The following is a 144,179-nucleotide window of genomic DNA, read 5'->3' on the forward strand; positions in this document are numbered from 1 at the left end:
CAAAATAGGAAAATGTTCACACTGATGATTAAGCAGACAAAACCTAAGACTGAAACAAAAAGACCTGGTCCTGCTTGACCCATATTAACGTTGACGTGAGCAGCAAGATTACCTTTATACTACAATGCTATGAGAAGAGTCTAAGAACTTAAGAAACTGGGGTATATAAATATCCAAACTCAATGTCCCCAATACCTGTGGATAAATAGTAATTGGGCCAGGGGCTTTGTCATTATTTATTTGAGTCAAACACAGCAGGATTTCTTATGTTCAGTAAGTAGTTGTAGTCTTGGATGGTGGACCTTGAATACATGTTTAGTACTGATAGAGGACTAAGTGTACATTACATTTAAGACATCTGCATTACCTGTAATAGGAAGTGAAATATCTATGATTTTTAATACTGATATTTTTTGCTAATTCAGCAGCGGTGTATTTATAATCATGCTTTTCAAATTATCACTGACAAAAGGACATATTTACAGCTATATTGGTAAGCACCAGCTCATTTAAGGATGCAGACAAGATTCATTAGTATACGTTGGGGGTGGCACAGGTGAAAACCACCACTGAACATCCAATTACAGACCTATCATCCATGAGGGGTGATGGATGCTTAGTATTATAAATGCACATAGATAGAAACAAATAATTATCCCTCTATTGTTTGCGGGGGGAAATAGGATTGTTTTTGCTGATCTAATAGTGTGGGCATGATGAATAGGTTGTAAGCTGACATCAATGGGAATCTGTCAGCAGGTTTTTGCTACCTCATCTGAGAGCAGCCTGGCGTAGGCAAAGAGACCCTGAATCCAACAATGTATCACATCATTTACAGGATGCAGCAGTTCTGACACAGTCAAAGTTTTTAGATTTAGCATGAAGCAGGGCTGAAAAGCTAATCCCGCCCAGGCTCTCTGTGTACAATGTCTATTGACAGTCAGCTATGTATCACAGAAGTGGGTGGAGCTGGACTAGCAGCCTTTTGCATCCAAGAAAATCTGAAAAGCTGCATGCTGCACTCACCAGGTATATGGTTAAAAGTCCTTTATTCCATAGTCCATAGAACATGTACAAGCAAAGGGGAGAGCAGGCACTCACTCCCTGCCCTACTGCTTTGTTTGTCCTTGCTTTCCGGACATAGGAATAAAGGACTTTTAACCGTATACCAGGTCAGTGCCGCTTCTCACATTCTCTTGGATGCAAAATTTGGTATTTCTAATGTGAGCACTACCAATAGATGTGATACCTGACATATAGCTCTACAAGAGAGGGCTATTAACACTATTATCACCACAACATGCTGGGACTGGTGCCTAAACAGTTTCTCTTGACATTTCCCTTTAACACATAACTGTATGCCTGACACAAATCTGTTTGTATTTATAATACTGAATACCGATCTTCTTTATGGATCAGGGATATACAGTGCCTACAAGTAGTATTCAACCCCCTGCAGATTTAGCAGGTTTACACATTCGGAATTAACTTGGCATTGTGACATTTGGACTGTAGATCAGCCTGGAAGTGTGAAATGCACTGCAGCAAAAAAGAATGTTATTTCTTTGTTTAATTTTTTTTTAAATTGTGAAAAGTTTATTCAGAGGGTCATTTATTATTCAACTCCTCAAACCACCAGAATTCTGTTTGGCTCCCCTAAAGTATTAAGAAGTATTTCAGGCACAAAGAACAATGAGCTTCACATGTTTGGATTAATTATCTCTTTTTCCAGCCTTTTCTGACTATTTAAGACCCTCCCCAAACTTGTGAACAGCACTCATACATGGTCAACATGGGAAAGACAAAGGAGCATTCCAAGGCCATCAGAGACAAGATCGTGGAGGGTCACAAGGCTGGCAAGGGGTACAAAACCCTTTCCAAGGAGTTGGGCCTACCTGTCTCCACTGTTGGGAGCATCATCCGGAAGTGGAAGGCTTATGGAACTACTGTTAACCTTCCACGGCCTGGACAGCCTTTGAAAGTTTTCTCCCGTGCCGAGGCCAGGCTTGTCCGAAGAGTCAAGGCTAACCCAAGGACAACAAGGAAGGAGCTCCGGGAAGATCTCATGGCAGTGGGGACATTGGTTTCAGTCAATACCATAAGTAACGTACTCCACCGCAATGGTCTCCGTTCCAGACGAGCCCGTAAGGTACCTTTACTTTCAAAGCGTCATGTCAAGGCTCGTCTACAGTTTGCTCATGATCACTTGGAGGACTCTGAGACAGACTGGTTCAAAGTTCTCTGGTCTGATGAGACCAAGATCGAGATCTTTGATGCCAACCACACACGTGACGTTTGGAGTCTGGATGGCACTGCATACGACCCCAAGAATACCATCCCTACAGTCAAGCATGGTGGTGGCAGCATCATGCTGTGGGGCTGTTTCTCAGCCAAGGGGCCTGGCCATCTGGTCCGCATCCATGGGAAGATGGATAGCACAGCCTACCTGGAGATTTTGGTCAAGAACCTCCACTCCTCCATCAAGGATCTTAAGATGGGTCATCATTTTATCTTCCAACAAGACAACGACCCAAAGCACACAGCCAAGAAAACCAAGGCCTGGTTCAAGAGGGAAAAAATCAAGGTGTTGGAGTGGCCTAGTCAGTCTCCTGACCTTAACCCAATTGAAAACTTGTGGAAGGAGCTCAAGATTAAAGTCCACATGAGACACCCAAAGAACCTAGATAACTTGGAGAAGATCTGCATGGAGGAGTGGGCCAAGATAACTCCAGAGACCTGTGCCGGCCTGATCAGGTCTTATAAAAGATGATTATTAGCTGTAATTGCAAACAAGGGTTATTCCACAAAATATTAAACCTAGGGGTTGAATAATAATTGACCCACACTTTTATGTTTAAAATGTATTAAAATTTAACTGAGCAACATAACTTTTTGGTTTGTAAGATTTATGCATCTGTTAATAAATCCTGCTCTTGTGTGAAGTTTGAAGGCTCTAACTTATTTGCATCTTATCAAACCTGCTAAATCTGCAGGGGGTTGAATACTACTTGTAGGCACTGTATATATATAGCCACACACACATACATGTATATATATTACATAGTCTCCTTTATTATGTATATTGCTGTCCCTTATACAGTGCCCTTTCTTGTTGTGCACAGTACCGTCCTATACATATTGGATTATATAGAGCCCTGTTTTTTATTACATATCGCCCTGTCTTGTTAGCTGTATAATGCAATAATGGCTGATGGAACATGGGAAAGCTTCTTTTCTAATGGAGCAGCTGATGGATGGGTTGTCTGGTCACCGGCACCTCCATTAGCAGTCATTTTATATCTACAAAGAGAGGGAACTATGTAATAACCCTCCGTCAGGCGCAATAGATCTGACAGGCACACAGTAATTAGTTTCACTTCTCTCTCCTTGCCCACTTATCAGAAAACCCCACCCCTCCTAGTTATCTCCTGACTCTACAGGCTCTGTGAAACCTGATATCACAGTGACTCAGCAGACCTTCTAGTGAGCAGATATCAACACTTTGGCTTCTCAGGCACATTGCGCCTGATTTCAACACAAATTGAAAGGTTAGTATTTTCTTTTTTTATTCATCACGATTGTGTATTTAGCTTGTTTTATGAAGGATTAATGCTAAGTTAGTGTACATAAGTACTGTTTTCTTAGAGAAAAGGAGGGTGGCTTCTAAGGCACATTGCGCCCTAACACATACTCTTTCTCTCTTGCTTCAGATTTTCTGCTGCAATGGCCAGAAAACAGTATGATTCATCTAAACCCCTTCATTTAGAAGAAATGAAGATTTTTTTGTTAGAAGATGATGAGGAAGAACCAGCAGTAACTGAGGATTTAGAGGAATCTAGTGACATTTCATCTGAAGATGAGGTAGCAGAATGTAACACTGATTCTGGAACAGAGCAGGATGGTGATGACACTGATACAGAGGAAACAGACACAGATCTAGCTTATTATTTGGGCAAAGATAAAAATACAAAGGACGTCCCAAGGACGTTCCAGAACAAACACCGACTCTACCACCTTCTAAAAGACGCAGTTGTACTACCTGCTCATTTGTATCTGGTTTCAGAAGGCTTTCTAAATATGACTGCAAAATATGTAAAGAATCAATCTGCCTTTCCCATGCAACTTTCGTCTGCCAGCCTTGCTTTTCTAAGTGTACCTGTGCTGCTTCTGCTGCAATTGAAACCACTGTAGATGAGTAGAAAATAATTAAGTAACATCTAAGTGCAATATCCTTTAAGTTTTTTTCCATAATTTTATATTTAAGCAATAGTTAAGTAAAGATAACTGGAGCCTATTTGGCGGTACTACCGAAAAGTGGTACTTTTAGTTTTAATAAGTTTATGGTTAATAAATGTTTTTTTTTGCATCTGATTTGGTGTAATCTCTTTTAATACATTCCTATGAAGGTCACTGACTACTTCTATAGTCCTGAAATTGAAATATGTAGCTACTATAGGTGGTTTTCTGACCTGTGCTTGTCAGGCACATTGCGCATGAACTGAGGAGAATCTATATTGCGCCTGACAGAGGGTTAAAAGAGGGTGCTGTGAATAACAAAATTAACAAGAATACACTATGTAAGAGACAGCACTGTACATAACAGCAGAGGAAGCTATATAATAAGGGATGGCACCATATATAACTATAGAGGATGGTATGTAATAAGGGATGATGTTATACATAATAAAAGAGGAAACTGTAAATAAGGATGGTGTTATACAGAATTAGTGAGTACACTATATACTAAGGGACTGTGTTATACATAATAAGTACAAACACTCTATACTAAGGGACTGTGTTAGACATAATAAGCGATAATAATGTCTTCCTCCACCTCCCCCTGTTCCTAAGTCCTTTATAAGTCCCCCTTCCTCCCATCCCAATCCCCCCACACCCCTCATTGTCCTCCTCCCCCCGCATCCCATTATTGTCCTCTCCCCCACCCTATCATTGCCCTCTTCGCCACCTCCATCATTGCCTTCCTCACCACCATTATCATTGCTTTCTCCCCCACCACCCCATATCATTGCCTATTCCACCACCTCCATCATTTCCTACTCCCCCACCACCCCATCATTGTCTTTTCCCCCACCACTCCCATCATTGCCCATTCCACTACCTCCATTATTTCCTCCTCCCCACCACCCCCATTATTGCTTTTTTCCCCACCAACCCATCATTGCCCTTTCCACCACCTCCATCATTTCCTCCTCCCCACCACACCCATTATTGCCCTTTTCACCACCACCATCACTGCATTCTCCCCCACCACCCCATCATTGCCCTTTCCACCACCTCCAGCATTGCTTTTCCCCTACCACCTCATCATTGCCCTCTCCATCACCCCCATCATTGCCCTTTCCACCACCTCCATCACAGCATTCTCCTCCACCACCCCCATCATTGCCTCCTTCCCCACCACTCCCATCATTGTCTTTTCCACTATCACCATCATTGCTTTCTCCCCCACCACCCCCCATCATTACCTATTCCATCACCTCCATCATTCCCTCCTCCCCACTATCCTCATCATTGCGCCTTCCACCACATCCATAATTTCCTCCTCCCCCACCATCCCCATCATTGCCCTTTCCACCACCATGATTGTCCTTTCCACCACAACCATCCTTGCCCATTCAACACCTCCATCATTTCCTCCCCCCTCCACCACCATCATTGTCCTTTCCACCACTACCATCCTTGCCCATTCCACCACCTCCATAATTTCTTCCCCCCCTCCAACCCCATTATTGCCCTTTCACCACCTCCATCATTGCCTTCTCCCCTCACCACCATCATTGCCCATTCCATCACCTCCATCATTTCCTCCTCCTCCGCCACCCCCATCATTGCCTGTTCCACCACCTTCATCATTTTCTCCTCCCCCACCACCCCATCTTTGCCCTTTCCACCACATCCATCATTTCCTCCTCCCCACCATCCCCATCCTTTCCCATTTCAAAACTTCCATCATTTCCTCCTCCCCCCACCATCCCCATCATTTTATTCTCCATCACCCCATCATTGCTTTCTCCCCATCAACCCCATTATTGCCCTCTACTCCCCCTTCACACACACAGCACCATTCAGCTCTCTGCACATTCCCCCGCAGTGCTACGCATGCAGAGGCACACACACACACAACACATGTACTGTACATACACACACACAGCACCTCTCACCTTTCTGCACGCTCTGCCACAGCATCACCGCCGCCTTCCTCTCTCTGGCACAGCTGGCTGCTGAATGATGACGTCATCCTGCAGTGCTGCTACCTGTGTGAGAGGAAGAGCGGGCAGGAAGCAGGACAGATCACTGCAGCTCTGCTCCGCTGCTATTTTCTCTTGTAGGCAGCGGAGCTGCAGGGATCTCTCCCTGCTAGCCACACATGAGGGAAATCTGGCCAGGGGCCAGATTGCCCTCATTATTAGCCACCCTGCTTGGGTCCCCCTCCACCTCCAGGTCCCGGTGCAGCCTCACAGGCAGCACATGAGGTATGTCCGCCCATGTTATGAGTCATTCATTTAGTATTTGTATAGCTGTTACATCCATCATACACCAATGGGCATGTCTTCATCTTGCAGGGAATCTGTCACCCTTGGGACATATATGGCCTATTAATAAGGGCATACAGGTAATAGAAATGTTACACTAGTCCTACCTTTATGCCTCATGTTAATGTTCTTGATGCTGAGAAAAGTTATATTCTTTCTTTATGTTAATGATTTCTTCCAGGCTCCAGGGCGTGCGGTGCCTGGAAGAAATCCCTGCCTCCTCTCCAAATTACAATACTAACCCCTTCCTCCCATCAGCATCAATTACGGCCCCAGAATCCTGTGCCTGCACCCTGCACTCACACAGAAATACATACCTCATCCTCTCTTCTGTGGGCATTGCATTCAGGGATCTTATGCGCAGGCGCCGGGGAGTCGCTGTGACTTTTGGTGTGCGCCCCATGATAATATGCTCTCCCCACTTTCTCGCTGCTCAGTCATTGCTAGGAACCATGTATACATAGCGATAACTATGCAGAGAGGAAGTGAGGAGAGCATATTATTGGCGAGCACACCAGAGACCAGAGATCACCGGAGCGGAAGTCACAGGCGCCTGCACAGTAGATCCCTGAATGCAGCATGCACAGAAGGGAGGATGAGGTATGTATTTCTGAGGGAGTGCAGGGCGCAGGATTCCGGGGCTGGGAAGGGGTAAGAATTACAATGAAGACAGGAGCCTGGGATTTCTTCAATGGCACCGCAAGCCCCAGAGTCTGGAAGAAATCATTAACATAAAGAAAGAATATACAATTTTTCAGCAACAAGACCGTTAATGAGGCAGACAGGTAGGACTAGTGCAACATTTCTATTACCTGTATGCCCATAATAATAGGTTATATACTTCGCAGGGGTGACAGATTCCCTTTAATATTTTCTTTCGCTTATATCTTGCATCAACATTTTAATTCTGCACTACTTGGTTTCTAGGTGCATTAGTAGTATAAATGCAATGCCAGCTAATTAACCCTGGTGGAAGAGCCCAGGGGTTATAGTTCCTTCCAAAACTGCTAGATTTAGATAAATATCTTAGCTGTCTTATATTTATAGTGCGTAGAAATTCAGCATGGCTCATAAAAAATTTGGATTTGTATTCTAGCCTGCAATATTTCTATTCTCCAACTCTAATGTGTTATATAGCACTAGGAATGCAATAAAGATGACTCATCCAAAATGCCCTAAATTCTGCAATCAACTGAGAAATAAAATAACACATTTCTATATATTTCAGAAGAAGATGAATATACAAGTCTAGCAATGTTCCAGAGAACTGGAATGTTTTGCTTTCTCACTGGACAGTCAGCTCTTATGCATTAATAATAAGAGTTATATGTCACAAACATAAAATGATAAAATAGGTAGAAATAGGCAAAGGTGAATATTACATTACTAGATTAAGGCCCGATGCTATCGCATCGGGAGGATAGTGACACACCTCTTGCCATGTTAACCCTCAACACACACACCTCCTCAACACACACTCCTCTCACCTTTCACCATCTCCACTCATGTCCCCCCCTCCATACACATTAGACAGTCATCTGATCAACAGAATTGGCCAACTTGGGACTTAACATATAAAAGAAACATGCTAAAAGGATATGTAGGAAGTTTTTTAGTGTTATTTTTTAGTGTGTTTTTTTTTACATAAGACATGTTACACACTGGCAAAGTAAGTCACAAATCACTAAAGTCAGCAAGATCTGGATAAAAAATAAGGCACTATGGACAAGCCAACTGGAAATATAAATTTTAATAGATCATCATCTCCTAATCTAAAAGAAAAGTAATAGAAAAAAGGCAAAGTATCGCGGGATTTCACGATACTCAAGATGGCGTGGACAACATCTGGATCCAGGATGGCGCCGGCGGAAGAAGATGTCGGGGATCGTGGATCAGCGGCGATGACGGCGTGAGTATGAGAGACGGAGTGAGAGAAGGGGTCGTATGTGGAGTGAAAGAGTGAGTGGACGTGAGAGGAGTGTGTGTTGAGGAGTGTGTGTGTTGAGGAGGAGTGGTGTGTTGAGGGTTAACATGGAAAGAGGTGTGCGGTGACGTCACCGATTACAACTGGACAGAAGTTGTTACAACCGGAAGCTGCTTAGGGCATTTATTATTATAGATGTAGCTGTAAAGCACTACAGTTTCACAAAGACAAACACAGATTACGTCATGAAAAAGTCAATGAAGCAGTGCCAAGGCTAATTGCAGTGGGTTTGTCACTGTCACCAAAACACAATTGAATCTATTTAGGAGTATGATACAATACATTTGCAAGTTTAATCAAGTAAATTCCAATAACATTTACAGTTATATAAGGGAAACTTGTGAAAGAAAAGAATGAAGTAAAGGAATTGCATAGATGTTATTCATGGACTGTCACCCAGGGCAAGAATTCTGTTTGGCGCTCCTCCCCCCCAAGCACACATACAATTTGCACACTTCAGGCCCCGTTACATGCAACGATATTGTGAACGATATTGTTGCAACGTCACCAGTTTGGTGACGTTGCAGCAATGTCGAAACGACATTGTTGCGTGTGACATGTAGCAACGATCAACGATCAGTTGGCTGATCATTAATCGTTGCCTAATGGTCTGGGCCATAAATCTATCATTGGTCTCCCGCTGGGCAGCACACATCGCTGCGTGTGAGAGACCAACGATCAGCGAGCTCCCAACGCCATACAGCAGACGATAGGAGCTGGTATCCAGGGTAAACAGCGGGTAAATAAGCACCGTGCGGCTCTTAGTTACCCGCTGTTTACCCTGGATATCAGCGTGCTCGCTGGTCCTGATCGCTGGTGAGTCTGCCTATGTGACAGCTCACCAGCGATCAGCTAACTATGTCCCAGCGATCCCATCCACGTCGGATCGTTGGTGGGATCGCTGGGACATTGAAGCGTGTAGCGAGGGCTTTAGTCATGTGCCAACGAGCTGCTCACCCAAATTCAATGTTGAGTGAAAAACTGAGTGAAGCAGGAAGAGAAGCTCATTGTCACCTGACCATAAGTATGAAAATTGCATATGAATGAAGTGGCCATGTGATGACTACTGGAACCTGCAAGCAAAGCTGAATCCTGACAGTGAGCATTTGACATGCTGTTAACATTGACATGCTACAGGGCTTCATTTTATAATTAAAGGGCTCTTCCAGGTTTGAGATTAACTTCTGCAGTCATTCTAGGTGACCACAACCTTCTGAAATTCACAGCGCATGCACTGCACACTTTTAGAGTTCTCTCTCGCACAAGTATGTGATTTGTATAGTTCTGGCCACCTTCAAACTAGACATGTTCAACCTCGCTCACTTTATTTTCATTGAGTAGGGCCACACATGTCTAGTCGGCACGTGACCACGTGTATGTAAATGAGAATCCTGACAGCGTGCAGTGATCGCTGTATGAATTTTGAAGTGTGCAGTTACATAGAATGACTACAGACTCATCTCAAACCAGGACAACCTCTTTAATGCTCCTAAAATAAATAAAAATATGAGAATTAGTCAGCATTGCAAAAATTTTTACATCCAGGTACTTTATAGATGACATTGTCTCTGAAGCCATTCTCTTTCTTTTCTTCATCTTGTCCAGACTCCGTAATGAGTTTTCTGATCCACAGCGTTCTCTGCAGACTTCCATTCTCCCTGGTAGAGTTGAGCGAAACGGGTCGAAAAAATTTAAAAGTCGCCGACTTTTGGCAAAGTCGGGTTTCATGAAACGAAACCCGACCCTAGGATGAGGTCGGCCACGAGGTCGGCGACTTACGCGCCAAAGTCGCGTTTCAAAAGTTTGTTTTGCGCTCTTTTTCAGCCAATCAGGATCCACGGACACTGTGGGCAACGTGATGACATAGGCACGGGTCACCACCATCTTTCAGAAGGGCATGCAAGTGATTGACTTGCTTTGGGGGGCGTCACAGGGGGTATAAAAGGGCGTGCACGCCGACCGCCATGTTACTCATGCTGATCTCAGAATAGGGAGAGCTGCTGCTGCTGCTGATTTTGTAGGGAGAGCGTTAGGCAGGGAAGAAGACACCAAAAACTGCTTCTGCTGCTAGCGATTTTGCCTGTACAACACACCAGTCACTGTGCAGTGCAAGGGGAGGCTATATAGTGGTGTATCAGTGGTGTTGGTTGTTGGGCTGCCTTCTAAGGCTTCCTGACATTCCTGCATTGCTGTTTACCCACTGCTTCGCAAACTGCTTTTTTAAAAGCAATCCCAATTTTTTTTTTTTCTCCTGCTGAGAAGAAAAAAAAACTGCTTCTGCTGCTAGTGATTTGGCCTGTACAACACACCAGTCACTGTGTGTGCAGTGCAAGGGGAGGCTATATAGTGGTGTATCAGTGGTGTTGGTTGTTGGGCTGCCTTCTAAGGCTTCCTGACATTCCTGCATTGCTGTTTACCCACTGCTCCGCAAACTGCTTTTTTAAAAGCAATCCCAATTTTTTTTTTTTGTCCTGCTGAGAAGAAAAAAAAACTGATTCTGCTGCTAGCGATTTGGCCTGCACAACACACCAGTCACTGTGTGTGCAGTGCAAAAGGAGGCTATATTGTGGTGTATCAGTGGTGTTGGTTGTTGGGCTGCCTTTTAAGGCTTCCTGACAGGCTGGCATTGCTGTTTACCCACTGCTCTGCAAACTGCTTTTTTAAAAGCAATCCAATCTCCCTTATCCTCTAGTCACTTTTGTCACAGCTGTGCCATCGAGCCTGTGACATAGCGCTCAGATATCAGTGGGCCTCACACAATCCAAAAGTGTCCAGTGTCCACAAGTGTCTGCAGAAATTCAAAATCTCCCTTATCCTCTCGTCACTTTTGTCACAGCTGTGCCATCGAGCCTGTGACATAGCGCTCAGATATCAGTGGGCCTCACACAATCCAAAAGTGTCCAGTGTCCACAAGTGTCTGCAGAAATTCAAAATCTCCCTTATCCTCTCGTCACTTTGGTCACAGCTGTGCCATCAAGCCTGTCACATAGCGCTCAGATATTCATTGGGCCTCACACAATCCAAAAGTGTCCAGTGTCCACAAGTGTCTGCAGAAATTCAAAATCTCCTTTATCCTCTAGTCACTTTGGTCACAGCTGTGCCATCGAGCCTGTCACATAGCGCTCAGATATTCATTGGGCCTCACACAATCCAAAAGTGTCCAGTGTCCACAAGTGTGTGCAGAAATTCAAAATCTCCCTTATCCTCTAGTCACTTTGGTCACAGCTGTGCCATCGAGCCTGTCACATAGCGCTCAGATATCAGTGGGCCTCACACAATCCAAAAGTGTCCAGTGTCCACAAGTGTGTGCAGAAATTCAAAATCTCCTTTATCCTCTAGTCACTTTGGTCACAGCTGTGCCATCGAGCCTGTCACATAGCGCTCAGATATTCATTGGGCCTCACACAATCCAAAAGTGTCCAGTGTCCACAAGTGTGTGCAGAAATTCAAAATCTCCCTTATCCTCTAGTCACTTTGGTCACAGCTGTGCCATCGAGCCTGTCACATAGCGCTCAGATATCAGTGGGCCTCACACAATCCAAAAGTGTCCAGTGTCCACAAGTGTCTGCAGAAATTCAAAATCTCCCTTATCCTCTCGTCACTTTGGTCACAGCTGTGCCATCGAGCCTGTCACATAGCGCTCAGATATTCGTTGGGCCTCACACAATCCAAAAGTGTCCAGTGTCCACAAGTGTCTGCAGAAATTCAAAATCTCCCTTATCCTCTAGTCACTTAGGTCACAGCTGTGCCATCGAGCCTGTCACATAGCGCTCAGATATTCATTGGGCCTCACACAATCCAAAAGTGTCCAGTGTCCACAAGTGTGTGCAGAAATTCAAAATCTCCTTTATCCTCTAGTCACTTTGGTCACAGCTGTGCCATAGAGCCTGTCACATAGCGCTCAGATATTCATTGGGCCTCACACAATCCAAAAGTGTCCAGTGTCCACAAGTGTCTGCAGAAATTCAAAATCTCCCTTATCCTCTAGTCACTTTGGTCACAGCTGTGCCATCGAGCCTGTCACATAGCGCTCAGATATCAGTGGGCCTCACACTATCCAAAAGTGTCCAGTGTCCACAAGTGTCTGCAGAAATTCAAAATCTCCCTTATCCTCTAGTCACTTTGGTCACAGCTGTGCCATCGAGCCTGTCGCATAGTGCTCAGATATTCATTGGGCCTCACACAATCCATAAGTGTCCAGTGTCCACAAGTGTCTGCAGAAATTCAAAATCTCCCTTATCCTCTAGTAACTTTGGTCACAGCTGTGCCATCGAGCCTGTCACATAGCGCTCAGATATTCATTGGGCCTCACACAATCCAAAAGTGTCCAGTGTCCACAAGTGTCTGCAGAAATTCAAAATCTCCCTTATCCTCTCGTCACTTTTGTCACAGCTGTGCTATCGAGCCTGTGACATAGCGCTCAGATATTCATTGGGCCTCACACAATCCAAAAGTGTCCAGTGTCCACAAGTGTGTGCAGAAATTCAAAATCTCCTTTATCCTCTAGTCACTTTGGTCACAGCTGTGCCATCGAGCCTGTCACATAGCGCTCAGATATTCATTGGGCCTCACACAATCCAAAAGTGTCCAGTGTCCACAAGTGTCTGCAGAAATTCAAAATCTCCCTTATCCTCTAGTCACTTTGGTCACAGCTGTGCCATCGAGCCTGTCACATAGCGCTCAGATATCAGTGGGTCTCACACAATCCAAAAGTGTCCAGTGTCCACAAGTGTCTGCAGAAATTCAAAATCTCCCTTATCCTCTAGTCACTTTGGTCACAGCTGTGCCATCGAGCCTGTCACATAGCGCTCAGATATTCATTGGGCCTCACACAATCCAAAAGTGTCCAGTGTCCACAAGTGTCTGCAGAAATTCAAAATCTCCTTTATCCTCTAGTCACTTTGGTCACAGCTGTGCCATCGAGCCTGTCACAGAGCGCTCAGATATTCATTGGGCCTCACACAATCCAAAAGAGTCCAGTTTCCACAAGTGTCTGCAGAAATTCAAAATCTCCCTTATCCTCTAGTCACTTTGGTCACAGCTGTGCCATCGAGCCTGTCACATAGCGCTCAGATATCAGTGGGCCTCACACAATCCAAAAGTGTCCAGTGTCCACAAGTGTGTGCAGAAATTCAAAATCTCCCTTATCCTCTAGTCACTTTGGTCACAGCTGTGCCATCGAGCCTGTCACATAGCGCTCAGATATCAGTGGGCCTCACACAATCCAAAAGTGTCCAGTGTCCACAAGTGTGTGCAGAAATTCAAAATCTCCTTTATCCTCTAGTCACTTTGGTCACAGCTGTGCCATCGAGCCTGTAACATAGCGCTCAGATATTCATTGGGCCTCACACAATCCAAAAGTGTCCAGTGTCCACAAGTGTCTGCAGAAATTCAAAATCTCCCTTATCCTCTCGTCACTTTGGTCACAGCTGTGCCATCGAGCCTGTCACATAGCGCTCAGATATTCATTGGGCCTCACACAATCCAAAAGTGTCCAGTGTCCACAAGTGTCTGCAGAAATTCAAAATCTCCCTTATCCTCTAGTCACTTAGGTCACAGCTGTGCCATCGAGCCTGTCACATAGCGCTCAGATATTCATTGGGCCTCACACAATCCAAAAGTGTCCAGTGTCCACAAGTGTGTGCAGAAATTCAAAATCTCCTTTATCCTCTAGTCACTTTGGTCACAGCTGTGCCATAGAGCCTGTCACATAGCGCTCAGATATTCATTGGGCCTCACACAATCCAAAAGTGTCCAGTGTCCACAAGTGTCTGCAGAAATTCAAAATCTCCCTTATCCTCTAGTCACTTTGGTCACAGCTGTGCCATCGAGCCTGTCACATAGCGCTCAGATATCAGTGGGCCTCATACTATCCAAAAGTGTCCAGTGTCCACAAGTGTCTGCAGAAATTCAAAATCTCCCTTATCCTCTAGTCACTTTGGTCACAGCTGTGCCATCGAGCCTGTCGCATAGTGCTCAGATATTTATTGGGCCTCACACAATCCATAAGTGTCCAGTGTCCACAAGTGTCTGCAGAAATTCAAAATCTCCCTTATCCTCTAGTAACTTTGGTCACAGCTGTGCCATCGAGCCTGTCACATAGCGCTCAGATATTCATTGGGCCTCACACAATCCAAAAGTGTCCAGTGTCCACAAGTGTCTGCAGAAATTCAAAATCTCCCTTATCCTCTCGTCACTTTTGTCACAGCTGTGCTATCGAGCCTGTGACATAGCGCTCAGATATTCATTGGGCCTCACACAATCCAAAAGTGTCCAGTGTCCACAAGTGTGTGCAGAAATTCAAAATCTCCTTTATCCTCTAGTCACTTTGGTCACAGCTGTGCCATCGAGCCTGTCACATAGCGCTCAGATATTCATTGGGCCTCACACAATCCAAAAGTGTCCAGTGTCCACAAGTGTCTGCAGAAATTCAAAATCTCCCTTATCCTCTAGTCACTTTGGTCACAGCTGTGCCATCGAGCCTGTCACATAGCGCTCAGATATCAGTGGGCCTCACACAATCCAAAAGTGTCCAGTGTCCACAAGTGTCTGCAGAAATTCAAAATCTCCCTTATCCTCTAGTCACTTTGGTCACAGCTGTGCCATCGAGCCTGTCACATAGCGCTCAGATATTCATTGGGCCTCACACAATCCAAAAGTGTCCAGTGTCCACAAGTGTCTGCAGAAATTCAAAATCTCCTTTATCCTCTAGTCACTTTGGTCACAGCTGTGCCATCGAGCCTGTCACAGAGCGCTCAGATATTCATTGGGCCTCACACAATCCAAAAGAGTCCAGTTTCCACAAGTGTCTGCAGAAATTCAAAATCTCCCTTATCCTCTAGTCACTTTGGTCACAGCTGTGCCATCGAGCCTGTCACATAGCGCTCAGATATCAGTGGGCCTCACACAATCCAAAAGTGTCCAGTGTCCACAAGTGTCTGCAGAAATTCAAAATCTCCCTTATCCTCTAGTCACTTTGGTCACAGCTGTGCCATCGAGCCTGTCACATAGCGCTCAGATATTCATTGGGCCTCACACAATCCAAAAGTGTCCAGTGTCCACAAGTGTCTGCAGAAATTCAAAATCTCCCTTATCCTCTAGTCACTTTGGTCACAGCTGTGCCATCGAGCCTGTCACATAGCGCTCAGATATCTGTGGGCCTCACACAATCCAAAAGTGTCCAGTGTCCACAAGTGTCTGCAGAAATTCAAAATCTCCCTTATCCTCTCGTCACTTTGGTCACAGCTGTGCCATCGAGCCTGTCACATAGCGCTCAGATATTCATTGGGCCTCACACAATCCAAAAGTGTCCAGTGTCCACAAGTGTCTGCAGAAATTCAAAATCTCCTTTATCCTCTAGTCACTTTGGTCACAGTTGTGCCATCGAGCCTGTCACATAGCGCTCAGATATTCATTGGGCCTCACACAATCCAAAAGTGTCCAGTGTCCACAAGTGTCTGCAGAAATTCAAAATCTCCCTTATCCTCTAGTCACTTTGGTCACAGCTGTGCCATCGAGCCTGTCACATAGCGCTCAGATATCAGTGGGCCTCACACAATCCAAAAGTGTCCAGTGTCCACAAGTGTCTGCAGAAATTCAAAATCTCCCTTATCCTCTAGTCACTTTGGTCACAGCTGTGCCATCGAGCCTGTCACATAGCGCTCAGATATCAGTGGGCCTCACACAATCCAAAAGTGTCCAGTGTCCACAAGTGTCTGCAGAAATTCAAAATCTCCCTTATCCTCTAGTCACTTTGGTCACAGCTGTGCCATCGAGCCTGTCACATAGCGCTCAGATATCAGTGGGCCTCACACAATCCATAAGTGTCCAGTGTCCACAAGTGTGTGCAGAAATTAAAAATCTCCCTTATCCTCTAGTCACTTTGGTCACAGCTCTGCCATCGAGCCTGTGACAAAGCGCTCAGATACTCAGTGGGCCTCACACAATCCATAAGTGTCCAGTGTCCACAAGTGTGTGCAGAAATTAAAAATCTCCCTTATCCTCTAGTCACTTTGGTCACAGCTGTTCCATCGAGCCTGTGACAGAGCGCTCAGATACTCAGTGGGCCTCACACAATCCATAAGTGTCCAGTGTCCACAAGTGTGTGCAGAAATTAAAAATCTCCCCTGTCCTATAGACACCTTGTACCTTGTTTTACATTACTATATAGTTTATTGGATTTTGTCTGCATTTCTACCAAAAATAAGGAAGGCTGGTGGAAGAGGCAGTGGAATTGGGCGGGGGTTGGCGGTCGGTAATGATGGTGTTGGTGGTGGATCTGATCGTAGTGGCAAGAGCAAAATAGGACCGAATGCAGGAGGTGTTGAGCCTGCGTCATCGTCTGGCTACATAAGGCCTCGAACGCTTAGTTTTCTAGGAGTTGGCAAACCGCTTTTAAAGCCAGAGCATCAGGAAAAAGTTTTGTCTTACATTGCTGACTCAGCCTCCAGCTCTATCGCCTCCTCTTCTTCAGTTGTAAAAAGTAAAAGCACTGAGTCGTCATTGGAGGCTCATGTTCATGAACCACACCTTTCCTTGTGTCCTTCACCCCAACCAAGATTGAAGGATGACGCAGGCCATACTACTGATTACTCCATGGAGCTGTTTTCACATACCATGCCTGGATTATCAAGTGAAATGGTGAATTACCCAGGCCAAGATGAATCTGACATGGAGTGCACTGATGCACAGCCGCTGATGGATGATTCTGCTGGTACATTCACTCAGAGCACTACATTGTCCTCGCAGTGTACAGAGCCAGATTCTGACCCTGATGAGACTCAGGTGCCCCTTTCCGCACACTATACCACCATACACGGTGACACAGAGGAAGGTGCACATGACATAGAAGAGGAGGTGATGGATGACCCAGTTGTTGACCCAGATTGGCATCCATTGGGGGAAGAGGGTGCTGCTTCCAATAGCTCAGATGAGGAGCATCCACAGCAGACATCGACATCGCAACAGCTGTTATCTGGCAGGCCCGGAGCACTCCAAAGACAGGTTCCAAACATCAAAATAGTTGCTGGACAGCTTGTCCAGAGGGTCAAAAGATCACAGCGTGCTAGGCCGCAAAATGTCTGCCAAAGTAGGAAGAGTGCAGTGTGGCACTTTTTTGAACAAAATCCTCATGATCAGGCCAAGGTTATCTGTAAGAAGTGCGCAAAGACCTTTAGCCGAGGGAAAAATCTGAAAAATTTGAATACCAGTTGCATGCTTAGACATTTAACCAGCATGCACATGCAAGCGTGGACACAACACCAAACCTCAAGTGCCACATGTGCAACTGATCACAACGAAAGTAGTCAGCAACGCTACATTGTTTCCCCCACTGTAAGCCCACCGGTTAGCTCAGCAGCAAATGTTGAGGTGTCGTTGCAAGGCCACAGCAGTCAGGGAATCCCACTGTTATATCAACGAAAGACTGATTCTAGGCCATCAGAAAGAACAACAACTCCATCACCATCATCAACCCTCTCTCAGTCCGCCCTGTCCACCGCTACTTCCACCATATGCAGCTCTCAAGTCCAGCTCACCCTCCCAGACACTATGAGTAGGTCAAGAAAGTACTCAGTCTCTCATCCGCGTACACTGGGTTTGAACGCCCACATTGCCAAACTAATCTCGTTTGAGATGATGCCCTTTCGGTTGGTGGAAAGCACAGCTTTCCGCGAACTCATGGCCTATGCAGTACCACGCTATGACCTACCCAGTCGCCACTTCTTCTCTCGCAAAGCCATCCCAGCCCTCCACCATCATGTGAAAGACCGCATTGTCCATGCACTCAAGCAGTCAGTGAGCGGAAAGGTGCACCTCACAACTGATGCATGGTCCAGTCGGCATGGCCAGGGCGGTTACGTGTCCATCACTGCGCACTGGGTTAATGTGGTGGATGCAGGGTCCACAGGGGACAGCGGTGGTGGGACAGTGCTGCCTAGCCCACGGTATAGGAAACAGTTGGCTGTAGGCGTTCGACCCTCCTCCTCCTCCTCCTCCAGAAGCGAAAGCTCGTCCACAGAGCGCAGTCGTACGAGCACTCCATCTGCAGCTGCCACTGTTGCACACGATGTGTCCCCCTATCGAGAAGCTAGTGGAAAGCGTCAGCAGGCTGTGTTGCAGATGATGTGTTTGGGCAACAGACACACCGCCGAGGTGCTGGCCGAGTACTTGAAGCGACAAACTGAGTCATGGCTGGGCAGAGTGCATCTTGAGGCAGGCAAGGTAGTTAGTGATAACGGCCGTAATTTTGTGGCAGCCATAGCCCTTTCAAAACTCAGCCACATACCTTGCTTAGCTCACACCTTGAACCTGGTGGTGCAGTGCTTCCTCAAAAATTATCCGGAGTTAACAGCCCTGCTCCAGAAGGTGCGAAGACTGTGCGCGCACATCCGCCGGTCGCCTGTACACTCCGTTCGTATGCAGAAGCTGCAGCGATTGCTCCACCTTCCCAACCACCGCCTCATTATCGACATTGCAACAAGGTGGAACTCCACCCTGCACATGGTGGAGCGGCTGTGCGAGCAGAGGCAGGCCATAATGCATTTGTGGGAGGATACATGGCCAGGCACTTTGAGAGCAGACATGGAGTTGACAGGTGTGCAGTGGTCGAAGCTGAAAGACCTCTGTAAAGTCCTTCAGTGTTTTGAGGAATGCACACGGCTGGTAAGCGCAGACGACGCCATCCTAAGCATGAGCATCCCACTTATGCGTCTGCTCATGCAAACTTTGACGCACCTTAAGGAGCAGGCGTCTGCAGCCAATGTTGATGAGGAGGAAGAGGAGGAGGGAATCCTTGATGACATTCAGCCATTGTCTGCTCAGGGACCTCTCCTGGACGAGGTGGAGGAAGAAGAGGAGGAGGAGGATGATGATGGGGATGATTACTTAGGGGAGGAGGATGCATCTCGTGGGGCAAGTGAAAATGTTGGCGTGGCAAGGTCTGGTACAGGGTTTGTGCGTGACTGGAGGGATGTGGATTTGCCAGAAAGTGCTCCTCCAACCAGCACTCGCAGTGCATCATTGACACTGGGAACATTGGCCCACATGTCAGATTATGCCTTGCAGATCCTAAAAAGGGACCCCCGCATTGCCAAAATGATGAACGATGACGACTACTGGTTGGCCAGCATCCTGGATCCACGCTATAAAGGCAAATTACAAAACATCATGCCACAGGAGAACCTTGACCTAATATTGGCTAATAAACAAGCAACTCTGGTAAATCGGTTGCTTGAGGCATTCCCAGCACACAGCAGCGGTGATGGTTCTCACACGAGCCGTACGGGCCGGGGGCAGCTTGGCAGAGGTGTTCGTGGTACACACAGCAGAAGTGGCGTTGGAGACAGGGGTTTCATGACAATGTTGTGGACTGATATTTCAAATACCGCTCACACAACTGGTAATACTGCATCGATGGAAAGTGACAGGAGACAGCAGTTGTCAACTATGGTTACAAACTACTTTTCCTCCCATATCGATGTTCTCCCACACAGGTCATTCCCCTTTGACTATTGGACCGCTAAACTGGACACCTGGCCTGAATTGGCCCAATATGCCTTACAGGAGCTCGCTTGCCCAGCTGCAAGTGTGCTATCGGAAAGAGTCTTCAGTGCAGCTGGATCAATCCTGACAGAAAAAAGGACCCGTCTGTCAACCCAAAATGTGGATGATCTAACATTCATTAAAATGAACCATGCATGGGTTTCCAAGGATTTTGTCCCACCTTCCCCTGATGACACATAGGGTGACAGAAAAATGGCTTGCTTTGGTCCACCTCTTCCTGGGACTTCACCTATTTCGCCTTTTGCATCAGCTGAATGTCCAACATCAACATATGCCACTTTCTAAAACTCCCTAACTGTGCTGCCTCCCCCCCCATGGCCGGGGTCACCACCTAGCGCACGACACCATGCGAGTGCCGTTGCCCTGGACAGGTGTGTAGGCCGACTCTTGGGCGCGGGCACTGGCACAGGGTCCCTCATAGTGCAATCAAGTGTCTCTGACGGTGGTGGTGCATACCCGCCGTCAGACACACCGCTGTACTATGAGGGGCCCAGTGCCAGTACCAATGCCCACGAGTGGATCCCCCTTGCTTGGGCAGGGCCCCAGCATTTGCAATCTTTACCTCTCCCTGCTCCTCCACTGTGTAATCTGGGCCGTCAAATCCATACTGTGCCTGACACCGTCTGAGCCTGCCTCCTGATGTATAGACATATATTTTGAATGTGTACGCTATCCATACATGTTATCCGGGGATACGGTACCCTTTCTAACCTTTGTGCAATCACGTACAATCCATACTGGGCCTAACACCGTCTGAGCCTGCCTCCTGATGTATAGACATATATTTTGAATGTGTACGCTATCCATACATGTTATCCGGGGATACGGTACACTTTCTCACCTTTGTGCAATCACGTGCAATCCATACTGGGCCTAACACCGTCTGAGCCTGCCTCCTGATGTATAGACATATATTTTGAATGTGTACGCTATCCATACATGTTATCCGGGGATACGTTACCCTTTCTAACCTTTGTGCAATCACGTGTAATCCATACTGGGCGTGAGAACGGCTGGCGAGCTGTTAAGCAAGCTACAGCACCTGTGGTTTGCACACGTAAGTTTTTAATTTTTTCAGGAATGACGGTTAGGCCTAATTCCGGAACTGCGGTTGACCTGCACTTACTGGGAAATCATCGTTCGCGGGTAATAATTGTAATCAGTGATCCCCATCACTAACGTTGTTCAGCGGATTATCTGCACCTGTAAGCGACAAACGCTGACCTTTTCAGTGTAGCGCACATGCAGCCACGGACATGTAAGGGCATGACACACCAGTTATTGGACAATCTCATGTGCCAGAGCCTCACGTGTCCCTCTAGTAAGCCGGACTCGGACCGCGGGGCATGACGGAGTCTCGTTCGTTAACGGAATTAAGCTTGCAATGTGTGCATCTGTTCTGTAGCTGGCATGGTTGAGGTTGCCCGTGTTGAGTCAAATTACGCAGTAGGCTCCACTCCTGGTGGTGCCCTTCTGGACATTCTTAAGGTTCAGCTTTGCAACCATACTGCCCATGTAAAACAAACACTTTGCCTTCATGAACCCTGTTTGGAGGGTCATGACTCGTGGGAATAATGCCGCCCAATCAGTTAACCTGCTAGAGAGATCCTTCATTGCTCCCAAGCATGACATCACACTCCCTAGGAGGAAGGTAATGCCACTGTGGCGACCGTACTCCTGGGGGCGACACAAGTGCACTGATGCCCAGCCACTGCTCGATGAATCTGCTGGTACATTGACCCATACCACTACATTCCCCTCGCACGCTACCTGGCCTGAATCTGACCCTGATGAAACTCAGGTTACCCTTCCCATATACAGTTCCATCTTACACGGTGACAAAGAGGAAGCTGCAGATGAAAGTGCAGGTTCGGCCCACCCGCCATCAGACACACCACCGTACTATCAGGGGCCCTGTGCCAGTGCCGTCGCCAACGAGTGGGCCCCCCTGCTTGCTCAGGATCACAGCACTTGCAAGGTTGAAATACTGTGCAGTGAGATGGAAGATGGGGACGACGAGGAGTCCAGACTAGTACAGGGATTCCCTAGCGAGGAGACTTATTTCATTGTTTTCAATGTTGGGACAGCAATTTTTGGGGAGCACTATACTCTGGAGAATGATAGATGGGGCCCACAATACACTGGAACATTCCAAAGGTGGACATCAGACACTGGAGCAGCATTTACAGGGCCCATTATACACTAGAGCATTAGAAATGGGGCCCATTATGTTTGGAGCATTATTTGGGCCCATAAGACAGTGGAGCTTCATCCATGGGGACCAACATATACTGTAGCATTATGTGGAGCTCATCATATACTGTTTCAAACATTATATGGGACCAATGATTCTGTATGGAGAAATAGATGGGCCTCGTCATGAGATGTAAAAAGTGAAGTATTTTTCATTGTACTATACCGCTATTTCTCTGCCGTATCGGAGCATGATGAGTTGTGGTATGTGTTAAAGGGGCGCTCTTTCGCCCAGGGCACATGAAAACCTGGAGCCAGCCCTACCCCCCCACAACTTTAGCCAAATAACCCCCATTTTTCAGTGCGTAACTTGTATTATGAAGTTAATTAAGGTTGACAAGCTTAAGTAAGAAGAATTGATGCTTTTGGCATTCAAATGGGCACTGTAGGTGTGTTTCCTGTCCTCCTCTCACTGCCGACTTTTATTCCCCATTGACTTACATTGGGTTTCGTGTTTCAGGACGACCCCGACTTTTCCCTATAATCGGACGATCTTGCTCGACCCGACTTTTGGAAAAGTCGGGTTTCACGAAACGAAACTCGACCCTAAAAAACCAAAAGTCGCTCAACTCTACTCCCTGGTCTTCTGCAGTACTTCCTCACATGGTGCCCTTAAAGATAGCATTGTCATTATAATGCTCCTGAATAGAGTTGAGCGACTTTTGTTTTTTTAGGGTTGAGTTTCGTTTCGTGAAACCCGACTTTTCCAAAAGTCGGGTCGAGCAAGATCGGCCGATTATAGGGAAAAGTCGGGGTCGTCCCAAAACACGAAACCCAATGTAAGTCAATGGGGAATAAAAGTCGGCAGTGAGAGGAGGACAGGAAACACACCTACAGTGCCCATTTGAATACCAAAAGCATCAATTCTTCTTACTTAAGCTTGTCAACCTTAATTAACTTCATAATACAAGTTACGCACTGAAAAATGGTGATTATTTGGCTAAAGTTGTGGGGGGGTAGGGCTGGCTCCAGGTTTTCATGTGCCCTGGGCGAAAGAGTGCCCCTTTAACACATACCACAACTCATCATGCTCCGATACGGCAGAGAAATAGCGGTATAGTACAATGAAAAATACTTCTCTTTTTACATCTCATGACGAGGCCCATCTATTTCTCCATACAGAATCATTGGTCCCATATAATGTTTGAAACAGTATATGATGAGCTCCACATAATGCTACAGTATATGTTGGTCCCTATGGATGAAGCTCCACTGTCTTATGGGCCCAAATAATGCTCCAAACATAATGGGCCCCATTTCTAATGCTCTAGTGCATAATTGGCCCTGTAAATGCTGCTCCAGTGTCTGATGTCCACCTTTGGAATGTTCCAGTGTATGGTGGGCCCCATCTATCATTCTCCAGAGTATAGTGCTCCCCAAAAATTGCTGTCCCAACATTGAAAACAATCAAATAAGTCTCCTCGCTAGGTAATCCCTGTACTAGTCTGGACTCCTCGTCGTCCCCATCTTCCATCTCACTGCACAGTATTTCAACCTTGCAAGTGCTGTGATCCTGAGCAAGCAAGGGGGGCCCACTCGTTGGCGACGGCACTGGCACAGGGGCCCTGATAGTACGGTGGTGTGTCTGATGGCGGATGGGCCGAACCTGCACTTTCATCTGCAGCTTCCTCTTTGTCACCGTGTAAGATGGAACTGTATATCGGAAGGGTAACCTGAGTTTCATCAGGGTCAGATTCAGGCCGGGTAGCGTGCGAGGGGAATGTAGTGGTCTGGGTCAATGTACCAGCAGATTCATCGAGCAGTGGCTGGGCATCAGTGCACTTGTGTCGCCCCCAGGAGAACGGTCGCCACAGTGGCATTACCTTCCTCCTAGGGAGTGTGATGTCATGCTTGGGAGCAACGAAGGATCTCTCTAGCAGGTTAACTGATTGGGCGGCGTTATTCCCACGAGTCATGACCCTCCAAACAGCGTTCATGAAGGCAAAGTGTTTGTTTTACGTGGGCAGTATGGTTGCAAAGCTGAACCTTAAAGGAATGTCCAGAAGGGCACCACCAGGAGTGGAGCCTACGGTTAAATTCGACTCCACCTTGGAAACCTCAACCATGCCAGCTACAGAAAAGATGCACACATTGCAAGCTTAATTCCGTTAACGAACGAGACTCCGTCATGCCCCGTGGTCCGAGTCCGGCTTACTAGAGGGACACGTGAGGCTCTGGCACATGAGATTGGCCAATAACTGGTGTGTCATGCCCTTACATGTCCGTGGCTGCATGTGCGCTACACTGAAAAGGCCAGCGTTTGTCGCTTACAGGTGCAGATAACCCGCTGAACAACGTTAGTGATGGGGATCACTGATTACAATTATTACCCGCAAATGATGATTTCCCAGTAAGTGCAGGTCAACCGCAGTTCTGGAATTAGGCCTAACCGTCATTCCTGAAAAAATGAAAAACTTACGTGTGCAAAGCACAGGTGCTGTAGCTTGCTTAACAGCTCGCCAGCCGTTCTCACGCCCAGTATGGATTACACGTGATTGCACAAAGGTGAGAAAGGGTACCGTATCCCCAGACAACATGTATGGATAGTGTACACATTCAAAATATATGTCTATACATCAGGAGGCAGGCTCAGACGGTGTTAGGCCCAGTATGGCTTGCACGTGATTGCACAAAGGTGAGAAAGTGTACCGTATCCCAGGATAACATGTATGGATAGGGTACACATTCAAAATATATGTCTATATATCAGGAGGCAGGCTCAGACGGTGTTAGGCCCACTATGGCTTGCACGTGATTGCACAAAGGTGAGAAAGGGTACCGTATCCCCGGATAACATGTACGGACAGCGTACACATTCAAAATATATGTCTATACATCAGGAGGCAGGCTCAGATGGTGTTAGGCCCAGTATGGCTTGCACGTGATTGCACAAAGGTGAGAAAGGGTACCGTATCCCCGGATAACATGTATGGATAGCGTACACATTCAAAATATATGTCTATACATCAGGAGGCAGGCTCAGACGGTGTCAGGCACAGTATGGATTTGACGGCCCAGACTACACAGCGGAGGAGCAGGGAGAGGTAAAGATTGCAAATGCTGGGGCCCTGCCCAAGCAAGGGGGCCCACTCGTGGGCGTCGGTCCTGGCACTGGGCCCCTCATAGTACGGCGGTGTGTCTGACGGAGGGTGTGCACCACCACCGTCAGAGACACTTGATTGCACTATGAGGGACCCTGTGCCAGTGCCCGCGCCCAAGAGTCGGCCTACACACCTGTCCAGGGCAACGGCACTCGCATGGTGTTGTGCGCTAGGTCTTGACCCCGGCCATGGGGGGGGAGGCAGCACAGTTAGGGAGTTTTAGAAAGTGGCATATGTTGATGTTGGACATTCAGCTGATGCAAAAGGCGAAATAGGTCAAGTCCCAGGAAGAGGTGGACCAAAACAAGCCATTTTTCTGTCACCCTATGTGTCATCAGGGGAAGGTGGGACAAAATCCTTGGAAACCCATGCATGGTTCATTTTTTAATGAAGGTTAGATCATCCACATTTTGGGTTGACAGACGGATCCTTTTTTCTGTCAAGATTGATCCAGCTGCACTGAAGACTCTTTCCGATAGCACACTTGCAGCTGGGCAAGCGAGCTCCTGTAAGGCATATTGGGCCAATTCAGGCCAGGTGTCCAGTTTAGCGGCCCAATAGTAAAAGGGGAATGACCTGTGTGGGAGAACATCGATATGGGAGGAAAAGTAGTTTGTAACCATAGTTGACAACTGCTGTCTCCTGTCACTTTCCATCGATGCAGTATTACCAGTTGTGTGAGCGGTACTTGAAAAATCAGTCCACAACATTGTCATGAAACCCCTGTCTCCAACGCCACTTCTGCTGTGTGCACCATGAACACCTCTGCCAAGCTGCCCCCGGCCCGTATGGCTCGTGTGAGAACCATCACCGCTGCTGTGTGCTGGGAATGCCTCAAGCAACCAATTTACCAGAGTTGCTTGTTTATTAGCCAATATTAGGTCAAGGTTCTCCTGTGGCATGATGTTTTGTAATTTGCCTTTATAGCGTGGATCCAGGATGCTGGCCAACCAGTAGTCGTCATCGTTCATCATTTTGGCAATGCGGGGGTCCCTTTTTAGGATCTGCAAGGCATAATCTGACATGTGGGCCAATGTTCACAGTGTCAATGATGCACTGCGAGTGCTGGTTGGAGGAGCACTTTCTGGCAAATCCACATCCCTCCAGTCACGCACAAACCCTGTACCAGACCTTGCCATGCCAACATTTTCACTTGCCCCACGAGATGCATCCTCCTCCCCTAAGTAATCATCCCCATCATCATCCTCCTCCTCCTCTTCTTCCTCCACCTCGTCCAGGAGAGGTCCCTGAGCAGACAATGGCTGAATGTCATCAAGGATTCCCTCCTCGTCAACATTGGCTGCAGACGCCTGCTCCTTAAGGTGCGTCAAAGTTTGCATGAGCAGACGCATAAGTGGGATGCTCATGCTTAGGATGGCGTCGTCTGCACTTACCAGCCGTGTGCATTCCTCAAAACACTGAAGGACTTTACAGAGGTCTTTCAGCTTCGACCACTGCACACCTGTCAACTCCATGTCTGCTCTCAAAGTGCCTGGCCGTGTATCCTCCCACAAATGCATTATGGCCTGCCTCTGCTCGCACAGCCGCTCCACCATGTGGAGGGTGGAGTTCCACCTTGTTGCAATGTCGATAATGAGGCGGTGGTTGGGAAGGTGGAGCAATCGCTGCAGCTTCTGCATACGAACAGAGTGTACAGGCGACCGGCGGATGTGCGCGCACAGTCTTCGCACATTCTGGAGCAGGGCTGTTAACTCCGGATAATTTTTGAGGAAGCACTGCACCACCAGGTTCAAGGTGTGTGCCAAGCAAGGTATGTGGCTGAGTTTTGAAAGGGCTATGGCTGCCACAAAATTACGGCCGTTATCACTAACTACCTTGCCTGCCTCAAGATGTACACTGCCCAGCCATGACTCAGTTTGTCGCTTCAAGTACTCGGCCAGCACCTCGGCGGTGTGTCTGTCGCCCAAACACATCATCTGCAACACAGCCTGCTTATGCTTTCCACTAGCTGCTCGATAGGGGGACACCTCGTGTGCAACAGTGGCAGCTGCAGATGGAGTGCTCGTACGACTGCGCTCTGTGGATGAGCTTTCGCTTCTGGAGGAGGAGGAGGAGGGTCGAACGCCTACAGCCAACTGTTTCCTATACCGTGGGCTAGGCAGCACTGTCCCACCACCGCTGTCCCCTGTGGACCCTGCATCCACCACATTAACCCAGTGCGCAGTGATGGACACGTAACGGCCCTGGCCATGCCGACTGGACCATGCATCAGTTGTGAGGTGCACCTTTCCACTCACTCACTGCTTGAGTGCATGGACAATGCGGTCTTTTACATGATGGTGGAGGGCTGGGATGGCTTTGCGAGAGAAGAAGTGGCGACTGGGTAGGTCATAGCGTGGTACTGCATAGGCCATGAGTTCGCGGAAAGCTGCGCTTTCCACCAACCGATAGGGCATCATCTCAAACGAGATTAGTTTGGCAATGTGGGCGTTCAAACCCAGTGTACGCGGATGAGAGACTGAGTACTTTCTTGACCTACTCATAGTGTCTGGGAGGGTGAGCTGGACTTGAGAGCTGCATATGATGGAAGTAGCGGTGGACAGAGCGGACTGAGAGAGGGTTGATGATGGTGATGGAGTTGGTGTTCTTTCTGATGGCCTAGATTCAGTATTTCGTTGATATAACAGTGGGATTCCCTGACTGCTGTGGCCTTGCAACGACACCTCAACATATGCTGCTGTGCTAACCGGTGGGCTTACAGTGGGGGAAACAATGTAGCGTTGCTGACTACCTTCTTTGTGATCAGTTGCACATGTGGCACTTGAGGTTTGGTGTTGTGTCCACACTTGCAAGTGCATGCTGGTTAAATGTCTAAGCATGCAACTGGTATTCAAATTTTTCAGATTTTTCCCTCGGCTAAAGGTCTTTGCGCACTTCTTACAGATAACCTTGGCCTGATCATGAGGATTTTGTTCAAAAAAGTGCCACACTGCACTCTTCCTACTTTGGCAGACATTTTGCGGCCTAGCACTCTGTGATCTTTTGACCCTCTGGACAAGCTGTCCAGCAACTCTTTTGATTTTTGGAACCTGTCTTTGGAGTGCTCCGGGCCTGCCAGATAACAGCTGTTGCGATGTCGATGTCTGCTGTGGATGCTCCTCATCTGAGCTATTGGAAGCAGCACCCTCTTCCCCCAATGGATGCCAATCTGGGTCAACAACTGGGTCATCCATCACCTCCTCTTCAATGTCATGTGCACCTTCCTCTGTGTCACTATGTATGGTGGTATAGTGTGCGGGAAGGGGCACCTGAGTCTCATCAGGGTCAGAATCTGGCTCTGTACACTGCGAGGACAATGTAGTGCTCTGAGTGAATGTACCAGCAGAATCATCTATCAGCGGCTGTGCATCAGTGCACTCCATGTCAGATTCATCTTGGCCTGGGTAATTCACCATTTCACTTGATAATCCAGGCATGGTATGTGAAAACAGCTCCATGGAGTAATCAGTACTATGGCCTGCGTCATCCTTCAATCTTGGTTGGGGTGAAGGACACAAGGAAAGGTGTGGTTCATGAACATGAGCCTCCAATGACGACTCAGTGCTTTTACTTTTTACAACTTCAGAAGAGGAGGCGATAGAGCTGGAGGCTGAGTCAGCAATGTAAGACAAAACTTTTTCCTGATGCTCTGGCTTTAAAAGCGGTTTGCCAACTCCTAGAAAACTAAGCCTTTGAAGCCTTATGGAGCCAGACGATGACGCAGGCTCAACACCTCCTGCATTCGGTCCTATTTTGCTCTTGCCACTGCCATCAGATCCACCACCAACACCATCATTACCAGCTGCCAACCCCCGCCCAATTCCACGGCCTCTTCCACCAGCCTTCCTCATTTTTTTTAGAAATGTAGACAAAATCCAATAAACTATATAGTAATGTAAAACAAGGTACAAGGTGTCTATAGGACAGGGGAGATTTTGAATTTCTGCACACACTTGTGGACACTGGACACTTTTGGATTGTGTGAGGCCCACTGAATATCAGAGCGCTATGTCACAGGCTCGATGGCACAGGTGTGAAAAAAGTGACTACAGGATCACAGAGATTTTGAATTTCTGCACACACTTGTGGACACTGGACACTTATGGATTGTGTGAGGCCCACTGAATATCAGAGCGCTATGTCACAGGCTCGATGGCACAGGTGTGAAAAAAGTGACTACAGGATCACAGAGATTTTAAATTTCTGCACACACTTGTGGACACTGGACACTAATGGATTGTGTGAGGCCCACTGAATATCAGAGCGCTATGTCACAGGCTCGATGGCACAGGTGTGAAAAAAGTGACTACAGGATCACAGAGATTTTGAATTTCTGCACACATTTGTGGACACTGGACACTTATGGATTGTGTGAGGCCCACTGAATATCAGAGCGCTATGTCACAGGCTCGATGGCACAGGTGTGAAAAAAGTGACTACAGGATCACAGAGATTTTGAATTTCTGCACACACTTGTGGACACTGGACATTTATGTATTGTGTGAGGCCCACTGAATATCAGAGCGCTATGTCACAGGCTCGATGGCACAGGTGTGAAAAAAGTGACTACAGGATCACAGAGATTTTAAATTTCTGCACACACTTGTGGACACTGGACACTAATGGATTGTGTGAGGCCCACTGAATATCAGAGCGCTATGTCACAGGCTCGATGGCACAGGTGTGAAAAAAGTGACTACAGGATCACAGAGATTTTGAATTTCTGCACACACTAGTGGACACTGGACACTTTTGGATTGTGTGAGGCCCACTGAATATCAGAGCGCTATGTCACAGGCTCGATGGCACAGGTGTGAAAAAAGTGACTACAGGATCACAGAGATTTTGAATTTCTGCACACACTTGTGGACACTGGACACTTATGGATTGTGTGAGGCCCACTGAATATCAGAGCGCTATGTCACAGGCTCGATGGCACAGGTGTGAAAAAAGTGACTACAGGATCACAGAGATTTTGAATTTCTGCAGACACTTGTGGACACTGGACACTTATGGATTGTGTGAGGCCCACTGAATATCAGAGCGCTATGTCACAGGCTCGATGGCACAGGTGTGAAAAAAGTGACTACAGGATCACAGAGATTTTGAATTTCTGCAGACACTTGTGGACACTGGACACTTATGGATTGTATGAGGCCCACTGAATATCAGAGCGCTATGTCACAGGCTCGATGGCACAGGTGTGAAAAAAGTGACTACAGGATCACAGAGATTTTGAATTTCTGCACACACTAGTGGACACTGGACACTTTTGGAATTTGTGAGGCCCACTGAATATCAGAGCGCTATGTCACAGGCTCGATGGCACAGGTGTGAAAAAAGTGACTACAGGATCACAGAGATTTTGAATTTCTGCACACACTTGTGGACATTGGACACTTATGGATTGTGTGAGGCCCACTGAATATCAGAGCGCTATGTCACAGGTTCGATGGCACAGGTGTGAAAAAAGTGACTACAGGATCACAGAGATTTTGAATTTCTGCACACACTAGTGGACACTGGACACTTTTGGAATTTGTGAGGCCCACTGAATATCAGAGCGCTATGTCACAGGCTCGATGGCACAGGTGTGAAAAAAGTGACTACAGGATCACAGAGATTTTGAATTTCTGCACACACTTGTGGACACTGGACACTTATGGATTGTGTGAGGCCCACTGAATATCAGAGCGCTATGTCACAGGCTCGATGGAACAGGTGTGAAAAAAGTGACTACAGGATCACAGAGATTTTGAATTTCTGCACACACTTGTGGACACTGGACACTTATGGATTGTGTGAGGCCCACTGAATATCAGAGCACTATGTCACAGGCTCGATGGCACAGGTGTGAAAAAAGTGACTACAGGATAAGGGAGATTTTGAATTTCTGCACACACTAGTGGACACTGGACACTTTTGGATTGTGTGAGGCCCACTGAATATCAGAGCACTATGTCACAGTCTCGATGGCACAGGTGTGAAAAAAGTGACTACAGGATCACAGAGATTTTGAATTTCTGCACACACTTGTGGACACTGGACACTTATGGATTGTGTGAGGCCCACTGAATATCACAGCGCTATGTCACAGGCTCGATGGCACAGGTGTGAAAAAAGTGACTACAGGATCACAGAGATTTTGAATTTCTGCACACAGTAGTGGACACTGGACACTTTTGGATTGTGTGAGGCCCACTGAATATCAGAGCGCTATGTCACAGGCAGAAATTGGCTAGTGTATCACAAAGTACAAGGTGTATGTAGAATTGGGCAGAATAGGAATCTCCCTAGAGTGTAGGTCTGTAAGAACGGAACAAGTCCTCCACTTATCCTTCCACAGTGACACACAGATAGCTTCACTGTGGCCGTGATAACAGCCGTTACACGGTACTGAGAGGAGCGTGCACGTACACGGCTGTCCGGTGTACGTAAAATTGTCAAGCTCCGTGTTTTTTAAGTATACAGACTGACACACGCTGTCTCTCTATAGTTTTGAATGTGATCAAACAGCAAATATATTTAACTGTTTGAAAGCTAGACAAAACTAGTAGGTGCAGGTCTGTAAGAACGGAACATGTCCTCGACTTATTCTCACAGAGTGACACACAGATAGCTTCACTGTGGCCGTGATAACAGCCGTTACACGGTACTGTGAGGAGCGTGCACGTACACGGCTGTCCGGTGTACGTAAAATTGTCAAGCTCCGTGTTTTTTAAGTATACGGACTGACACACGCTGTCTCTCTATAGTTTTGAATGTGATCAAACAGCAAATATATTTAACTGTTTGAAAGCTAGACAAAACTAGTAGGTGCAGGTCTGTAAGAACGGAACATGTCCTCGACTTATTCTCACAGAGTGACACACAGATAGCTTCACTGTGGCTGTGATAACAGCCGTTACACGGTACTGTGTGAGGAGCGTACACCGCTGTATGGTGTGAAAAAATGCACGCTCAGTACCTCAGCAGGACAAAAAAAAAAATTGGGATTGCTTTTAAAAAAGCAGTTTGCAGAGCAGTGGGTAAACAGCAATGCAGCTGTCAGGAAGCCTTAGAAGGCAGCCTAACAACCAACACCGCTGATCCACCACAATATAGCCTCCCCTTGCACTGCACACACAGTGACTGGTGTGTTGTACAGGCAAAATCGCTAGCAGCAGAAGCAGTTTTTTTGTCTTCTTCCCTGCCTAACGCTCTCCCTACAGAATCAGCAGCAGCAACCTCTCCCTATGCTAAGATCGGCAGAAGTAAGATGGCGGTCGGCGTGCACGTCCTTTTATAACCCCTGTGACGCCCACCAAAGCAAGCCAATCACTTGCATGCCCTTCTGAAAGATGGTGGTGACCCCTGCCTATGTCATCACGTTGCCCACAGTGTCCGTGGATCCTGATTGGCTGAAAAAGAGCGCAAAACAAACTTTTGAAACGCGACTTTGGCGCGTAAGTCGCCGACCTCGTGGCCGACCTCATCCTAGGGTCGGGTTTCGTTTCATGAAACCCGACTTTGCCAAAAGTCGGGGACTTTTGAAATTTTTCGACCCGTTTCGCTCAACTCTATTCCTGAATAAAAAAATATCTGCCTTACACTGAGCCACTAAATAAATACTTGTCCCTCACTATATTCCCTGCACAAAATATGACCTCCATACTGTCTTTATGGTACATGCTCTCCACATATCCCTCTCTTTTCCATACTGGGCCCCCTCTTCACACCATTCACACTCAGTTTCCCCTATAGGGCCCAATCTCTATACACTCCCCCTCCTTGGTATACTATCCTCTCCTGGCTGTGCCCTTACACTGTTCTCCCATGCTGCCCCCCACACTACTTGGTCTCCATTCTGTGCCCATTCACACTTTTCTTCCCCCATACTGTCTCCTTGCAGTATTGCCTTCAATAGTCTCCTCACACGTTTCCCCCTCCCTCGTCATAATTTACCATCTCACTTTCCATGCTGTGTCCTCACACATCCCCCTGACTCCTCATACTGAGTCCGCAAATATTTTCCCTTCGCTCCTCATACTGTGTCTGCACCCATCCTCCCCATACATGTCCCCATCTCATACCTTCTTCCTCATATTGTGTGTTCAAATTTCTCACACTCCCCATATTGCATCTGCACCTGTCCCTTCTTTACTCCCCAAACTTGTGTCCTCAAATCATCCCCATTACATTAAAACATTAAATGTCCCCCAGCTCTGATACACTAAATACCCCCATCACAGTAAATTTCCCCAGCCCCGTTACAATAAATCGCTCCCATACACACAGAAAATGCCCTCCCAAGACACACAGTAAATATTCCAACCACACACAGAAAATACCCCCCACATACACAGAGTAAATACCCCTCCACACGCAGTAAATATCCCATACACATAGTAAATACCCCACACACACAGTAATACGCCCACACAGTAAATACCCCATACACAGTAAGTACCACCACACATAGTGAATGCCCCCCACACAGTAAATACCCCATACACAGTAAGTACCCCCACACACAGTGAATACCCCCACACAGTAAATACCCACACACAGTAAATACCCCCACACAGTAAATACCCCATACACAGTAAGTACCCCCACACACAGTGAATACCACCCACACAGTAAATACTCCACACCCAGTAAATGCCTTCCCTCACGCACACAGTAAATAACCCCCACAATAATACACCTCACACAGTAAACACTGCCCACATTCAGTAAATACCCACTCCAGGCACAGTAAATATCCCCACATGCAGTAAATACTCCCTCACAATAAATACCCCCTCACATATTAAATACCTCCACACATGCAGAAAATTCTCCTCCACACAATAAATACCTCCCCAAGCAGTAAATACCCCTACAATCCCCATCTTCGGTGTTTTCAGCTCCACTTGCTAATGTGGAGCACTTTCCATCATACTGTCTGCTCCAGTGACTGATGTCAGCAGCGTGATCACATGACCTGATAACACTGCTGATGTCACTCTGAGCCAGTCGGAGCTTTATTCGTACTCACGTACAGACGAGAGTACAATTGATCACTGGGAGCCGGTGTGCAGCAGCTTAATCCCAGTGTGGGGGGCGGCAGGATTCAGTGGCTTGGGGAAACACCTTTGATTGATGCATTAGGCTTCCCGACTGCACGCCCTGGCGGATAAACCCGGGGGCACCTGCCCCGGCTGCCCAACCTAGATACGACTCTGTCCTTAACATTGAAATTGCAACACCAAGAAGGGAAAATTGAAGATTTATGGAAATCACAAGAATGATAGACATGTTAATAATATGTAAATATGAAAAATGGAAGCATTTACAAAACATCTTATTCAATCAGTATTAAGCATGTGCACTAGTTGTAGAAATACACATCCTTACACGCCTTGTCATGTTATCAATGAGTTTATTAATGGTTGTCTGAGGAATGTTTCGCCATGCTGAACTCACTTTCGCATGCAAATAATCAGGATCTATTTCTGGCAAATCATTTTGCAATTGCCAGCGAGAACCATCTTTGGATTTGTCTTCTATTGAGGAAATAGAGCTGCCAGCAGTGGATCTTGATGATTTACATGCCCATGTGCATTCAGTGTTTCAGAAAATTCCTCAGACAACTATTAATAATCTTATTTACAGCATACCAAAGAGTGTAAATGGCTCTCAAACCTGATACTGATTGAATCAAGATGTTTTAAAAACGTTGCTTTAGTTTTCTCATTATTTGTATATCATTATCATGTCTATCAGTTGTGTGGTTTTCATAACTCCATGGATTATCCTTCTTGGTGTTGCAGTTTCAATGTTAAGGAATGTATTTGCAGTAACATTTGAACAAGCCTTACAATATTAAGACCAGAGCTTAGATCTTAGTAATGAAAACATACCAGAACCAATGAGATGAAACAAAATACATATTCCTAAATCAAGGATACTCTCATAAATACTATTGAAGATACATAAAGACCACAGAGAGTTTTCAATACCCTAATGATAATTAAATAAACCATGTTAAACCAAACCTAATTAATAATTAACAAAGACTAATTTTGTAAGGTTACAAATTGGCTTTATTTGTCCAAATGTCAAAATGCAAACAAAACTCATGCAAAAATACAAAATTGAATCTAAGCTAAGAATCAATTTATAAAAAAGACAGAGACAGGTGGGCAGCAATATACCAAGAAAACAGTGGAGGTCGTGGGGTTATTGCAGGCTATAGGCTTTCTTGAAGAGGTGGGTTTTCAGGTTCCGTCTGAAGGATCCGAATGTAGTTGATAGTCGGACATGTTGGGGCAAAGAATTCCAGAGGATGGGGGCTATTCGGGAGAAATATTGGAGGCGGTTGGGTGAGGAGCGAATAAGTGTGGAGGAGAGAAGGAGGTCTTGGGATGAATGGAGATTACGTGAGGGTAGGTATCAGGAAATTAGTTCAGAGACATATGGGGGAGACATGTTATAGATGGCCTTGTAGGTCAGTATTAGTAATTTGAACTGGATACGCTGTGGGAATGGAAGCCAGTGAAGAGGGGATAAGCGGAGGAGTAGCGAGGAGAGAGATGAATTAGTCAGGCAGCAGAGTTAAGGATGGACTGGAGAGGTGCGAGGGTGTTAGCAGGGAGACCACAGAAAAGGATGTTGCAGTAGTCAAGGTGGTAGATGATGAGGGCGTGCAAAAGCATTTTAGTAGATTGAGGGTTGAGGAAAGGACGGTGTCATGATCTCAGTGCGGGTTCGACTCGCACACGTGGGGTTAATGTCTGGAACCAGTGCTGATGACTGGCATTTCTGGGGTTAAAGGTTGTAATCCCAGTGCAGGCTTACCTGCACACCTGGGGCTATGATTGTGGCCTCTCCCTGGTTCCGGGAGAGGCTTCTTATAGCCTCAGGACTCTCCCATCCCCGTCAGTTATACTTTTGCCCTTGGCATTGTGTGGTGACCCCTGAGTGTGTTTTTGCTGTGTTCTGGTTGCTTGATTCTCTGTGTACGACTCGGTCTGTTCTCTGGATATTGCTTTGGATTCTGCTTGGTCCCTTCTATGTCTGTTTGGTTTTGACTTCTGCTTGGCCCTGACTATCCGTTCTGTCTCATCCCTGGTACTTTACTGATATCTCTGTCTATGACCTCCTTTTTGCCTGACTCTGAGTATTTCTGTATAGTGTCCTGCCATCTCTGAAAGCAGGATGCTAAGCCCCGCCCCCTGCAGTCACATGACCGTAGGTCCTGTGACTGCCTTCTAAATTTCAGAGTGCACAGGTCCTGTGTATCTATACTTTCCGGCTATACCTGACCCCGGGCCCCCCTACAGTGCGGGTGAGTCCCTGCTCAGCGGAGGCTGCACGCCAGCGCTGACAGGATCCTGACAGACGGATTCTGGAAATATTTTTTGAGCTGGAGGCGACAGGAGGTAGAAAGAGCTTGGATGTGTGGTTTGAAGGACAGGGCAGAGTCAAGGGTTACTCCGAGGCAGCAGACTTCCGGTACTGGGGAAAGCGTTATGTCATTAATTGTGATAGATAGCTCAGGTAAGGAAGATCTGTGAGATGGAGGAAAGATTATGAGTACAGATTTGTCCACATTGAGCTTGAGGAAGCGAGAAGAGAAGAAGGAGGATATGGATGATAGACACTCCAGGATTCTGGACAGTAGAGAGGTGACGTCTAGGCCAGGGAGATAGATTTGAGTGTCGTCAGCATAAAGGTGGTACTGGAATCCATGGAACTTTATGAGTTGACCAAGTGTATAGATTGAGAAGAGTAGGGGTCCTAGAACAGAGCCTTGGGGGACTCCAGCAGAGAGAGGGTGGGATGAGGAGACACTGAATGTGCGGTTTGAAAGGTATGAGGAGATCCAGTATAGGGTGAGGTCTTTGATGCCAAAGGAGGAAAGGATCTGTAGTAGGAGGCAGTGGTCAACTGTGTCGAATGCAGAGGACAGGTCTAGAAGCAGGAGTATAGAGTATAGTCCATTTGCTTTGGCTGTAAGTCATTAGTAATTTTGGTCAGGCTGTCTCAGTGGAGTTATGGGGGTGGAAACCAGATTGTAGATTGTCAAAGTGCAAGCTAGATGAGAGGTGGGAGGAAAGTTCAACGTGGACCATAGTATAATGCAGATCTCAAAGTCATACATGTAGTATAATGCACAGACCATTGTCATCAATGTCGTATAATGAACAGCCCATAGTCATACATGTAGTATAATGCACAGTCTATAGCCATCCACATAATATAATGCACAGCCCATAATCGTATATGTAATAAAATGCACATATTATCCTGCTGGTAGAAGATACTCGCATTAGGGAATATTGCTACCATGAAGAGTTTATTACTAGCTTTGCAGCAATGTTAAGGTAGATATATTCTGCTTTCTTCAGTTTAAGCTTACTTTTTTCTGATATTACATCCTGTTGTCATCTTTTCCCCACTGGTCTGTGACTATGCAGCCATATCTGCAGCGAGCTACAATACCTCCCAATTTGTCATTTTCAATGGGAATCAATCAGGTAGATTAGTCTTTACTTCCCCCATATATTAAAGAGCCTTGGTTGAGGCCATAAGGATGTAGTCAGTTTAGCAGTCACTCTTTCTGGACACCTTTTGGTAGGTACTAACCTCTAAAATTGTGAACACCACAAGACATGCAGTTTCCAAAATGATCTGAACCAGTTGTCTAACCTTTACAACTTGGCCCCTGTCAATGAGATCAATGTACTTCAATTTTGCCTGCTTCCAACGCATCAACTTTAACAAGTAACTGCTCACTTGCTTTCTAATATATCCCACCCATCAACATCATTATGATGCTTGCATAAATATTTGAACCATCAAGGAAAGTGTCAGAGACACCGCACTACACTTGCTCATAGAGCCAGTGCGCGTGTTCTGAGTACAGAAGCAGTGCTAAGAGTTACCTGGGGAGCAGGGCAGCAGAGGTGACCAGGCGTGCTTCAACTATTAGTGTCAGGGTCCAGTCAGCGCTGGAAAGTAAAGAGGCACGGGACCTGCGGACACTGAAAATGAGCAAGCTTGCACAGGACCTATAGTCTTGTGACTGCAAGGGGGCGTGGCTTAGCGTCCTGCTTTCAGATATGACAGGACACCATACAACTCAGAGTCAGGCAAAGCGGAGGTCACAACAGTACGGGCAAACGAGGCACAGGAGGGATAAACAGACGGGAGGTCAGACAAAGCCAAAGGTCATACACAGGATCACAGTACAGTACCAGGGATGAGACAGAGCGGATAATCAGGGCCAAGCAGAGATCCAAACCAAACAGACATATAAGGTACCAGGCAGAATTCAAAGCGATATCCAGAGAATAGACCGAGTCATACACAGAGAATCAAGTAACCAGAACACAGCACAAACACACTCAGGGGTCACCACACAATGCCAAGGGCGAAAGTATAACTGACAGGGATGGGAGCGCCCTGAGGCTATAAGAAGCCTCCCCCAGAACCAGGGAGAGGCCACAATCATAGCCCCAGGTGTGCAGGTAAGCCTGCATCGGGATCACAACCTTTAACCCCAGAAATGCCAGTCATCAGCACTGGTTCCAGACATTAACCCCACGTGTGCGAGTCAAACCCGCACTGAGATCATGACAGTACCCCCTCTCAACGGGGGGCCTCTGGACCCCCAGGCTTGCCCGGGTACTTAGCATGGAAAGCCCGTACCAGGTGATCAGCATGCATCAACCGGGCCGGTACCCAGGACCTGTCCTCCGGTCCATACCCCTTCCAATGAACCAGGTACTGTACCGACCGCCGTACCAACCTGGAATCTACGATATGACCAACCTCATACTCCACCTGCCCCTTGACCAAAACAGGAGAAGCAGCAGACTCGGAGTCTCCCCGGACTGCTTCAACAGGTTTCAGTAGAGATTTGTGGAAGACGTTAGGGATCTTGAAAGAGGGTGGAAGGCACAGCCTATACGCCACTGGATTGATTTTTTCCACAATCTTGTACGGGCCAATGAATTTGGGTCCTAACTTGGCTGACGGAATCTTTAACTTAATGTTTCGGGTGGAAAGCCAAACTTTCTCTCCAACCTGAAACGTGGGACCAGGTGTTCGTTTCCTGTCCGCGAAAAACTTATACCTGCCTTGAGACCTGGATATACGCCGCTGGACTTCTGCCCATGTATCTTTTAACCACTGAACAGAGTCCTCAGGCCCGGGGCACCCCGAATCCAGACGAGAAAACTCACCAAAATGAGGACTGGACCCATAGTTAATCAAGAAAGGGGACCTACCAGTGGATTGACTCACCCGACTATTGAAGGCAAATTCAGCCAACGGCAGTGCATCTCACCAGTCACTCTGTCTAGCAGAGGTTAGACACCTGAGGATCTGCTCCAGGGACTGGTTAGTGCACTCCGTCTGCCCATTGCTCTCAGGATGGTATGCAGACGAAAAGGACAGAGACATACCTAATTTTTTGCAGAAAGCACGCCAAAACTTAGCCACAAACTGCACACCACGATCAGACACCACATTCAGGGGTACCCCATGCAACCGGATCACATGCTGCACAAACAACCTGGACAACGTCTCAGCTGACGGTAGTGCGGACAGGGGTACAAAATGAGCCTGCTTAGAAAACCTGTCCACCACTACCCATACCACTGTATTACCCTTAGATGGAGGGAGATTGGTAACAAAATCCATGGATAAGTGAGTCCATGGCCTTTCGGGCACTGCCAAGGGTATCAGCTCCCCTGCCAGCCGGCTATGAGAGCTTTTAGAACGAGCGCAGACCCCACAACCAGCAATGAATTTTTTTATGTCCGAACCAAGGGTAGGCCACCAAAAGATCCTAGCCACCACCAGACGTGTGGCTGAAATACCAGGGTGATCACTCAGCTTGGATTCATGGAACTCCTGCAAGAATTTCAGGCGAAGTTGCTCTGGGACAAACAACTTCCCCTCCGGCTTGGCCGCCGAGGCCTGCGACTGGACCCCCTGAATCTCCTGTTCCAATTCAGATGAGACCTCTGCTATCACAACCCCAGGGTGAAGAATGGAGGACGGTGGCGACACCGGCTGAAAACTGCGTGATAAGGCGTCAGCCTTGACATTCTTAGACCCTGGACGAAATGTAATCGTAAACTGAAAACGGGGAAAAAAAAGTGACCAACGGGCTTGTCTGGGCGTTAGTCTTTTAGCAGACTCAATGTACGACAAATTTTTGTGATCCGTGATCACCGTAACCGGGTGACTGGCCCCCTCCAAAAAGAGCCTCCATTCTTCAAACGCCAATTTGACTGCAAGAAGCTCTCTATTGCCTACGTCGTAATTTCTTTCCACAGCAGAGAACTTCTTGGAAAAGAAAGCACATGGCCTGAGGTTGGTTAGAGTGGCAGGCCCTTGGGACAACACCGCCCCCACCCCCACCTCAGAGGCGTCCACTTCCACGACAAATGGTTTGGACGGATCTGGCTGCACTAACACAGGAGTAGACATAAAACATTTTTTCAGCATCGCAAAGGCCTCTTTTACGAGCGAGGACCAATTTCTCACATCCGCACCTTTGCATGTTAGATCCGTGAGAGGTTTGACCACTTGCGAAAACCCCCGGATAAATTTGCGGTAATAATTGGCGAACCCCAAGAAGCGCTGAAGACCCTTAAGATCTCGGTGTTGCACCCAATCCGCAATGGCCTGCACCTTCTTGGGGTCCATGCGAAAACCCTCACCGGATACAACTAACCCCAAAAAGGACAACTCTTGTACACAGAATACACATTTTTCCAATTTGGCATACAAATGATTGTCTCTCAGCCTTTGGAGCACAGTTCGTACATGTTCCAAATGAGAATACTTGTCGGGGGAATATATCAAAATATCATCTAAGTAGATAACGACAAAACGACCAATGAGATCTGAGAATACCACTTTGATGAAATTCTGAAATATGGCAGGGGCGTTGGTAAGACCAAACGGCATGACTAAATTTTCAAATAGTCCCTCGGTCGTGAGGAACGCGGTTTTCCATTCATCCCCCTCTCGGACCCTTATCAAATTATATGCCCCCCAAAGGTCCAGTTTAGAAAACCACTTTGCCCCTGATAGTTGGTTACATAAATCGGGAATCAATGGAAGGGGGCACGTATTCCGTACAGTAATTTGATTAAGCTCCCAGAAGTCGAGACAGGGACGTAACCCGCCATCTTTTTTCTTTACAAAAAAGAAACCTGCCGCCACAGGTGAGACTGAAGGACGTATGTGTCCTTTGCGCAGACTTTCAGTAATGTACTCCTTCATAGCCAAGCGCTCAGGACCGGACAAATTAAACAGACGGGCTTTGGGTAATTTAGCCCCCGGGACCAGCTCAATAGCGCAGTCAAAGGGTCTATGTGGCGGTAACGTCTCGGCCTCGCTTTCGGAGAATACATCATCTTCGAAGTCCTTCAGGCATTCCGGAATACCTTCCAGCTCGACAGATGATACAGACACAGATTTAACAGGTTCAACCAGCAGTGCGGATTTATCACATAACTCAAAATCATTAAACCCCCATTGTACAATCTCCCCCGTTTTCCAGTTAATAACTGGGTTATGGTGTTGTAACCAGGGCATGCCCAACACCAACCCTGCAGGTAGATTGTCCAGCACAAAACAACTTATGTTTTCCACATGGGTAGCGCCCACTCTGAGCGAAAACACATCAGACATAAAGCGAATTCCCTCCTTAGTGAGGGGAGATGAGTCAATGGCCATCACCTTGATCGGAACCTTGAGCCTAACTGTCCCTATCTTGCAGTGTGTGACCAATTGGGAGTCAATAAGATTAATAGATGATCCGCAGTCCACGAAGGCTGTAGAGGAAAAAGAACTACCATCCACAAACAGTTCCACAGGCAGTACTATTTTAGAAAACGAGGAAAATGGTACCTGAGGGTCTGAGCAGCCTCCCCGTTGACTACCCAGACCTAGTCGTTTCCCGCCGACCGGGTTTGAAGATGGGCAATTCGGGCACTCCCTTTTCCAATGTCCCGTTTTACCGCAGTAAAAGCATAACTGCTTGTCCTTCCGGCGTTTCCTCTCCGTATCCTTCAGGGAGAGGGCGCCTACATCCATGGGCTCAGGGGCAGTCTCTTTTCCACTGGGGAATAATGGAGTATCCACCTGCATCACCCCTCTGGCCCGCAGCCTGCGGTCCATCCGGACGGCCTGGGTCATGGCGTCCTCCAGAGAGTTAGGTGGGGGATGTAACGCCAAGGCATCCTGCAGCCGCTCGGACAAGCCTCTGCGAAAGAGTCCTCGGAGTGCGGCGTCGCTCCAGGAGACCTCTGCCGCCCAGCGGCGGAACTCAGAACAAAACCACTCAGCTGAGTGTTTCCCCTGACAGACACTCATCAACATATCCTCTGCCAATCGCACTCGGTCAGGTTCATCATAAATGTGCCCGAGGGCCTCAAAGAATGCGTTCACTGACATACATTCAGGAGCAGAGGAAGACAGAGAGAAAGCCCATGCTTGCGGAGCCCCCCAAAGTAGGGAAATAATGACCCCCACCCTCTGGAACTCATCCCCGGAGGAGCGGGGCCTTAGAGAAAAAAAAAGCTTGCATCCTTCTCTGAAAGACCTGAACTCCTTTTTATCGCCTGAGAAAAGGTCTGGTAATTTGACCGGAGATTCGGGGGACGCTAATGACACATCCCTACCCCCAGAACCAGAAGCCCCTGCATCAACAGCCCCCTGCACAATAACCACCAACTGTTGCTGGGTCTGGGCCATCGTGCGTTGTTCCACATTGAGCTTATGGAACATTTGGGTCAGGTGCTTGACCTGATCAGACAAGGCTTGTATGGGATCCATGAGGATAACACACACTTTTTTTTTTTTCTTCAGAAAAAAAAACAAAACACTGAAACGGTCAGTTATAATGTCAGAGACACCGCACTACACTTGCTCATAGAGCCAGTACGCGTGTCCTGAGTACAGAAGCAGTGCTAAGAGTTACCTGGGGAGCAGGGCAGCAGAGGTGACCAGGCGTGCTTCAACTATTAGTGTCAGGGTCCAGTCAGCGCTGGAAAGTAAAGAGTCACGGGACCTGTGGACACTGAAAATGAGCAAGCTTGCACAGGACCTATGGTCATGTGACTGCAAGGGGGCGTGGCTTAGCGTCCTGCTTTCAGATATGACAGGACACCATACAACTCAGAGTCAGGCAAAGCGGAGGTCACAACAGTACGGGCAAACGAGGCACAGGAGGGATAAACAGACGGGAGGTCAGACAAAGCCAAAGGACATACACAGGATCACAGTACAGTACCAGGGATGAGACAGAGCGGATAATCAGGGCCAAGCAGAGATCCAAACCAAACAGACATATAAGGTACCAGGCAGAATCCAAAGCAATATCCAGCAAAATCCAGAGAACAGACCGAGTCATACACAGAGAATCAAGTAACCAGAACACAACACAAACACACTCAGGGGTCACCACACAATGCCAAGGGCGAAAGTATAACTGACAGGGATGGGAGCGTCCTGAGGCTATAAGAAGCCTCCCCCAGAACCAGGGAGAGGCCACAATCATAGCCCCAGGTGTGCAGGTAAGCCTGCATTGGGATCACAACCTTTAACCCCAGAAATGCCAGTCATCAGCACTGGTTCCAGACATTAACCCCACGTGTGCGAGTCAAACCCGCACTGAGATCATGACAGAAAGTACATATTAATGCTGAATGTAGCATGGAATAACACTTCGAGTAGATTTGAAATTATATCACTGTGTTGAAAACAGAGCATACGGGTTTCACTTAGCAACATGGCTGAGACGGTGCAGCAACAGAATGTGGTGGTAAGGCTGATAAACCTCCCACTGGTGTGCTTGACATATGGCATGGTGTCCTCTGCCTACGTGACCACTAAAGACCACCATCCCTACCTGAAGTCTGTATGTGATGTTGCAGAGAAGTGTGAGGAGCATCACGTCTGTGGCCATCACCGGTGCCATGCCAATCCTTCAGAAACTTGAGCCTCAAATTGCACTGGCCAACAATATGGCCTGTGTTGGGTGTTGAAAACATAGTTCATATAAATTTGCAAAAGCAAATATTATGGTAAAATGTAGAAATATAAACATGTCTGTAATCCCTAGCAATCTGAAAAATGCATTTATTACTGTAATACAGATGAATTTGGATTTCCACTTATGTTATAGTAATTTGTAAGATGAACTGTTGTTCCTTTCTCCATAACGTAGATTTGACTAATTTTATTCGAGTTTAACAAAAGCTTAAGAACATTAACTAAGACAAAAGACACTGATGAGTAATCTTTATCAATAAAGGTGATTTTTCTATTTATAATACTACTATAAATGCCAAACATGTGGTCATCAGTTCCTGCCATTCACAAAACCATAGCAGACAGCGCAAGTAGGAAAAAAAACTAATATGGAGAGAACTCTGTAAACTTCACCCAACCAATGCATACTGTACAGTGTGTTGTGTTAAGAATGGACTAGTATGCATGAACACCACTTAAATAATAATTGCTATTATGTCTTCAAAAATATATGGTATGAAGGGCCAAATGCACCTAAAAGCAGTCCTAGGAGAAAGGAAATTGTTAAAGAGCAAATGTGTATGTTCACACGTCACTTTTTGTTGCATTTTCCTTGTGCCTTTTTCTGCACATTTATGCATTGAAAAACACAGCATTTTACTGTCCCAGCAAAGTGAATGAGATTTCTTGCAGATTTGAAGTTGTTTGAAATTTGCGGAATGTCAATTTTTTCAGTATTTTTATCCATCTTAATAAACGGGCAATAATGTATTAAAAAATGCATCAAAAACACATGCCAAAATTTCAAATGTTTACATACAGGTGCTTCTCACAAAATTAGAATATCATCAAAGAGTTTATGCACTTCAGTTCTTCAATACAAAAAGTGAAACCTATCTATATAGTCACTAAAAACAGAGTGATCTATTTCAAGTGTTTATTTCTGGTAATGTTAATGATTATGGCTTACAACAGTCGAGCAAACCATTATGGGAAGGTATATTTTCCCTTGTGGCGACCGTGCAGGTTGAGATGTATTTCTATGGCTCCTGACATCTACTCTCAGCTCCCAGTTGATTTGTGAGCATCTCACTGGCTGAGGTGCATCAGTACGACTTCTCACTAGCATATTCAAAGTCCATTTGTTGAAGATCATAGACTCCTTGCTGTGTCACTGCATCTTCAGCTCCCGTAGGAGAACTTATGTCCCAGCATGGTGATACTTTAGCTTCTTATCTAGCATAGATAAATGTTTTCTTAAGTCCTGTTTGTTTGAGGTAAGAAATCATTTATTTAGCTTAATCCCTTTTAACTGGGCCTTCTAGCCTTTGCTAAGTGTCTCGTCCTGCTGCTCACCTGAGCAATGTTTTATCCATTTAAGTAGGCCCTCCTGGCCTGGGCTAAAGACCCCATCCTTCTGCTTCTCCTGGGCAACGTTCTGAACCATTTAAGTGGGCCTTCTGACCTGGGCTAAGGACTTTGTCCTGCTTTTTGTCTGCACTAGACTCCTTGCCTGGAATCCAGACTCCCACTGCCACTGTATATTTGCTTTCCTTCAGAACATACTATCTGATGTCTGGTGTCTCACTTCTGCCACACAACACCATTCAGTACAAGTATGTAATCAACTAGACCAAAGGTCTGTACTTCTCACTTACTTTTCCGAATCTGACTTATCAACAGGGAATAGCTCATATGTCTGCCAATGTAGCTCTTCCCATCCTGGGCTAGTCCCAACACTTAGCCCCATCTGTTGCTCACTAACTGTTGCTGAACATAAAATAGATGAAACATCATTTAAAACATAGCAATGCATTTTGTAACCACAAGATCCTCCAGCCAGAATCTTGAACTCTACTTCATACAGAAAATTGTTATATGTCAGACTTGTAATAGCTGTCCTTATGTATTGTGCAGCCCAGTAAATCAAGGAAGATACAGATGCATCTAAAGAGTTAATCTGTAAGAAGAATTGCTTGGAAAAAGTTAATCTACTAAATCTTCATTGTACTGTAAAAGTGACCTGGCTATATGATTTCCCAAATCAGTAATGATGGTCGCTGCCAATCTTGTCAAGCTCCTTTTGATATTTTAATGGTTAAGAAAATCTTTTCAAAAAATTGGTTTGGAATGCCATTATCTGAGAACCATACCTTTTTTATTTTTCCAACTATAGAGCTGGGTGAGGGCTTGTTATCCTGCAACTTAAGCTAATGTTTTGGGTTACATACTTTTTATCATTTTGATCACTTTTTACAGTCTTTTGTTTGGAAAACACAGTGGCCAAAAAACAATTCTGGCATTTAGATTTTTTTAAGGGTTTCAATAATTTCATATTTTAATATATTGGACATTTTTGGACACGTTGAGGCCAAATATGTTTATTTTTCCATGTTTATTTTCAATGGGACAAGGTTGGTGATTAAAATTTTAGTTTTTTTTATTCTTCCTATTTTTTCAAGGGAACCAGTCACCAGAAAAAACACTATTAACATGCATATATTGGGTTAACCTGCAGGTTAATAGCATTACTAACCTTCCCACACCTAGCCGAAAGCTGCGGGGAGAAAATGAACTTTATTCCCCCCAGCAGCATTCAACTTTAAGTAACGGGTGCGGTGCTGACGCTGGTTCAGTCACTGCTCTGAGTATACAGAGCGTCCGCTGTAACAGCGCCCGGGGGTCTGACTGATAGCCGGTGCCAATGCAGATCCAGTGTCAGTCAGTAATGGGGGGTCGATGGCAGAACCCACACTGGCGCCATCTCAGTGACTGAAAGCCAATCACTTCTGGGGGACTAAAGCTAATTTTCTCCACGGAGTGTTTGGCAATGTGTTGGCATTGTTCACCTTAGCTGTCACAATTCCTCTGCTCAGAGTGTCTGGGACTCTTTGATGGACAGCTCTGTCATAAAATCCTGTGCTGGAGCATGCATAGCTGTTGATACTTTGATTGATAGCTCGGTTGACCTATCTGACTAGAAGGTGCAGAGATTTCCTCAGGTGCTCCATGTTCTTGGTAATTGCCCTGCTATTTAGGTGAGCTGTCTGGCCCAGGTCATTACCAGTCAAAAGCTTGTTCTAAGCTTGTGCTCTCTGGTGTGTTGGCCTGTGCACTGTGCTGTAAGTTCTGATCTTCTTCTTCTGCTGCTGTCCTTTGGACCATGTTCTGACTATCCATTTGTTATTGCCCCTTTGCATCTGATATTCCATTGATGACCTTTGGACTGTGTTCAGACTACCCGTTTGTTATTGGCCCTTTTGCTTATCCACTATTTTTCTGGCATTCTGACCCTGGCATGTGACTCGACTTGCGACTTCAAATTTTCCCTTGGTTCACTATGCGATCTTTTGGTATTGACCCCGGAACGTCTGACTGTGCTGATTCATGGCCTAGCCGTGGATTATGACTAGCGTCACATTAGCTATGCTATTAACCTGTAGATTTTCTGGTGACAGGTTCCCTTTAAGACTTTTTTATTTCTACTTTTTTTTAGTCCCCATTTCATATATTATACTGTAGATTGCAATAAATTTGATAAAATGTAAAACTGAATTATGATGCGTAAGGCTAGTTTCACACTAGCGTTTATTCGATGCAGCGCACGGCGCTGCTAAGCCCCGCCCCCTGCCCGCCCCATCCGGTCATCGCCGCCTACTATTGCACATGGACGCTTGCGATCTGCGCAACCTATCTTTAGCATAGGGTGCGCAGATCGTGCGCTGGCCGTGCGCTAGTAGGATTTTGGCGTGTGCTGCGCACTTTTGAAGGTGCGTCCATGCACGCCGAACGCAGCATGTTGCATTTTGGCGCGCACAGCGCACCTTCAAAAGTGCGCAGCGCATGCCAAAATCCTACTAGCGCACGGCCAGCGCACGATCTGCGCACCCTATGCTAAAGATAGGGTGCGCAGGTCGCAAGCGTCCATGTGCGATAGTAGGCGGCGATGACCGGATGGGGCGGGCAGGCAGCTGGTAGGGGGTGGGGCTTAGCAGCGCCGTGTCGAATAAACGCTAGTGTGAAACTAGCCTTAAATATGTGAAATAAAAAAATAAAACGTTTAACTAAGTAAAATTTGAAGAACAAATATTAATAACTTGTATTCATTATTCATAATGATCTAATTTCAAATTGGTAACAACCATCAGCTGAGAGGCATTAATATAATATTTGATAAAGTCTGTCTACGGATCGCCAATTAATCAGTGAGCGTCTTGCTCGCCTTCTATCAATAGATTTCTGAAAACTGCTCCTGTTCATGGGCTGCTGTCTTCTGAATGTCAGAATCATAAGTGCTGCTGAAGAGAGGGCCCAAGCACAAAGAGCCATTCACTGGGAGCACATGGGAAGGAAATGCTTGCAAGGCCAAACGTTAGTATAGTGTTTCCTTCAGAGGTGCCTGAAGCTTTTTAAGAAAGACAGTTTTATGCTGTTATAAGAGTGTTGCGTCTGTCATTTAGGGGACACAGCGCATGAACAGCTATGAACTCACTTCAAATATTTAAGTTCCATAAGCAGATAACAGAAAAGATGAATAAAATGTTTACCTTTAAAATATTCTTCACAATCTTTCGGCTTTCTACAGCGCATAAAGAGGAGAGTTGTTAAAATCGACCTGTCTTCAAATTGAAAAGCAATCTGTCTGGGATTGAATGAACAAGTGAAACAAGATCCACATTCAGGTGCAGATTCATTGAGCAAAAAATGACTTCAGAGAAAGCTGTAACTTTATTTTCACTGGACGTGTTCATAATTACTGCGTGCTTAGCTTGATATGGTTACAGCTGCTAGGGAATACTTTACTACGAATGTTTGGCCTTTCTCCTGCCATCCCGTAGACGAAACTCATTGGAGGATGAATTAAATATCTCCAAACTAGGAAGTTTATTCTACTGCTATCAATGTTTAAACGCTTTTGTAAGTTGTAACTGTAGAAACATTAATAATATCGCAAAACCTCTTTGATGATTTCTGACTGGTTTAATTTTATGACCGAAATTCTCACTAATCTTATATTAAATATTGAAAAGCTCAATTTTTCTGATTCAGAACTCCAAATGAAGATGGCTATAATGTGCAATGATACACTGCGCTGCTGTAGGTATAATTCAAGGAGCTTTATTGGTGCCTACGCGTTTCCTGAGCTGTCCCAGCTCACTTCATCAGGGCATGATACAGGCATGTAATGCAGGAGTTTATATACAATCCAAAGTGGAAAAAAAAAAGGGGCAGGACAAGTAACTGCCACATCAGCAAGGCAATAGTATAAAACACTTTAAAATAATTGTATTTTAATAGAATATATTAAAACCACATATAATAAGAATATATACTCAAAAACAACAAAAAAAAAATATAATTATTTTGAAATAAAAAGGTAGTTAGAACCATCCTCAAGGAGTCCAAATGCACATACTATAGACTTACCGTATAGTAATACAACTTTTCTCTCTGAAGTCTATTGCTTGCTACGTCCTGACTATCCATTCTGCCTAATCTTTTGGTACTGTGTATTGTCTTGACCCCATTCTGATCTTGTTTATGTCCCGGTCTATGCCCCTTGGTAACTTTGACCATAGTTACCCTTATAGGAGTTTTCCTTCAGCTCCTAGCTCTCTAGAGCTTAGGCCACGCCCCCAGCAGTTACGTGCTTCAGGACCTATCTGGCCTGAAGCAATCTATCTCTGTTCCTGCTTCCTCTGAGAGACCTGTGGCCAGTTCCGCCCCTTGGCAGTCACGTGCTTCAGGTCCTGTTTGTCTGAAGCACACATCTTCACCGCTGCTGCCCTGCTCCACAGGTATCTTTGAGCACAGTTTGTTTTACTCAGGACATGCGCACTGGCTCAGTGAGCCAGTACAGTGCGGTGTTCCTGACATAAATAATAAATGCAGGGAAAAGAGACTTCCTGTTTCTACATAGAGCAAGAAAAGAGAAGAATTAGCTGGATAGAAAGACAAAATGAGCAATTGTAAGTACGCAGTGCTGTATAATATGATGATTGCAATATGTTAAGAAGATAAAACCTTTGACAGAAGTTCTTTAATGACTAAAACCAGCTAGAAAATTTGAGATTAGATCATTATGAATAATGAATAAAAGTTATTAATATTTGTTCTTCAAATTTTACTTAGTTAAAAGTTTTATTTTTTTATTTCACATATTTAAGGCTAGTTTCACACTAGCGTTTAGTCGACGCAGCGCACGGCGCCGTTAAGCCCCGCCCCCTGCCGGCTCCCTGCCCGCCCCATCCGGTCATCGCCGCCTACTATCGCACATGGACGCTTGCGATCTGCGCACCCTATCTTTAGTCCAGAGTAACTCTGCTGCCTCATTATAGTGAATGGACCCATCGGGAGTGTCATCTAAATTATGTCATTTAGACATTTTGATGGAAACCCCTATGTAAGTGCTCAGGTTAGAGCGCTGGATAAATGTGATCCATATGTTATGTAAAATGTTCCCAATAAAAGCTTCAATTCTCAAAAAAAGCAAGTTCCCATGCAGGTCCGTCATCTGTTATCAGAAATATAGGGGGCATCCAAAGGCTCTGAAAAATCAAAATGCTCCTTAACCCACAAAAGAAATATAGTGAATTCTGTACTCCCATATCCAAATGCCCTCCTCCCTTCTGAACCCCAGTGTGCCGAAACTACATTGTTGAAGCATTCCACAGTTATTATCTCATAAAATGACAATGGTTAGAATTGAAAAAAATTGGACTGGTCAGGAAGGTGGAAACAGGATGAAGGGTGAAGGGGTTAAATAGGTCTTGTCACTTTGAACTAACCTGATTCTGCTGCTCCTTTCTGTTTTGCCTGCATCACTATATTGTAGCTATTCACATCTGTTTTTTCTGAAGTACAATATGTGAAATCTCTGTTTGTAGAGAAACTGGGTGTTTCTTCACAGTCTTCACTAGGCGCGAACAATTTCACTCCTCTCTCCCAGATGATGCTGATCACAGCTCAGCAGTGTCAGAAACTGAAAAACTGATAGATCTGTCAAGCTATGATTTGCAGCATCTAGGGCAGAAAGTTAAACAAACACTCATCCATAGAAGACTGTGAAGAAACACCCAATGGCCTGCAAAGGTGAGATTTCACATAGTGTGCTTCAGAAGAAACAAACTAATGGCGTGGCACAGTGAAAAGCAGGAAAAATGCCAGAATCAGGGGAGTTCACGTATTTTACAAGGTATTTAACTAAATTTTTTGGACAAATGACAGATGCTTTTAAAGCTGATATGCCTAGAGTATTATGCATTTTAACAACTTAAATAATAATAAAAAGGGTAGCAGTTAAGCTGATCACACTTTAAGTAGAATTCAAAACATTTTGGAAGTTTGATGCTGCAATGTACTAGAGTTTTTTATGGGCATTGTCTGGTTTAGAAAACCCACTTCAAAAGCCTAGTTATGAAATCTCCCACTGAAACCTGTCATCTTTTAGCCAAAATAAATAGGTGCTACCAAGAGCACCCATCACTCTACAGGACATATCTTCTGTGCAAAACATGGACAGCCTATTTCAAGAGATACTGATTTAGCAATCTCCAGAAGGAGAAACTTCATCCCTAATACATTCTGTAGGAGCCTGACCAGTTTTCTCTTACTTTGCACTGATGAGGGGCATACATGTGTCTGCAAATTTAGTGTCTGGTTTGGCCTCTTATGCTAAGTCATGTTGCAAAGCGCTTTAAAAGGTCAATATTGACTTTAAAGATTGTTATGTCCAATAGGTGGCAATAAAGATTATGTACTCTTACTATAAGAAGTGAATATTAGCATAGTTAACATCCCACAGGAGCATTGCATGACTTATAGGTCTCCTTACCCCGACCTGGTGCTCTTTGTAAGAAGAAAACTTAACCCTTAGAGCTCCTGTCAAAGGACATCATCCAGCCAAACCAGTTCTTTTCTGATTTGCTCTAATGAAGGGCAAACACCTTGAAAAGTGTGTTTGCTAATGGAGCTTCTGGTTTGGCGTCCTATTCTAAGTCATGTGGCATGGCCCTTTAAAGGGAATCTGTCACCCCATTTTTCACCAGCATCACCATCAGGGGCTTATCTACAGCATTCTGTAATGCTGTAGATAAGCCCCCGATGTAACCTGAAAGATAAGAAAAACACGTTAGATTATACTCATCGGGGACGGAGTCGGGTACGGTGGGTGTTGTGGTCCGGTCCGGCACCTCCTATCTTCATATGATGATGTCCTCCTCCTTGATTCTCCCTCAGCTCCTGTGCAGGTTTAATTTCTCTGCCCTGTTGAGGGCAGAGTAAACTACTGCAGTGCGCAGGAGCTGGGAAAGGTCAGAGAGGTCCGGTGCCTGCGCACTGCAGTACTCTGCTCTGCCGTCAATAGGGCAGAGAAAGTGCGTCTACGCAGAACAAGCAAGGAGGAGGATATCATCGTATGTAGATGTGAGGCGCCGGACGGGACAGCAACACCCATCGGACCGGACCGAAGGCTGGGGTGAGTATAATATAACTCTTTTTTTAATCTTTCAGGTTACATCTGGGACTTATCTACAGCATTACAGAATGCTGTAGATAAGCCCCTAATGTCAGTGGCGGCAGCTGATAGAGCTAAAATGGGGTGACAGATCCCCTTTAAATGATTCATATTCACTTTTAGGACTTTTTCCTACTTCCAATAGATGGCATTAGGGTTTCATTCTTCTTCCTCTATGAATAAGCAATTTGTATAGTGACACCGTGTAATTCTTCATTTATCTTTTGGTGGCAATGCAAGAAAAGAGAACAGGTTATAACATTCTGGTATCTTATCAGTATTTGCTGTTGAAACTGAATAGATAATCCAAAAGGCATTAATTATTAAATAATTCCAAAAGTTTTAGTGGCCGTACTTAAAATGTACTTATTTTTACTGCAGTAACATTTCCTGCACATTTATAATACTATTTGGTACAAGAAATTCTGTGTGTCTTGACAAATGACGCGTTTCACTTGTCTGTTTATTGTACTTTAATTCCATTTTCTACAACTTGGCAGCATCGTGGAATACAATGTCCAGTGTTCTTCATCTTTTTCGTAAGTGAGGCAATATAGAACTAAAGAGAATGCTAATTGGAATACAGCATAGAACTTTGGGCGTCCAAAAAAGTACATACGGTTTAGTACTTGGCTAAAGGTTTTCTAAATTTAAAACTTTCATAAAATTTGGAGTGTAAAGCCAAGACTTTTGGTTTTATTCATGAGTATATATAATTAGTAACACACATAGACGCAGAGGGAATGGAAGAAAAATTATGATTTTAAATTCGTTCTGCAGGTAAGTACTGGCATTTAAAAAAATGAACCTAATGAATTCAGTGAATTAAATATTTCTAAAAATAATAAACCAAAGATCCCAAGATTAACTATAATTTGAATTTTTAATACTTTAAAAAGTTATCTTTTCAAACAATAATTCCAGTGTCGGCCATAAGAGCTTAAGGAGAGGGATGTTTATTCAGACATAATATAAACAGAAGCCAACACCTAGCTATCGACCACTAGTATAACAGTATAACGAATATGTGGAAAAATAGTAGCAGTCTGGGAATTCTGTATATAAGTCTGTGGAGCTTTGACCGTAGAGACCTTTTGTACCTAGATAAATAACCTCCAAGTCAAATATCACAGAGTAAAGGTTTGCTGAGGAGCATGAAACCCTGTAGGAAATTATACAACTGTGAGAGCAGCAACAGAGGAGAACACATGGAAAACGGCTAACGGAGGAATGTTGATTCTACTCTATAATTTCATGCCTTCCTCTGGAATATTCTAGAGGCAGCTGACACAAACCTGATTTGAATATGAACTTTAACATGATTTCAATAGCAGCTATGCAATAAAAAAAATAATGTAGGGATTAGAGAGGAGTGGATTGATACACAGAGGATCGAGTGCGAGTCCAATTTCCTGCAATTTATGGTTTCACGTTAATTTGAAAACTTCAAGATTTAAATCGTAGTTAGCAAAAAAACTTGATCTACACTATTTCCTATCAGAGAGCAGGCAAACAATATTTTCCACAGCTTCCCCATATTGTCCTGCAGCTATGACATATATCACATTATCATACTTTGTACAATTGGGGTCAGTACCTTGGCCATCACAAATCAAAGGCTAACAGCGGAGCACAGTTTGTATGGCAGAGGCTGATTCCATCTCCTGAGTCATTGGGTTAATCGCTGTCTTATGCAGCGTGTAAGCTCTTATGATCAGTGGGTTTGTCTCTATCTTCTACAGTGGATAAGTTCATGTGATAAGCGGCATTCTCTTTCTCTCCTATAGAGTGTAAGCTCCTACGTGTACTTTTCAATATTTAGATTCATGCAAATTTATTCACGGCAAATTGGATTCATTGGGAAGATTCACCGAAGCCGGAGAATTCAGAGTGCAAAATATCTGCTCATCACTAATAGTGATGTTTCGCGTGTCTAAAATCTTTTCCTTCGTCCACCAGCATCTGCTTCAGAGTTTGGGGACCCTTAGGGTTTGTGCACATCATCAGTAAACGCTGCAGGTTGGAAGCTGAGTACTTATGCAGCATCCAACCCGCAGTGTCCAGATGTTACAACATAGTGGATGACATTTTAAGAAATCCTATGTTCACTATGCGTCCAGAGACGTCTGCAACTCACCCATAGAGACGGACATGCGGTACGTCTCTCCAGACCGCAGATTTTACCAACTTGATTAGGTTCCCTATCCCTCAGTTATAATTTCTGTGCCTAATGTTGCTATTATAGATATGTAATATTCCAGAAAGTACGGTATATATTTATGGCACCCGCTAAAGCAGGGGTGGGGAACCTTTTTTCTGCCGAGGGCCATTTGGAATTTTATAATAGCGTTCGGGGGCCGTATAAAATTATTAATAATGATAAGCGAGTATACTCGTTGCTCGGGTGTCCTCCAAGTATTTTGGCGTGCTCGGAGATTTAGTTTATGTTGATGCATTTGCATGATTTGCGGCTGCTGGACAGCCTGAATCCATGTGGGGATTCCTTAACAAACAGGCATTCCTCACATGTATTCAGGCTGTCCAGCAGCCATAAATCATGTAGCTGAGGTGACGAAAACTAAATCTCCGAGCACGACAAAATACTCAGAGTGTAGCCATCTCCCCAGTGCAGCCATCTCCCCAGTGCAGCCATCTCCTCAGTGCAGCTATCTCCCCAGTGCAGCTGTCTCCCCAGTCCCCCTGTCTCCCCAGTGCAGCCATCTCCCCAGTGCAGCCATCTCCCCAGTGCAGCCTCCTCCCCGGTGCAGCCATCTCCCCAGTGCAGCCATCTCCCCTGTGCACCCGTTTTCCCAGTGCAGCCATCTCCCCAGTGCACCCGTTTCCCCAGTGCAGCCGCCTCTCCAGTACAGCCATCTCCCCAGTGCAGCCATCTCCCCAGTGCAGCCATCTCCCAAGTGCAGCCATCTCCTCAGCGCAGCCGTCTCCCCAGTGCAGCCGTCTCCCCAGTGCAGCCATCTCTCCAGTACAGCCGTCTTCGCACCCGTCTCCCCAGTGCAGCCAACTCCCCAGTGCAGCCATCTCCCCAGTGCAGCCATCTCCCCAGTGCACCCATCTCCCCAGTGGACCCATCTCCCCAGTGCAACCGTTTCCCAAATGCAGCCGTCTCCCCAGTGCAGCCATCTCCCCAGTGCAGCCATCTCCCCAGTGCAGCCATCTTCCCAGTGCACCCATTTCCCCAGTGCACCCATTTCCCCAGTGCACCCGTTTCCCCAGTGCAGCCATCTCCTCAGTGCAGCCGTCTCCTCAGTGCAGCCATCTCCTCAGTGCAGCCGTCTCCTCAGTGCAGCCGTCTCCTCAGTGCAGCCATCTCCCCAGTGCAGCCATCTCCCCAGTGCACCTATTTCCCCAGTGCACCCATTTCCTCAGTGCACCCATTTCCTCAGTGCAGCCATCTCCCCAGTGCAGGCTCCGCTCATTACCCCCAGCGCAGGCTCCGCTCGCCCCTCAGCGCTCATTACCCCCGGCGCTCATTCTCCCCCCGGCTCATTCTGCACGTCGAAGCTGCCGCCGTCGCTCATTTACCATACGGCTCACCTGTGCCGTGACTAGGTCCGTTTCCTGCTGTTGCAGGTATCACTACTTCCTGTTTGTGTGTGAGCACGCGATCACCGATCACGTGGTACCGTTCATTAAGGTCATGAATATGGACACCACGCCTATGAGAGTGGAGTGGCGTCCATATTCATGATCTTAATGGGCGGTACTACGTGTGACCGCGCACTCACACAGGACCGTCAGAGCTGCAGCGCAGGCACTACTGGAGGAGGTGAGTATGGGGGGGCAAATACGGCCCTGCTGAGCACTGATGGGAAAAGCATGGCACAATACCGCACACACCTCTTAAAGGGCCCGCAGCCAAAAAATGGGGAAAGTGGCTGCAGGCCGCATAAGATGATATGACGGGCCGTGTACGGCCGCGGGCCGGACGTTCCCCACCCCTGCACTAAATTTAAAGTTGATATGCCCTTTCCAGGAGAGAAAGTATCTTATTCTTAGACAAGAGTGCTGAGCTTACAAGTTATTAATGTCACTATGCTGGAAAAAGGATATGTAGCAATGTTGTCTGTTAATATTATTTCTTTATCTTATCATAATTTTAAAACAATTGCTATGTTAGTGCATGTATAAAATGCAGATGATCCTTAAGTATTTTTGTGAGCTGTGACTCTAAGCACATGGTGACAACATTACTATGTTGTGAAGCGGGCAGGACATTGTTCGTCCAGGGTCATATGAGGGAGATGACACAAGACTCCTTCACTTCATCACCTATGCGACTGAACTATTATTAGGAAATGTTTTCCTGCCCCTGATTAGTTGTGAATCATGGAGATAGATAGCAGTTAGAAGTGAGCTCAAAGGAGGAACAGATATGATGCACCTCCAACCCTGTGAGCTGCTCACAAGCTTTAATGGAGTCTTTTGCGATCCTGTGCTAATACCTTAGAAATGGAAAAGCTGATAAAGGTCGTACATATGTGTCATGATGTCCAAGAATTGCTAGCGTCTTAGGTGAAGCCTATATCTTAGTTTCTATGAAGCCTATGTAACACAGGCACATGGATGCAGTGACACAGAAGCACGGAGCAAGGGATAAACAATTATTCACTTTATCAATACAGGAATAAGCTCCTCGCAGGGAGAAAACAAGGGAAATGCAGTTAAGGGGCTGAGGGTTAAACAAGGTAACAATAATTCAGATGAACAGCCTATCTATCAGTTTCACTTATTGTGACTCGGTTGTCCGTTTCTCTCTCTGAGTCCAATGGCTATCTGGCTGCCGGCTGAGGCCAGTGCTGAGTCTTCCAGCTTCCCCGCCTAACAATCGGTCCTACTTCAGTTGGCAGCGAGCAGTCACCGGTTTTGCCTGCTGAGCCCCTAGTCCATTCTACTGTCGTGTAAGAGAGTGGAGTCCTCCGCAACCCTCCACTTGACGTGCGTTTCTTTGCACACCAGCCGATACTTAAGAGTTCTCACCACACTCATCCAGGATCTCTACTCTGTGGCCCATCTCTCCCCACAGTCCTGCAACGGTCCTCACCCGCTCTGCTATCCGGCGGGAAGCCGCTCTCTTTTCCCATGCAAACCCCCTTATACTCTCCTGACTCACCATGCCCGCTCTCTGCAGGTCGTGGGTCCCCTCCGTCCTCAATTTCCTTCCCCCCGCATCAAGAGTCATGGCGCCAGCAGTTTTGGACCCGGTGCTCTGTCAGCACCCACAGCCCGGTCTTCTTCCTTACATCTACACCAATGTTGTTATCAAGTTTACACCTCTGTAAAATGCAGTGAAATATATAAAATAACCTTCAATATATTTCAGTTGACTTACTTTAGCAGCCTTGTCAAAGCAGATTTGCCCCAATCTCCACCATGCATATTTCAGGAAATTGCAAAGAAATTGCAGCACCATATTACTTTCCAAAAAGTGTGTTTATTCTTAATCTATATTCATACAAATCCATATAATACATACAATGATCCTGGCATAGTCATTAAAATGCCTGAACATCAAACGGACATAAATCTTTCAATCTCGTTTTGTTTTCCATTAAACTGGAAGGACGCATATTTCGGCTGAAGTAGCTATACAAGACATTAGGAAACACTACTGGAGCAGAACTGGCATGACTTTCATCTTCAGGAAAAGCTTGGCTTAGGATAATTTGCTAAACCTGATTTCACCTAAACTTTGTGTTAGGTGTCAAGTTCCTGTCACTGCACAGCAAGAATCCCAAGCCTTGCATTTGGCAGTCTCCCATTCCTCTCCGTCCACAGAGGAGGCTGCTCAGCAGACTCGTCAATCACAGTGCTCTGCTCAGACCAGCTCTGTGGGTTTGGCTGCTGCTGCCACCTCTGGTCCTTCTATAGCAATGCATGCTGGTCAGCAGTGAGCTACTCCAGGGACTAAGTCCTCCTTTCGGTCCACTGAGCATGCCTGTGGGACGATCTCTCATTGGAGATAGGAGGTCACATGCTCAGGTCCTTCTCCAGCTCGGATTGGACCATCAGAAAGGTCAGGAACGTCCCAGAAGGACACTGCTATAAAAGGTTTGCATGGCCGCCCGGCCATGCGCTAGTATAGACTGCATTACCAGACTATGAGGAGTGAGTGTTGTATGCATGTATGAATGTCTCTGGTGAATGACTCATTAAGAAACCCCTACCATTTGTACGCATGTGTTGGGCAGCCTAGCCTGTTTAGCGCCCATGCTCAGGTGTAGGTAGAGGCAGTCTGAGACTGGCATCAGTGTCCACCGCTGGCTCTGCACGCCACGGTGCACGTGCTCGACACTCCACCATAGTCAGCGTCTATAGTGGTGTCCGCAGGTGCGACGCCACACACCCAGAAGGTCTAGAGGGACTCTGACCCCGTGTCTTTGGGGCAGAGTTCCGGGACCGCATTCTGTGCGCTCCTTTGCCGAGCTCTGTGAGCTTTAAACAGGCTCCGGCATTTATTTTCTACGGTAGTGTGGCTCTGAGAAGCAACAGAGTCCGCTCCTGTACACACCGGGTGTCGCTAACCCGCGTGTGTTTTTCTATTATACCGCCATATAGTGTCCGCCATTACCGAGCAGCAGTTTACCACCCCTGCATGGTGGGCCCAGGGCTGCGAACAAACCTTATTACTATCTTTTAATATTTGGTGCGTTCCACCAGCCCTAACATTTTGGTTAATTTTCAAAGTAGTGCAAAAGTTTTAAGCAGGTGTGAAAAAATTGCTGCAAAGTAGGAATGTTTAAGTGTTAAAAGTTTATTTTATCAATTAAAATACAAAAATAACAAATACAAGAAAAATGTAAATCAAATCAGTATTTGGCGTGATGAAGCTTTATCTTCAAAACAGCATCAAAACAACAATTTTTCTAGGTACACTTGGACATAGTTTTTAAAAGAAATCAGAAGGAAGGTTGTTCCAAACACCTTCCAGAGCAAACCTCATGTATTCTGTGGATGTAGGCTTGAGTATGTCCTTTGGTCTCTTCATTTATTATCTGACATACTCAGTGATATTCAGATCAGGGATCTGTGGGATCACATCATCATTTCCGGGACGGCTGCCTGTTTTGTGGCTGTTAGACAGCTGCAATACATGCCGGGATTGCCTAACAAACAGGTAATCCTGGCATGTGTTGTGGCTGTCTACAGCTGCAAAATCATGCAGCCGCGGGGACTTGAACATATTACTCAAGCATGCCTGAGATACTCGGAAATCACTCAAGTATGCTCGAATAACACGTTATCTGAGCACGCTTCCTCATCATTGGTGGTCCAGTGGTTAGCACTGCAGCCTTGCAGCACTGGTGTCTTGGATTCAAATCCCTTCAAGGACAACATCAGAAAGAAGTTTATAAGTTTCCACACATTTGTGTGGGTTTCCTCCCACATTCCAAAGATATACTGATAGGGGTTTTAGTTTGTGAGCCCCAATGGGGACAGCTATGATAATGTATGTAAAGTGCTGAGGAATATGATAGTGTAGGGTTGAGCAGGTTCTTAGGAAGCAGTGACGAGACACGAGACAGAGTGTGATTTGTGAAATCAACGTTTATAAATTGGAGCCACTGGGGCTATGCTGAGCAAACAAAGGGAATAACAACAATCTGTCCACGCAGGGACTCAACAACATTAACAAGACTTTTCTTATCGCAAAGGCGACTAATCCGGCTAGGCCGGGTGTCATAGGTCAAGTACGGCCAAAACTATGGGTCCTTATTTCCTATAGTCAACTTATCCTTCCAGGCGTCTTTTCAGGATCACAGACGTGGTCGCGTAGGGATCGCTGATGCGGCTGCTCTGGTGCCCTGATATCCAGGGATGATTGGACCCGACAGGCCCTGAAGGATCCTTGCCGTGGGGGCACTATGGGCCCTGGAGAAACCTTGATGCTGGGGGCACAATAGGCCCAGAAGGAGCTGTGCTGTTGGGGTGCAACATGCCCTTAGAGATCTGTGCTGTTGGGGCGCAACAGGCCCGGAGGAATCTGTGCCGGCGGGGCTCAACAGGCCCTGAAGGATCTGTGCTGTGGGGCTCAACAGGCCCTGAAGGATCAGTGCTGGTGGGGCTCAACAGGCCCTGAAGGATCTGTGCTGGTGGGGCTCAACAGGCCCTGAAGGATCTGTGCAGCTTCCGCCCCCGGAGCGCCGTTATGACGCAGTACCTCAGGTGATGGTTGACCGGTCTCTCCCAGGGTCCCTCTGCAGACGGGATGCAGGCCTCTGCTGACGCCTATGGCGAGATGGCGTCCACTGAAGTTGGTGGTGGAAGGCCGCAGCCATGGGCGGAGACAGGGAGGCAGTGTCCAGGTCGCTGCAGCGTGTGGAAACACAGTGGCAGCAGTCGCTGGAGGTCGCGGACCAGCTGTGAGGGAGCATGGAACAGCGGGCATACAGTGGGGCAAAAAAGTATTTAGTCAGTCAGCAATAGTGCAAGTTCCACCACTTAAAAAGGTGAGAGGCGTCTGTAATTTACATCATAGGTAGACCTCAACTATGGGAGACAAACTGAGAAAAAAAAATCCAGAAAATCACATTGTCTGTTTTTTTTTCATTTTATTTGCATATTATGGTGGAAAATAAGTATTTGGTCAGAAACAAAATTTCATCTCAATACTTTGTGATATATCCTTTGTTGGCAATGACAGAGGTCAAACGTTTTCTGTAAGTCTTCACAAGGTTGCCACACACTGTTGTTGGTATGTTGGCCCATTCCTCTATGCAGATCTCCTCTAGAGCAGTGATGTTTTTGGCTTTTCGCTTGGCAACACGGACTTTCAACTCCCTCCAAAGGTTTTCTATAGGGTTGAGATCTGGAGACTGGCTAGGCCACTCCAGGACCTTGAAATGCTTCTTACGTAGCCACTCTTTCGTTGCCCTGGCGGTGTGCTTTGGATCATTGTCATGTTGAAAGACCCAGCCACGTTTCATATTCAATGCCCTTGCTGATGGAAGGAGGTTTGCACTCAAAATCTCACGATACATTGCCCCATTCATTCTTTCATGTACCCGGATCAGTCATCCTTGCAGAGAAACAGCCCCAAAGCATGATGTTTCCACCACCATGCTTTACAGTAGGTATGGTGTTTGATGGATGCAACTCAGTATTCTTTTTCCTCCAAACACGACAAGTTGTGTTTCTACCAAACAGTTCCAGTTTGGTTTCATCAGACCATAGGACATTCTCCCAAAACTCCTCTGGATCATCCAAATGCTCTCTAGCAAACTTCAGACGGGCCCGGACATGTACAGGCTTAAGCAGTGGGACACGTCTGGCACTGCAGGATCTGAGTCCATGGTGGCGTAGTGTGTTACTTATGGTAGGCCTTGTTACATTGGTCCCAGCTCTCTGCAGTTCATTCACTAGGTCCCCCCGCGTGGTTCTGGGATTTTTGCTCACCGTTCTTGTGATCATTCTGACCCCACGGGGTGGGATTTTGCGTGGAGCACCAGATCGAGGGAGATTATCAGTGGTCTTGTATGTCTTCCATTTTCTAATTATTGCTCCCACAGTTGATTTCTTCACTCCAAGCTGGTTGGCTATTGCAGATTCAGTCTTCCCAGCCTGGTGCAGGGCTACAATTTTGTTTCTGGTGTCCTTTGACAGCTCTTTGGTCTTCACCATAGTGGAGTTTGGAGTCAGACTGTTTGAGGGTGTGCACAGGTGTCTTTTTATACTGATAACAAGTTTAAACAGGTGCCATTACTACAGGTAATGAGTGGAGGAAAGAGGAGACTCTTAAAGAAGAAGTTACAGGTCTGTGAGAGCCAGAAATCTTGATTGCTTGTTTCTGACCAAATACTTATTTTCCACCATAATATGCAAATAAAATGAAAAAAACCAGACAATGTGATTTTCTGGATTTTTTTTTCTCAGTTTGTCTCCCATAGTTGAGGTCTACCTATGATGTAAATTACAGACGCCTCTCATCTTTTTAAGTGGTGGAACTTGCACTATTGCTGACTGACTAAATACTTTTTTGCCCCACTGTAGGCTGTGGCTGTACCTGGATGGCGGGCGGCTCTCGGTAGGGGACGGGCACACTTAGATTGTCTGAGAGTAAGTCGCTTACCCCTCACAGACTCCTGATCGTCTCTCAACTCTTCCACGCCCGTTAAACTGTCCCTCTCTAGATCACACGGACTCTCCTCTCCTGTCAGCCTCTCTGCTAACTGACTCCAGAGCGCGCCGCCTGCTCCTTTTATCCTTGCCCCGCCCCCAGTCGCCCAGACAACTTCAGTAGTGTATTTCCCTTCGTTGCCCCCCCAGTGTGGTTCCTTCAGGAACCCTGATGGCGGTCCCCTTGGTTCCGGCCCAGTCGCTCTATGGGAGTCCTCCTCCCCACACTCCTCCACCCTGTAAGCTCGCCAGTCCTCGGGCGAGGGTCTCAGTCTATTGGGTTTGGCCTGTAGTGGTATCAATGTTCATTGCCATGCGAACTGGTCTTGTTCGTATCGTTTGGGGGGTTTGCCGGCTGTTGACCGCTCAGAGTGTCTCAGTTCGACTGGGGTGGGGTCTTTTGGGGTGGTGGGCTGATTGGTGCAAGCGGGCCAATTGTGTCAGCAGGCTCATTATCGAGTGGAGGGCCTCGGGGTTCTGGAGGAAAGTCTTTCGTCGTCATTCAGGTCCCAAAGCATGGGCAATGGTTCAGAAGCAGGAGGAGCAGGCTCCGGTTGTTTCGGGTCAGTGGAAATACACGGGCATAACATATTATGATGCACAATGCGGGTGGGCAGTGTTTCATCCTCCTCGGGCCGTATTTCATACACAGGTCCTTCTGGGTGGATGCGGCGTAGAACCCAATAAGGACTCTCTTCCCAACGCGGCTCCAGTTTGTTCTGGGGGCGTTGATCTAGTACAAGCACACGGTCCCTGCTTTGGAGATGGGGAGGTGGAGGTGTGTTCTTTCCTGGGTGTTCCCAATCTCGGAGTTTTGTATGTACGATCCGGTGAAGAGTTTGTAGCCGGTGACGATGATTCCGGACCCAGGATGACACTCCGGTCCAGGGCTGAGGCTCTTCGGGGTCCAATTCCACTTCCGTGATCCCTTTACCCTCTCGTCCGAAAACAGGGAGTAAGGGATATAGCCGGTAACTCGATGCACCTGGTTGTTATAGACCCATACTAATTCAGAAACATATTCGGGCCAACGGGCCTTCTTGTCACACTCCAGAGTACGCAACATTTGAATCAATGTCCGATTAAATCGTTCACAAGCCCCATTCCCTTGCGGGTGATATGGTGTAGTCCAAGATTTGTCAATCCCATAAAGGTGATGTAGTTCCAACATAACTTTTCCTAAAAAGCATGCTCCCTGATCAGAATATATTCGTTGTGGACAGCCGTATACTTATATGAAGTTTCTGCAAATTGCGGAGGCAGCCGACTCCGCGGTCTGATCTCGAGTGGGGGTGACCACAGCAAACTTGGTGAAATGATCCACCATGATGAGACAATGTTCGTATCCCTGGAATGTGGGGCCAATGGTCAGGTAATCCACCGTCAGGAGCTCATGGGGCGCTTAGGTCACAATTGTCTGTGTTGAGGCTCGCTGAGCGGGTGGTTTGGCTAATTCGCATAAGCGGCAGGCCCGGCAAATTTCATCAACTACAGCCGGCAAGCGTGGGTGGTAAATTTTCTGTTGCAACCATTGTAAGGTTTTTTTAGCTCTGCAGTGAGCCCCCTTTTCGTGGGCCTCTCGAGCCAGGTCATGGAGTTGGGTTCCGGGCGTAATCACTTGCCAAACCGTCATTGAGGTTGTCTGCGAGGTTATTTTACTGTACAATAGTCCCTTTCGTATAACCAACCTCTCCCATTGTCGCAACATCAGCGACAGGTCTGGAGTCAAAGTTTGTCGTAGGGAGTCAGTGGGTAATTGACCCGCGGCGACCCACATCTGGAGGAGTCCAACTTCTTCGTCTTCTTGTTGCTGTTGCATCCACTTATCCCGCGATTGTTCCAGTGTGTCCCTTGGGGTCTCAGTGGAAGGTACTTTTTGATTGGCAGTTGTGAGTACGGCAGCAGTGAGGGCGAACGGTATTTCTTCTCCTTCTAATTCTTCATCTCGATTCTTCCCTGGAGTCGTATGTCGGATCCTGGAGAGGGTGTCAGCATGGACATTCTCGGCCCCTCTTTTGTAAATGATCTTATAATTGAACTTCGTCATTGGGGCCACCAACCGCTATTCCAGAGCCCCCAATTTGGCGTTTTCTAAATGGGCCAGCGGATTATTGTCGGTTCGCACCACCACCTCGGAGCCCGCTAGGTACTCTGCGAATCTCTCCGTCATGGCCCACACCACTGCGAGGAGCTCGAGCTTGAAGGAGCTGTAATTGTCAGGGTTACGTTTGGAGTCATGGAGTGAGCAGCTTCCATATGCGATCACCCTCTCCCGGCCTTCTTGAACTTGTGACAACACAGCCCCTAACCCGTGAAGACTCCCGTCAGTGTGCAGGATGAACGGTTGTGAGAAGTCCACATAAGCCAAAACTGGGGCATCCGAGAGCGCAGCCTTGAGGTCTCGGAAGGCCATTTCCTGAGGGTGTTGCCACTGGATTCTTCGTCCATTGGCCCCAGCGGGAGCCCCCTTTAGCAGGTCATGCAGGGCTCGAGCTCGACTTGCAAAATTCTTTACGAAACAACGGCAATATCTGGCCAACCCCAGAAAAGCCTGCACATCTTTTACCGTCTCAGGGGTAGGCCATTCCTGAATAACAGCAACCTTCTCCCGGGATGGCCTTACCCCTTCTGCCGAGATGACATGACCCAGATACTCAATCTGAGAGCGAAATAGGTGACATTTCCAAGGCTTCACCTTCAACCCATACTTTTGCAACCGGCTGAGTACCTGTCCCAACCGCTTTAGGTGGTCCTCGAATGTGGCGGCATAGATGATGATATTGTCCAGGTAGATCAATGTGGCCTCAAAATTGAGATCTCCTAGACACCGCTCCATCAACCGCTGAAAGGTCCCGGGAGCGTTGGCCAGCCCAAACGGCATTCGATTGAACTGAAATACTCCCATAGGCAATATGAACGCCGTCTTGGCTCTTACTTCTTCCGACATGGGCACCCGCCAATACCCACTGGCCAAGTCCAGGGTCGAAAAATATGTTGCCTTCCCCAAGGCAGAGAGGGATTCTTCTATGCGGGGCAGTGGGCATGAGTCCTTGATAGTACAAGCATTCAGTTTCCAATAGTCCACAAAGAATCGTAATGTACCATCTTTCTTCCGAACCAACATGATTGGAGCCGCCCAGGGGCTTTGGCTTTCCCGTATCACCCCTTTCCGTAGCATCTGGGCCAGCAAAGTTTTCACCTCTTGGTAGAGTTGTGGAGGGATCTGTCGATATTGTTCCCGGATAGGGGCCGCTCCTGCTGTGGGAATTTCATGAGTGATGGCGGTGGTACACCCAAAATCTTCGTCATGACTAGCGAATACTTCATGGTACTGTCCAAGCAATGTTTTTATCTGTGAGAGTTGGGCTGAAGTCAACCCGGAAAGCTCGGCCTGCATTTGTTCTAGAATATTTCGACCCTTCTCCTGAGCTGAGACTTTGGTGGCCTGTAGGGTTCGAATCGAGACTTCCCAAGGATCCTCGGAGTGTACTTGCAATTGAACCGCAGGAGCTGGCAGTACTTCCTCTAGAGGCCTTACTACTTTGGCCAGTTCAGTCCGTGCTTTCAGAACGGTGTCTCGGTCTTCAAGGTTGACGCAGCGCAACAGGATGGTCCCCCTTTGCACAGTAGCCAGAGAACGGACCACCAGTATGCCAGGAGGTAAGCGCTCCGAGTGACACGGCTCCACCTGCACCTCCACGCCCACCAAGGGTATCGAGGCTTGAATTGGCAAGGCCACCACAGTCTGCCCAGGAGGTAGCACAAGCAGGGGAGCCGCTGGCATGATGACCTTGCCCAGAGCCTCGCCCTCCTGACAGTCCTGATGTACCCGCGCTCCCCGCACCAGCTGCTGGAACACCTGCCCCTGAGCTGTGCGAGAACCCAACCCCACTGCTTCAGAATCTTCTGTGTAGGATCATTTAGCAGTAGATTGCCGAACTCTCTTAAAATATTCATGCCTAGGGTGATGGGGTGCTGTTTATCAGTTTCTCCTTGAGTCAGCACCACCCCTCTGCGACCAAGGGATTTACCGCATAACGTCACCTGTACCCACACCACCCCGGCAACCGAGACCGGCAGTTGGTTGGCGGCTATTAGTCTGATCATGGGCCCCCACTGAGGTCTTGCTGCCTCCGGGAAGTTTTGTTGAAAGTACATTGCGGGCATAGTGGTTACTTGTGACCCCGTATCCACCAGGCATCGGACGGCCCGGCCCTTCACTTCTGCCCAAACCACTGGACATTTTGCCACCAAATCTTTGGGACTTCCACCACCCCTAGTTGTCGTTTTCGGCTCCGAGCGGCGTCCCCCCAGCCCGGAGCCCTCTAGTTTAATGGCCGCTGAGGTGGGTATCTCCCACGCCAAGGACACTCTCGGGCAAAGTGACCTGGTTCTCCACACTCATAACACCGGGCCTGTGCAGACTGACCACCCTGCGGGAAGCGTGATCCCCGGGGGCCGGGGTTAAAGCTAGGTCTTCCAGTCCCGGTCTCGGTTCTTCTCTTTACTTCGGCCAACTCGCCCTTTATATTCTTCAACTCTTGTTTCATTTCCTCCACTCACTGAGGCTCCTCGACTGTGTTCGCGGGGACCTCCACACCTCTGACCTTTCTCACGGGGAGCGCCATCCCCTGCTCTTGCTCTCGAGCCCAGGTCCGGCTTCCCACATATGAAAAGTCTATTTGGGGATTCATTCTGATCTGCTCCCGTAATGCTTGTTTTACTAATGGATCTCACAGACCAGTCACCAGTAGGTCGCATAGGGTAATGTCAACAGGTCCTACCCCTACCCCGTCTTTTCTTTCAATGGCTGTATGCAATTCTTGGAGGACATTCATATACTGAGTGATTGTCTCCCCCTCTCCCTGCATCCAACTAAACAAACGGGTCCTTAGCTCTCCTATATTAGTTGGGTCCCCATGGGTCTGTTCTACTATCTGTAAAACTTTTTCAAAAGTGTTGTGGTGCCCCGGGGGTTTCAAGATCACTCCGCACCTCTCCGTCTAATGCCATGAGAGCCACTTCGGCTTCCAGATCAGGGGTCATTGGGTGTATCCGAAAGAGCCCCTGCATCTACGCTGTCCAGCTCCATAGCATAGTATTGGAGCCGGAAAATCTAGGTAGGTTGTTCAGCATAGCCCCCAATGAAATGCTGGAACGGGGACCCTCATTATTTGTGGAGTTCACAGCCCTGCCCTAGTCTGGGGCACCACTGTCCGTGCTCGGAGACTGCATCCTGCCGACTATGCCAAGTGTAGGGTTGAGCAGGTTCTTAGGATGCAGTGACGAGACACGAGACAGAGTGTGATTTGTGAAATCAACGTTTATAAATTGTAGCTACTGGGGCTATGCTGAGCAAACAAAAGGGATAACAACAATCTGTCCACGCAGGGACTCAACAACATTAACAAGACTTTTCTTATCGCAAAGGCGACTAATCCGGCTAGGCCGGGTGTCATAGGCCAAGTACGGCCAAAACTATTGGTCCTTATTTCCTATAGTCAACTTATCCTTCCAGGCGTCTTTTCAGGATCACAGACGTGGCCGCGTAGGGATCGCTGATGCAGCTGCACTGGCGCCCCGATATCCAGGGATGATTAGACCTGAAAGGCCCTGAAGGATCCTTGCCATGGGGGCACTACCGGCCTTGGAGAATCCTTGACACTGGGGGCACAATAGGCCCAGAAGGAGCTGTGCTGTTGGGGTGTAACAGGCCCTGAGAGATCTGTGCTGTTGGGGCGCAACAGGCCCAGAGGAATCTGTGCCAGTGGGGCTCAACAGGCCCTGAAGGATCTGTGCCGGTGGGGCTCATCAGGCCCTGAAGGATCTGTGCCGCTGGGGCTCAACAGGCCCTGAAGGATCTGTGCCGCTGGGGCTCAACAGGCCCTGAATGATCTGTGCCGCTCCCGCCCCCGGAGCGCCGTTATGACACAGTACCTCAGGTGACGGTTGGCCGGTCTCTCCCAGGGTCCCTCTGCAGACGGGACGCAGGCCTCTGCTGTCGCCTATGGCGAGATGGCATCCACTGAAGTTGGTGGTGGAAGGCCGCAGCCATGGGCGGAGACAGGGAGGCAGTGTCCAGGTCGCTGCAACGTGTGGAAACACTGCGGCAGCAGTCGCTGGGGGTAGCGGAACAGTGGGCACGGCTTTGGCTGTACGTGGACGTCGGGCGCCTCTCGGTAGGGGACGGGCACACGTAGATTGTCTGAGAGTAAGTCGCTTACCCCTCACAGACTTCTGATCGTCTCTCAACTCTTCCACGCCCGTTACACCGTCCCTCTCTAGATCACACGGACTCTCCTCTCCTGTCAGCCTCTCTGATAACTGACTCCTGAGCGTGCCCCCTGCTCCTTTTATCCTTGCCCTGTCCCCAGTTGTCCGGACAACTTCAGTAGTGTCCTTCCCTTCGTTGCCCCCCCGGTGTTGTTCCTTCAGGAACCCTGATGGCGGTCCCCTTGGTTCCGGCCCAGTCACTCTATGGGAGTCCTCCTCCCCACAATAGCGCTATATAAGCAAAGCATAATAAATAATAATAATAAATAATACTTATCCATCATGCAATACCATCAAGAAGGTTTCTAGTTGGCCCCAAGTTTATTCTTCAGCAGGACAAAGATCTCAAACATATAGTCAATGTCCTAAAGCAGGGTTCCCCAACTTCAGTCCTCAAGGCCCACCAACAGATCATGTTTTCAGGATTTCCTTTGTATTGCACAGGTGATGCAATTATCACCAGAGCAATACTAAGGAAATCCTGAAAACATGATCTGTTGGTGGGCCTTGAGGACTGGAGTTGGGGAACCCTGTCCTAAAGGACTCTATCCAGCATAAGGAAGAACAAGGAGTCCTAGAAGTAATGATATGTTCCTCACAGAGAAGCTCTGTATCATAAGCCCAGGTTGGCTGAAGGGGAAATTTGCACCATTATTACCAGTGGGAGATGGGATTGGCAAAACTTTGGAATAGAAAGCACAAAAGAACATTAAAAAAATCATTGAGAACGAAGAGAGAGCAATTAGAGGAGGTACTCAATTTAAATTGACATTTTTTTACCAATATTTAGCTGTACCAGAGCTCGTACATCAACGCTTTATGAAATAATACTGCATGTGTGCTCCAGTAAATATTTAATATAGAATTTAGAATAGAAAAAGTATTAAATTATGATAACTTACCCACAGTAATGAGGATTATTTGCAAAGTTCTTTAAATAAAAAAAAAATGTGTTTGTAACTCAAATTAAAGTTGAGTTCAGTTCTGAGGAACCTTAACATGTTCACTCATTGAGCTTATTCAGCGTATGAAAGAAGCAAAGGAATCCTTTTCTATTAAACAATGTATACATTTAACTTTTCCATAGAGATTCAAAGACCTTTCAGTCAACACATTTGCCAAATGTAAGGAAACAGAAAAATATTTGAAGTCAATGTCTTTCACATGAGTCATCACATTGGAAAGTGAAGTAGTAGACTCCTTTCTTGGAAAAATCACAAAAATATGTATACCTGGTAACATGCGCCGTAAAACCAAATAACCAATACTTAAATGTTTTGGCAAGGCACACATGTATTCATTACAAGGTATTACTGCATTTATTACATAGAAAGGATACAAATACAATATATTTAAAAGTATGTTTTTAAGGGAGTGATCAAATGACTTTCCTCTTAAGCAGCTATTAAATGCTCAAGTGGAAAAACTAACATGAGTTCATTCCCTTTTATAGGTATTTATGGGTCACAAAATTCTAGTCGGCTTATAATAGGTAGGAAGCTTAAAATAATAGGGGAATTTGTTAAGCTATAGACTAGATGTACACTGCCAAAGTATAATTTTATCCCCTTAACCCACGGAGGTATTTTCGTGTTTGCGGTTTTGTTTTTCGCTCCCCTTCTTTCCAGAGCCATAACTTTTTTATTTTTCAGTCAATATGGCCATGTAAGGGCTTTTATTTTGCAGGACGAATTGTACTGTTGAATGACCCCATTGGTTTTAACATATCGCGTACTGAAAAATGGGAAAAAAAATCCAAGTGCGGTGAAATTGCAAAACAAGTGCAATTCCACAATATTTATTTGTTTTGCTTTTTTACTATGTTCACTAAATGCTAAAACTGACCTGACATTATGATTCTCCAGGTCATTACCAGTTCATAGACACCAAACAAGTCTAGTTTATTTTTTATCTAAGTGGTGAAAAAAAATTCCAGTTTAAAAAAAAAAAGAAGAAAAATGCGTCATTTTCTGATACCCATAACACCTTTATTTAAAGTGATATCGGGTTGGGTGAGGGCTTACTTTTTGTGTGCTGAGCTGACTTTTTAATGATACCATTTTGGTGCAGATACAATCTTTTGATCACCCGTTATTGCATTTTAGTGCAATGTTGCTGCGACCAAAAAAACGTAATTCTTGCGTTTTGAATTTTTTTCTTGTTATGTTGTTTAGCGATCAGGTTAATTTTTTTGTATTGATAGATCAGGCGATTCTGAACGCAGCGATACCAAATATGTGTACGTTTGATTTTTTTCTATTGTTTTGTTTTGATTGGGGCGAAAAGGTGGTGATTGAAGATTTTTTTATTTTTTTTTATATTTTTAAAAACATTTTTTTTTACTTTTGGCATGCTTCAATGGTTTCCATGGAAGACTTGAAGCTGCCATAACCCGATTGGCTTTGCTTCATACAGGCAATGATCAGATCACCTGTATGTAGCAGAATTGCTGATTTGCTATGAGCGCTGACCATCAGGTAGTGCTCATAGCAAGCCGGCATTGACAACCATAGAGGTCTGCAGGAGACCACTGGTTGTCATGCCTACCTGTTGCGAGTTCATTTTCCGGTTCACCAGTTGTGAGTTCTCCTTCCAGGCTCCCTCTGGTGGTAACTGGAGGTAGTGAGGCTGATTTAATCAGTAGAAATCTGCCACCTGTTAATGAGGATAACGATTGGGCCTCAGGAATCTCAGACTGGATTTAAGACAGCCGACGCCCTAGTCTGGTGCTGGTGATTCCTTCTGGCTTGTCAGGTCTTTGTTTTCAGCTCTGTTGCAGCCATCTAAAGCTAAGTTTTTTCTGCTAATGTTCACACTTGATTTTGTTGGTCTATTCAGTTTTTTGTGTGTTCAGCCAGCCCCGGCTGGGGCTGCACTAAATTTCCACTCTTATTTATCTATATTTGCCAATTTGCTTTTTGTCCCTTATTAGATTGGCCTTTTTTTGCTCTGTCTCAGAATATTTCAGAGTGCTGATATAGTGGGAGAAGTCTAGTGACTTCAAGGTTGATTTTGCTATCAGAAGTGTTGGATTTTTGTAGGGTTTTTTTGCAGATTGCAGACAGTGTCTATCCTTTCTTGTCCTTTCTAGTTAGTTTGGGCCCCATCATTTGCTCAGCCTATTTTCCTGCCTGTGTTTGTGCTTTCATCTTGTTTCACCATCAATACATGTGTGGGGGCTGTCTTTCCTTTGGGGTCTGCTCTGGGGCAGTTAGTTTTCCCCTTTTCTTGCTTCAGGCTTATTTAGTCCTCCGGCTGTGATGAAGCATCTAGGACCATCGTAGGTAGGCTCCATGGCTGCTGCTAGTTGTGTGGTTAGGATCAGGGATCTGCAATCTGCATAGCTACCAACCTCTCTGGTTTTCTGTGACTTAGCTTGTTTTGTTTTTTTCTCCTCGGTGAGCCATTCATAACACCTACCCATTGGTAACCTGCAATCATGTCACCGATGGGCGGATTTCTGGCGTGATTGCCAGAAGCACATGTTAAATGCTGCTGTCAAAGCTTGACAGCAGCATTTAATGGTTTAATAGCCGCGGGTGGATCGCGATCCATCCACGGCTGTTTCGGGCACATGTCAGTTGTTCAAAACAGCTGACACATGCCAGAAAAGATGTTGGCTTACCGCCGGAGCCCACATCAAAGGGAGGGAGTCTGACATCGGCATACTATTATTCCTGATGTCAGCAAGGGGTTAAAGACTTGCAGGTTCAGAGCGCCTGGGCAGCATGGTGAGTATGGCTATATATCTTGTCCGTTTAAAACAACCTAAATGAATCGAGTGGAGTAGCTGGTGAGCAGGTAATGTTAGCTAGGCCTAGTCAGGCTATGGGGATATTCAGAGGTGTCTGGGTTAAGGGAGTTTATAGGTAATGTGAAAGAGATTTTATCTAATTTAGAACAGCAGCTGGTGCGGGGAATGTTGCATCTCCTGCTTTGGCGTGGGTTATCACTCAAGATGGATTAGTGGTTTTAGATTGCACGGGGGGGTTGTTGTCATGTGTAGAGAGCTTCTGGGGGGAGTGTTGGTCTTGGTGCAAACAGAAAAAAGAAAAAGCAGACGCGGTTAAGTTGGATGATAGGGCAAGAGGCGAGGTATATGGTTTTCCTTTGAAGGTCCATTAGGGGCGCATTTAAAGAAGGAAGTAAAGGAAACAATTTGGAGAGAGGATTATGTGGAGATATTTTCTTTTCTGCTGCTAAAAAAATGTATTTAGATAAGGTAAAGAATTATAACAGTAAGAAGGAAGGGGAGGAAAAGAGGAGATGGCGCCTGTGAACTGGCTGCAATCATTTGTCATTTTAGCCAGTGTGATGAGCGAAAAAGCACCAGGGAATTGCTCTGGGCTTTTTTTGCTACATGGATTTGGGTGGCCCTCCCAGGGCTGTGGGGTACTCGGTACCGGGCCTGTGTCAGCGGGATGTGTCACAGCAGCGGTGACCCGGTCCGTGGCCCTGGGCGCCCAAGTAATGGAGGAGATTGAATGGTGGAATGTAGTTGAGTAAATGAATAGTTCGTGACGCCACCTGTGGTGTTCGGCAAGTGAGATGTTAAGCTGACGCTGCATGCAGATCCACTGGGACTGATGGTATGGTGCAGCAAAGATGTAAAAGCTCCCCACAGGTGAAGCTTTAGTCCCAGGGCAGTGTAGATGTGGTTGGCACAGGGATGTAGCAGTGCCGGAAGGGTAGGAAGCAGACAAAGACACAGCAGGGTGCAATTTCTGTACCTTTACTTGATAAATGCAGTCCAGGGTCCTGATTACAGATGGTACCGGAGCAGGCTAGCCTGGAAGCAGTTCGGGGATGCTCTCTCAGCAGATGGGCTGTGCAGTCTCCTTCCTAGCGCTTATTCGAATGAAGTAGTCCCAGTACTGAGTTACACTGGAGTTCCTCCTGACAGATGTTCTCAAGAACCTTACTTGCATGGCAGACAGCTGTAGCCTATCTCGGGGACTCCTCTCTTCTGAGTCCCGGCTCACTATCCAAGCTGCTGTTGTGCCCTCAAGTCTTAGATGGGAGTTGGGCATTTACAGCTTCCTACTCCTCTGGTGTCTGTTGCAGGACCGTTAGTATCCGTACAACCGTGGAGACCAGGCTCCAGTTCATGCGCTCTCACTGGAGATGAGCCTTTGCTCTCCGCTCAATCTCCGCGCTTCTCCACACGTCTGCACACGTGTCCCTCCTCACACTAACTGACCACTCCTTCCTCTTGGCCCTCAGAGAGCACTCCTCCCTTCACATCCGGTTCAGAGTCCCCCTGCTGGCCTGGAGTGGAACTGTGTTGCATGTATAGGTTAACTGCGAGAGAGACCCTTCACTGCTTCCAAGCATGACATCACCCTCCCTGGAGGAAGGCAAAGCCGCTATAGCAGCCATACTCCTGGGGGTGCCACAGATTCAATACGTGAGGCATATAGGACTTATAGGGGCCAGGCTTGGCTTCATTATAACAAATAATTTTGTCCTAGCATTGGGTGGGACCAAAAAGATATTGGACTTTGGTTAAAGGTGATGGCACAGAATAGATATGGGCATGAGTGGGGGGAATCAATCATGAGCGGGAGAAGGAACTATCCATGGCTTTTTTTCTTTTTTAGTCCCCATGATTTTACAGTTTGTAACAACTTGTTGAGAGCAATGGTATGGGTAACAGAGTGTTTTGGTTTTCCCTTGGTGGAGAAAAAAAATTAAAGGGCCTGGTACACAGTTGTGTTTTTTTGAGAATTTTCATAGATTCTGTGGTAATAGAATACAGTTTACCTCAGGATAAGACTCCAAAAAGACGGAAGTGTGAAACCAAAATATAGATAAAACAAATCTTTATTGACTACATAGTAAAAAACATAATAAAATTACATTTACATAAAGGGACTGAAAATGAACAGAATGAGCTCCTAGAGGTCTACAAAGAAAGGATTATATATATAATATATATCAGATGTGATATAAAATAAACTCCAAATAAATACTAAGTAGATCAGATGTGAAAAAATAGCAACCAAATGGCTGCAAACCTAACAAAAAAGCTTTCCCAATGAATGATATGCAACAAAGTATAAGGTGCAGTAGTGCACAAGTGAATACCAATAACAGTCAGCAAGATATAAAGTGCAATACTGCAAGGATAAAGAGGCAGGCTGTGGTTAGTGTATAGGTACAAATGCACAATATGCTAATAAATAGCTATTTAACCATAGTGCTGCACAAAATGTGAATATCATCGGCAGATCCCTGAAGCAGACTGAGAGTCTTTAAACACCCAGGTCGAGGTGTATCAATTAGATCCAGAGGGAGGTTGCTACTGGGTTCAAAAGTCAGAACGATAAAGAAGATGTCTGCAATGCCAAACGCAGAGACCTTCTGCAGCCAGATGCAGAGTGACAGTCTGTTGCATTGACACACCCGTGACAGAATGCTTGGATTGCAGCAGTGCATGTCCTGGGGGTCAAAAATTCCATTGCTGGCTCTGTCTCCTTTCCAGTGGAAACCCTTTTGTAATTTGGCTTCAGAGGCTCATCAATTGGGATTGGAATGTCCGTTATACCTGTGGAAGCTGGTTACAGAGGAGCAAAGACTTTAACTTGTGGGTCGCTTACTGAGCTCACATTGGAAGAGTATGAGTGAGCCTGGCGAGTATGGGAAAGCTTGTTTTATTGGGGTGATAATTTTTGTAATACGGATAAGATGTTTGAGTTAAAATGGTAGGTAAAAAACCTACATGAGACAAAATGAGCAAAAACCCTGCTGTAACTAAATAAGTAAAAAGCAAATGTGCATTTAAATAATACAGAATTCTTAGTAATACTATTTTTGATCAAAAATAGCATAAAAGCCGTCCCACTATTGACAAGGTGACTCTGATCGGGGCGGTCCTACACTGTCTAATATTAGAAACCTTACCATGTGTCAAAGTTGACCTCAGTGTGTGAATAAGGCCCTTATTGATACATGGTAAGGTTTTTACTATTAGACAGTGTAGGACCGCCCCGAACAGAGTCACCTTGTCAGTGGTGGGACTCCTTTATGCTATTTTTTTATCAAATACAGTATTACTAAGAACTCTGTATTGTTTAAATGCACTTTTGCTTTTTACTTATTTAGTTACAGCGGGATTTTTGCTCATTTTGTCTCTTGTAGGTTTTGTATTCTTTATGTCCAATGTGAACATGCGTTTATGTGATGCTTGTATACCAACTCAAACCAAGCTCAATTTATTTATTTTTTTTTAAATGGTAGTTGCCAAAGACAAATAGTTTTGTGTCAGCGCTTGCATTTGGTTTTAAGCTTAGGGGCCAAAAAAAGTGACTAAGGAATCTTTGGTCAAGCAAGCTTTGAAGGGCTATCCGAAGGGTCATTTAAAAATGGACAAATGATGTTCAATTTAGTTTGGTTGTCTGTAAAGGCTCAGAGGACAACTGGGAGTGGTTTGTATTTAAAGATACGAAACAGCGTTGTTCTGTTTAACTTTTTCTCTTGCGTTCTTTAGGGCTTTGAGAGTCAGTGAATTTGTTTCAAAGAAAAAATGGAGAGGAAGGGGTTTACTGTAGGAATTGAGGGTAAACTGATTAAATTTGCTGATGACACAAAGCTAGGAGGGATAGCTAATACTAGAGAAGAGAGAGAGAGGATTCAAAAAGATATAAATAAGCTGGAGAAGTGGACAGCAACTAACAGAATGGTATTTAACAGGGAAAAATGCAAAGTACTACATCTGGGCAATAAAAATGAAAAAGCATATACAGAATGGGAGGAATAGGGCTAAGCAACAGCACATATGAAAAAGACTTGGGTATACTAATAGATCACAGACTAAATATGAGTCAACAGTGTGATGCAGCAGCAAAAAAGGCAAATGCAATTCTAGGATGTATTAACAGAAGCATACAGTCTAGATCACGTGAAGTCATTATTTCCCTCTACTCCTCTTTGGTCAGACCTCATCTGGAATATTGTGTCCAGTTTTGGGCACCACATTTTAAAAAAGACATCAACAAACTGGAGCAAGTTCAGAAAAGAGCGACCAGAATGGTGACCGGTCTGCAAACCCTGTCTTATGAGGAAAGGTTGCAGGATTTTGGAATGTTTAGTTTGCAAAAGAGAAGACTGAGAGGAGACTTAATAGCTGTCTACAAATATCTAAAGGGCTTTCACATTGTAGAAGGATCAACTTTATTCTCATTTGCACAAGGAAAGACTAGAAGCAATGGGATGAAACTGAATGGGAGGAGACACAGATTAGATATTAGAAAAAACTTTTTGACAGTTATAGTGATCAATGAGTGCAACAAGCTGACACGAGAAGTGGTGAGTTCTCCTTCAATGGAAGTCTTCAAACAGAGGCTGGACAGACATCTGACTGGGATGACTTAGCGTATCCTGCTTTGAGCAGGGGGTTGGACCAGATGGCCCAGGAGGTCCCTTCCAACTCTACGATTCTATGATTCTATGATTCTATGACATTTCTTATTCAGACAGGGGAATTTAATTTTGGATTTGTAGGTCAAGGAATCAGGGAGGTAGAGGCAGAAGGGTGGTATTGGGAGCGGCCGTTCATTCATTAATGTGTCCTGTGCTTTGTTATATGGATTATCAATCATTTTTGGCTGAAAAGGACACCTTGGAGATGGTTCTTTCCTTTCAAGATTTCAATTTAAGGCAGTAATGAGGAGGAGCATGAGGGAGTTGGGTTTAGATCCATATTTTTTCGCTTCTCATTCCTTCGCAGAGATGCATCAATGGAAGCTGCAGATAGGGACCTCATGCCTGATTAAATCAAGTGCTTAGGTAGGTGGAATTCTCAGCATTATAGATCATACATAGAGCATTGAATAACTATTATGGTATATTATAGAAGTTGTTTTTTTCATTTTTGCTGCTAATGAGATTGGTTTTGTGGTTGTGTATTGCAGATGCTAGGCCTTGTTTAGCCTATATATTCAGACACTCTTTGTTTATTGGGGGGCCTTGCTGGTGGATATCAGTGAGACAGCAGCAGAGATTTTAGAGAGAGGCGGTAATTGTTCAATGGCTGGGATTCAGAGGTATGGTGTGGAGTGCTACCGGAGCTTCATAAGGCGGTGTGCCTGGACATGATTCCCATCATATTGGTTTTATATTTGGGTGGGAATTACTTGGGGGCAAGATTAGTGATAGAGCTGATAAGGGATATCTGCTTTAACCTTCTGAGGTTATGGGTAGCATTTTCCAAGATGTTAGTGGTTTGGTGGAACACAGTTCAGAGAAAAACATGGCGTTTAGCAAATTCAGGAAAAGGTATAGAGCACAGGTCAAGCTGAGTAGAGTTGCAATTAACTTTTTGACTCATAATGGTGGTGTTCTTGTGCGTCATTATGACTTGGAATCCGGGACAGGTAATTTCTGGTTGAACGATGGGGTTCATTTGAACGCTGTTGGGATTTACCGTACATTTGGGTGCTGACTATTCAGGAAGGTATAGAATGCGCTATAGAGTAGGTGAGGTGTCAGGGTGCGTTTGTGGTGGTGATGACAGGGGGGTCCTTGGAGTTGGTAAAAAATTAGTGTTGGAGGGACGATTCCCTTCTGGTGGAATTAAGAATGGCTGATCTAGCATTTAGTGGATGGGGGTGAACTCTGGGAGCCTGTGGTTTGGTTAGTTTGCCATGTATAGCGGTGTAATACCCTTGAGCTGGTGATGATGGCTGGGGGTAAAACATTTGTGTTTTAAAAATTTTGGTTCTAGTGGGTGCCAGATCTTGTAGCTTCAAGGACCTTTCCTCTCATTATGACATTATATTTTGTAATTGTTAACATTTGTTAATAAATGGCGGCTGTGGCCAATTTAATTCAAGAAAAGTCTGTTTTGTGTTATTTCAGTGAATAACAAGAAAATAATGAAGAACTCCTTTAATTTTTTTAAATATTTAAGGGTATGGCATAATTGTGATAATCCTGGAAACTTCTGTTCTATTTGTAATATACCTAACAATAGATCATCAAAATTATAATCCTAGAGAACTCCTTCAATTTTTATAATATACATTGTCAGTAGCGTAGCTAGAGTAATAAGGCCCACACCATTTACTGAGTGTCACTTTTTGAGGAAACAAATGGCTTCATGCAGTTGGCTTCATGTCTAACTACTGTCACGCTGGGTGAAGGAACAGTTAGGTGCACAACAATGGGAAAGGGGTGGCGAAGCCCAAACACTAGGAAAGGGGGGAGTGGAGGCCCCTAGGCAGATCTGACAATACCCTAACTCCCCTAACTTCCCTAAATAGGTTCCACACCTAGAGGGGCCTAATCCCTGACTGCCTCTAGCAATAGGCCCTGGACAGGGGGGACAGGGTGAAAGCTAGTCAGCCCCCAGTACAACTAAAGACAAAATGGGTAAACAAACAAGGGAATACACTTGCGAAGACACAAGAGAGGTCATGCCAACAATTCTCCAAAAGAACTCCAAGAAGACACTAGTCAACTACAAACATTTCCAATCGGGAAAATTGAGCTATCACCAGCACCTTACGGAAGAGACTAAAGGTATTTAAACAACCAGCAAGGGTGTGTCAATCATCAGCAGAAGGTGGAGGTCACTGCTAGGTCCTTGGGGGGAAGGATGTCACTTCACAATAGAGATGCCAAGATCAAGAAGGTGCTTGCAGAGCCAAGAGCAATGACCTTCTACAACCGGATCCAGAATGTCTGTCACACCGTGACAACTACTCTGTCTCTATACGCCACAGACCTGTTTATGTCTGCTGCCTACTTTGCAATGGTGCAACACACAGGACATCTGTGTCTGAGTACAGTCTGCATTATTGCATCACTGCGTCCATGCTGCCTTTGCTCAGGTGCTAATTGCATAGAAGAGGACTTAATGTAGCACTGGTCAAAGTATCAGATTTAGGTCAATATACTTTTTTTTTCTCTGAGGCATTATTACTTATAAGGGGATACACTGGGCTTTATTATTACTCATTAAAAGGGCATACTGGATATTATTGTTATTTATTAGTGGGCACTTGGAGCATAAATATTATTCATGTGGGCATATGGAGAGGCATTATTATTAATAATAATTGCACTGGAAAATATTTTGATAATTTATTACGTTAAGTCTGATCATTATATTATATTTCTTTAAACACACTCTCTGCCTTCCCAATTTCACAACTGCCCTCCTCCACTCTTCCTTCTTTTGAAGAACGTCCTGTCCACATCTATTTTTCCTCTAAACTCCAAGTGGCGATCATATACTGACCCTTAGACCATGCCACCACCTTTCATCAGCCACTTCACTACCTACACTGTCTCTCTGTTGACATTGCCACCAACATCATGCATGACTTCAACATCCCCACTGATTCTCGCCATATACAGAGGGGAAAATAAGTATTTGATACACTGCCGATTTTGCAAGTTTTGCCACCTACAAAGAATGGAGAGGTCTGTAATTTTTATCATAAGTACACTTCAACTGTGAGAGACGGAATCTTGAAAAAAATCAAGAAAATCACATTGTATGATTTTTACATAATTAATTTGCATTTTATTGCATGAAATCAATATTTGATACAATAGAAAAACAGAATTTAATATTTGGTGCAAAAACCTTTGTTTGCAATTACAGAAGTCAGATGTTTCCTGTAGTTCTTGACCAAGTTTGCACACACTGCAGATGTGATTTTGGCCTACTCCTCCATACAGATCTTCACCAGATCTTTCAGGATTGAGTTTCAGCTCCCTTCAAAGATTTTCTATTGGGTTCAGGTCTGGAGACTGGCTAGGCCACTCCAGGACCTTGAAATGCTTTTTTATGGAACCACTCCTAAGTTGCCCTGGCTATGCGTTTCAGGTCATTGCCATGCTGGAAGACCTAGCCACAACCTATCTTCAATGCTCTTAGTAAGGGAAAGAGATTGTTGGCTAAAATCTCGCAATACATGACCCCATCCATCCTCCCTTCAATGCAGTTCAGTCATCCTGTCCCCTTTACAGAAAAAGTACTCCCAAAGTAAGATGTTTCCCCACCTTGCTTCACAGTTTGCATGTTGTTCTTACGTTTGTACTCATCCTTCAAAACACAGCAACTGGAGTTGATACCAAATACCCCATGAGGTGAGATCTTGCATGGAGCCCCAGACCAATGAAAATTGACAGTCATTTTGTGTTTCTTCCATTTCCTAATAATTGTGCCAACATTTCTCACCAAGCTACTTGCCTTTTGTCCACTAGCCCATCCCAGCCTTGTGCAGATCTACAGTTTTGTACCTGATGTCCTTAGACAGCTCTTTGGTCTCAGCCATGGTGGAGAGGTTGGAGTGTGGTTGATTGAGAGTGTGGACAGAAGTTTTTCATATACGGAAAGAGTTCAAACAGGTAAAATTAATACAGGTAATGAGTCCAGAGTAAGAGGGCTTCTTAAAGGAAAACTAATAGGTCTGTGAGAGCAAGAACATTTGCTGGTTGGTAGGTGTTCAAATACTTATTTCATGCAACAAAATGCAATTGAATTATTTAAAATTCATCCAATATGATTTTTTCAGGTTTTTATTTTTAGATTCTGCCTCTCACAGTTGAAGTGTACTTATAATATAAACTACAGACCTCTCCATTCTTTGTAGGTGAGAAAACTTGCATAATCTGCAGTGTATCAAATATTTATTTTCCTCACTGTACATAGCTGATTCAAACTTGGCAAAAGTAAATCTTATCCTTCTATGTGTCTTTCCAACCATCACCCTTGTGCACTCTTAGTATTGTATTTTTCGGCTCTATCTTTCTGGCACTGCTGCTTCCATGTGTGCTCTCTTTTTAACTTTATATTTTGGGGTTAATTGTTAATAGTGAAAACATTATTTCTGAATTATTTGGGAGCACCGTGCCACACAGAAGTTGCACTAATAGGGGCAAATTGGGAAGTTATGGCAATAGAATTGGGGGTAGCAGTGGAATTTGGAATTTATAAAATAAATAAATAGATGGTGATGGTGCTAGATGTATGAGAAGGTAGTCACATGTGCCTGTGCTGCAAACTCTGCAGACATATTGTGGCTAGAGGAAGTTGCAGTCTGGACCAGATGGAGAATCTGGGAAAAATTAACAACTTCAATGAGAGAAAATGCCACGTGTGAATCATCGGATATTATATTCCCATGTAATTTTGTATATCGTCTGTAGATCGGTAATCTCTGTAATCTCTTACATGGTCTGCAGATCTGGTATCTCTGTAATCTCTTATATGGTCTGCAGATTTGGCATTGCTGTAATTTCTTTCATAGTCTGAAGATCTGTTATATTTATAATCCATTATATGTTCTGCAAATTCAGAATATCTTTTCATTTCTTATGTGTTCTGCAAATATTGTATTTTTGTAATTTCTTATACGGTCTGCACATCTGGTATGTCTGTGATTTCTTAAAGCATCAGATCTGTTTTTTTTTCAATCTCTTACAGTAAACGGTCTGCAGATCTGGTATTTTACCACATATGATCACGATATTGTGGTAATATTAATTATACTAACAGCATTGTTTTTCACTGAGGTGCCCACTATCCCCACTATAATTAGGGTGCGCGTTTGCCATTACAAACATAACCCCTAGCCCTGTACCTAACAATAGTCCATCAATGTTATAATTTACAGAGAACACCTTCAATTTTTATAATATGTCTATTGTTTCTACAAACTTTATACATACCCATTTGTGATTTAAATCAATAATCAATTTTGCCTTTTTATTAGTTTTCCTATAAAATCGGTCCCTACAATCAAAAATATTAACGGTTTGTCATACTGGATGCTGAATTTTTAAGTAGTGTCATCATAGATGTTGTGGATTCTTCTTGTTATGAATATATATAAGCCAAAATATAGAACGTCAAGCATACAGGATGAAGAACAACCATCAATGTGACATAATAATGTAGAAATAGACCAGAAGCAGGATATACAACTCATCTAAACTTTAGAGAAAATTATCTTTGACAGCATTGTGTAGGAGGCATATTTATATTACTGGTCTGTGCAGGGGTTTCTACTGGTGCAAAGAACAAAAATGTGTACGGAGCCAGAAAAGATGAAATCCTTTTCATATGACTTCTGTTGTGAGTTGATGTGTTGTCAAAAAGACAAAATAGTGATTATACATTGCTCAAAAAAATAAAAGGAACACTTAAACAACAGAATATAACTCCAAGTAAATCAAACTTCTGTGAAATCAAACTGTCCATTTAGGAAGCAACACTGATTGACAATCAATTTCACATGCTGTTGTGCAAATGGAAAAGACAACAGATGGAAATTATTGGCAATTATCAAGACACACTCAATAAAGGAGTGATTCTGCAGGTGAGGACCACAGACCACATCTCAGTACCAATGCTTTATGGCTGATGTTTTGGTCACTTTTGAATGTTGGTTGTGCTTTCACACTCGTGGTAGCATAAGACGGACTCTACAACCCACACAAGTGGCTCAGGTAGTGCAGCTCATACGGATGGCACATCAATGCGAGCTGTGGCAAGAAGGCTTGCTGTGTCTGTCAGCGTAGTGTCCAGAGGCCGGAGGTGCTACCAGGAGACAGGCCTGTACACCAGGAGACGTGGTGGGGGCCATAGGAGGTCAACAACCCAGCAGCAGGACCGCTACCTCCGCCTTTGAGCAAGGAGGAACAGTAGGAGCACTGCAGAGCCCTGCAAATGACCTCTGTTATGAATGTGTCACCAAGGATGATGGCAGGAACAGGCTAAGCCACCAGAAGACCAGAGAGGTTGGTAACTAAGCGGATTACAGACCCCTGATCCTATCCACACAACTAGCAGTAGCCGTGGAGAGCTCCTACGATGCCCTAGATGCTTCGTCACAGCCGGAGGACTAACTAAGCTTAAAGATAGAAAGATGAAATCTAAACTGCCCCGGAGCAGATTCCTAAAGGAATAGACAGCCCCCAAACATGTATTGTTGGTGAGACAAGATGAGACACAAACACAGGCAGAGAACAGACTGAGCAAACGGTGGGGCCCAAGCTGTCTAGACGGGACAGGATAGAAAAGATACTGTCTGCAATCACACACAAAACCCTGAAAAAGTCCAACACTACTGATATACAAAAAACCTGAGATCACACGATCTCACCCCCGCTAGATCAGCACTCTGGTATAAACTGGCAGCAAAGCAAAAAGATACTAACATAACAGGGGACTGAACAAGCTGCAACATATGAAGCAGGGCCCAGCGCTGCCCCCAGCAGGGAGCACGCTGAACCCTAGCAGCAAAACAGAAAGCAAAAAAAGACACAACCAGATTAGATGCAAAGGATTAGCAAAATAATCACTTAGCTGAACCATGCAGATCAGGCAGGGGACAAAAGAGCTCCAAATGCACACTGAGGAAATCACCAGCAACCTCAAAGAGCAGCCAGCTCAATTATATGCTCCCAGCCAGTTATGCCAGATTTCCAATTATCGTTGTCAGGTGGGGAACTTCCATCCACCTGGCCAGCTCCACTACTCTCAGCAACCACAAGAGGGAGCAGAGGGAGCTTCGGCTCAGAACTCTGAGCAAGAGAATTCACAACAGACCTTCAGCAGGCCACAAATGTGCATGTGTCTGCACAAATAGCTAGAAACCGACTCCATGAGGATGGTCTGAGGGCCTGACATCCACAGATGGGGGTTGTGCTCAAAGCCCAATACTGTGCTGGATGCTTGGCATTTGCCACAGAACACCAGGATTGGCAAATTCGCCACTGGCGCCCTGTGCTCTTCACAGATGAAAGCAGGTTCACACTGAGCACATGTGACCAATGTGACAGAGTCTGAAGACGCCGTGGAGAGCAATCTGCTACCTGCAACATCCTTCAGCATGACTGGTTTGGCAGTGCGTCAGTAATGGTGTGGGGTGGCATTTCTTTGGAGGGCCGCACAGCCCTCCATGTGCTCGCCAGAGGAAGCCTGACTGCCATTAATTACCGAGATGAGATCCTCAGACCCCTTATGTTGCAGTTGGCCCTGGGTTCCTCCTAATACAGGACAATGCCAGACCTCATGTGGCTGGAGTGTGTCAGCAGTTCCTGCAAGATGAAGACATTGAAGTTTTGGACTGGCCCACCCGTTCCCCAGACCTGAATCCGATTGAGCACATCTGGGACATTATGTCTCGCTCCATCCACCAATGCCACGTTGCACCACAGACTGTCCAGGAGTTGGCGGGTGCTTTAGTCCAGGTCTGGGAGGAGATCCCTCAGGAGACCATCCGCTGCCTCATCAGGAGCATGCCCTGTCATATGGACACGTGGAGGCCACACACTACTGAGCATCTTTTCCTTGTCATGAGGCATTTCCACTGAAGTTGGATCTGCCTGTAATTTGATTTTCCACTTTGATTTTGAGCATCATTCCAAATCCAGACCTCCATGGGATATTCATTTTGATTTACATTGATAATTATTATGTTTTATTGTTCTGAACACATTCTACTATGCAATGAATAAAAATTTGCAACTGGAATATTTCATTCAGATATATATTATGTGGTATTTTAGTGTTTCCTTTATTTTTTTGAGCAGTGTATATATACAGTATATACACACGTGGTCAAAATTGTTGGTACCTCTCGTTTAATGACAGAAAAACCCACAATGGTGACAGAAATACTCGTAACTTTAATTTGACAAAAGTAATAAGAAATCAAAAATCTATGAAAGTGAAGAAATGAAAGTCAGACATTGCTTTTCAATCATGCTGCCACAGAATTTAAAAAAAAATAAAACTCATGAAATAGGCCTGGATAGAAAAGATGGTACCCCTGAAAATAATGTGACAAAAGGGACATGTTAAATCAAGGTGTGTCCATTAATTAGCATCCCAGGTGTCTACAATCTTAGATACAGTGAGTGGGCCTGTATAGAAGTCTGCAGATACTCACTGTGCTGTTTGGTGACATGGTGTGTATCACAATCAACATGGACCAGAGGAAACGAAGGAAAGAGTTGTCTCAGGAGATTAGAAAGAAAATTTTAGACAAACATGTTAAAGGTAAAAGTTATAAGACCATCACCTAGCAGCTTGATGTTCCTATGACTACAGTTGCACATTTTATTCAGAAATTTAAGCTCCATGGGACTGTAGCCAACCTTCCTGGACGTGGCCGCAGGAGGAAAATTGATGACAAATCAAAGAGACGGATAATACGAATGGTAACAAAAGAGCCCAGAAAAACTTCTAAACAGATTAAAGGTGAACTTCAAGCTCAAGGAACATCAGTGTCAGATCTCACCATCCGTCACTGTATAAGCCAAAGTGGACTTCATGGGAGACGACCAAGGAGGACACCATGGTTGAAAACAAGTCATAACAAAAGCCAGACTGGAATTTGTCGAACTACATGTTGACAAGCCACAACGCATCTGGGAAAATGTCCTATGGACAGATGAGGCAAAAATGGAACTTTTTGGCAAGGCACACCAGCTCTATGTTCACAGAGGGAAAAATTAAGCATACCAAGAAAAGAACACTGTCCCTACTGTGAAATATGGAGGAGGCTCTGTTATGTTCTGAGGCTGCTCTGCTGCGTCTGGCACAGGGTGTCTAGAAATCTCAAGACTATCAAGGGATTTTATAGAGAAATGTGCTGCCCAGTGTCAGAAAGTTTGGTCTCAGTCGCAGGTCATGGGTTTTGCAACAGGATAATGACCCAAAACTCACAGCTAAAAACACCCAAGAATGGAGGAAAACATTGGACTATTCTGAAGTGGCCTTCTATGAGCCCTGACCTAAACTCTATTGAGCATCTTTGGAAAGAGCTGAAACATGCCATCTGAAACAGGCAACCTTCAAACACGAGACAACTGGAGCAGTTTGCTCTTGAGGATTTCCCCAAAATACCTGTTGAGAGGTGCTGAAGTCTCATTGACAGTTACAGGAATCGTTTCATTGCAGTGATTGTCTCAAAAGGTTGTGCATCAAAATATTAAAATATTAAGGTAAGGGTACCATCATTTCTGTCCAGGCCTATTTCATGTGTTTTATTTTTTTAAAATTCTGTGGAAGCATGGTTGAAAAGCAATGTCTGACTTTCATTTGTTCATTTTCATAGATTTTTTATTTATTATAACATTTGTCAGATTCAAGTTATTTCTGTCATCATTGTGGGTTTCTGTCATTAAACAAGGGGTACCAACAATTTTGACCACGTTTGTGTGTGTATGTGTGTATATATATATATATATATATATATATATACTAGCTATTGAGCCCATTCTACGCCCAGGTGGCAAGCATTTATATTGGTATATTGTCTCCATCCTGGTATGTGCTGCTTCCATCCTGCACCCTAATCTTGTCATGTACTGCTACCATCTTGTGCCCCCATCCTGTCAAATGTTGCTCCCATCATGTGCCCCCTTCCTGTCATGTGCAGCCCCCATCCTGTGCCCTCATCCTGTTTTGTGCACCTCCATCTTGTCATGTGCTACTCTCTTCCTGTGCCCTCAATCCTGTCATGTGCTCCCATCCTGCGGCCCAATCCTGTCATGCTCCCATCCTGCACCCCATCCTGTCATGTGGTGCTCCCATCCTGTGCCCCCATTCTGGTATGTGATGCCCCCCTCCTGGTATGTGCTACTCCAATTCTGCACCCCCATCCTGTCATGCGGTGCTCTCATCCTCCGCTGACGTATTTTATACATATAGCTGGATAGGTTTGCTGATGTATCTATAAAAATGGCTCTGGAAAGCGCGGACTGTGCAAGCGCCGATTCTGGCGCTACAACCCGCCCTCTCCTGACATCACGGCTTTATTTCAATAATTTCCACCCACCAGTAAAATGGCACCTGAAATGCGCTATATGCATGTGCCATTTCCGACAGAGGATTCATGTTCCGGCCTCCGGCCTGAAGAGACCCCGTGGTAATACCGAATAGGTAAGTTGTTGTGCCGGAGATAGTGATATGCATTCAGCGCATACCACAATCTCCTGTGCCACAATCCTTATCCCCAGATGCAAAGCTCTGTGGGGTCCAGACTGCGCAGTCGCATGGCGCTTGTGCAGTCTATAAAGGCTTCGGACAGAGTGATGCTCATAGCATTATATTATACAGTAGATGCATAGTTACTAAGTCACCAGTAATGTAATAGAGGGGAGATATGTGTCACTGTGCTTAATGGCTGTCTTTTGTGGACTTCTATAGAGTGGGTGGGAAGATGTCAACCTTATCTCCACCTGCAACACTGTGTACTGACAGGTCCTGTGTGAGGTCACAACCATGTGGTCAATCACATGATGGAAAGAGTCATATGGTCTAGGATTTAAATAACTGGGCTCTAGAGGCAGTCTTTTTCAGCAAGACTGGAGAGAGGATCCTCCCATGGTTTGTGTCTTGTGGAGGAAAGACTGAACCTGTGTTGCTTCAGAGAGTGATTTTACCCGCAATGCATGGACTCTGTTACAGCATTTTGTTTTCTTTGTTGATTTCCTGTTTTTTACAAAGGGCTGTGCTTATTTTCCACTTCTATTTGCTTTTTGCTGCCTTATAATAAAGCAACTGAAGAGACAGTGTCCTAGTTTTTCTACCTCCGTGTACCAGCACGTGAATTGACTTACCACAATATAAATATGTATATGCTTTTTGTTTCATCAAATAACATGTATAGCTTGGGAGTTAAGACAATTACTGCATGAGTTTTATCTATCAGCCAAGTTTCCTAAAGAAAAATGAGCTCTTAGCAGTTCACAGTGTACATATTGGACAAGAAAAAGATTTAGATGAGAACTATTTTCTTAATTCAGTGGTATTTTGTGTTTCAGATTAATCATGCTTCCTAACATAAAAGTGACAACCAGACATATAACTGCATTAACATTTTCTTCAGTTTGACATTAATTCTATGGCTCAGACAAATGAGAGAAGCTGCAACGCTCTACAGCAGTGATTCCAATGACAATGATTATATTGGTGATAGTTATTTTGTCACAAAAACTAAGGAAGAGAAATCACATCATGATAATCATATGTAACATATACAATTCATAAAAAACATTTGTCTCATAAAGAGGACTCCTTTTCAAATGGTTTTATTAATGAAAGGTGACCAGCCACAAATAAATGGCCACCTGTCAATTCCATCACTCATGGTATCCTAGGGATGCAGTGAATGACAGATCTGCCACCCTATAGGATTGAAGTCTGAGCTGTCAGGATTGTGAGTGAAAGCTCTACTGCCCAATCTGAGGCAGAGGTGTGAGTATAGTGATCGACAGCTCAACCAAATTATCTGGCTGGGTATGTGGGATCTCCTGCAGATGTTATCTATTCTGAGGGATTACAGGGCTATTTAGTACTCTGACAATTGTCACACCTTTGCCAATTGTAGCTTTTCTCAAGTATACTGTGTGTGTGTGCTCTTGTCCTCTGAGACGTATTCTGATCTCCATTTCGGACCTTGTATTTACCTTTTTGACCATCCTTTTGACTTACCCCTTCGTCTTGATCAACTGTCTTCCTGAAACTCTGACCTCAGACTGTTTTCTGAGTACACATTTGTCTTTTCCCTTTGTCTATTAGGAGCCCTCTTGGTTCTGACACCTAGACCACTTGATTATCCTGGTAAGTCTGTGAGTAGTGTCTAGCATCACATTGAGTAGTGATTAGCGTCACACCGCCAATGTAATAAATGGATTGGCCAAATTTGTCAGAGTTGGCAACTCTTTTAAAGGGGTTGTCCACTACTCAGATAATAATTCCTAGATTGCCCCCTTGTAAAATAATTTTGCAAATACTCACTTCCAGTGACGGTGCCATTCCTGTGGTGTTGGCACTAGTTTTCCTGTAGATTGTGTAACATTATTAAGTCACTTGATCTCTGTGACCAATGAGTGCTGGCTTTACTCTATCCTCCTTTGGACAAATCACATCCACTACATACATAGCATAGATTATATCAAATTTGCATTAGGACTTAAATTAAGACTATTCATATAATTCATACCATTATGTATTATCTGTAAAAAGAAGACAATTAACATAAAATGGAGTGGTATGAATTTAATAATATTGGAAAATGTTGCCCACAGTTTAATTTTATATGTCTTTGATTGTAAGCCTTTTTATCTAATGAAATCTGGAGTAAAAATGAGTTCCGAAATAATTTAACTGCCAAGTTAACGAAGTTCATAATTTATGTTAAGAATAGAATAGTGATTATTACTGGATCCACATCTACTTTGAGTGTAGTGTCACTGTACTAGTATTCTACTTTGGTTTTGTGGAAAATGCTAGGAAAAAAGTCAGTTTGGTTCTGCAATCAGCATAGGGAACTGCTACTAATTATGGAAAAAAGAACCAAGTCTAACAAAAGTCAGCATTTCATCAAGCATACACAGGGTTCTACTTGAGTCTAAAATTTTACTTACCGTAGCAGTGCCATTTTTTTAAGAGTTTAGACATTTTTATTTACAACCAAAAAAAAACAATTTGCTGAACCATCCATCTTCAGAGTGCTGAGATGAGCAAACGGCCATCTTAAAGCAAACTAGCATAACCTTCTATCTTCACGTTCAGATTTCCGCAGTGTCAAAAAGTCTCTTTTCTAATTGGTCCCTTCACATTCCTTATGATGGAACGGTTGCTGTCATTCATAAATTCTACATGGACCTGAGTGCACTGCCCTTGGGATCCAGTCCTTCCAAGAACTTTAGTAAGTTTGATGGGTACAAGTCAGCTGGCGTCCATTGCTGCAGCTATGTAGGCCGAAAGAGTTTATCATGGGTGTAGGCAGTGGCTTTTTATAGCACTGGGTGGAGAATGGGCAGAAGCGTCAGAGTGCGCCGTGCTGACATCACAAAGAGGCATGGCATAAAAGTGCCTGTTTTGCAGCAGTGCCATTTTGAATATACCCACCTTTCATTTAGTGAAGTGGCACCTAGGGATAACAATGGAACTATTGTGACGTGGGTAATTTAGGAGTCAGTATAGAAGTTTGTATAGAAAATATTATTCGTAAATCCTACAGTAGAAGTCTGCACCTCAATTTTAACATACAGAAAAGTAATTTGATGGCAGCATCCCAAAAATTCTCCAGTGGTCTTTATTCCAGAAACATGTCCCTCAATACAACTCTTCCATTTACTCGGCAGGCTTTATTCAAGCAAAACTACAGTGAAACTAAGGTTGATTTATATCTATAGAGGCTTGTATCATGATATTGCAATGGAAAATTATTTTACAGAGTAATCTTTGAAAAGGATAAAAGGAATCTGTTACAGAAGAGGTGACTTTTCTTTATAATGGCATGATCATTTTGTGAGGAATCCCTGAATATTTAAAATACAATACACTGCATGCATAATTATCAGGCAATTTGTATTTTTGATTATTAATTTTATTATTTAACATCGACAGTGCTGTCGGTCAATCCAAAAGGTTAACAACCTGAAACCTGAATATTTAAGAAAGTAAAAGTGAGGTTTTGTCTTAGGAAAATATCTTTAGGTGCCTAATAATTGAGTGACTATTATAGTGCAGATTTATTATGCAGTTAAATGAAAAACAAACATTTTCCCATCTCAGTTGTTGCTTTTCATTTGTAAAAGTGAGCATAATAATCAAACAAATCAAAATGTGCAAAAATACATTGATGCCATTTAAAAAAAAAAAAATCAGTGACTAATAAAGACACCCTTCCTTTCAATAACAGTCATATACCTTCTAAATAAGGTGTCTGTCAGTTTATTCATCTGTTGACTATGCAGTTTTTGGGCAGCACCAACCACAGCCTCTCAGACACTGTTCAGAGAGGTGTACTGTTTTTGTACAGTGAAAATCTCCTATTTAAGAAAGGTTCACAAGTTCTCAATAAGGTTTAGGTCAATTGATGACATGTTTAAGGCCTTTACTTGCTAGCCAAGCAGTGTAGTAATTCAAACCATGTAATGGAGCGTTGTCCTGCATAAAAATCATAGTTTTCTTGAAAGATACAGACTTTTTCCAGTATGACAACTTGAAGAAAGAGTCTTCTAAATACTGTCAGTAAGTTGGGGAGTTGATTTTGAGTCCATCTTCAATTCAAAAAGTTGGAATTGGAGGTTTGTGTCTATTTCTAATTTAGCCACAGGCCCATCCATCTGTTCTGTCAAGAGTCACCCTCATCTCATCAGTCCATAAAACCTTTGAAAAATCTTGCTTCAGATTTTGCTTGGCCCGTTCTTGACATTTCAACTTACATGTCTAGTTCAGTGGTAGTCGGGTTTTAGCCTTCCTTACCTTGGCCATGTCTCTGTCACGCCTGCCATGCCTGACATGCCGCTTTGCCCCCAGTACCGGGTCCCTGCGGGCGCCCTGGAGGTCTCTCATGTCTTATGCTGCAAGATCCCTGGAGCAGTGTGTACATGCACTTCGTGACTGTTGTGCTTCAAGATGCCTGGAGCAGTGTGCATGCGCACCTCACCTCATGGCTGCATGCCGTGGCTGTGTGACCAGCTGTCTCTGCTCTGCCTGCGGCAATCCTCTGTGTTCCTGAAGACACTGATCATGTGACCTTTCTGGCGCTGTCTGATGCAGCGGTCCTCTCTGTGTTTCTGGAGCCCCTGATCATGTGACCTTTCCTATGATCGAGCACTGTCTGACCCAGCTAACCTCTCAGTGTTTCTGGAGCCCCTGATCATGTGACCTTCTCTATGGTCCAGCCCAATCTGATCTAGCAATGCTCTCTATGATCCTGGAGGATCTGAACCGGAAGTTCTCTCCTGGTCCTGACCCGGAAGTGCAGGTGCTAATGCCCTATATCAGACCACCCCTTTCTATGGTCGGGTCCTGAGTACCGTGTTGCTTCCCTGCATGGGTGCTTGGTCTGCTCGGTCGCTCCCCGCATTCTGTGCCCCTGCACTCTGCCCTGTCTTGGGTCTCTGCACACGCTCTGTGCTTGTATTCTGCCTCTTGTCCTGTGCCATGTCTTGTGTTGTCCTTTGTGCCATGTTTTGTCTCTGTCATGCTTTGACTTGTAGTCCTTCCTGTGTTCTCTGCCTTGCCTGTTTTGCCATGTCTTGCTTTTGCTATGCTTTGACTTGTAGTCCTTCCTTTGTTCTCTGCCTTGCCTGTTTTGCCATGTCTTGCTTTCGCTATGCTTTGACTTGTAGTCCTTCCTGTGTTCTCTGCCTTTGCCTGCTTTGCCATGTCTTGCCTTTGCTCTGCTTGGTGCTCTGTTGTGTCTCCTGGCACATGCACCATTCCTGCTCTGGCCTATGGTGCTTCTCAAGCACATTTCCAGGCTAGTCTCAAGGTTTTTCCTTGACCCGGCTCTGGGCTTCGGCCTATGCTCCGCTGCTAGCTCTGTATTCTGCCTTGCTTTGTGGTGCCTCCTGGCACACTCTCCTTTCCTGTACTCTCTCTGACCCCGCTCTGTGCTTCTGCCAAGGTTCCGCTCCTTGCTTTGTCTTTTCCTTGTCCTGTCTGGTTTTCCCTTCCCCTTGTCTTGTTGTTTCAGTACCGACCTGTTGGTCGCGTCACACAGGACAGTGTCACGTGTCAGTCTTTTTGTTTTAGTTACCGGTCTTCGGGTCGTGTCACACAGGACAGGCATACGTGACAGATTGCCCCTTGCCCGCCTCCTGTGCCTTAGTGGTGCCGCTTGCTTGTGTCTCAGCTGTATGCACTGGCCAGTGAGGTGTGTCTCCTGCCTTGAACCCTGGCGTGGCTCCTAGCACGCACCCTGCCTTGAACCCTGGCATGGCTCCTAGCATGCACCCTGCCTCGAACCCTGGCGTGGCTCCTAGCACGCACCCTGCCTCGAACCCTGGCCTGGCTCCTAGCACGCACCCTGCCTTGAACCCTGGCTTGCCTGCCGGATTCCCAAAACCTGCCGACCGCTGCCAGAGGTCCGGAACCAGATGACTGCGGCCTGATGTCTGGAGCTGATTTCCGCAGCCTGATGCCTGGATCCTGTCGGTTGTTGCCAGTAATCCGGAGTTCGATGCCATCACATCCTTGCCTGGCGTGTCTTCTAGCATGCACCCTGCCTTGGACCCTGGCGTGTCTCCTAGCACGCACCCTGTCTTGGACTCTGGCGTGTCTCCTAGCACGCATCCTCTCTTGAACTCTGGCGTGTCTCCTAGCATGCACCCTGTATTGGACTCTGGCGTGTGTCCTAGCACGCATCCTCTCTTGAACTCTGGTGTGTCTCCTAGCATGCATCCTCTCTTGAACTCTGGCGTGTCTCCTAGCAGGCCTCCTGCCTTGAAACCCTGGTGTGTCTCCTAGCATGTACCCTGCCTTGGACCCTGGTATGTTTTCTAGCACATGTTATGCCTTGAACATTTGGCGTGCCCCTGCACGCACTTTGCAGTGTTTCACTGTTTATGCCTTACACCTGATTAAAGCTTGAAACCACGTTTATTGAAGAAACCCAGTGACCTCGCTTTATGTTTTGCATCCTGCTCGTTCCTGTTGTTAGACACTCACTAGTGTCCACCTGAGCCGGCCGTCTGGTCCCAGCAGTCGTGGTGGCTCACCCCCTTGGTTTTGCCCCTGACACTCCCTGTATAGGGAGTGGTTCCTCACAAGGTCAGCTCGCCCTCGGTGAGTGGGTGCCATGACCCAGAGGGTTCACTCAAAAAATCGGCTCAGCAGAAGCTGAGTCCGTCACAGTCTCTAAGTATTGAATATGTTGTTCTTCTTGGCACTACAGTGAGGGTGCAGTTTTGAAATATGACAGCACTGGAGGATAATGGGTTCCTCGTTGCTTTACGTTTTATTATTCTTAAACCTTTGACAGTTATTGTGTGTCTTTTATTTCAACATGTTTTTTGTGAAACTGCTGACTATTTGAAACCAAACTTTTGAGACTTTTGATACTTCTTCCCTATTATCTTAATAATTTCAAGAGTGCTGCATCCCTTTGTAAAACTTTTAATAAATTTTGACTTTTCTGAACCAGTTAAATAGTTTTCCTCAGGCAAATGGGACAAAAAAGATATTTGCCTAATAATTCTGCACATCTTGATATTGGTGTTGATATTATTAGGCTACATTGTCCTTCATTACACAATTACACACCTCCTGACCTGCTTCTTACAGTGAGCATTTAAGTTTGTACAGCTTGGAGTTGCAAAAAATGCATTAAAATGATAATGTCAAAATACATACTAATCTAATAATTCTGCACACAATGTAGAAAGTCAATGTCTTTGACAAGCATTAAAATGTCATCCACTAAAAAAGACGCAGTTAGAGATGAGAAAATCAGGAAAAATTAGAATTTGGTGTTTGCAAATTTTCACAGGAAGTTATTCTCTGGAAATGTAATATCCCTTTGAGTCTCTCCAGACCCCAAAGAACGTTAAACGTAAAATGTAAAAAAAAATAACAAACTCTGCTCCCTTGCCTATTTGGTCCTCACCGCATCTTTAGATTGTTGCCTGCTATAAAATCCCTGAAAGTTCTGTGCATGATGCTTTGATCTTGTGGGTGGTTGCACATAATCTTTTCAATGCTAGTGGTGTCGATCTGAAGACGAGGTGAGGACTAGATGGGAAATGTGGAGTGGCTGGTGAGATGAGTAGTAAGGTGAGCATTAGGAGTTTTTTTTTTCTTAACATTTTGATTTCCTTCTATAGTTCAGAACCATGGTGGCCAGCAGCTACCATCTTGATGAACTTCTGGAGTAGCAAATGCTAAAAAATTTGCATTTTGGCCAATTTCGGCTTTTTGTAAAATTCAAATAGAATTCAATTCCATTTGCATTTATTCGCTTTTCTCTAGAAGCAGTGCATGACTAGTGTAATTGTACATATACAGCATACTTTAGTCAAATCATTACAACTGATATCACAGCTATCCATTAAATATCCACGAAGAGAAGAACTGTAAATTCTCTTTTTTAGCAGACATTATGGAATGTCTTTGACTATATAGACCACCTGCAATCTTGATCATAGGTGACAATCATTGCCATGGCCAGGGATACCACTAAGAATTCTAGGGTCTCATATTGGTAAAATAGTGGGCCCCCTGAGACTCCACCCATGACCCACCCCAGCTTTGCTTCCACCCCTCAAACTTTCCACAGTCCAACTTCCCACTCTTCAAAAAAACTTCACTTCTGCATCATGTACTCACCAATCACACATTAACAGTTCACATCCAACACCATCTCATATACATAGCCATAAACTTTCGCTTTTGCCAAAATATTTTTTAAGCAGCTGAAAAGAGGAAATCGGAAAACCAGGGGAAGAGTCTTGAGGAGATCATTTGCATATTCCCAGTGCCTTCTGGGATAAGTGAAGAGTCTCCGCGAGCTCAACGATCACTGGGTTTTGGCCGTTGCAGCTGAAAAGAGGAAATCGGAAAACCAGGGGAAGAGTCTTGAGGAGATCATTTGCATATTCCCAGTGCCTTCTGGGATAAGTGAATAGTCTCCGCGAGCTCAACGATCACTGGATTTTGGCCGTTGCAGCTGAAAAGAGGAAATCGGAAAACCAGGGGAAGAGTCTTGAGGAGATCATTTGCATATTCCCAGTGCCTTCTGGGATAAGTGAAGAGTCTCCGCGAGCTCAACGATCACTGGATTTTGGCCGTTGCAGCTGAAAAGAGGAAATCGGCTCATCTTTCATCGTTTTTAAGAAATCTCAAGATGGAAGAGGCCAGGAGCCATTTGGTGAGCTGCATTTCTTGCTACATGTTCACAGATTTACCAGTGGAAAAGCCAAACTTCACATGCTACAAATGCAAGCTTGTGACCCTGTTGGAGGAAAAGTTGCAAAATCTCGAACAGAGGTTAGCTACGTTGAAGATCATTAAGGAAGTGAAGAGTTCTTGGACAGAGCAGAATTATCTCTTCATGTTACAGAAAGAGAAGAAATTCGAAGTGCACCTGAAGAAACAGAGGAATGGAGACATGTGACCCAGAGAGGCAGGAGGATCAGGAGGCAGTCAGCACCCATACTGCTCAGAAACCAGTACCAGGCTCTCACGCAGGAAAACGATGAAGAAATACATCAGGATAAGACTTTGCCAACAAACAGCAACCTTTTACGCCTTCAGAGTCCTCCTGGATGGAGAAAGAAAAATGTTGTGAAGAAGAAATGGAGAGTGGTGGTCACGGGGGATTCCCTGTTGAGAGGAACAGAGGCCGCTATGTGCAGACCGGATATAACTTCAAGAGAAATGTGCTGTCTTCCAGGTGCAAAAATTAAAGATGTGTCTGAGAGGATATCAGGACTCTTCAGACCTACAGATGACTACCCATTCCTGCTACTACATGTGGGGACAAATGACACCGCAAGAAACGACCTGGAAACCATCTGCAGAGACTTTGAAGACTTAGGCAAGAAAGTGAAAGAACTGGGAGCGCAGGTGGTCTTCTCTTCCATCCTACCAGTGGATGGCCATGGAACAAGGAGGTGGAATAAGATTCTGCAGGTGAACAACTGGCTACGTCGATGGTGCCGTCAGCAACGATTTGGATTTCTGGATCACGGAGTGAATTACCTATACGATGGACTACTTGCTAGAGATGGGGTGCACCTTACGAAGACTGGAAAGCAGGTATTTGGAAGTCGCCTTGCTACACTTGTAAGGAGAGCTTTAAACTAGAACAACATGGGAAGGGAAGCAAAAGACCAGAAAAAGCCATACACCTGACAAATGCTATTGAGAACTCTGCTATTAGAAGTGGAAAGGAAGAACAAAGACGAAAGAATCTAATTAATAAAAATATTGGAGAAAGAGAAACCAATCACAAACTAAAATGTTTCTATACTAATGCACAAAGCATGGGCAAAAAACAAGGAGAATTGGAACTACTAACACAGGAAAAGAAATATGATGTCATTGGAATCACTGAAACTTGGTGGGACAATACACATGATTGGAATACAAGACTAGAAGGATACAACTTATTTGCAAGAAACAGACTTGATAAACGAGGAGGGTGTGTCGCATTGTATGTTAGAAATGCGTATATCTGCACAGAGATTGAAGCTTTAGAGACTGGGAGTTCTGTGGAAACTGTTTGGGTAAGAATACAAGGACAGAACAATGGAAAGGACACCATTGTAGGCATTTACTACAGGCCGCCTGTGCAAGCTGAAGATATGGATCAACTCTTTATGCATCAAATGGCCAAGTTCTCCAAAAAATATGACATAGTTGTCATGGGAGATTTCATCTATCCAGACATTTGTTGGGAATCTCTCTCAGGCAAAACTAACAGGTCAAGGAAATTCTTATCCTCTCTTGCTGACAACTTTATCTTCCAAAAGGTAAAGGAGAAAACAAGGGGAACTGCTACCTTGGATCTAATCCTTATAAACAGGGAAGAAATGGTTGAGGAGGTAAAAGTGGCTGGGACCCTAGGAGGTAGCGACCATGCTATTTTAGAATTTTGGATAACTAGAGGCGGAAGACCTGTGAAGACTCAGACGTCAAGGTTAGATTTCAGAAAGGCAGATTTTAAGGGATTCAGAAAGAGAATTGGAGGGATCCAATGGCTGGATATCCTTAAAGACAAAAATGTCCAGGAAGGATGGGAAATCTTGAAAAATGAGATTCTCAAAGCACAGTTGTTAACAATTCCGAAAAGAGGGAAGAATAGGAAGCATTTAAGGAAACCAGGATGGATGAACACAGAACTTAAGCACATGCTAAAAAGGAAGAAAAAATGTTTATAAAATGGAAAGAGGGAGGCATATCTAAAGAAGAATATAATGCTGTCTGCAGAACCTGCAGGGCACAAATCAGATTAGCTAAAGCTGAAAATGAATTGAGGCTTGCAAGAGATGTTAAAAGCAATAATAAAGGATTTTGGGGATATGTCAAAAGTAAAAGAAAAGTCAAAGATGCTATAGGATTTTTACAGGATAAAAATGATGAAATGGTAAGACAGGATGTTGAGAAGGCTGAACTTTTAAATTCCTATTTTGCATCTGTTTTCTCTCAGAAAGGAAATGTAACATCAACTGTTATTCACTGTCCTATTAAGGGAATAGAAGAATCCAGGATATCTATAAACAGAAAGATAGTGAGGAAACACTTAGCTAACCTAAATGAATTCTAGTCTCCAGGTCCAGATGAATTACACCCCAGAGTACTGAAGGAGATAGCAGAAGAAATTTTTGAACCCCTCTCCATAATCTTTGAAAATTCTTGGAGAACAGGAGAAGTGCCAGAAGTCTGGAGAAGAGCAAATGTTGTTCCTATCTTCAAAAAGGGGAAGAAGGTGGACCCAGGTAACTATAGGCCGGTGAGTCTGACTTCTATACCAGGAAAGATCTTTGAACAAATTATTAAACAACATGTATGTAAATACCTGGATAAGAATGAAGTGATTAAACAGAGTCAGCATGGGTTTGTAACTAATAAGTCATGTCAGACTAATTTAATTTCCTTCTATGACGGTATTACTGATTGGGTGGATCAAGGAAATGCTGTAGATATAGTATATCTTGACTTCAGCAAAGCATTTGACAAAGTCTCTCATACAATCCTTATTGAAAAAATGACTAAGTATGGAATGGACAAGGCAACTGTTAGGTGGATTCATAACTGGCTTAGTGATCGGACCCAAAGAGTGGTCGTAAATGGCTGCACATCCAGTTGGAAGAATGTCTCAAGTGGGGTACCACAGGGCTCTGTCCTGGGCCCTGTATTGTTCAACATCTTTATCAACGATTTAGATGAAGGAATTGAGGGTAAACTGATTAAATTTGCTGATGACACAAAGCTAGGAGGGATAGCTAATACTAGAGAAGAGAGAGAGGATTCAAAAAGATATAAATAAACTGGAGAAGTGGGCAGCAACTAACAGAATGGTTTTTAACAGGGAGAAATGCAAAGTACTACATCTGGGCAATAAAAAAGAAAAAAGCATATATAGAATGGGAGGAATAGGGCTAAGTGACAGCACATGTGAAAAAGACTTGGGTATACTAATAGATCACAGACTGAATATGAGTCAACAGTGTGATGCAGCAGCAAAAAAGGCAAATGCAATTCTAGGATGTATTAACAGAAGCATACAGTCTAGATCACGTGAAGTCATTATTTCCCTCTATTCCTCTTTGGTCAGACCTCATCTGGAATATTGTGTCCAATTTTGGGCACCACATTTTAAAAAAGACATCAACAAACTGGAGCAAGTTCAGAAAAGAGCGACCAGAATGGTGACCGGTCTGCAAACCCTGTCTTATGAGGAAAGGTTGCAGGATTTGGGAATGTTTAGTTTGCAAAAGAGAAGACTGAGAGGAGACTTAATAGCTGTCTACAAATATCTAAAGGGCTGTCACATTGTAGAAGGATCAACTTTATTCTCATTTGCACAAGGAAAGACTAGAAGCAATGGGATGAAGCTGAATGGGAGGAGACACAGATTAGATATTAGAAAAAACTTTTTGACAGTTAGAGTGATCAATGAGTGGAACAGGCTGCCACGAGAAGTGGTGAGTTCTCCTTCAATGGAAGTCTTCACACAGAGGCTGGACAGACATCTAACTGGGATGATTTAGCGAATCCTGCTTTGAGCAGGGGGTTGGACCAGATGGCCCAGGAGGTCCCTTCCAACTCTACGATTCTATGATTCTTAAGCCTGGTAGACTCTTTTAGCAGGGCCTTAGTCTACACTAACCTATTAAATTCCTAAAATATCCAATAATCTTTTAGGTATATTTTTCTTTATTTTTCTTTAAGGGCATATGTCACATACATTTTTTAAAATAACCAATAATACCACATAATACATCATCCCATGGCTGCACCACATATTACCTTCACATAGTGACCGAATAATACCACATACAAAGAACAAATACCATCACACCATGACCAGACCACATATTATCACCTCATAGTGACCAAATAATATCACATGCAAAGAACAAATATTGCCACACCATGACCAGACTGCATATTGCAACTATATAGTGTCATAATAATACCACATTCAAGGAACAAATACAAATGCCACTATGACCAGACCACATATTACCTCTACATATCAACTGAATAATACTACATACCAGAGAGAAATACCATCACACCATGACCAGACCACAAATTACCACCACACAGTGAACAAATATTACCACATACAAGGAAAAAATACCACCACACCATGACCAGACCACATATTACCACTATGACAGAATAACAGCACATATAAAGAACAATTAACACCACACTATGACCAGACCACGTATTACCACCACATAATGACCAAATAATATCGCATACAAGGAATACAAGGAAAAAATACCACCACACCATGACCAGATCACATATGACCATCACATAGCAATCAAATACTACAATACTGATCATTTATTAAAAAAACACAACACTAATATTACCATTCATGCCGTTATATACAGGATATCTGTACATATTATACAGTGTATAGATTCAGTATACAGAATAATACAGTAAGTCACAAGTGACATTATACACAGGAGCTCTGTATATAGTGTCAGTGTACAGTTAATGTAGTGATCACCAGTGGCATTATACACTGGAGCTCTGTTTATAATGTCAATGTACAGGTAATACAGTGATCACCAGTGACATTGCACACAGGAGCTTTGTATATTGTGTATATTGTATATTGTACAGGTATCACACTGACTCTCCAGTGACTTCTCTAGTTGATGTCCTTCATCTTCACTTTTCTTCTTCATACAGCAAAGACTGGCATCACTTTTTCCTGCCATGACTCCTCTCTGCAGAAAATAACACAGTTATCTAGAGGACAGCTCCAATTTACAGTTTGTTTCATTTGTCTTTGTAAGTTCTATTTATTTGTCCTGTTACTGTGTGCTCCATGGAATGGTGTGCACTTGTTTATACTTTCTCCTTGTGAATAATTCTCATATGTATTTTATTTAGTAACATTGATTCTCTGTAAAAAAAATACTCAGACTCTTTTACTTCCTTTTCTCTTTGGGTATTATATTTGTTTGGAAAAGCATTTACTCTTAGACAGGTCCACTCAGTTGAGTAAAAAAATATATAGTGTAACACAAAAGTAAGCATACTCACAACCATTAATGTCTAAACCACTGTTAACAAAAGTGAGTACACCTGTAAGTGAAAATGGCCAAATTGTGCCCAATTAGCCATTTTCCCTCCCTGGTGTCATATGACTCTTTAGTGTTACAAGGTCTCAGGTGTCTCTGGTCTGAATGGAGAGCAGATGTATTAAGTTTGGTGTTATTGCTCTCACGCTCTCTCATACTGGTAAGTGGAAGTTCAACATGGCCCCTCATGGCAAAGAACTCTATGAGGATCTGAAAAAAAGAATTGTATCTCTACATAAAGATGGCCTAGAAGAAGATTGCTAACAGCCTGAAACTGAGCGGCAGCACAGTGGCCAAGACCATACAGCGGTTTAACAAGGCAGGTTTCATTCAGAACAGATCTCACCGTGGTAGACCAAAGAAGTTGAGTGCACATGCTCAGTGTCATATCCAGAGGTTGTCTTTTCAAAATAGACATAGAGTGGGGAAAAAAGTACTTAGTCAACCACCACTGCCAACAATCCTTTGCTGGGTGAAGAGAATGGGGCATCAGACTGCGCTGCTCGCCTCTCAGGATGATGTACCAGAGGAGTCCAAGTGGATGTAATAGAAAATAGACTTTATTTCTACGCATTTCGTGGTGATAACACCACTTTGTCAGGACAGTCTATATACCTACACATACAGGGTCTGCTATTTATAACAAAGGAGGCAGATGGAGATGCCTCCTTTAAAAAAAAGGCCACATCCAATGGGCGGGGAATCATTTTTTTTACATTATTTGTTATTTTTATTTTAATTTTTTATTTATTTATTTTGCATTTTTTTATTTTTTACTATTTCTTTTTATTATATCTTTTTTTTTTCTTTTTCAAAAAAAAATTTTTTTTTCTTCTTCCAGAGATTTTTAATGCACTAGCATCTATTTGATTTCAACTACCACCAAGTAATAAGATCCAGTCAAATCCTTCCATGGCTCAATGGTTTAAAACACAATTAGCAGGGTTCTGCTAAAGAATGAATGGGTTAACACTATAGGTTCAAGCACTCCCCCCAGCTTGCAAAATTTTATTTATTGAACAACTTTTTTATTGTGTTTTATTGTGCTTCTCTGTATGTAGATTTTTAAATGTATGAACAATGGTTTTAAGTGATATACTCCATTATATTTTATGATTGTTCGTTGTGTTTACGATGGATATATGTGCTTAACAACAACAAATCTCATATGTAAACTATTAAGCACAATTTGAGATCAAATAGAGTTTTTCAAGCATAGTGTATTTTACTAAAGTAATTATAAACAGAGCATAAATACTAATGCAGGTTGCAGCTGACAGTAATATAATAATATTTCAAATAGCACATTGAAACAATAGTAAAAGATAAGTAAAAGTACCTCAAAAATTTCTGCAGTTAGCTAATATAAGATAATTAAACAGCTCAAACCTGTTTAAATAGTGTGCAATACCAAAGTAAGGTGTAACCTCTAATCACTAAACAGGATGGAAATGCTGTTTATAAAGTGCTTTTGTGCCCTATATTAATATGCCAAATAGGCGTTTTGCATAAATTGCAAGCAGTGTATATAAAGTGCAAACATGCTAAACAAAGACTGCATTTATTAAGATACTAAAATAAAGTTCAAGTGCTGAAATCGTTTGTAACACTTACATGGAATGTGAAGCAATGCTGCACAGCCTGCCACCCCTACACGCATTAAGCCGCAGCTTCTTCAGGTGGAGTCTGATGCCTCATTCTCTTCACCTAGCAAAGGATCATCACATTGGGGCTTGCAGCAGACGCCAATGCTAGGTGCAGTGGTTGTGTCTCACACAACCATAATAGGTGAGTGAATTTGATTATCCCTCACGAATATTCCTTTTATCTCGGATAAGACCCTATGTGCGCTCTATATTCCTTCTAGGTACATTACCACTGCCAGCAAAGGATATATAACAAAATATTGAGATGAACTTTTGTTAATGACCAAATACTTATTTCCCACCATAATTTGCTAAATAAATCTTGCCAAATCAGACAAGGTGATTTTCTGGATTTGATTTCTCATTTTGACTCTCATAGTTGTGGTCTACCTATGATGTCAATTACAGGCCTCTCTCATCTTTTTAAGTGGGAGAACTTGCACAATTGCTGGCTGACTATATAGTTTTTCCCCCACTGTATGAGTCTTATAAATTTGGTGCTAAAACAATATTTTAGGAGAAAAAAAGTGTTTGCATATATAATTGTTATAGTTTTGTGAATCACTTGTAGGTTATAAATGCTCATTACACCATTAAATAAACTCCTTGAGGGGTCTAGTTTCTAAAATGGAGACACTTTTTGGGACTTTTTGGTATGTCAGGGGGTCAGCAAATGTGACATGGCATTCACAATTGTTTCCAGACTAATTTATGCTCTAAAAATCAAATAACACTCTTTCCTTTCCGTACCCTTCCATGTGCTCAAAGTTTTTGACCACATATCGGGTATCTTGATGTTGACAAGAAATTTTATAACAAATTACTGAGTTCGTTTTTTACTATTATTGTGGAGGAAGGACCAGTTCCTCCCACGTCACCAATGTGACGTAACTACACAGGCACAGCTCTCTGGCGCCCCCTTCGTCTCTCAGGTCAGTAAGGGAACTGCACCTAGAGCAAATGGCCGCCAGGGAGGATGTGCTGTTACCCTCTGGGTATTCTAAGATTCGTAATCCGAGTAAAAGCATCAGCCCAAGATTAATTTTATGGCTTAATTGCCTTAAGGGCGCACTAGATAATTACAGAAATATACAATAAGCTACACAATGGAATTACAGTGGATTTGCAGTCAGAGTAAAATATAACAATAAGGGTACAAGACTTAGAGATATTAAGCTGGAGGTCAATTTACCAGATTGTAGGTTGCATGTGGGTGCTGGGAGCTCTGCAGTCCACAGGTACAAGAATCTTAGTTGCCGGACAGACCCCAAAGCGCGGGCTGCTGCTCCCCTTGGCAGATCTGTCTCCAGTTCCTTCTTAGATCATCATCGTCTGGTTCTTCTGTGAGAGAGTGAGTGTCTCTGCCATGTGCTGCTAGTTCTTAAGCATGCTGGGTTCCTCCCCCTGTGTCAGAGGGTGGGCTAATAATCTCCACCCTTTAGCTCCCTGCAGAACTTATTCCCAATATCTAAGAAAGGGGGTAACTTTCTACAGCATGATTGGATCAGGACATGAGAGGTAGCAGTGAATGCGGTTTGTTTTGCCTGTCGTGTGGAGAGCATACATGGCCCCATTGAGTTGCTGTGGAGGGCCAATCTCTATATCTCAGGTCCAAGAGCCCTCACTGACTCAGGAGTCGCACTGCCAGATGTGAGATTTCCTCTAGGTCACGCGGATATTTTTTATGAGTCTATAACTCGAAAGATGTGCTCATAATCCCTGATCCCACCTTCCTGCCCCATGCTGGTGTGGCTCCTACTCAAGCTTTGAAGTTCTGCTTTGGCTTTATCTCATTATCATACTAAAAGCCCTTGCTATTCAACATTGGAGCACTAAATCATGTTTTCTTCAATATGCTTACAGGCGCTGGGGGGGTAGGAGCAGTTAGCTGCCTGTAATTCTTGTGAACTCAGACCAAAATGGACAGGCCAAGCTCAGACATGAGGCGAGCATTAGGACCCATATCCAAGGTGGCGGCTGCTCCTTCATCACAGCTCCCTGCTTTAGAGGGCGCAAGGGGGTTTCACATTCCTGTGCTCCCCATGCGCCCTTCCGCACCCTCTCCTTTCCGGGACAACCCATCAGCGTTACCATGGTCCCTGCCTCTTTTGTGGCGAATGGTGAAGTGATACTGCTGGAGAGCGAAGCTCCAGCATAGCAACCTCCCATTTGTCCCAGAGACCGTGTGTAACCAGCTGAGGGGGTTGTGGTCTGTTTCCACGGTGAATTGGCGACTGTACAAGTAAGGCTGCAGACGCTGCAGGGCCCACACAATTGCCAGACATTCCTTCTCCATCGTGGAATAGTAACACAATTATGCTCATACCTGCTAGAAGTGATGTTGTTCAGAACATCAAAATTAATGGGTAACTCCCCATAAACATGGAAACCTTCATAGAAAATCGGAGTCAATGAACCCAACAATAAACACTTTTCAAAATCACATCAGTAAAACATTCATTTTTATTAGTGCACATTTCTTACAAAAATATAAATTTAAACAAAATGAGTCAGTATCAAAGTGGAGACATAATAGAGAGACAAATAAGGTACCAGGTGGAAACACCTATCAATATTGAACCCCTCAAACAAGAAGGGGAAAACATTGTAACACCCTAAATGGGACATAGGGGAGGGTGAAATGGGAGCAAAAAATTTCTTTATGTAAACATTTGTATATGAACCACCTTCACTGGTGTGGGAACAGCACATGCCATAGTCACCAATAAATTCAAAAAAAAATATATATAAGGGCAAAATTATAGCCCAAGGTTGTTCACACACACAGAAAGGTGAAAAGAAGTAATAGTCTTATACCTATGCTCCCATTATGACAAACACCTCACCCACCATCCCTAGTCAGGGAACCGCTAAAGTGCTATTGATAGTGCAAAATGTACATCACCTTACCCATGAAGGGTCCTAGAGAGCCTCTCTACTGCCCGACGCATTTTGCCCTGCTGGGCTTCCTCGGGGGGCTGTGTGGGTGCATTATTAAGCCACCTGTATGCTTTTATAGGGGAGTAGACAATTTACAAATGGCACGCGCCATCTTTGAAAAAACCGCGCATGCGCAGAAGCTTGCCTGAGTCCCGTCACGTCACTACCGGTCTTCCCGGAAACCGGCGTGCGTCATCGCAGTGGCTGTTGCCATGGCTGCGTGTACACACAACGGAACCATGTGGAAGACTGCAGCGACGCGACAGGACACTAATGCGCATGCGCGGGACATCAAACCAGGCTCCTCTGCACATTGATGAGACAATTGAAAACATCTATTGGCTATTTAGAAAAAAGAAATCTTTCCAGACCACATGGTGTACCAATGTAGATATAGGAAGCCACAATATAGATGCATTTCAACATAATGATTCAACACTATCTATTTTAACACATAATGGAAAATATAAAATTCAAAATTAGTAATCATAATCCATTTAAAGTGCAATAGAATAGATATACCAGAAAGAACGATACATATACAAAAATGAATCACAGAGCTCTCTTCAATGTAACATAGATAGTTATTACAATAAGAATCAGTTAGCTCTAAAATTATGCGCACGTCCTCCATCAATTTCTTGCAGCTCTTCACTCCCCGGTGTCCATAGTTATAGAGCAATATTAACGCATGTAGAGAGATAAAGACCTCATAAAAAACAAATAAGACAAAAAATATTAAAATATGAACATACAAAAAAGATACAGATAAAATAATTAAAAACGAGAAAAAGAAGAGAGAGAAGAGGACCATTTAGAGGAATGACGTGAATGACAGCTGCTCATTAAGGCCTGCTGGGAACATTGTACCTAGGGTCACAATCCACCGGCACTCAAGCTGTGCCAATGCTTTTTTGTAATCGCCCCCTCTGGCTCCACAATGGATGCGGTCTATGCCGCGAACCAAGAAGCCAGTCGGGTTTGAATTATGGCACAGCTTGAAGTGCCTAGGGACCGTTTTTAAACCAGAAACATCTTGTATTTCCTTTGCCGCCACTATGTCCCTCACATGTTCGCGTGTGCGAACACGGAGTTCGCGAGATGTTAAGCCCACATAGATGAGCTTACAAGGGCATAGTGCATAATACACCACATATCTTGTACTGCACGATATATATGATAAGATTTGATATTCATTCAAACCATCTGCTGAAAAAAATGCGGTTGCTCGACAAATGTTTACACAGGCTCGACATGAGCCACAAGGAAAACACCCCCATTTTTTCTTTGGTTGCTGTGACCCAAACAGACCCCACGAGGGGGCTGCCACATAGTGGCTACGTACCAACAGGTCTTTAAGGTTTTTACCCCTTCTAGCTGTCATTAGTGGATTGGATGGTAGAACCTTGTTCAAACACGGATCGGTCTGGAGTACAGACCAGTGTCTCTGCAAAATCTGCCGCATATTGTCCCATTGGTTATTAAACGTAGAAATGTATCTTAGGACAAAATCTTTTTTACCATGTGTGTTAATGCGGCCAGGCCCCACAAGCAATTGGTCGCGGGGTGTGGCCCAAGCTCGACGATAACCTTTTTTAATGCACCGATTACTATATCCACGCTCGCTGAATCTGGAGCTCAGGTCACGAGCCTGGTCCCTAAAAGCCCCATCGGTAGAACACACCCTTTTCATTCTTAAAAATTGCCCAATAGGCACTGCTTGAATGGTGGATGATGTATGGGCAGATGTAGCGTGTAACAATGAATTGACCGATGTCTCCTTACAGAAGACATCGGTCTGTATCCTGCCCTCATCATCCACCTTTATTTTGATATCCAAAAAATCTATAACTTTAGGGTTGATCTTATAAGTTAATTTGATATTTAGATTATTTTTATTCAGCTCACCGATGAAGTTTAAGAAACCAGACTCGCTCCCTTGCCAAATAATAAAAACATCATCAATAAATCGAAACCAGCACTGCGCATGGGCCACGGCCTGCACCCCGCCTCCGAAAATGCCCCTCTCCCAGTGGCCCAAGAAAAGGTTGGCATAGGACGGGGCACAGGCCGCGCCCATCGCAGTGCCACGCTGCAAAAAAAAAACCGGTCTTTAAAAATAAAAAAGTTGTGAGTCAAAATAAATTCTTTAAATGGATTATGATTACTAATTTTGAATTTTATATTTTCCATTATGTGTTAAAATAGATAGTGTTGAATCATTATGTTGAAATGCATCTATATTGTGGCTTCCTATATCTACATTGGTACACCATGTGGTCTGGAAAGATTTCTTTTTTCTAAATAGCCAATAGATGTTTTCAATTGTCTCATCAATGTGCAGAGGAGCCTGGTTTGATGTCCCGCGCATGCGCATTAGTGTCCTGTCGCGTCGCTGCAGTCTTCCACACGGTTCCGTTGTGTGTACACGCAGCCATGGCAACAGCCACTGCGATGACGCACGCCGGTTTCCGGGAAGACCGGTAGTGACGTGACGGGACTCAGGCGAGCTTCTGCGCATGCGCGGTTTTTTCAAAGATGGCGCGTGCCATTTGTAAATTGTCTACTCCCCTATAAAAGCATACAGGTGGCTTAATAATGCACCCACACAGCCCCCCGAGGAAGCCCAGCAGGGCGAAACGCGTCGGGCAGTAGAGAGGCTCTCTAGGACCCTTCATGGGTAAGGTGATGTACATTTTGCACTATCAATAGCACTTTAGCGGTTCCCTGACTAGGGATGGTGGGTGAGGTGTTTGTCATAATGGGAGCATAGGTATAAGACTATTACTTCTTTTCACCTTTCTGTGTGTGTGAACAACCTTGGGCTATAATTTTGCCCTTATATATATATTTTTTTGAATTTATTGGTGACTATGGCATGTGCTGTTCCCACACCAGTGAAGGTGGTTCATATAAAAATGTTTACATAAAGAAATTTTTTGCTCCCATTTCACCCTCCCCTATGTCCCATTTAGGGTGTTACAATGTTTTCCCCTTCTTGTTTGAGGGGTTCAATATTGATAGGTGTTTCCACCTGGTACCTTATTTGTCTCTCTATTATGTCTCCACTTTGATACTGACTCATTTTGTTTAAATTTATATTTTTGTAAGAAATGTGCACTAATAAAAATGAATGTTTTACTGATGTGATTTTGAAAAGTGTTTATTGTTGGGTTCATTGACTCCGATTTTCTATGAAGGTTTCCATCGTGGAATAGGCCACTTCCCTCGGCAGGAGCTTCCAGCTCAGGTACAGAATGGGGTGTTCATGGCCCGTAGTGTCGACCTGGCTGAGCACAGCACCGAGGCCAAAGTCGCTGGCGTCGGTCTGCTGTTACGAATGAGTCACCGGAGGAGGAGAAAACAAAAATACAAGCTAAGTCCAGAAAACCGGAGAGGTTGGTAGCTATCGGATTGCAGACCCCTGATCCTATACACCACAACTAACAGTAGCCGTGTTGGGTTCCTAAGGTGCCCTAGACCCCTCGTCACAGCCGGAGAACTACATAAGCCTAAAGAAGGAAAGGGGAAATCTAAACTGCCCCAGAGCAGACCCCAAAGCAATAGACAGCCCCCAACATGTATTGTCGGTGAAAAACAGATGAAAACACAAACACAGACAGAAAGACAGGCTGAGCAAACGATGGGGCCCAACTAACTAGATAGGACAGGACAGAAAAGATGCTGGCTGCAATTCGCAAAAAGCTCTACCAAAAATGTCCCAACCGTCTGATAGGGATAAAGGCCCTGAAGTCGCTAGACTTCAAAATCACTATATCAGCAACTCAGGTATATTCTGAAAACAGAGCAAAGAGATCAACTGATCAGAGACTAAAATGGAATTCAGCCAGTCCCAACCAGGACTGACTGAATACAAACACTAAGGAAACCAGACAAAATCTCATGGAATAATAGCAGGGCAAAAACTTAGCTTTTAGTAGACAGGATCTAAGCTGGATGCAAGAGCTCAGAGCAGAAAGGATCACCAGCAGCCCTGCAGGGCATCGGCTGCCTCATATCCACCCAGAAATTCCAGATGTCCAATCGCACTCCGCCTGTTCAGATGACAGGTACTTCCCATCCCAATCAATTTCACTACCTCTCTTCACCAGCAGAGGGAGTTCATCAGACATCAAAGGTGAACGGGAGAATGAACTCACAACAGTCTGCACTACGAACGACTGCGTGAAGTCGGCTGCCTGTAGTACAGGAGAGCAAGAAAGGGCGGTCTTGAGCGCCTGGAAAGCTGTCTCACAGGCGACTGTCCAGTCAACTGCAACGTGCAGCTTCTTCTTGGTGAGGTCCATCAGGGGCTTGGCCAGGGCACTATAGTGTGGAACAAACCTCCTATAGTACCTGGCAGTCCCCAAGAAGGACATTGCCTGCTTCTTGGTCCTGGGGGTGGGCCAGGAAGCGATGACATGCACCTTCCCGGGCTCTGGCTTCAGAGCTCCCCCACCTACCCAGTGTCTCAGGTAGTGGACCTCACTCATACCCAGCTGGCTTTTTTCCGGCTTAATGGTCAAGCCTGATAGCTGGATCCGCCCGAGCACCTGCTCTAGGTGATCCTCCCAGGTGGGAATGAAGATGGCAATGTCATCTAGGTACGCGGTCACATACCCTTCCAGTCCCTCGAGCAGCGTGTTGACCATCCTCTGAAAAGTGGCAGGGGCATTGGACTCGTACAGTTTAATGGGGTGATAAAGGCAGAGCGTTCCCGTGCCCCAGGGGTCAGGGGAATTTGCCAATACCCTCTGCTCAGATCCATGATGGTCAGGTACTTGGCCCCGGCCAGCTGATCGAGCAGGTCATCGATGCGCGGCATTGGGTACACATCGGTGACCGTCACAGTGTTGAGCCCCCCGGTAGTCCACGCAGATCTGCGTAGTTCAGTCCTTTTTAGGGACGAGGACTTCAGGCGAAGCCCACGCGCTGTTGGACACTTGGATCACCCCCAGCTTCAGCATCTCTTCTATCTCTTGGCGCATGTGCTGCTGCACCTCAAGAGAGACCCGATATGCTGAACACCGGATCGTGGGGTGATTGCCGGTGTCCACGTCATGGACGGCTGTCTCAGTCCTTCAGGGCAGGCTGCTGAACAGCTCCCGAAAGGGGTGTAGGGTGACCCCCAGCTGGGAACGTTGGTCCTCCGAGAGAAGGTGGCCAACCCCCACATCCTCGATGGATCCACCCGCCTTGGCTTGGGTGAGCAGATCCAGGAGGGTTTCTACCTCTCCTTCCTTGGGAAGGTTGCACACTAGGTGGGCACAAGCCTCCCACTCATGATGGGCCTTCATCATGTTCACGTGAAAGGCCTTCCTCCTTCCACGGGCGTGGTCCAAGGTACCAGATAGGTGACAGCATTGAGCCGCTGGTGCACGAGGTATGGACCCTCCCAGGCCACCTGAAGCTTGTTTTGAGGTACAGGGACCAGTACCCACACCTTTTGACCCACCTGGTAGGTCCGCTCACAAGCATTCTGGTCGTACCACCGCTTCTGGTCAGCCTGGGCTTGGGCCATATTTTCATGCACCAGCCGTGTCAAGCCCATCATTCTGTCCCAGAAGCGCATGACATACTCAATGACCGACACTCCAGGGGTGGCCAAATCCCTTTCCCATGCTTCCTTCACCAGAGCAAGGGGCCCCTGTTATGAATGGGTCACCGAGGAGGACAACAAAAAGCTAAGTACCAGAAAACCAGAGAGGTTGGTAACTATGCAGATTGCAGATCCCTGATCTTAACCACACAACTAGCAGTAGCAGTGGAGCGTTCCTACGATGATCTAGATGCCTCGTCACCGCCGGAGGACTACATAAGCCTAAAGCCAGAAATGGGAAAACTAACTGCCCCAGAGCAGACCCCAAAGGAATAGACAGCCCCCACACATGTATTGACGGTGAAACAAGATGAAAACACAAACACAGGCAGGAAAATAGGCTGAGCAAACGAAGGGGCCCAACTAACTATAAAGAACAGGAAAGGAAAGACACTGTCTGCAATCTGCCAAAAACCCTACAAAATAATGTCCAACACTGCTGATAACAAAATTAACCCTGAAGTCACTAGACTTCTCCCACTATATCAGCACTCTGAAATATTCTGAGACAGAGCAAAAAGAGGCCAATCTAATAAGGGACTAAAAAGCAAATTGGCAAATACAGATAAATAAGAGTGGAAATTCAGCACAGCCCCAGCCGGGCTTGGCTGAACACACAAAAAACTGAATAGACCAACAAAATCAAGTGTGAACATTAGCAAAAACACTTAGCTTTGAGAAGGCTGGAACAGAGCTGAAAACCAAGACCTGAGTAGCCAGAAGCAATCACCAGCACTGACTTAGTGCGTCGGCTGTCTTAATTCCAGTCTAAGATTCCTGAGGTCCAATCGTCATCATCATTATCAGGTGGTAGATCTCTACTGATTAAATCAGCCTCACCACCTCCTGTCACAACCAGAGGGAGTCTGGAAGGAGAACTCACTACTGGTGGACCAGAGAATGAACTCACAACAGGCCCCGTACATGTAGACCGTACAGGTGCTCAAAGGGGGAGAACCTCGTTGAGGCCTGTGGGACCTCCCGGTAGGCAAACAGCAGGTGTGGGAGATACCGCTCCCAGTCTCTCCCGTAGGAGTCTACCAACATCTTCAGCATCTGCTTTAAGGTGCCATTGAACTGCTCACACAGGCCATTGATCTGTGGGTGGTACGGGCTGGCTACCAGATGTTGCACCTGTATCTGCTTACAGAGAGACTCCATCAGCTGCGACATGAACTGGGTCCCTCGGTCGGTGAGCATTTCCTGGGGAAACCCCACTCTGGAGAAAATCTCCAGTAAGGCAGTGGCAATTTTGTCAGCCCGAATGGACGACAAAGCTACCGCCTCCGGGTACCGGGTGGCATAGTCCACTACCGTTAGTATGAAGCATTTCCCGGAGCGGCTGGGAGTAGACAGAGGTCCAATAAGATTCACAGCCACCCTCGAGAAAGGCTCTTCGATGATGGGCAGAGTTACCAGTGGGGCTTTGGGGCGCCACCCCGCCTTCCCCACCCTCTGACAGGTGTCACACGAACGGCAGTAGGCAATCACCTCGGTCCTCATTCCCGGCCAGTACAAATGCTGAGCTAGCCTGGCCCTGGTTTTAGTGATCCCTAGGTGTCTGGCCATGGGAATCTCATGTGCATTCCACAACAATTCCGCCCTGAACAGATAGGGTACCACTAACTGTCGGTCCCTGGGCCACGCCTCCGGTGAACCCTGCTGGACCATTACCCGGTACAGCCGTCCCTGGTCCTAGACCACTCGCTCATGGTCGGACTCCAGGGGAGGCTGTGCCGCCTGCTCCTTGAGAGCTTTCAGGCTAGCATCAGCTTCCAACGCTGCCTGAAATCCCTGACTCGATGTGGCAAGAATTGACAAAACTGCCACATCCTCTGTCAGCTCCCCAGGATCGGTCTCCTGGCCGCTGTCTGACTCGGCAGCCACTTGGTCGGAGAGAGGGAACCGTCGGACCTCCGCGAGGCTCCTTGGGCTCCTACTCCTGGTAACAGTGGCCACGACCGCTGAGACCACAGGTAGCGTCTACTTCCCCTCGGCCCCTGACCAAGTCGCCGGGTCAGGCAGACTTCCCTGGCCTCCTGAGATCCCGGATGTGGGGAACTCCTGCCCTGGGGTTTTAACTGGTGGCTCCTCTCCCGGGATGCCCCCTCCCCCCATGGCCTGTTCCTCTTTCTGCAGAGGCCCTAGACTCAGCAGGCTGGATTCACTTAGGGGCTCTACACTGCCCATAGCAGCCCCTCCCTCCACTTCTGAGCTCTCCCCTGCAGTCTTATCACTTGTCCTCACTGTGAGCCCTCTGTGTGTAGTGTCAGTGCATGGCTTACCATCAGGTTTCACTCCCTCCTCCACTGTTGGAAGCACATTCAACACATTAACATTAGCATTCACAGTAGAGTCATGACATTCTTGGGGAGCCGGTCTTGGGGGTTCAGTGGCCACATACTGAGACACTAGCCGCCCCAAATCAGTCCCAAGCAACACATTGGCAGGAATATTTGGCGTTACTCCCACCTCCCGCATTCCCCTCCCAGGGCCCCAGTCCAAAAACACCTTGGCGATGGGCAGGGCTGGTTCAATGCCTCCAATTCCTGAGACGGAAAGGGTTTTCCCAGGCTCCAAGTCTTGAGGGGACACCACCTCAGGACGTACCAGGGTTCATTCAGCGCCTGTGTCCCGCAGTCCCATGACTGCTGAGCGGCCGATGGTGACGGGTTGGTAATTGTCCAGGGACCTCCCACCACGCCCTCCCACACACAAAACAGTGGACGGTTTCTGGGACAGGGTTGGGGCCTTATGGCACTGGGGACACACAGCTTTAAAGTGTCATGGCTGGTTGCAATGATGACAATGTCTGGGTTCTGCTCCTGGCCTGGAGAGGGCAGCAGGGGGGGTACACCCCTTGCACTCTGGGGGCTGGGGGGACAGGGGCAGGATTGGGCTTGCCCCCTCTCCAGGTGCTGCTGGCAGGCTTCTTTGGCTCAGACGCCCTGTTGTTGGCATACTCATCTGCCAGGGCGGCTGTAGCAGAAGCCCCCTTTGGTTTCCGGTCACGGAGGAACTGCTGGAGGTCCTCTGGGCAGTTCCACAAGAACTGCTCCATGACAAACAGTTCCTGGACCTCCTGGCGGGTGGTGAGCTCTAGACCCAAGGTCCAGTGCTCCGCAGCTCTCAGCAGTGCCCGCATGTGGTTGGTCCAGGTGTAATTTGAGCCCACCTGCAGGCTCCGGAACTTCCTGTGGTACGACTCCGGGGTGAGGTTGTAGTGCTGGATCAGGGCCCGCTTGATGCTGTTGTAGTCCTGCTCCTCCTCCTCCTACTGCTGAGCTGCAGGAAATACCCCCAACCAGAAGTCAGGACCCCTCCCACTGTTGCAGCTCACCTGCTGAGCAATCAACAAAACAACAAAAAAATATATATATATAGTTCACATATGTGAAAACAAAAATATATAATACATATAATAGTACCATAAATACAAAAGGAAAAAGAGGAAAAAAAAACACAAGCCAAAAAGAGGCGAAAAAATAATGATTTTTCACATCAAAAATTTTTTATAAAAAAAATTTTTCAAATTTTTTTTTTTCATTTCACAAAAAAACAGACATATCAGTCCTCTCATTGAGTCCCGTACGCTCTAAAGCACGGGTTTGCATAATCCACCTGGCCTCTCGTATTTTTTTGTGAAATGAAAAAAAATTTTTGTAAAAAATGTTTTTGGTGAAAAATCATTATTGTTTCACCTCTTTTTGGCTTGTGTTTTTTTTTTCCTCTTTTTCCTTTTGTATTTATGGTACTATTATATGTATTATATATTTTTGTTTTCACTTATGTGAACTATGTAAATTTTTATTTTTTGTTGTTTTGTTGATTGCTCAGCAGGTGAGCTGCACCGGTGGGAGGGGTCCTGACTTCTGGTTGTGGGTATTTCCTCCTTGGCCGGCTGCAGCTCACCATGTAACCTGTGGAAGCGCCTTTGTAGCGTGAAATGATCGTCGTTGCTATCTCCTTTTTTCACCCGTTCTCCCGCTGATATGCTTTTATAATAAAGCCTTGACTACACTACCTGGTGAGTGCTGCTCTTTTCTACTATTTTTTGCTATGTGGATTAGCCTATTTTCCATGAATGTGCACCTAAGGGTAAAACAGTTGTATTGCCGGCTGCGTCTCTTTTATACACGTATGATAGTTCCAGTGTGTGGACTATTGTGATGGTGCTCGCCTTCTATTTCTGGACTTTGTAGCTCCAATGTTAAGGCACACAGGGGCTCTCCATACGTGACATGGTGTCCACTAACAATTGGAGCTAATTTTCCATTCAAAAAGTCAAATGGCGCTCCTTCCCTTCTGAGCCCTGCAGTGCACCCTAACAGTAGTTTATGGCTACACATGAGGTATCGGTGTACTCAGGAGAAATTGTCCAACAAATTTTAGGATCCATTTTACCCTTGTGAAAATGAAAAAAATGAGGCTAAAAGAACATTTTTTTGGGAAAAATTAAAATGTCCATTTTTTCCTTCCACGTTTCTTTAGTTCCTGTGAAGCACCTGAAGGGTTAATAATCTTCTTTAATGTAGTTTTGAGTAGCTTGAGGGGTGCAGTTTTTGGAATGGTGTCACTTTTGAGTATTTTCAGCCATATAGACCCCTCAAACTGACTTCAAATGTGACGTGGTCCCTAAAAAAAATGGTTCTGTAAATTTTGTTGTAAAAATGAGAAATTGCTGATAATATTTGAACCCTTATAACTTCCTAACAAAATTTTTTTTTCTGAAAATTATGCTGATGTAAAGTAGACATGTGGGAAATGTTATTTATTAAATATTTTGTGTCACATAACTCTCTAGTTTAAAAGAATAAAAATTCAAAATTTGAAAATTGTGAAATATTCAAAATTTTTGCAAATTTTCAATTTCTTCACAAATAAATGCAAAAATTATCGACTTAAATTTACCACTAGCATGAAGCCCAAAATGTCATGAAAAGCAATCTCAGAATCGCTAGGATCTATTGAAGCATTCCTGAGTTATTACCTCATACCTGGTCAGAATTGCAAAAAATGGCCAGGCCGGGTCAGTAAGTCAGTAAGGTCAAAATAGGCTGGGTGGTGAAGGGGTTAAAAGAATGCTACTCAACTTTTAACCCTTCTAAAATCCTTACAAAATAAAATGACATTTGAAAAGTTATGCAGATATAAAGCACACATATGAGAAATGTTATTTATTAAATATTTTGTACAACAGGAATAACTGGTTTAAAGATATAAAAAATAAAAGTTTTTACCTTGCAAATTTTTCTACATTTTCACCAAAATTTTCAACAAAATTTCAATATTTCCAGAAATATATGCTAAACATATCGACCTAAATTTACCAATAACATAAAGTACAATGTGGCATGAAAAACACTCTCAGAATCACTGTGATACGATGAAGAGTTCCATAGTTGACACCATATGAAGTGACCCTGATCAGATTTAAAAAATTTGGCCTGGTCATTAAGGTCAAAATTGGCTCAATCACTATGGAGTAAATAATGCAGACATTGAAAAGAAAACAGCGGTGTTCAAGAAGCAATCTTTCGCTTCGTACTTGGTGCCTTCTCTGTGATGCTGGCAGCACGATGATATCTTTTTGGCACATGCGTATTTCTGCATGAGCCTGGCCAGAAGAAATGAGTTGTGCTCTGGAAGCCACACTTCATGTGGAATGTCAGTAAAGGTGACCTTTTTGTTTTTTTCAATACTTTGCTGCAAAGTGGGGGGGATCTCATTTGGGGGAGAGGACAAGACAGTGAGCAATGAAGACCATGGGGAATTTTAGACTTAGTCTTGTTCCTATCTAGTTAAATTAGTTCTCAAATGTAATCCGATAAACTTTTACTCTAAAGGCAACACAACTAAGAAGAGTTTACGCTGGAAAATGATGAACTTATTCTGCTGTAAATGATAGCATGGTAGACATTAAAGTGGTAATTTTACTCATCCAACATTTCTATTTGTAGACAGTTGGACACAACTTTAAGTCCAAAACAGATAATGTAGCAACAATGTAATCACACTTTCCATGCACTGTCAACAATTGCACTAATCTCATGTCTACATACATTGCAGTTGGTTGCTTGACTAACAGAAACATTTCCTTCAGGCAATAGATGACAAATTAGTTTTATATATGTTTCACAGGCTGGAACAGGATAGTGATCTATGCATAATATATAATAGTCTACTTTAGGCAGATGGCTGAACAGATTTAGTCATGTATATACTGTATATTATAGATAACATTGTAAACCAGTGCATTATAATGAAGTTTTTCTCACCCGAATTGCACTATGTATGAAGTCTTTTGTGACCTGAAATAGTTTATTAATCCTTTGATTTGTGATAACATTGAAAGCACCTGAATGTCCAAAGGCACTTTGACATATATTGGTATTTATGTCTAATAAATTACAAGGAAAAAAACAATTTGACAAATGTTTGGAAAAATAAAAGTAATGAAATTATTTTCGCTATTTTAAGGTTGAGAATTCAAAGCTATGACAAAACAGATCAGTCAAGTCCTTATGTGAGTTTTTCGTTTCCATTTCATCTTGCCTCTGGCTAAAAGTGAAATTTGGGCTGTGGCCTAATATATACCTAGCTGTAGTTAGTTTATTCTTTCTTTCTTTCAGCCATTTGTGCTCCATTGTCCTATTTAGTCTTTCCTCCATTCGTGCCTTGTCTTCTTTAGCCTTCAGTTTCTAAGACAGGAAGTAGCTGTCATACATGTGGTCATATACACTAGATCAAACAGATTTTGGCAGGATTGTCTGACAATCTAACGTGCAGGATCTGACATCAACAAATTCCCAGTAGGCCACACTTGCAGGTCAGACAATAGGTCGCACCATTTGAAGTCTTTACAATGGTGCAAATTAATAGTGGGAGTTGAATTACTTTGTCTGAAGTGATCACATGTCATCTGGTTCTGATGTTGTGCGCAATGGTGCATAATCTGGAGGACAAAGGAATTTCAAGTTTTGGTCTCGGGTGTGAGGAATTTAGGGTTTTTTCTTGGGTCTGATGAACTTGAGAATTTGGTTTCATACCTAAGGAATAGTATATTTGTCCTGAAATTTGATGAGCTTAGATGTCTCATCGGGAGTCTGACAAAATTGGGTGTTCGGCCTTGGATTTTATTAACTAGTACTCTGGATTGGGGTCTAAAGATTTGGGGTTCTGGTCTTAGATCTAATAGATTTAAAGTATTCTTTTTCGACTCTGGTCTGGGATTTGGTTTTGTTTGGGTTGCGCTCTGATCTGGTTTCTGAATTCATTTTTGGAGGATGTGGTTTGAAGTTTGTATTTATGAAGAAATTTGCAGTTTGATTTATTTTTGGGTTCTGGTCTGGGGTCACAAATCATTTTGGGGTGTATTCAATGGCCTGGAGTAGTTTAGGATGTCTGGGGTCTGTATTAGTTTTGGATCTCTTATTTCACCTTAACTGCCCTGGGTAATCACTGTTTTGTGACCTGGAATAGTTTACTGATCTTTTCATTTTGTAACTAAATTAAAAGGATAACACCTAAATGTCCAAAGGCACTTTACATATGCTGACATATATGGATTATAAAAAAAGGAGGAAATATTACACATTAATAAATGTTTGAAAAGACTAAATGCAATAATCTATTATCAACACATTAAGTTAGTTTAATATTTCAAGTGATAACAAAACAGTTAAATTATGTTGTTATGTTACATATATTTTTAATTTCAGTGTATTCATGCAACCAGATAACCGTTTTACCCCTTCCCGACATTTGAAGTATATACTGTATATGTCATGGAAGGGAAAGACTTCCCAACCAATGAAGTATATATACATCATGGCGATCGCATGCGCACAAGAGACACCAGGAGCTTTCACTGCCAGGAGCAGTCTTGCACCACTTCCAGCAGTTTAATCCCTTAAATTGTGAGATATCAAATGCAGGATTTAGAAGGCAAAGAGAGGGAGGGGGATCCCTCTCCCCTCTGATCGGCTCCCCTGCAACGTCATTGCGAGAGCCTAAGCGTTGCCATAGAGAATCGAGGTCATCAAGATGACATCTGGGTCAAGCCCCTGAGACCATGTGCAGAGTATGATCTAAGGGGCTTGTGTCAGAGCAGCTAATACAATGCTTTATAGCAGCGATCATAGTAATGGAAGTGAAAGTCCTATGGAGGGACAAAGTTAAAAAAAGTAAAAAATAATTTTAAAAAATCCCAAAATAATAAAAAAGTAAACATATAATGTACCCATAAATAAGTATTTTTATAGAAAAAAAAATACAAAAAGGCAAATATAATTAAAAATGTTATCTTGTCCTGCAAAAAAGAAGGCGCCATGAAGCTCCATCAGTGAAAATATTAAAAGGCTAAAGCTCTCAGAACACAGAGATGCAAAAATAATTATTTTTTCCATAAAATAGCTTTTATTGTGTAAAAGCACCGCACCATAAAAAATGATATAAATGAATTATCACTGTAACCAAACTGAATGAAGAGTAAAGATGCTGTTAGGGTTGGAGTGCAGTATCATGGGTAATTTGCAGCCCCAAAAAGACCTTTTTCAGGGCACCCAAAAAACAAGAGACGTTAAGGATCAGTTGATCACCTCATTCCCATAACGGCGTAGCCCACTCCAACGCTCTACCTGACAAAAGGGAAATTACAATCCCACCTTGGTTCGCTCAGTTGGGAATCATACAGCCAGCAACTCCAGATGAATTAAGCACTGATTTACAAAACCCCACCAGGTCCTGCTGTCCCCAGAAAATTTGTCGGGCAGCGAAAAACGCGGTACAGATGGAAGAGAGACCGCAGCGGAGACTATAATAGAGACTTTGCTGGCTCTTTGTGCTGCCACTTGTTAATGTCCACAGCTGTAGACATCCACTCGAGAGTGGACAACATGCTCTCTAGCTGCTGGATATACCGCTGGAGCTTCTGTTCGCCCGCCATTGCAAGCCAGACCCTGGCGCTAGTATACTGCTAGGGTTGGCGGATCGCACTAAATAAAAATAATTAATAAAGTGCGATTGCAACTCGAGGTCCACCGTGCAGAGTTATTCTGCTGCTAGTAAACAATGGCGGAGCCGTGCAGTGAACGTTCATCAAAAAACACTCTGTGTTAGCTCCACACAGTGTGAACTGAACGCAAAATACCAGACTGATAACGTCTCAGAGAGGTATGCACTGGAAGATAAAATACCAGCTCAGCTAACTGCTGAGTGGCAAAGAAAATAAAACTAATTAATAAGGCTCCACCAAGTGGCGCAAAAATGTGAGTACCAAGCTCAGCTAACCGCCGAGCGGTACAAAATGAGGTGTGTGCAATACCCAGTTAAACACTAGGGTTTAAGTACACGGGTTGACTGTGCCCCGTAACTGACCTGTGCTAACCGTAGACATGCACAAGACAGGCACTAGATCAAGCAAAAAGAAAAGCCTGGCTCTCTAAAAAAGAACTAGGTCTAAGGGGTAAGGTTTTTCCTTGTGGAGAGTGACATACCAGCTCTGGCTTGTCAAGGTAAACTTATTCGCCATGCAATGCTCCTCTGGGAAAATAATATGCAAATTGCCTCTTCAAGTCATCTTCCTCTCTGAAGAGGCAATTTGCATAAGGATAACTAGGCATTCATACAAGCCAACAGCTCAGAAGAGTCTCCACCCACACATACATGACTGCAAATGATACTAGTGCACAGGCGTGCGCCTCTGAGAGCCTATTCTATGTTAGACTCAAGTCCAGTCAGACAGGACCTTGCCCGTGGACCAATCAGGAGCTGCCACCTTACCAGAGCAGCTGATGTCCGAGTACCAATAGGAAGACATCACATCACAGACATGCTCAGTAGGGAGATTTCTGGACTTCGCCTCCAGAGCATCTGTTGGCCGCTGCCTATTGCTGGCTACCATAGACTTGGCAGGAATGTCAGCAGTAACCAAGTGAACAGCACGAGCCTGAGCAAGACGCTGGGACTGAAGTTCTTGCTCGGCAGCATCCACTGCAGCAGAAGCAGACAAGGCTTGGGATTTACTCCGTGCAGCGGGAGAATCTCGGCGCCTAACAGATGTCTTATCAATTTTACCACACGTTGAACAGCATAAAAAAGACACCCCCCCAAAAAATTCCTAAATTGCTGTTTTTAGTTCATTCTGCCACCCAGAAACTGGAATAGAAAGTGATCAAAAATTGTTATGTAACCGAAAATGGTACCAATAAAAACTTCAATTCGTCCTGCAAAAAAAACGACGCCTCACATGATCTGGTGTTGATTTGCTCATTCTGCTTGCCAAAAATTGCAGTAAGGCTCAGCTCATATTTATCGCTCTACACTGAGCACTTACACTGAGGTATCCGTGTAAATCTTGGAAATACAGACAGAACGTCAATGGAAGATTCTCTATAATAATAATATAATAATAAATTTTATTTCTATAGCGCTGACATATTCCGCAGCACTTTACATTTCGGAGGGGATTTGTACAGACATTAGACATTACAGCATAACAATAATCACATAGATTATAACAAATACCAAGAGGACTGAGGGCCCTGCTCTCAAGCTTACAATCTATGAGGAAAAAAGGGAGACATGAAAGGTGGGTGGTAACAGTTGCCCTGATTGTATGGACCAGCCATAATGTTAAGTGTGTATTAGTACAGACACAATGGGCTAATGGATGCATAAAGCATGTGGGAACATGATGCGGGGAACCTGGTTATGGTAAAACTTTTGGCTTTGCCAATATATGATGAACGCAAGCAGGAGGCACGCTGTTGCCACCAAATTGTGACGAACGGCGCGGCCGGTGCCACCAAAACGTCATGGTCCCACCACTGACACGGGTTTGTCAGCGGACGGAGGGACGTGATGCACTGCCGGCACATGGCTATCACAGGCACAGTGGGGGCTTATCTTAGTTATCCCACCACCGGCACCATGTGACAAAAATGCAGCAAGCTAATCTTGCTCTAACAATTTACCACAGGGGGGTATTTTGGATGCCCCACCACTGCTAACAACCTTCCAAGAACTGCGGGGATTTATGTATATCCCACTTTCTCAGTTCCACTTTGGAACTCGTAGCTCTCCGGCGCCTCCCTTACCCTCAGGTCAGTCAGGGAACTGCACCTAGCATAATTAGTCGCCGGACGGGCTGCTTGTTGTGCACGGGCCACTAGACTACTGCAGTAAGGGAATTATCAATGCTGTGGCCGCAGCCCCTCATTCAGCATGTAAGACCCGTCTGTACTGCCAGCTAGCCTAGCCAGCCGTGCACACCACGCTGCCACCAGCCACGCTTTACTTAATCAAAGAGTTAATTAAGAGGGTCCGCGGCAAACCCCTGAAATAGTAGCGATTATCTAAAAAAGGCGCATAGTTCGTTTCTTAGAGCATGGAGGCAAACTAATAGAATTTTATCATTTATTCCCAAAAGGGCAGTGATTATACAGATAAAAGTTGCTATAAAGTTGAGACATTACATAGGTACAAATACAAATATAAAACAAAGGGATTAAAAGACAGAAAGTAACACTCACGTGTTCAGTCAATATCAGGCAGACCATGTGGGGGGAGAAGGCGGAGCCACACGTCTCCACTCATCTGCATGTCTTGTCAGTACGGACTCTGTAGCTCCAACTATAATAAGGCAGTCTGGGCTGTGATTTTACGCAAGAATAAAGGCGCTGTTTGCCACATTTATAAGAATGACACCTCTAAACAGAGGTTAGACTGAGTCCAGAGTAACTCTGCTCCCACATTATAGTGAATGGATTGGTTAGGCATGTTATCTAAATTACGTCATTTGGAGATTTAGCTGGAAACCCCGAAGTAAGTGCTCAGTGTAGAGCGTAGGATATGTGTGATCCCAAAAGTAATGTAAAATGTTCCCAATTAAAGTTTCAACTCAATCCACTAAAAAGCAAGTCCCCACTCGGGTCTGTCATCTGTTAACCTGAAAAACAGCCTCCTCACCCCTTAAAAGAATTGTAGCAAATTCTGTATTCCCAAATTCAAATGCCCCCTCCCTTCTGAGCCCCACAGTGTGCCTAAACCACAATTAGCAGCCGCAAACTATTCTAAGAAAATTTGTACTCCAGGGGTCAAATAGCGCTCCGTCCCTCCCGAGTTTTGCTGGGTGGCTAAGCACTATTTTACAGCCACATATGGGATATTTCTATGTTCAACAAAAATTGCGTGACACATTTTCGTGCCATTTTTATTCATTCTTCCCCAGTGAAAATGTAAAATCTGGGACTAAAACAAAAATTTTGTGATAAAATGAAATTATTATTTTTTCACTGCCCAATGGTATATAATTCTGTTACACACCTGTGGTGTCAATATAATCACTGCACACCTAGATGAATTGATTGAGAGGTGTGGATTGTAAAATGTGGTCACAGCCCTCCCAATGGATCATGGCGCTCTCAAACCATAACAGTAAAATATGCACTGTAATATGGTACTCCTTCCTTTCTGTGCTTGAAAAGTATTTCCTGAATACATATAGGGTTTTGGTACACCAAGAAGAAATTGCAGAAAAAACTTAGAGGTCCACTTTTTTCTACTAGCCCTTAGAAAAATTAAAAACTTGGTGCTAAAACAACATTTTTTTGGTAAAAATGTAAGTATTCTCTCTTCACTGCCATTGGTATAAAATTCTGTGAGGCATATGTGGTGTCGACATGCTCACTGCACCCCTAGATGAATTCATTGGGGGTGTAGTTTGTAAAATGGGGTCATTTATGAAGAGTTTCAGCTCTTCTGGCACCTCAGGGGCTCTGCCAGTGTGACACAGCACCCTCAAACCATTTCAGCAAAATCTGACCTCCAATATGGCGCTTCTTCCTTTCTAAGATTTTCACTAAACCTCAAAAGTTTTTGACCACATATGGAGTATCTTTGTGCTCAGAAGAAATTGCACAAGAAATTTTGGTGCCCATTTTCTCCTGCAATCCTTGTAAAAATGAAAACATGTGGGACTAAAACAACATGTTTGTGAGAAATGTATAGATTTTTTCATTTTCACACTTCAGCATTGTAAAATTCTGTGAAGAACCTGTAGGATCAAGGTGCTCACCACACTTCTCGATAAGTTCCTTGAGGGGTCTGATTTCCAAAAGGCAGTCACTTGTGTGGAGTGTGACACAACATTTATTCTTAATTATGCCTGACGTATTGGCACGGAATGACTCGACCCAACGGATGGTCAGTCAGCTAATGGCACAACACACACACAATGGGGATGGATAGTGCAGTGGCTGGCATAGGGCACTAGCCAAGCCACTACAGATAATAACACACAGGGGATAGTGACAAACAAGTAAGGGACAGTGAAAAAACAACTTAGCTTATGGACACCGCTGCTAGGCTCCACACCGCAAACAACAACAGCAACTGAACTCCCAATACCAGATGTGGCTGACACCAGAGAGCTCTTCCTGCTAGGCTGGTCTCCAGAAAGGAGTATCACCAACAGTCAGCTGATGCATCAGGTGACCATTTAAAGGATGGTGGGAGTGGTCACCACCCACATCAGATAACCCAGCAGCACTGCAGTAACACCTGATTGCCAGCGGGGAAAAACTGACATTAACCCCCGATGGTCTGAAAGGAAAAAAGTTTTAAACCAAAGCTGCCACAAATGCAAAAATGGATCATGACACGTATTTTCCAGTAGGAGAAGAGAAATAGGCCTTTGTTCATATGAGCCTGAATTTTGACTCTTGCATTGATGTTTCTTGCAGCTTATTGTGCTGTTATCCTGGGAGGACAGGGACACGTGGTCATTGAATAATCAATGTTTGGTAATATGTTGATTACCGATTGTATCAGTCTATTCCGCTTGTTGACCTGCAAACATTGAAGGCCAAGCTATGCAGTTTAATTGAATATTTAAACAATGAGAGATGACCTTCTCCCACCTTCCCCTTGACCTATGGATGATGGCCTGAAGGACAGATTTGGATATAAAAAGGGGCAGCTATCCTTCTGCAAAGAAACTGTACAGAACAGCAGACAGGGAACCATGGCTGCAACCGCAGGAACACAGATTTGAGACTCTACATGAGAGTAGACAAGGCACTATGGCTCCAACTGGAGGAATACAGATTTGACTCCACAGGACATAAGCTTAAAGGACCCTGACCTCAGCTGGAAGAATACTGATCTGATCCATTGACCATCACTAAACCCATGGAGATGTTTGGAGATGCCAGCTTGGGACAATCAGGTCAGGTCAGTTTCTCATTCATGTCCTAACCTTCTCTTTTTGGATGACCACCAAAAGTGGGTTGCCACTAGTAGGGGTAGTCAGCTCTGGAAGCCCTGAAGTTGCATCTGCTCTAATGCCAACGAGTCAGTGGAAAGGTGAGACTCTGTACTTTGTACCATCTTGTTTACTTTCTGGGACTGTACTATATGTTATTGTCTATTGGTGGTTCAATAAAGTATTGCTACACTGTTTTGCCCTCCCCTTTGTTGTCTGAGTAGTATTTTGCCTTATGGAAAGGAGAGCAGGCGTTCAGTGGGATGAGCTCTGGTTCTTGCCGTCTTTCTAAAGACAGCCGCACCAATTGATGTGAGCACCCACTGATCTACATGTCTCCGCATGGGGTTTCCAATGTTCAGGCACATCAGGGTCTTTCCAAACACAACATGACACCTGAAGACCATACTATCAAAGACTGCATTCCTAAATGACACTCTTAACTTTCTATGCCTTCAACCCAGTGCTTTTCCCCCACAAATAGGGTATCAGCGTACTCAGGAGAAATTGCACAACACATTTTAGGGTCTATTATCTCCTGTTGCCCTTGTGAAAATAAAAAATGTGGGGCTAAAAGAACATTTTTTGGGGAAATAATAAGCAAAAATATATAAAAAAAGCAAAGAGAAAGCTTTACACAGGGCTATATCATAACAAACAGCATAATCTTTATTGAAAAAACAATAAAACAGATAACAACAAAGGGTGGATACCACAAGGTACAGGGAACAAAAGGTGGGTATACGCAGTTTATTAGCTTCAAGACAGATATGCAAAATGTCAGCAAAAATTGGCTTTATACTATTATGCACATACACAATCCAGCACTACAGCAATACAGCAATACAGTACATTACGGTATAATAATAATGGTTACATTCTCTATGGGGTTAAGGTCAGGTGGGTTTGCTGGCCAATCAAGCACAGTGATACTGTTGTTTTTAAAACAGGTATTGGTAATTTTGGCAGTGTGGACAGGTGCCAAGTCCTGCTGGAGAATGATATTTCCATCTCCGAAAAGCTCATCGGCAGAGGGAAGCATGAAGTGCTCTAAAATTTCCTGGTAGATGGCCGCGCTAACTTTCGTCTTCATAAAACATAGTTGCATACCGAATCACAAGGAAAAACCCGAATTTAATGGTCAATAGTGCAAATAAAATAAAGAAATTATTTAAAAAATATATAAGAAATTTTTGAAACAATAATAATATTTAAAATACCTTTATTATATAATAGTGGTACATATGTATAAAAAAGCAATGTGTGCTCAAATCAATTAAAATATATACCAATATAGGTTTAATAAACACCATACACAACGGTCCATATATGTAAGGTAATGTAATTACACCTTTTTAAAATAATTGTCCAAAAAAAGAGTGACCAAAATATATAAAGAGCCAAAACAATTATGTAGGCTTAAACAAAGTATCAGTATATTCAATGAAAAACTGCAAAGGTGCAATATTAGTCATCTAATAGTGAAATGTTCATCCAAATAGTGCAAATTAAAGTGCTGAGTGCAAAAAACTAGAAATAGAAGTGCACAAGGACAATTGAGGGTGTATACCTTTAAGGACCGCCGGTAAGCGAGCAACACAGCCCCGACGCGCGTTTCGGAATGAATCCTTCGTCACAGCCCCTGACGAAGGATTCATTCCGAAACGCGCGTCGGGGCTGTGTTGCTCGCTTACCGGCGGTCCTTAAAGGTATACACCCTCAATTGTCCTTGTGCACTTCTATTTCTAGTTTTTTGCACTCAGCACTTTAATTTGCACTATTTGGAAGAACATTTCACTATTAGATGACTAATATTGCACCTTTGCAGTTTTTCATTGAATATACTGATACTTTGTTTAAGCCTACATAATTGTTTTGGCTCTTTATATATTTTGGTCACTCTTTTTTTGGACAATTATTTTAAAAAGGTGTAATTACATTACCTTACATATATGGACCGTTGTGTATGGTGTTTATTAAACCTATATTGGTATATATTTTCATTGATTTGAGCACACATTGCTTTTTTATACATATGTACCACTATTATATAATAAAGGTATTTTAAATATTATTATTGTTTCAAAAATTTCTTATATATTTTTTAAATAATTTCTTTATTTTATTTGCACTATTGACCATTAAATTCGGGTTTTTCCTTGTGATTCGGTATGCAGTTTCCCTTGAATGGTCTACCATTCATCCATGAGCATCCACTTTTAAACGTTGATATTAGGAACCCTATATGAGTCCTGTTTTTTAATTTCCTGCGTTTCTTTGTGGTATTGCTAATCAGGTCAATTGGTTTCATAAAACATAGTTGACCTATGCCAGCAGAGAACATGGTTCGCCAAACCATCACTGATTGTGGAAACTTCACACTAGACCTCAAGCAGCTTGGATCGTGTGTCACTCCACTCTTCCTCCAGACTTTGGGACCTTGATTTCTAAATAAAATGCAAAATTTACTTTCATCTGAAAACAATATCTTGGACCAGTTCTTGAGCAACAATCCAGTTCTTTTTCTCCTTGGCCCAGGTAAGATGCTTCTGGCATTGTCTATTGGTCATGAGTGGCTTGAAACAAAGAATGCGACACTTGCAGCCCATGTCCTGGATAGGTCTCTGTGGTGGCTCTTGAAGAAATGACTCCAGAAGCAGTCCACTCTTTGTGAATCATCCCCAAATTTAGGAATGGTCTTTTCTTAATCCTTTCAAGGCTGCGGTTATCCTGGTAGCTTGTGCACCTTTTTCTACCACCCTTTCCTTCCACTCAAGTTTCCATTAATATGCTTGGATACAGTACTCTGTGAACAGCCAGCTTCTTTAGCAATGAACTCTTGTGGCTTACCTGATTATGAAGTTTTTCAATGACAGCCTTCTGGTCATCTGTCAAGTCAGCAGTCTTCCCATGATTGTGGAGCCTACTGAAACATACTAAAGGGCCTATTAAAATGCTTAGGAAGCCATTTGCAAGTGTTTTTGTCAATTATTCTAATTTACTGAGATAATGACTTTTGGGTTTTGGGTTATGGCTGTAAGCCATAATCATCAACATTAACAGAAATAAATACTTGAAATAGATCACTCTGTTTGTAATGACTCTACATAATATATGAGTTTCACTTTTTGGATTGAAGAACTGAAAAAAATTAACTTTTTGATGATATTCTAATTTTGTGAGAAGCACTTGTAGTACTTTTGTGCAGTGGCTTAATTTAGTCTTTGATTTTAGTTCCTGGGACAGGTAGTAGCTGACTAAAGTCGGTCATCTAGATATTGTCTAATAATGCAATGTGAAAAGAAGACTTACAAAGAACACATACGTGATCATTTTCTCAGTGATGAATGAGCTACTTCTTTTTACGGCACTATTTCCTTCATGTCTTAGTAAATTTGTGTCCTGCTAATTGAAGCATGTGTGTTTATGGGGAGATAAGTGTTATGGGCTGGCCGAATGCACCAAATAATAAAGAAGGTATAAGGTGCTTTCGCAGCCCGGGGTCCACCATGCAGAGATGATAACTGCTGCTCGGTAATGGCGGACGTTACATGGCAGTACAATAGAGGAACACAGGAGTTAACTCCACCTATTGTGTACAGAGGCATACTCTGCTACCTCGCAGAGCCGCCCGGCTGCCAAACACAAATGCCGCAGCCTGTTTATGCTCACAGAGTTCGGCAATATGAGCACTGGTGTATGGACACAGAACTCTACCCCTGAGACACTGGGTTAGAGTCCCTCTTGTCACACTAGTGCTCGGCACCGCAACTGTTGTGCCAGGAAGAACCTAAATTAATAAATAAAGTGCACTATGTTCGAACTGCACCGTTCTGGCGGACACCACTAACCACCTGGAAAAGGGAGGAAAACGCTAGACTTGCACACGGCGTTGCACTGGCAGATGCAGCCGCTAGATGCGATACTGAAGGTGCCCAGAGCTGGATGGCACCATATGGTGCTGAGTGAGGTGCTGAGATATAGAAGCATCGTGGCACAGACCAAGCCACTAGTAGGTCCTTACTCTAACTCTATAACCTTATAACATGTGAATTCAAGGGAGGGGAGTCTTAATGAGTCAGTCAACAGTTTCATGCATCCATCTTCACTCACACAAAATACAATTAGAGTCTATACTAGCGCATGGCTGAGCATCCATGCAAACCTTATATACAAGAGTCCTTCTGGGACCTTCCTGATGGTCCAATCCGAGCTGGAGAAGGACCTGAGCATGTGACCTCTGATCTCCAATGAGAGATCATTCCATGGGCGTGCTTAGTGGACCGAAAGGATGACTTAGTCCCTGGAGTAGCTCGCTGCTGACCAGCATGCTTTACTATAGCTGGACCAGAGGTGGCAGCAGCAACCAAACCCACAGTGCTAGTCTGAGCAGAGTGCGGGATCGAAGAGTTTGCTGAGCAGCCTCCTCTGCGGCCGGAGAGGAATGCGAGACCGCCGAAGGCAAGGCTCGGGATTCCTGCTGTGCAACGACAGGAACCCGATGCCTACCATTACCCCCCTCCTAGGGCCCCCTCCTCTCTGAGCCTCACTACGCTCAAATGCCGCAACGAGAAGTGGAGCGTGGATGTTCTCCCCTGGCTCCCAGGTCTGAGCCTCTGGACTATGACCCTTTCAGTCCACCAAATAAAACTTTTTACCACACACCACCCTGCATCCCACATTGGCATTAACCTCAAACTCGTCCGAGGACAGGTCTGATGTCCCGACAGATGACTCGGAGAACTGGGACATGTGGACAGGCTTAAGGAGGGACACGTGAAAGGTGTCAGTGATAGCCAAGTGAGGTGGAAGGGCCAGACGGTAGACCACAGGGTTGATCTGGTCAAGGACCTTGAAGAGGCCAATGTAGCGAGGTGCGAATTTAGTGGACTTGACCCGCAGCCTGATGTTACGGGCGGAGAACCACAATAAGTTGCCAGGAGCAAAGGTAAGAGCGGGGCGCCGGTGCGTGTTGACGGAGACCCTCATTCTCTCCTTCGAGGCCCGGATGGCATCCTGAGTGCCATCCCAAATGTCACGTGGCTCCACCGCCCAGTCTGCCATCCTGGAATTGGTGGATGACATGGGCATAGGGACAGGGATGCGTGGATGCTGGCTGTAATTAAGGAGAAATGGGGTCTGACTGGTGGAATTGGCCACAGCGTTGTTGAACGCAAACTCTGCCCACGGTAGCAAGGATGCCCAGTCATTCTGCCTGGCCGAGACAAAATGTCATAGGTATGTGACCAGGGTCTGGTTGGCTCTCTCTACCAATCCGTTCATCTCGGGAAGATAGGCCGTTGAGAGATTTAGCTCAATACAGAGCAGGTTACAAAGCTCCCTCCAAAACCGAGACACAAACTGGTGACCCCGGTCACTGACTATCTTGTCTGGCATACCGTGTAGGCAGAAGACGTGTTTGATGAACAGCACTGCCAGGCCCCATGCAGAAGGTAGCCGAAAGAGAGGCACAAGGTGCACCATTTTGGAGAAATGGTCGATGACCCAGATAACCATGCTGCCACTGGACTTGGGTAGGCCCACCACAAAGTCCATGCCGACCATTTCCCAGGGCCTGTCTGCCACTGGCAGGGGGTAAAGTAACCCAGCGGGCCTTTGCCGAGAAGGCCTATTCTGAGCGCAGGAGACGCATGCCCGAATGCAGTCTTCAACATCCCGGGCCATATGCGGCCACCAATATGTCCTCACCAGTAGTTCAGAGGTCCGCTTCATCCCAAAGTGTTCACCCACCCTGGATGCGTGAGCCCAAGAGAGGACTTCCTGTCGCAAACAGGCAGGGACAAATGTCTTGCCTGGAGGCACCAACTCAAGGGCGACCAGAGCCACAGTCCTCAGACTCTCAGAAGGGACAATTAGCCGATGCACCTCATCCTCCTCCTTTGCTGACACCACGAAGCGAGAGAGCGCATCGGCCCGGACGTTCTTGTCACCGGAAAGGAAATAAAGGGTGAAGTGGAACCAGGAGAAGAAAAGGGACCATCTAGCCTGGTGAGAATTCAGCCGCTGGGCTGTCTGTAGGTAGACCAAGTTCTTATGGTCGGTGAATACCTGGAAAAGGAACCGAGCCGCTTCCAGGGGGTGTCTCCACTCCGAGAAGGCCAATTTCATTGCTAGCAACTCCCTGTCCCCGATGGAATAGTTCCTCTCCGCCGGTGAAAAGGTCTTGGAATAGAAGAAGCAAGGGTGCTTCCGACCCTGAGCATCCTTCTGAAAGAGGACCACTCCAGCAGCGACGGAAGAGGCATCCACCTCCAAGATGAATGGCCTATCTACATAGGGACGATGTAGAATGGGAGCGCTAGCAAAGTGGGATTTGATGGAGGAAAAGGCCTTGGAGGCCTGTTCCAACCATAACTTGGGGTTTGCTCTCTTCTTGGTGAGGGCAACCAAGGGAGCTACCAAGGTGGAGAAGTGGGGAATGAACTGACGGTAGTACTTCACGAACCACAAGAGCGCTGCACCGCTTTGAGGGAGTGGGGTTCCTGCCAGTCCATTACTGCCTGCAGTTTGGCAGGATCCATAGCCAAACTCTGGGCAGAAGTAATATAGCCCAGGAAAGGCAAGGACTCCTGCTCAAACAGGCACTTCTCCAACTTGGCGTAGAGGGAGTTAGCTCGCAATCGGGCGAAGTCTTTGCCAACCTCTCTCCGGTGGGAGTCCATATCTGGAGAGAAGATGAGGATATCATCCAGATAGACAACCACCGAAGTGGAGAGTATATCCCGAAAGATATAAATGACAAAGTCCTGGAAGACAGCCGGAGCATTGCAAAGACCAAAGGGCATGACCAGATAGTCATAATGGCCATCGCTGGTGATAAACGCTGTCTTCCATTCATCCCCCTCATGGATGCATATCAGGTTATAGGCCCCTCGCAGATCTAGTTAGGAGAAAACTCTCGCTCCTCGTAATCTATCGAACAGTTCTGATATCAGGGGCAGAGGATACTTGTTCTTAATGGTAATAGCGTTAAGGCCCCTGTAATCGATGCAGGGACGCAGTTCTCCATTCTTCTTCTGGACGAAGAAGAATCCCGCCCCCGCTGGTGACACTGACTTCCTAATGAATCCTCTTGCCAGATTCTCCCAGATTTAATGATACATGGCCTCTGTCTCTGGGAGAGATAAGGGGTAGACTCGACCCCGAGGAGGCTCAGCACCTGGCAAGAGGTCAATAGGACAGTCATAGGGGCGATGCGGTGGAAGGGTTTCCGCTGCCTTTTTGGAGAACACGTCCATATATTGTCGATAGTGTTTGGGGAGCGAGGAAAGATATGCGGGTCCTCGATGGAGGCAACCAGAAGGCACTCCCTCAGACATCTACCCTCACATGATTTACTCAAACCAAGAATTTTTGCCGAGGACCACTCTATATGGGAAGAATGATACTGCATCCAGGGGACCCCTAGAAGGACCTGGTCGATACCCTCGGGCATGACGAGGAGGGATATCATCTCCTGATGAAATGGAGACACCGAGAGTATCAATGGAGCGGTTTGGTGGGTAATCTGTGAGGGCAGAGTCGCTCCGTTCTCTACACTGACTGTGACTGGCTTAGATATCATAACCAGTGGTATTGCGTGCCGTTGAGCAAAGGCAGATGACATTAAATTTCCCTCTGCTCCAGAATCCACGCAAACCTCCACCGCCAGAGTGGAAAAACCAAACTCAAGTGTCCCCTTAAAGGACAGCTTGGAGGAAAATGCCACAGATTCTAGTGAGCCGCCTCCTACGGCCACAAGACTCGAGCATTTTCCTGGCCGCTGTGGGCACCTGTTGGCTGGGTGACCAGACTGCTGGCAACTGTGACTCGCGCGGACGGGGACCTGGATCCCAGGTGAGAATCCCCCATGGCATCTTGGAGCTCGGACGCTTGATCGGGAGGTTCCAGAGGTTTAACATAACTGGTTGCCAACCTAAACCACAGCCTACACTGGGACCGCTCCACCCTTTGCTCTGAAAAACGAAGGTCTATGCGGGTGGAGTTGGTGATAAGCTCCTCCAGTGTGGCAGGAATCTCCCTGGTGGCCAGAGTGTCTTTTACATGGCCAGTCAGACCTCTCCAGAACACTGGAATGAGGGTTTTATCTGACCACTCCAGTTCAGAAGCCAGCATCTGGAACTGGACGGCATAATGGCTGACCAGAGATGAGCCCTGCGATAATGCCAGCAGCTGGAGCGCGGTATCATGAGTGACTCGCAGTCCCAAGAAGACCTGCTTCAGAGTGCCCAAGAACTATGAGGCACTCTGCTCCACATGATCGCCACGCTCCCATAGCGGTGTGGCCCACTCCAGAGCCCTGCCGGACAGGAGGAAAATAACAAATCCCACTTTAGCCCGCTTGGAGGGAAATCGTGCAGCCAGCAATTCTAGTTGTGTGGTACATTGGCTGATGAATCCCCTACAAGAAGCATTATCGCCCGAGAACTTCTCGGGCAGTGAGAGGTGGGATAAAGTCGAGGCAGGGATGGCAGTGGACACAAGGGAGACAGCCTCCGTGGCTGCCTGAACAGCGACCACAGAAATATCCACAGCTGAGGTTGCGTGCTCAAGAGCCACCAACCTGCCCTCCAGCTGCTGGATGTTCCGAAGGAGTCACTGTTCGTCCACCATTATTAGCCAGACCCTGGCGCTAGTATAATGTTACGGGCTGGCGGAACACACCAAATAATAAAGAAGGTATAAGGTGCGTTCGCAGCCCGTGATCCACCATGCAGAGATGGTAACTGCTGATTGGTTATGGCGGACGTTATATGGTAGTACAATAGAGGAACACACGGGGTTAACTTCACCTAGTGTGTACAGAGGCGGACTCTGTTACCTAAGAGCCGCCCGACCGCCAAACACAAATGCCACAGCCTGTTTATGCTCACAGAGCTCGGCAATGTGAACACTGGTGTATGGACACAGAACTCAACCCCTGAGACACTGGGTTAGAGTCCCTCTTGTCACACTATTGCTCGGCACCACAACTGTGGTGCCAGGAAGAACCTAAATTAATAAATAAAGTGCACTATGTGCAAACTGCACTGCTCTGGCGGACGCCACTAACCACCCGGAAAATGGAGGAAAGCACTAGACTTGCGCACGGCATTGTACTGGCGGATAAAGCTGCTAGATGCGATACTGAAGGTGCCCAGAGCTGGAAGGCACCATATGGTGCTTATTGAGGTGCTGAGATGTGGAATAATAATAATAATAAATTTTATTTCTACAGTGCCGACATATTCCACAGCACTTTACATTTCAGAGGGGATTTGTACAGACTATAGACATTACAGCATAACAATAATCACATAGATTATAACAAATACCAAGAGGAATGAGGGCCCTGCTTGCAAGCTTACAGTCTATGAGGAAAGAGGTAGACACGAAAGGTGGGTGGTAACAGTTGCCCTGATTGTATGGACCAGCCATAATGTTAAGTGTGTAAAGGGCCTGTCACACTAAGAGATATCGCTAGCAATATCGCTATAACTAGTGACGTTATAGCGATATTGCTAGCGATATCGCTATGTCTGATACTTACCTACGACCGGCTCCCCCGCTGGTTATCGCTGATCGCGCGAGAAAAGGCTGGACTGTTTCTCGTCGTCTGCTTCCTGCTGGGGCTTCCTGCTGTGATGACGAGCAACGTGTGGAGCTGGGCGGGAGGACGCAGGATCGCCTGGTGTGACAGGTAAGTAGCGACCCCCGTCCCCAGCGATGTCGCTAGTGAGATCTGCCTGTGTGGCAGCTCACTAGCGACCACTTAGCGATGTACCAGCGATCCTGACCGCGTCATATCGCTGGTCGGGATCGCTGGTACATCGCTAAGTGTGACAGTACCTTAACAGTACAGATACAGAGTGCTAATGGATGCATAAAGCATGTGGGAACATGATGCGGGGAACCAGGTTATGGTAAAACTTTTGGCTGTGCCACACAGGGACAGATTAGGTTAATCTGTTGAGGCGATAGGCCAGTCTGAAGAAATGCGTTTTCAGGGCACGCTTAAAATTGTGGGGATTGGGGACTAATCGTATTGACCTGGGACGTGCAGTCCAAAGAACTGGCACAGCACGTGTAAAATCTTGGAGATGGGAGTGGGAGGTTCTGATTATTGAGGATGCTAACCTCAGGTCATCAGCAGAACGGAGGGCGTGGGTAGGGTGGTATACTGAAACAAGGGAGGAGATGTAGGGTGGTGCTGAGCCATGGAGGGCTTTGTGGGTGAGGGTAATAAGATTATACTGAATTCTGGAGTGGATGGGTAGCCAGTGAAGTGACTGGCACAAGGTAGAGGCATCGGTGTAACGATTGGTGAGGAATATGATCCTTGCTGCAGCATTCAAGACAAATTGGAGAGGGGAGAGTTTGGTAAGAGGGAGACTGATTAGAAGAGAGTTACAATAGTAGAGACGAAAATGAATAAGAGAAACAGTAAGAGTTTTTGCAGAGTCAAAAGTAAGAAAAGGTCGAATTCTAGAAATGTTTTTGAGGTGCAGATGACAAGAGCGAGCAAGTGATCGGATATGGGGGGCAAAGGAACGCTCGGAGTTAAGTATGACCCCAAGACAGCGGGCATGTTGCTGGGGAGTAATAGTGGAACCACACACAGAAATGGCAATGTTGGGTATAGGTACATTAGTAGAGGGAGGAAACACAAAATTAGTTCAGTCTCTGACAGGTTCAGTTTCAGATATAGTGAGGATATGATGTTAGACACAGCGTTTATACAATCGCCGGTGTTTTCTAGAAAGGCTGGCGTGATGTCATGAGAGATGTGGAAGCACCATGGCGCAGACCAAGCCACTAGTAGGCGCTGACTTTAACTCTATAACCCTATAACATGCGTATCCAAGGGAGGGGAGTCTTAATGAGTCAGTCAACAGTTTCATGCATCCATCATCACTCACACAAAATACAATTAGAGTATTTACTAGCGCATGGCTGAGCGGCCATGCAAACCTTTTATAGCAGCGTCCTTCTGGGACCTTCCTGATGGTTCAATCCCAGCTGGAGAATGACCTGAGCATGTGACCTCCGATCTCCAATGAGAGATTGTCCCACGGGCATGCTCAGTGGACTGAAAGAAGGACTTAGTCCCTGGAGTAGCTCGCTGCTGACTTGCATGCTTTGCTATAGCTGGACCAGAGGTGGCAGCAGCAACCAAACACACAGTGCTAGTCTGAGCAGAGCGCCGGGATCAACGAGTCTGCTGAGCAGCCTCCTCTGCAGCCAAAGAGGAATGGCAGACCGCCACAGGCAAGGCTCGGGATTCCTGCTGTGCAGTGACAAGAACCCGACGCCTAACAATAAGTCCCAGTAAAAGCAGCAACAAGAGCTGACTTTGGCATTTAAATGAACTGACCTCAGGGTGCTGATAGACTGTCTTGGCAGCCAGGGGCATCCCTAAAATATGAAATAAAAAGTCATTAAAAAATTTGCATATTTGTTAGAATGATAAAAATAAAAACAACAGCTTACCATGCAAAGAAACAATCCTTTAGACAGATCCATAGATGGAAAATATTAATAAGTTAAGGATCGCAGAAAATGGTGACATATACCTATTTTTTAACACATTTCTGAATCATTTTCATCACATAAATTATGAAAAACTATATAAGTTTTGTATCACTGTAATTATGCTGACCAAATAAATCATGAGGAAACAAAAGATTTATTCTGGCACACCCATCCTGGTAACATTTCATGCTAAAATACTGATGCGTTTCTGGTGCAAAATAGTGCCCTTATTCATAGGATATAAAAGGGGAAAATGAAAGCGAAGCTATAAAGGAGAAATAACAAATCCTGAAATAGTAGTAATCACATTAAAAAAACAAATAGTTGAAGCAAAACAAAAACAACAGAATTAATCAAGATTTCGACAAAAAACGAATAAATATAATACAAATCATTTCTATAATTCATCCCATTAGGGAATTTGGTATTTCAACGTAAATATCCAGTATGACTCCCGAAGGGCAAGTTCTCTTTGTCAATTGCCACATCGTTTAGGACAAGGCACCCTTTTCAAGCCAAAAAAAGCAAAATGGGATAAATCAATGATATGAACAGAGACAAAATGTTTACAAGCTCCAGAATATGCACTTTTCTTATTGATGATATTGGCTATGTGCTTAGTAATTTTCTGTTTAAGTTTTCTGATTGTCTGCCGTATATAACAGATTTTTCAAGTAGCACATTTTATGCAATAAACAACAAATATTGAGTTACCATTAATAAAATAATTGATGGTTTATTGAATATTAGGAGAAATGGTAAATTAACGTGTCTTGTTCAGCGCAAATTGACATACAGTACATTTATGAAAACCTTTGATGGGGAAACAATATTGAAGAAGAAGAAGGAGGAGGTAATTTTAACATACTCGGAAATTACATATTACCTAGGGTAAGACCTCCTTTAGTGACCACCCAGTGCCAAAATAGTAATCAGGGTGGTGTCCTGATTTGTAAGGGGTAAATATTGGAGAACAATCCTCTTGATGGCATTGAATTGAGGACTAAAATCGGTTGAGAAGGTAATAGGAGAGTGATTATCAGTCTTCGGAGGACCCCTTTTGTGCAATAAAGCAGATCTAGATTTACAAGAAACTTTTGTGAAAGCATGTTTAACTTTAGCACTGCTGTAACCACGAGTGGTTAATCTTTTCGTAATTTTACCAGTATGGGTGTGGTGGACTAAATCCATTTTTAAGCCTATTTTCTGCCATTTTGTCATTTAAAACTACAATTTGTCCTGCAAACAGCAAGCCCACATAAGGCAATATTAAAGGAAAAGTAAAAAATATTATGACTATTGAATAAAGAGGAGGGAAAAAAACCAAAAGCTCAACGAAAATTGTCTGAGACAGAAAAGGATTTACCATGCCTTGGATTAATATACATATAGCAAATGTTACCTTGATTCATATAATACGGCACTGAAATTTCATGACTAGAGTTGAGCGATACCGTCCGATACTTCAAAGTATCGGATCGGAATGGATCGGCCGATCTTTAAAAAAAGTATCGGTATCGCCGATTCCGATACCGGAAGTCCCATTCAAGTCTATGGGACTTCCGGTATCGGAATAAGAAAAACCCTGTTTTTGCCTTGTACAGCCTCTCTGGGGTCTGTACGGGCCTTTCGGGGGGCTGTGCCGGCCTGCCAGGGGGTCTGTGCAGGCTCCGGTGGTCTGTGCCGGCCTGCCGGGGGGCTGTGCCGGCCTGCCGGTGGTCTGTGCAGGCTCCGGTGGGCTGTGCCGGCCTGCCGGGGGGCTGTGCCGGCCTGCCGGGGGGCTGTGCAGGCTCCGGGGGGCTGTGCCGGCCTGCCGGGGGGCTGTGCCGGCCTGCCGGTGGTCTGTGCAGTGATTGACACATTAGCCAATGATGGGACAGTAGTAGTCCCATCATCCGGCTAATGTGTTGAATGTAAAAAAAAAAAAAAATTACATGCTACATACATGCTACATACATACAACATGCATACTACATACATGCTACATTCATACTACATACTACATACATGCTACATTCATACTACATAAATACTACATGCAACATACATACTACATATATACTACATACATACTACATATATACTACATGCATGCTACATACATACTGCATGCTACATACATACTACATGCTACATACATACCACATATATACTACATACATACTACATGCATGCTACATACATACCACATACATACTACATACATACTACATGCATGCTACATGCATGCTACATGCTACATACATAACACATATATACTACATGCATGCTACATACATACTACATGCTACATACATACCACATACATACTACATGCATGCTACATACATACTACATGCATGCTACATACATACTACATGCTACATACTACATATATACTACATGCATGCTACATACATACTACATGCTACATACATACTACATGCTACATACATACTACATATATACTACATGCATGCTACATACATACTACATACATACTACATATATACTACATGCATGCTACATACATACTACATATATACTACATGCATGCTACATACATACTACATGCTACATACATACTACATATATACTACATGCATGCTACATACATACTACATGCTACATACATACTACATATATATTACATGCATGCTACATACATACTACATGCTACATACATACTACATATATACTACATGCATGCTACATACATACTACATGCTACATACATACTACATATATACTACATGCATGCTACATACTACATGCTACATACATACTACATATATACTACATGCATGCTACATACATACTACATACATACTACATGCATGCTACATACATACTACATGCTACATACATACCACATACATACTACATATATACTACATGCATGCTACATACATACTGCATGCTACATGCATGCTACATACATACTACATACATACTACATGCTACATACATACCACATATATACTACATACATACAATACATTCATACAATACATACATAGACATACAGTACATATAACATAGAGTAACATACTTACCAATACTTGTCACATTGTTCCCCGAAGCCATTGTCTTTTCCGGAATAAATATTAACATAACAAACCACAAAAATACTCACCCACGATCCGAAGCAGTCCCCGATTGTGTTCCACGACGATCTTGTTTAGAGAACTGCAGCATCAGCTGATGCTGCCGTTCTCTACGGGCTGCAGGAATCCAATGACGGAAGGTAGGTATCCTTCCGCACTGTATTCCTCCGCCACTTAAAAAAAAAAAAAGTCCCTAGTCTCACTTTATGCCATTGCTGTGTGGGAATTTCCCACGCAGCAATGGCATAAAGTGAGACTAGGGACTTTTTTTTTTTTAAGTGGCGGAGGAATACAGTGCGGAAGGATACCTACCTTCCGTCATTGGATTCTTGCAGCCCGTAGAGAATGGCAGCATCATCTGATGCTGCAGTTCTCTACCCAAGATCGTCGTGGGACACACTCGTGGACTGCTTCGGATCGTGGGTGAGTATTTTTGTGGTTTGTTATGTTAATATTTATTCCGGAAAAGACAATGGCTTCGGGGAACAATGTGACAAGTATTGGTAAGTATGTTACTCTATGTTATATGTACTGTATGTCTATGTATGTATTGTATGAATGTATTGTATGTATGTAGTATATATGTGGTATGTATGTAGCATGTAGTATGTATGTAGTATGTATGTAGCATGCATGTAGCATGCAGTATGTATGTAGCATGCATGTAGTATATGTAGTATGTATGTAGCATGCATGTAGTATATATGTAGTATGTATGTAGCATGTAGCATGTATGTAGTATGTATGTGGTATGTATGTAGCATGCATGTAGTATATATGTAGTATGTATGTAGTATGTATGTGGTATGTATGTAGCATGTAGTATGTATGTAGCATGCATGTAGTATGTATGTAGTATGTATGTAGTATGTATGTAGCATGTAGCATGTATGTAGCATGTATGTAGCATGTATGTAGTATGTATGTAGTATATATGTAGTATGTATGTAGCATGTAGTATGTATGTAGCATGTAGTATGTATGTAGCATGCATGTAGTATATATGTAGTATGTATGTAGCATGTAGTATGTATGTAGCATGCATGTAGTATATATGTAGTATGTATGTAGCATGTAGTATGTATGTAGCATGTAGTATGTATGTAGCATGCATGTAGTATGTATGTAGTATGTATGTAGTATTTTTTTTTTTTTTTTTTAACATTTAACACATTAGCCGGATGAAGGGACTACTACTGTCCCATCATTGGCTAATGTGTCAATCACTGTCATGGTAGCAGGCATCGCCAGATGGGACTTGTTGTCCCATCGGACGATGCTTGCACAGACCCCCGGACATCAGCACAGCCCCCCGGCAGGCCGGCACAACCCCCCGGCAGGCCGGTACAGACCCCCACAGGGTGCACAGACCACCGGCAGGCCGGCACAGCCCCCCGGCAGGCCGGTACAGACCCCCACAGGGTGCACAGACCACCGGCAGGCCGGCACAGCCCCCCGGCAGGCCGGTACAGACCCCCACAGGGTGCACAGACCACCGGCAGGCCGGCACAGCCCCCCGGCAGGCCGGTACAGACCCCGGGCAGTCCACACAGCCCCCCGGCAGGCCGGCAGAGACCCCCGGAAGGCCCGAAATGACGGCGCATCATGATGCGCACACACCGCGCATCATGATGACGTCAGGCTGTCAATCAACTTTGAACTTCCGATTCCGATGCCGAATTCCGATATTGAAAAAATATCGGAAGTCGGTATCGGAATTCCGATACAGCAAGTATCGGCCGATACCCGATACTTGCGGTATCGGAATGCTCAACACTAATCATGACACAAAAAGTGTAGCTCAAGACAACATTAAAATTGACATCGGTCAATGTCTTGGGGAATGTAAAGTTATTTTAAACCTTTTAAAGGGGTTATCCGGCACTTTTGTTTATTTTTTTAAGGGATTAAGAACTTATTATATCAACAAGTAAATGCCAACTACCTTCCTTCTCCGCCCTTCATTGTTTTTTCCCGGCAGAGAGTGATCAGTGACCGCGCCAGCCGGCAATCGTCCTACTTCCTGTATAATGTCTGCTCTGCTGTGTTGACAGGGCATCACTGGTGACATCAGATGGGTGTGAAAAAAAAATCTCATGGCATACTGACTATCGGAGTGGTATTCAATTTTTACAGATGCGTTTCATTTTAGTAACAAAGGCAGCTGTAAATTAATAGCTGCTGAGTAAAAAAAAACTGATTGTATACGGACAGATGACAATGAGAAAAAAATCGTCCCACTTTATGGATGAGGATGCTACTGATTTTTTATACGCTTGTGTGATCCCAGCCTAGATGGGATATACTTCTGTAACAAGTTAGTGAGATGCATTGTGAGTCATGGCAATCTTTGCGACATCTGTTTATCTTAGCAAAAATAATTTGGAAAAAATATAATAAGACAGAACAGACAGATCATCATTCTGCTGTCACTTGTGCTGTAATGTCACAGTCAACACTGGACAATAAGAAAATGGGCGCTTGGGAAAAAAGAAGCAGAGAAATACACTGTGCGAAATATGCAATTTTAGGCAGTGGAAATCTTAAGAGGTTTTCTTCTCTGGGGGAAGTTTACAGTAAAAGAAACGTCAGGACATACTTTACTTGATCTCTGCTGGCTAGAAGAGCCTGAATTGCTAAAATATTTATCTGGCATATGACAT

The 144,179-nt window shown here is 44.8% G+C and overlaps 1 long non-coding RNA gene and 1 pseudogene across 1 annotated transcript; one reads left to right on the forward strand and one right to left on the reverse strand.

Annotated features, from left to right (window-relative positions):
- The first annotated feature begins 3,344 nt into the window (after positions 1-3,344).
- LOC141100951 (uncharacterized) lies at positions 3,345-4,371 on the forward strand. The gene is made up of 2 exons (XR_012234828.1): positions 3,345-3,548; positions 3,711-4,371. It is a non-coding gene; the product is annotated as an uncharacterized lncRNA (long non-coding RNA).
- Positions 4,372-10,018: 5,647 nt separating this feature from the next.
- Positions 10,019-91,117, reverse strand: LOC141100932 (small ribosomal subunit protein eS28 pseudogene; annotated as a pseudogene).
- Between the last annotated feature and the right edge of the window lie 53,062 nt (positions 91,118-144,179).

The sequence above is a fragment of the Dendrobates tinctorius genome, unplaced genomic scaffold (assembly GCF_039654945.1).
Source record: "Dendrobates tinctorius isolate UK_male_01 unplaced genomic scaffold, ASM3965494v1 ptg000111l, whole genome shotgun sequence".
In the NCBI taxonomy this organism is placed as follows: Eukaryota; Metazoa; Chordata; class Amphibia; order Anura; family Dendrobatidae; genus Dendrobates; species Dendrobates tinctorius.